Genomic DNA, 144,179 nt, shown 5'->3' on the forward strand with positions numbered 1-144,179 from the left:
GTTGCTGTTATGTTTGCCTTGAATTAAGAAGCTTCGATGTGATCACTGCTCATTCACTTTTTTTATTCATCTTCTTGTATAGGCCTGGGAAAAAATTCAGATTAAAATGAACAAAAGTAGATACCATGCCGCAATACATGTCATATGCTTGTCGAGCATTTGCTGAGCGACAGTGTTTTTTTAATATAAAGAGTCCATTCACGTGTGTAGCACGCTGACAGGATGCCGCTGCAGCATCTACCTTCTGTAATCGTTCATTTAGGGGCTGCACTCACCACGAAACCCGCGGGCGACAGTGCGAAACCAGGCAAAAGCCACCCGCCGCCACTGAAGCAGATGCGGAGTGAACAGTGAGCAGGTCGCGCCCCTTGCGGCGGCGGAGAGCGTGACTCAAGGAGAAAAGTTCCCATTGTTCACGCGGCGATTGAGAAGGCCGTAAGAAAGAGCGCGCGCTCTCTCCCTCGAGACCGGCCGTGATACAGGAACACTACGTGGGGGTAAAACCCCTTGATGCTTTGAAAGTTACGCCAACGATTGAACTTTGCCGCCGCCGCGCTACATCCTCGCCTCCTCCTCGCCCCTTCGCTGAGGGCCGGCTCTCCGCCCGATTTCCTGAGCGACGATTGGTCTCCCTGCCGTTGTCCTTGGAAACCGACGCGCGTCCGGCGTTTTCCTTGTGTTTTCTTTTTCCATCGCGCCATTTTTCTCCTAGTCTCGGCGAGCGAATATTGCGCGCTGTGCTTTTATTGCAGCGTGCAAGCTCTATGCCGTGCTGTTGCGCGTACAACTGCAGCAAGCGGCCCGAAGATGGTTATGCGGTATTCATGATATCTCAAGGCAAGCGTGACGGCTTGCGCACGAGTCAATGGATTCACAAGATTAGTCGAAAGACGTTTATTCCTAGAAAGAACAGAGTTGTTTGCGACGTCGGGTGCCTTTCTCACTCCCCGTAATAACGTGTCAACTGACGCTGCGTTTTTTATTCCTGCTTGCTCCTCTACGGCGGCAGCATGTTCATTGTATAAAAATAAGGTTGTCCTCTGCAGCATGCTGAATATTCTGCGAGGCTCCAAGGATCCATTATTTAACACGCTTCGACTTCTGTACAGTCAGAAACAGGGCGCTATAATCTGCTTTTTGCTGTCAGAGATAACTGGAAAAGTACAGTCTCTCGATTGCATTTGTCGCGATTATGCTAGGATCCCTGGCCTCCTTCACTAAAAATCAAAATTCGGGCTTAAGAGCTAGCCTTTCCAGCTTGTACTTGTAGTGTGCGTCGGTTACTCGGGAGCAATTAATGCTGGCCCTGAAAAATTCTTTGGCAAGTAAACCCGAGGTATTGCGGGTAATCTGCACTAGTTAGGTCGTATGACATTTTTTTTTCAATTCTTGAATTTGTCTTGCCATGCTTCGACGCACGCGTGGGTTAAAAAATATGCGTTCGTTTTATCAGGGATACGGCCAATGTGCAGGAGGTGTTCATATGATCACACACGCTTCACTTTGACCATGACTACTAGGCGTTGGCAGGTTACCTTCGCTTTGAAAGCTGGAGCTCTAAAACCGCGATTCCGCGTATTCATTTATTGCGAGAAAAGTTATCCCATCGATGTCAAATCAGCCGGAATCATTGCATCAATTTTCTGTACTTACGAAACTTAAACAATCAATAATTATATAGTTATGATGTAAAAATAAAGGAACATTTTGCGAGCAACAATTCTTAACACTGTAACATATTACTCATTTCAATTGTATGCAAGAAGATTTTTTTTTTTCACCTAGCCTGAGTGATTAACTCATCGCTCTATGTTCTAGCTACATTTCACTGAAGACCAGTTTGAGCCGCCAATATTACACGAACTCGAAAAAAAAAAACAGGCCAAACGCAGTTCCATCAATTTTCTCTCACCGACCTGTCCTGAAGTAAAGGAAGCCTCCTCGACAGAGACATGAACCTCGCTCTGATAGTAGTCAGTTATTTCTGTGGCTTGCTCTTTTCCGACCTCCATTTATGAGAAAACAAGAACGTATAAGAATTAAAAGTCAATGTATAGTTGTATCGTCAGATATTATGAGATAATAGAGATATGACTGACAACGTAAGTCAATGAAAATTGAAGTATATCAATGGGTAATGGGGCGGCATCAGATTAAATAGTGATGGTTATGAATAGTGATAGGTAATGATGGTGACTGTTACGAATAATAATAGTAAATTATAGTAATAGGCCCGGATAGTGAGGTGATAGTGTTCGTTGCGGATAGTGACAGTTACGATAGGTCTCTGGCATTAGTAGATATAGTGATAGATATGATAGCGATAGGTAATGAATTGGCAGTTATATGCTTTCTCATTTCCGCACGTTGAAGACCTATGTGCACCTTGTAATTTTTTTATTTGATTGTTGTGTTCAATGAAATCAAGCTCTTTTACATAGCGCATGAGACCACAGCATGCTTGCCCCAGAACTTCAGTGTGTCGGCAATAGGGCCCACCACTTCTACCAGTGTACCCTGCTGTCTTTTAACCACACACGAAGTCAGTGAGGGGCCGCGTACTCATAAAATTGTTTAATTCCTCCATCAGCATCATATCGAGACTGCCGTGGCAAACCTGTTCCTTGCCTCGAAGCAGCAAGGAACAGCTCAAAATTTGGTTTTATGCAAAATTAACTAATTAACGCAGATTATCGCGGATCGCTAACTAGCACAGTGCCATTACACTTGGCCTAAGCTTTCCAACGGTATACGGTTCGATGTTGCAGCTAAAATTTAGATTTTAATTGCAATTTACTAAATATCAATTAATTTGGCTCAGTAATTGATCGAAATACATGTACAATTAACCAGTAATCCAATCTCATGGTTGATCACGTGACATATACCATGCTTAGAGAGATAGCTTGACAGTAGCGAAATAGACTAAGTCCTGCTTTGACCTTCTCTGATCTTAAAGTTCAAAGCACCAGCCTGGATCGTTTTCCGAAGTTTTACCGCGGTGACAGATTTCACGCTCTAAAAAAAACAAACACAAAGTCAGAGGCAGTACTAGATTAAGTGCACAAAGTAAAACCTTATCATAAGACTTAAAAAGTGTCTGTAGCACAGAACTCGCCTGAAAGTTTTGTTTATCAGTATTCCCCTTTCAAACAGTTCTAAGAAGAAACCTATCAATTCATGAACTTTACTTTCGGCATTCTCAATGCTTTTCTCGCAATTTTTAAAAAAAAATTTGTGCACTCCTGAAGCGCAGACCTGTCCCAAAAGCTCGCGCTTCTCTCACTGCTGCGGCCGGCCGGCGGGCGTCAAGGGGAAAAAGCGTGTCGTGCGCAGCGCTCGCCGCCGCCGCGCGAGGAGAATCGAGGAGGGAAGAGCGGCGCGGAGGAGAGTGTCGCTACTTTCAAATTATCAAGGGACTTTACGTGGGGGTAAAGTCCCTTGATAATCTGAAAGTAGCGACACTCTCCCCCGCGCCGCGCTTTCCTCCTCGATTCTCCTCGCTCGGCGGCGGCGAGCGCTGCGCACGACACGCTTTTTCCCCTTGACGCCCGCCGGCCGGCCGCAGCAGTGAGTGAAGCGCGAGCTTTTGGGTCAGGTCTGCGCTTCAGGAGTGCACCAAATTTTTGAAAAATTGCGAGAAAAGCATTGAGAATGCCGAAAGTAAAGTTCATGAATTGATTGGTTTCTTCTTAGAACTGTTTGAATGGGGAATACTGATAAAGCTTTCAGGCGAGTTCTGTGCTACAGACACTTTTTAAGTCTCATGATAAGGTTTTACTTCGTGCACTTAATCTAGTACTGCCTCTGACTTTGTGTTTGTTTTTTTTTAGAGCGTGAAATCTGTCACCGCGGTAAAACTTCGGAAAACGATCCAGGCTGGTGCTTTGAACTTCAAGATCAGAGAAGGTCAAAGCAGGACTTAGTCTATTTCGCTACTGTCAAGCTATCTCTCTAAGCATAGCATATGTCAAGTGATCAACCATGAGATTGGATTACTGGTTAATTGCACATGTATTTCGATCAATTACTGAGCCAAATTAATTGATATTTAGTAAACTGCAATTAAAATCTAAATTTTAGCTGCAACATCGAACCGTATACCGTTGGAAAGCTTAAGCCAAGTGTAATGGTACTGTGCTAGTTAGCGATCCGCGATAATCTGCGTTAATTAGTTAATTTTGTATAAAACCAAATTTTGAGCTGTTCCTTGCTGCTTCGAGGCAAGGAACAGGTTTGCCACGGCAGTCTTCATATGATGCTGATGGAGAAATTAAATAATTTTATGAGTACGCGGCCCCTCACTGACTTCGCGTATGGTTAAAAGACAGCAGGGTACACTGGGAGAAGTGGGGGGCCCTATTGCCGACACACTGAAGTTCTGGGGCAAGCATGCTGTGGTCTCATGCGCTATGTAAAAGAGCTTGATTTCACTGAACGCAACAATCAAATAAAAAAATTACAAGGTGCACATAGGTCTTCAACGTGCAGAAATGAGAAAGCATATAACTGCCAATTCATTAACTATCGCTATCCTATCTATCACTATATCTACTAATGCCAGAGACCTATCGTAACTGTCGCTATCCTAAACGAGCACTATCACCTCACTATCCGGGCCTATTACTATAATTTACTATTATTATCCGTAACAGTCACCATCATTACCTATCACTATTCATAACCATCACTATTTAATCTGATGCCGCCCCATGACCCATTGATATACTTCAATTTTCATTGACTTACGTTGTCAGTCATATCTCGGTTATCTCATGATATCTGACGAGACAACTGTACATTGACTTTTAATTTTTATACGTTCTTGTTTTCTCATAAATGGAGGTGGGAAAAGAGCAAGCCACAGAAATAACTGACTGCTATCAGAGCGAGGTTCATGTCTCTTCGAGGAGGCTTTCTTTACTTCAGGACAGGTCGGTGAGAGAAAATTGATGGAACTGCGTTTGGCCTGTTCTTTTTTCGAGTTCGTGTAATATTGGCGGCTCAAACTGGTCTTCAGTGAAATGTAGCTAGAACATAGAGCGATGAGTTAATCACTCAGGCTAGGTGAAAAAAAAATTTCTTGCATACAATTGAAATGAGTAATATGTTACAGTGTTAAGAATTATTGCTCGCAAAATGTTCCTTTATTTTTACATCATAACTATAATCATTATTGATTGTTTAAGTTTCGTAAATACAGAAAATTGATGCAATGATTCCGGCTGATTTGACATCGATGGAATAACTTTTCTCGTAATAAATGAATACGCGGAATCGCGGTTTTAGAGCTCCAGCTTTCAAAGCGAAGTTAACCTCCCAACGCCTAGTAGTCATGGTCAAAGTGAAGCGTGTGTGATCATATGAACACCTCCTGCACATTGGCCGTATCCCTGATAAAACGAACGCATATTTTTTAACCCACGCGTGCGTCGAAGCGTGGCAACACATTCAAGAATTGAAAAAAAAAATGCCGTACGACCTAACTAGTGCAAATTACCCGCAATACCTCGGGTTTACTTGCCAAAGAGTTTTTCAGGGCCAGCATTCATTGCTCCCGAGTAACCGACGCACACTACAAGTACAAGCTAGAAAGGCTAGCTCCTCTACAATCCCGAATTTTGATTTTTAGTGAAGGAGGCCAGGGATCCTAGCATAATCGCGACAAATGCAATCGAGAGGCTGTAATTTTCCAGTTATCTTTGACAGCAAAAAGCAGATTATAGCGCCCTGTTTCTGACTGTACAGAAGTCGAAGCGTGTTAAATGATGGAGCCTTGGAGCCTCGCAGAATATTCAGCATGCTGCAGAGGACAACCTTATTTTTATACAATGAACATGCTGCCGCCGCAAAAGTATTGAGGAGCAAGCAGGAATAAAAAACGCAGCGTCAGGTGACGCGTTATTACGGGGAGTGAGAAAGGCACCCGACGTCGCAAACAACTCTGTTCTTTCTAGGAATAAACGTCTTTCGACTAATCTTGTGACTCCATTGACTCGTGCGCAAGCCGTCACGCTTGCCTTGAGATATCATGAATACCGCACAACCATCTTCAGGCCGCTTGCTGCAGTTGTACGCGCAACAGCACGGCATAGAGCTTGCACGCTGCAATAAAAGCACAGCGCGCAATATTCGCTCGCCGAGACTAGGAGAAAAATGGCGCGATGGAAAAAGAAAACACAAGGAAAACGCCGGACGCGCGTCGGTTTCCAAGGACAACGGCAGGGAGACCAATCGTCGCTCAGGAAATCGGGCGGAGAGCCGGCCTTCAGCGAAGGGGCGAGGAGGAGGCGAGGATGTAGCGCGGCGGCGGCAAAGTTCAATCGTTGGCGTAACTTTCAAAGTATCAAGGGGATTTACGTGGGGGTGAGTTACAGCGCCACTCTCGACAGTGACGTTTTAGAGAACTAACAAAAGCAGCACAAGCAAAAGCAAACCTCCGGCGCTGGGGAGGCGGCGCACGTGGCGCACGCGCAGGTCGCCCATTATACATGTACAGTAGGTCGTGGTTTCACGCGCTCCGGCTGTGCCTGCGAGCCAGCGGCGCAGAGTTCCGCGGGAGGATTTGTGGAACCATTATTGCTCATGAGCGATAGCTGCGGCAAGATAAAGACGTGGGCCAGTGAAATGAGAGAGTAAGATGCGCCGGAAACATCTTCGAAGCAGCCGTCGTCGTCCTTTCGACGGACGCGGTTGAATTTCTTCAGTTGGTGTCGTATAGTAGCCCAGTTGGAGCAGACTGCCAGTCTCCCTCCCGTGCACGCTCGTTCCTCCGTATTTGATATCTACGCAGGCAGGCTGTATCCAGTGCAATTAAATATTTGCCGATTATGCGTGCTCGGCGTTTCCCCCTTCCGTTTCTCGTCATGCGCATAATAAGCTTGTGAACACAAACTGTAGTGAAAATTAACGGCGGCGCAACACACTAGACAAGAAAACGAAAGAAAAAAGAAACAACGAGAAAACAATCGTAGCAAAAGCAGAGTCAAAAAGGTGAAGCAAAAGCAGTCAGAAGTCTAAAAAACTCCAAACAGACAAAAAGACGAACGTACAAATTATCAGAGTCAAACAAAGAGGCAAAAGCAGTCAGAAATCTAAACCACCACCAACAATTAAAAGACGATCGTCGCAAAAGCAGAGTCAAACAAAAAAGAAGCAAAAGCATGCAGACAATTAACTTATACCAACAACAACGAAAAACCAAAAAAAAAAAAGACGATCGATCGTAGCAAGTCAAACAAAAAAAGCAAAAGCAGTCAGAAACCTAAACCAACAAGAGCACTCGTAGCTCAAGCAGAGTCAAACAAATGAAGCAAAGCAGTCAGAAAACCTAAAAAAAAAAAACAAAAAAAAAACAAACAATCGTAGCAAAAGCAATATAGTCAAAAAGGGAAGCAAAAGCAGTCAGAAACCTAAACACAACAACAAAAACGATCGTAGCAATTACCAGAGTCAAACAAAAGAAGCAAAATCAATCAAACCTAAACAATAACAACACGCTCGTAGCAAAGGCATGCAGGGTCAAACGAACGAAGAAATAAATTAACAGCAAACCTATAACCACATAACATTCGTTATACACTGACCGACTGTTGAGCCCTGAATTTTTTAGCGACCTAGCTGTTGTTTCGTTAGGTGTCGTTTGACTCTGCCTTAATTTTGCTACGAGCGTCTTTTGCTATTGTTGTTTTAGGTTTGGCGTCTTTTGTTTGATTCTGCTTTTGCTAAGATCATGTTTTGTTGTTGGTTTAGATTTGACTGCTCTGCTTCTTTTGTTTGACTCTGCTTTTGCTACGTTCGTCTTTTGTTGTTGGCTTAGGTTTTTGTAGGTTTCTGACTGCTTTTGCTTCACCTTTTTACTCTACTTTTGCTACATGTTTTCTCGGGTATGTTTTTTTTTTTTTCGTTTTTTTAGGGTCTGGACTGGTTTGCTTCTCATGTCTTGCTTTGCTGTTGCTACGAATGGTCCACTGATTTTGCTAAGAGTTGGCCTGCCTTCCGTTTCGATTTTTTTTTTCCGTTTCTATTAGTTTAGGTTAGAAATATCTTGTCTGGTATCCTGATGTTGCCGCCTGGCTTCCTCGTGTTGGGTTCTCAGCGGTTATTTGGCGATAAGTGTCATGCTTGAGCTGCACGTATAAATATGCCACTTTTCCATTCGCAAAATTGTTTGTCTTCCTGCTTAAAATGCAGGCTACACACCGTGCTCCTGTCGCTTGGAATCCAGGGCATGTTTCCCTGACACTGAAAAGCAAGTAGTGCCATATCAGAAATGTACTTTGCGGACATCACTGAAGGCAACGGAAACTCTACTTTTACAGCATCAGCTGATGATCGCAACCCTTTCCTTCTAAAATGATCTCGCTATCACAACGGACGCCGTCGCCCGGAATGCTCGAATAGGCGATCTTATAAGCATGTTTAAAAGCTGGTGCAGCTTCATAGCTTAAGTTTGGCTTGCCGCGAGATGTTCTTGAGCCACTGATTTCGTACCTCTGTAAGGTCCCTGTCGATGTTAGCCCGCTCGACTTGTAGACCATAGTGCGCGTAATGATGCCGCAAACGCGTAGGCATCCGCCGCCACCCACAGGCACAGGGCACGTCAAAACTGCCTCCGGTTAAGTTATTTAGTGCCTACTTAAAATAAACTCGCCGGCACCTAGCTTTGCGGCCGCTCCAGCCCGCATATCGACGGCCCACACGTGTTCAATCTTCGCGCTCCGTAGCCGGTCGACGCGTCTCGTCGTGGGGGTAGGGTGCCTCGATGCCCGCGCCATCGAGGCACCCTACGTGGGGGTGAATTACAGCGCCACTCTCAACAGTGACGTTTAAGAGAACTAAAAAAAAAACAGCACAAGCAAAAGAAAACCTCCGGCGCTGGGGATACAGTAGGTCGTGTTTCGACTGTCGAACGGCTCCTAGCGTGATTTGCTAACTTGCTGCTGATAGCATGCCTGGCCAGAAGCGGATATCAGCATTTTTCAAGCCTTTAGCAGCTCCCGCTCCTAAACGGATGCTTTCTTCTGAAGATGCGGTACTCGCAGCTATTTTTCACGCGTTTTATTGCAGCTTTACAAGTTTTACCAATTTCTTGACGTTGCATTTCTTTTTGTGCTGTTTTCAGGAGGAGCCAGTGAAGAAAACAAAGTACGGGACTTCTTCCGAGAACAATTTAATTTTCTCTACAAACGATATAAAAAAAAAACGTCTTTTGGCCAAAATCAAGCTTCAGTCTCGTGCGACGCCCATTGTTCCTGCTGACAATGGCTTGTCCTGGTTTGCCGCCCTTGAGCCGGAATTCTCCAAAGGCTATTTCGTTAAGGCAAGTGTGTTTCAGTTTCACTCACGCCTTCAAAATTGCCGAGAGCTTGTGTCCCCGTGTGATAACTGGCTACAGCAAAAGAAAAATAACTGTGCCGTTACACCTGTCGTCTGCAGTCACTAGACAATAAAACCAAAGACGGCAACTCATTTTAATAATATACAGACGCAAAAAATCAATGTGCAACAAACTGGCATCGTCAGGCGAGCTCGTTCTTCCGAGATTATTTGAAAATGCACGGAAGAGTTTGCTACGGCTACTACAGCAAGAGAGAAACACATGCGTGCCGTACACCAGCTGACTCCCGGCGAAGTGCCCAGAAAGCGACCAGTTCGTCGATAGCGCCAAGACTCAAGAAACTCGCCAAGTTAATAAAAAAAAAAAAGGCCAACAACATCCAACTCTTAAGCAAAAATCTTAACTGCATGCTTTCCTTAGAGTGCGATTCAAGAATCTGCAGTGCTATAAATCTCACGACCATCAGTTCAGTCGTGTCCGACTCTTCGTGACCCTATGGACCATGTCATGCCACGTTTTCCGGTCTTTCACTATCTTCCTAACATCACATAACTTCATCTGCAGCGCCTCGAGGATGCCATCTAACCATCGCGTTCGCTGCCTACCCCTTCTCCGGCGACCCTCAACCTTTCCCAACATCAAATCTTTCTCCAGCGACTCCTCTCTTCTCATCAGATGACCAAAGTAGCTGAGCTTTAACTTTAGAATTTGACCCTCCAATGAGCAGTCAGGGTTTATGGTCGACAATATCGACTGATTTGATCTTCTCGCAGTCCAAGGAACTTTCAAGAGTCTTCGCCAGCACCACAATTCAAACGCGTCAATTCTTCGGCGGTCAGCCTTTTTCACAGTCCAACTCTCGCGTCCATACATCACAACTGGAAAGGCCATAGCTCGAGTTATACGGATCTTGGTTGGCACACTAATGTCTCTGGTCTTTACTAGGCGGTCAAGGCTAACCATTGCTCTCTTTCCCAGAAGCAGGCGTCTCCTAATTTCATGGCTGCAGTCTCCTTCAGAGGTAATCTTGGAGCCCAAGAAGAGAAAATCTGTCGCAGCTTCCACTTCTTGTCCCTTGATGCTCCAGGACTTGATAGGACAAGACGCCATGATCTTTGTCTTTTTAATGTTCAGTTTAAGCCCAAACTTCTCACTCTCTTCTTGTACGCGCATCAGAAGTCTCTTGAGTTCCATTTCACTTTCTGCCATTAAAGTGGTATCATCCGCATATCTAAGGTGGTTGATACGTTTTTCAGCAATCTTCACTCCAGCTGAAGACTCGTCTAGACCTGCCTTCCTTATGATACACTCTGCATATAGGTTAAATAGGCTGGGCGACAGTATGCAGGCTTGCCTCACTCCTTTCTCAATCGGAAACCAATCAGTAAGACCATGCCCAGTTCTGACTGTGGCCTCTTGCCCTTCATACAGGTTCCTGAGGAGACAGTTGAGGCGAATTGGAACTCCCATCTCTTGGAGAGCTTGCCACAATCTGCTGTGATCTACGCAGTCAATGCTTTCGCATAATCAATAAAGCAGAAGTAGATGGGTTTCTGGACCTCTCTTGCTTTTTCCATAAAGGAAGCTAAACCATGGCCAGTCTCGAGGGAGAGGGCGCACTCTTACGGGCTTCTCAATCGCCGCGTGAACAATGGGAACTTTTCTCCTTGAGTCACGCTCTCTGCCGCCGCAAGGGGCGCGACCTGCTCACTGTTCGCTCTGCGTCTGCTTCAGCGGCGGCGGACAGCTTTTGCTTGGTTTCGCACTTTCGCTCCCGGGTTCCGTGGTGAGTGCAGCCTCAAAATGAAAGAACACAGAAGGTAGATGCTGCAGTGGCATGTCGTCAACGTACTACACATGTGAATGGAGTATTTATATAAAAAAACACTGTCGATCAGCAAACGTTCGACAAGCATATGACATACCTTGTGTCATGGTAGCTACTTTTGTCTATTTTAATATGAATTTTTCCCAAACCTTTACAAGAATAGGAATTATTTCTTATTCTGTATTTTCATTACCCAGTCACATATTCCGGTTTACTTTACGTCGCTGGATATATCGTTAAGTTAATCAACTTCGGGTGTGACGCTTGCGCTATTCTTCTTGAAACTAGCGAAAGAAACAGTCCCATGTACACTCTTCTACGAGGACAATATTCTTGTGGACTGCATTATCCGAAACCAGAGCTTGTTGCCCTAGTGAACAAGTTTTTTTTTTTAAGCTGCCGTGCACCTACTACACACAAATTGAAGTACTTAAGATCCTGATTCAGTCAGCACTTAACAATTCACCACTGAGTTGCCCGGAAGCAATTGGCAACAGCCATGTTATAAGGTCCGCTTCTTTGATGTTTGCAAAATTTCTCAGAATCCTTTTTGTCACTGCAGCCAAAAATGCAGAGGAGCCCTTAATTGGAGACATAAACAATGCAGTAAAGGCTTACAAGCAAGGGCAGTTAATCAAATTTTGCTGGGTCCCTAGCCATGTAGGTATTAGGGGGAATGAGAAAGCTGATGAATGCGCTGCACGGGCCCGTAACGGTACCGTAAAATAAACATTCCTTGCAAAGATTGCATGAAGATCATACGGAGTAAACTAACAACAAAATGGCAGACTTCATGGGACAAGGAAATGAACAGTAAACTACTCCTTATTAAGCCTATGATTGGAGAATGGAAGTCATGCAGCCATCAAGATTACTTTGTCGAAGTGATCCTGTGCCGTCTCCGCATCGGACACATGCATCTCACGCACAACTTTTTATTAGCAACAGAAACCTACATGTGAAGCATGTGGAGATGAGCTCACAATCAGTCATCTTTTGGTGTCATGCACTAAGCTCGACGAAATAAGAAAAAGGCATTTCATAGATCTCTATAATAAGCACATCCCACTCCACCCAAACCTTCTCCTAGGAGAAAATGCCCTTGTCGAGTTTACTTGTGTTCTCAACTTTTTCAAAGAAATCAACGTCCTAAACAAACTGACATAACTGTAAACAATGGTCTTTCTAAAGCTACACACAATCAACCCTGTGTTTGGCGCATGACGGCCTTAGTTGCCTATGTGCCATTAAACCCAGTACAGTACAATACAATGTACTCCCTCAAACGAGGCTTGCATGCCGCCCCAACCCTACACTTAAAAAAACCATACTAATGGTAAAGAATGAACACAAATTTCTGGGCATTACCTTTGATAAAAACTTAACATTTTAACCCTACTAAACACCCTCAAAAAGAAAGCATCTCAGTCATTAAACATACTTAAAATACTATGAAGAAAGGTCCGACAGGACATGCCATCTGCATATTTATCGACTTGTAATACGCTCTACCCTAGATTATGGAAGCACTGTGTATGGTTCAGCGAGACCCTCTTATCACAAACGCTTGGATCCAGTATACATGGGATTGCGCCTCTTAACTAGCGCATATAGGAGATCTCCCATAAATAGCCTTTATGTTGAAACAAATGAACTGCCCCTAAAGACAAGAGAACAATGCTTACAGTCGCATATGTATTGAAAATAAGATCCCTACTGAAACACCTATGTCACCAAATAGTCACAGGCTGCCCATCTAGAACTCTCTTTAACAACAAACCCCGAGCAATCAAACCACTAATCCTCCGTTTTGAGCAAGCATGCCAGGAATTAAACATACTTTATTAACTTACAAATATTGCCCGGAGACCTCTCTATGCGACTTCACATTAACCCACTTTCATAAGAAACAAACGCCGCATATGAAAAATACAAAGATTATACAGCATTCTATACAGATGGTTTTAAGACTGCTTGTTACACTGGAAGTGCTGTAATACAAGGTAAATGGAAGAAAATAGTACGGTTGCCTGAGTGTTCATCGGTTTTCACAGCTGAATATCATGCCATTTTTGTGGGTGTAGAAGAAATATTACAGAAAAGTATTGGAAACAGCATCATTTATACAGACTCTCTGAGCGTAATCACAGCACTTTATCAGAGACATAATACATAATGTAATAGGTGCATAAACACGGGGCAGTCAATTAAGTTTTGCTGGGTGCCTAGCCATGTTGGAATCTGTGGCAAGGAGAGAACCGACACGTGCCACAGCAACCCGTAATGATGACATGCAACTAGTCGGCTTGCTACATAGAGATTTTATGAAGCTCATAAAGGGGAAAACCGAGGTCAAAATGGCAGGCTTCATGAAACAATGAAATAAACGATAAATTACACTTAGTTAAACCAGTCGAAGAATTTGCATCGTGCAGCCATCAAAATCGCTTTGTAAAAGTCATTTTATGTCTGCTTCGCATCGGGCACACATACTTAACACATGGCTTCATTCTTAAAAAAAAAAAACCTTCATGTGAAGGGTGTGGAGGTGAACTAACAACAAATCATATCTTACTGTCATGCACTATGCTAGAGAAAGTAATAAATATTTTGTACCATTTTTCAATGAACAGATCCCGTATTGTCACAGCCTGCTTATGGGAGAAGGTGCACTGGTTGAAATTTCTCACATTTTTGGGTTCCTAAAAGAAGCAATGCTCCTTTACAAGCTATAACAATTTAGAAATGGATTAGTCATATCCGGGAAGTAAAGACAAACAACCTTGTTCTTGGTGCATGATAGCCTTAGTCGCTTATGCACCAAAACCCCACTGGATGCAAATACACCTGTAGAAAAATGAAGCATATGACATATATCATCACGTGACTATGCGACTATGGTTTGAGATAAAATATTATGTACAAACATCATCGATTATTTGGGTCCAGCTGCCTACTAGAGGCTGGAACATGACTACAAGCCCATGGTCTGCTTTAGTATGTCACTGGAATTTACCTAAGAAGTCCTTCAATGGGAGTTCATGTCCAAGTGTGAAGAAAGCTTCATCAATGAGTAAGCCCCCATGATGCTTCATTCCATCAAGTTTTTTTTTGTTTTCTTTCATATCCAAAAGCTTTGGGCTTAACCCATATGATGCTTTGAAACCCTGTGAAACTATGTAAAAAAAAAAGGCATGGCTAAATACCTTCATGTATGTTTGCACACAGACTTGGCTAGGCAGCACCTGGGTTTCGAGACCTCAGGTGCTCATATAGTCGTGGATGATGCATTCCAGCAGCCATTCTTTGCTGTAACAGTACCCACGGTTGGTCCTTCTCCTTGATGTTTCAAATCGTGCATGCACAGCAGATTGCTGTTTTTTGGGGAGCTCTTTAAGCTGGAAAACAAATGTAACATTAGAAAAATCAATGCTTTTCAATCAAGACAAACGGAAAGTATTCGGTCTAATCTTTTCCCTGAAAAAGGCTGCCTTGATTGCTACGTTTCTTTCTCGTCTTTTTGAGGGCAGCTTGTAGTGAGTTCAGGTTGCTGTTCCTCAGTCGCAGAGTACACATGGCATACTTTAAGCCATTTTGCAGCAGTGTTTGAAAGGTGGAGTTGTACCTTCTTTTTGCAGTGCAGCAAGCGAGCTTTCATGCTGCTTCTGTACCTTTTGCATGACAAGCAGCGGTTAGGTTGCTGTGCTGCAAATATATCACTCCGGTCATTAGTGTTAAGAATTCCGTATACAGTAGAACCCCGCTGATACATTTTTCATGGGACCGTAAAAAAAAACCGTAAGAGCCGGGAAAAGTAAAAGCCGGGAAGTAGGACAAATTGAAAAATGACAGTAGTGGGCAACTGAATGCATTTATTGCCATGTTATCACTTGAAGAAGTCATGCAGCGTTGTCTGTCGCATCTTTTCGAGTCCGGGGAGCACAACTCGCTTCTCCAAAAGTTGCAGTGCCATGTGGCTCTCGCGATCGTCGCGAACGTACCTTCTGAGAAGGTCCAATGCCGCCACAGCCGATGTAAACGTCGGTTCCGGCTGCGGCGCATCCTCCTCCTCCTCTCCCTCTTCGTCGCCACTGTTGTGCGCGTCTACACACTCGGCCACGATCTGGCCGATAGTCATCATCTCGGAGGTGGCAACGGCATCATTCACAGACACGTAATCGTTGTACGCGATCCCGTTCGCGCCAACCGCTTCCATGGCCGTGTCCAGTTCGCAGTCCTCGGGGGTTCCGGGGTTGTCCACGGTTCCTGGTTCTGCTGCGCTGTCTGTGTCGCCGAAGCACTTCGCAAAGCAATTCCTGACCGTTGTGGCGGTGACAGCACTCCATGCCGTGGCCAGATAGTGCATGGCATCCAGGATCGTAATGCCAGTTGGCTGTTGCCCGCGGTCCACAGAGGCCAGGGATCGCTTCACGATGCATTTCCTGTAAAAATGCTTCACATTTTTGATGATGCCAGCATCTAAGGGTTGAAGGTGGCTGGTCGTGTTGGCCGGAAGGTAAACCACCTTGATGTTCCGCAGCGACGTAGTGTCCTTAGGATGCGCGGAGCAGTTATCTAAAAAAAGGACGACATTTCTGTCCTGACAGCCCATATTCGAGTCCATGTACGCGCACGTCATCCAAGCCTTGCTGTTGTTCTTGTAGTGGCAGGGCAGGTAACGTATATTCTTTAGGCAACGTGGGTTTCGAAATTTGCCGATGACCCGCGGCTTCATCATCGCGGAGCCATCCGAGTTGCAACACAACAAAACGGTGAGACGGTCTTTGCTGCATTTTCCGCCGTGGCAAGCCTCGCCTTTCAAGCTAAGCGTCTTCGAGGGCTGTACTTTGAAAAAGAGGCCCGCTTCATCGGCATTGAAAATGTCCCTAGGTTCGTAGCCGTCAATAATGCGCGCCACGGTCTCTTTCCAGCTGCCTACAGTAGCCACGTCCACGCTTGCGGCCTCCCCATTCACGGTTCGGTAGCAAATTCTGTGCCTTCGTTTAAATCGGTCGATCCAGCCGTTTGACGCACTGAAATCGACGATCCCGAGCTTGTCTGCTATCTCCAGTGCTTTTTCGTGCAAAATGGTGCCATCAAAATTAACACCTGCAGCTCTGGCTTGCTTGAACAATTTGTACACCGCCTCGTCAAGCTGCACGTGCTCCGCACCGCGGGCTTGCTTGCTTTTGATGTCAAAGGACCGGGCATTTGCTTCGATCTCGTTTCTTTTCGAAACAATAGAGTTGAGGGTGGATGGCGTAAGTCCCAGTTCCTTAGCGATGCACACCTGCTTCCGCGTTGGGTTTGCATCCACAGTGCGGAGAATATTCAGTTTATCCTCCAAGGATAGCGCTTTGCGCTTTCTTGATGCCATCTTGCTGTATTTACGTGCTTAATGGTTGGCACGCGCCAGGTAGGCAATTGAGTGCGCTGGACGTGTGTGCACACGACCGCGGAACGAATTCACAGCCGGAAAATACACGCGGAAAGAGTCCTAAGCTCGGCAATCGTGAAGTCAGTCGCACACACACCAACCGCACAAAGGATGGAGCATGGAGTGATGAAAGACAGCAAGACGCAAAAAAAAAAAAGCGCAACTACTGCTGCTGATGATGATGACGCAGCCTGCCCAAGCGTCACTAGTGCCCTCTGTAGACACGCTAGCAACGCTAGGCCAAGCCAGGGTCAATTCGCCGAAAAAGTAAACATGGCCGTCGCTGCTTGTTTTTCGGGTTGGCTTGGGGTGCGAGTTCACAACGTATCATGCGGGAACATGTCCCAAACTACGACGTAACAGCGGGGTTTCTAATACATGGAAGTCTATGAGAGTCATGCTGGGACTCGACCACAAGGATGTAGCAGCCGGGAAAACGCAGCACCCGGGAACGCAACAGCGGGGTTCTACTGTATACAACTTTTTATATGTTGTACGCAGTCCCTCAAGTCCAAAACAATTTACGCTGTGGTACTGGTTTGTTGCAAACAATAGAGAACAGGTGATGTCTTTGTCACGTTACTCATATTCAGCTTCTCAAGCTCCTTGCTATGGCCAGTTCCATTGCACACGGTCAGGCTGTCTGCATAAGACAATGCTCTTTCTGCTCACTGCACATCACTTTCTTTATGAAACTGCCTATCCAAGAAGATGCTGCACCTGGGCAGTCCTTCTCCAAAGCTGAACACTGTAAACGCAACAGCCTCCAGGTCTGCTGGCAGGCATTGCTCTGTCGTGTCAAGGCAAGTGTCACTTCTCTCGGAAGGTATTGGCCTCGAGTTTAAGCATAGTCTCCACCTAGGGGCATAGCAGTGATCCCTACTCAGTGTGGATGCATGTTCGCGTTCCGTGCCAGCCTGCACTGATTTACGTGCGCGCCTGTACAAGAGTGCTTTTTGAATGTTTCGCGGTTCCTGTGCGCTTTTGCTTACCTATCTGCCTCTTGCAAAACAAATATGAACAGGCTATCACCCTTCGCTCCATTAATACTTGTTCATATTGAGTATGTTATGCTGGAAAGGACATCAGTCACGGTCTTCGGCGCTTGAGATTCTTTGACAAGTTTTGTCTCAAACGAAGCAGTGCTGTCGTTAGGCGCCGTTTAAAAGCAAAACAGGTGTCTGCAATGAATACAACTTAATGCAGACGCTCAAAAATTGTATATTGCGGTTTCTGTTTAGAATACCGGAGCTACTGAAACATGCGACTGTAGACAGCTATATAGCAAACTCCAATTTGAACAAGCCACTCTGTGCCTTCTATATCCACGATAGAGTTTTCAGAGTACCTTATTTTTTTTCTCTTAAACCTCTGTCATGATGTCTTAGTGGTAGGGCGCTCGACTGCTGATTTCGACAAAGGGGAGTTCGATCCCGGCCGTTTCGAAAGGCACTCCTCGGCTGCGGGATTTGACTGCACGTTGAACATTCCCACGTGTTCAACGGCACCAAAGCCCATCTCTGCATCGTTCGTCATATAACCGATTTCGCATGGCGCGTTAAACCGATATTATATGCATTTTTCTTTTTTTCTGGAGAAGGCTTCTGCACATCCGTAACAGTGGTAGTGAGCACATTTCGCTTTACAGAAATGCTCGAACGTTTGAGAAACATCTTTCCAGCACCTGTTACACTAAATATTACATAATACACATAGATCAATGTACACTGGTAGGCGATTAGAATCGTTAGAATTCCTTTTCGTTTTTGCTGTCTTTCGAGCAAACTCGTTTCTGACAAGGGGAGTAAAATAGCTTCATATGGGCTTAACCATCGGTGTTTAGTATGAGAATAAATACATATTTATAGTCGCATGGTAAGATGAACTTTATTTTTTAAACGGTAGTTTTATATCCGGCACCTGTTTTGGAAGTAACCCTAACATCTTGCTTCGCATAAGATTGAGTCACTGCTCAACAATAATTCAGTTCAGTTCAGTCGTTCAGTCGTGTCCGACTCTTCGTGACCCTATGGACCATGTCACGCCACGCTATCCGGTCTCTCACTATCTTCCTAACATCACATAACTTCATCTGCAGTGCCTCGAGGATGCCATCTAACCATCGCGTTCGCTACCTACCCCTTCTCCGGCGACCCTCAACCTTTCCCAACATCAAATCTTTCTCCAGCGACTCCTCTCTTCTCATCAGATGACCAAAGTAGCTGAGCTTTAACTTTAGAATTTGACCCTCCAATGAGCAGTCAGGGTTTATGGTTGACAATATCAACTGATTTGATCTTCTGGCAGTCCAAGGAACTTTCAAGAGTGTTCGCCAGCACCACAATTCAAACGCGTCAATTCTTCGGCGGTCAGCCTTTTTCACAGTCCAACTCTCGCGTCCATACATCACAACTGGAAAGACCATAGCACGAGTTATACGGATCTTGGTTGGCAGACTAATGTCTCTGCTCTTTACTAGGCGGTCAAGGCTAACCATTGCTCTCTTTCCCAGAAGCAGGCGTCTCCTAATTTCATGGCTGCAGTCTCCTTCCGAGGTAATCTTGGAGCCCAAGAACAGAAAATCTGTCGCAGCTTCCACTTCTTGTCCATTGATGCTCCAGGACTTGATAGGGCAAGACGCCGTGATCTTTGTCTTTTTAATGTTCAGTTTAAGCCCAAACTTCTCACTCTCTTCTTGTACGCGCATCAGAAGTCTCTTGAGTTCCACTTCACTTTCTGCCATTAAAGTGGTATCATCCGCATATCTAAGGTTGTTAATACGTTTTCCAGCAATCTTCACTCCAGCTGAAGACTCGTCCAGATCGGCCTTCCTCATGATGCACTCTGCATATAGGTTAAATAGGCAGGGCGACAGTATGCAGCCTTGCCTCACTCCTTTCTCGATCGGAAACCAATCAGTAAGAGCATGCCCAGTTCTGACTGTGGCCTCTTGTCCTTCATACAGGTTCCTGAGGAGATAGATGAGGTGAATTGGAAGTTCCATCTCTTGGAGAGCTTGCCACAATCTGCTGTGATCTACACAGTCAAGCGCTTTCGCATAATCAATAAAGCAGATGTAGATGGGTTTCTGGAACTCTCTTGCTTTTTCCATGATCCAGCGAAGGTTGGCAATTTGGTCTCTAGTTCTTCTGCCCTTGCGAAACCCAGCTTGCACGTCCGGAAGCTCCCGATCCACATACTGCTGCAGCCTACCTTGGAGGATTTTCAACATCACCTTGCTAGCATGCGAAATAAGCGTGATCGTGCGGTAGTTGGAACAATCTTTGGCACTGCCTTTCTTTAAAATGGGGATGTAAACTGACCTCCTCCAATCCTGTGGCCACTGCAGGGTTGTCCAAATCTTCTGACATAATGTATGCAGAATGTTAACAGCATCATGGTTGAGGTTTTGAAGCAACTCAGCTGGAATGCCATCAATTCCGCTAGCTTTGTTCTTAGCAAGGCTGGCTAATGCCCATTCAACTTCACTCTTCAGGATGCCCGGCTCGAGATCAGTAATCACAACCGTCTTATGTTGGGTTTGCACATTCGGGTCCTTCTTGTACAGTTCTTCTGTGTATTCCTGCCACCTCTTCTTTATCTCTGAGGCTTCAGTGAGGTCCTTGCCTCGTTTGTCCTTTATCACGCCCAGCTTAGCACAGAGCTGTTGTGTTCCTTTATTGGCTGTTGTCCTCAACTGCTTGGCACTGTATGTTCAGGAAGGCATTCTTATCTCTCCTTGCTATTTTCTGAAAATCTGCATTGAGAACCTTGCATCTTTCTCTTTCCCCCATAACTTTTGCCATCCTCCTTTCCTCAGCTATTTGAAAAGCCTCTTCAGATAACCAGTTTGCTTTCTTGCATTTCTTTTGCTTTGGAACTACCTTAGTAGCAACTTCTTGTATTATATCACAAACATCAATCCACATCTCTTCGGGCTCTCTGTCTTCTAGATCTAATTCTTGAAATCGATTCCTCACTTCCACAGCATATTCTAATGGAATTTGATCCAGATCATACCTGAAAGGCCTTCTAGTTTTCTGCGTTTTCCTCAATCGAAGCTTAATTTTGGCAACAAGAAGCTGATGATCGGTGCCACAATGGGCCTCAGGCCTTGTTTTAACTGCTTGTATAGCGCTTCTCCATCTCTGCCGGCAAAGAATATTAATCGATCTGATTCCTGTACAGACCGTCCGGTGAAGTCTATGTGTACAGGCGCCTCTTTTGCTGTTGAAAATGAGTATTCGCTATGGTTAGGTTGTTTTCTTGACAAAACTCTACTAGCCTCTGCCCAGCTTCATTTGGCTCGCCAAGACTGAACTTGCCTATAATTCCGGATATTTCTTCACTCCCGACCTTAGCGTTCCAGTCTCCTATGAGAAAAACGACGTCTGATGATGGGGTGCGGTCTAAAAGGCATTGTAGGTCCGCATAAAATCTCTCAACGTCAGCTTCTTCAGCAGTAGTGGTCGGTGCATAGACTTGGATAACTGTTATGTTGAAAGGGTGACCTTGGATCCGAAGTGAAATCATTCGGTTGTTTTTGGGGTTGTACCCTAGCACTGCTTTGCCCATTCTTCTGTTTACTATGAGAGCGACCCCATTCCTTCTCTTGGATTCGTGCCCACAATAAAAGACATAATGGTCGCCGGAGTTAAATTCTCCCATTCCGGTCCACTTGAGCTCACTGATACCCAAGATATCAATGTTCAATCTGTCCATTTCTCGCTTGACGACATCCAGTTTACCTTGCGTCATAGATCTTACATTCCATGTTGCTATGTGATATATCTCCTTGCAACATCGGACTTTCCGGTCGCTTCCCGACACATCCACAACTGAGCGTCCTTTTGGCTTTAGCCCAGCCGCTTCATTCGTCCTGGAGCTACTAGGAATCGCCCTTTGTTCATCCCCAGTAACATGTGGGACGCCTTCCAACCTGGGGGGCTCATCTTCCGGCGCCATATCATTAATGGTATTGTGACTGGCCATAGGGTTTTCTTGGCAGGAAATACTGGAGTGGGTTGCCATTACCTTCTCCAGTGAATCACATTTTGTCAGAACTCTCTGCCGTGACCTGTCTATCTTGGGTGGCCGTACACAGCAGAGCTCACGACTTCGAGTTTCGCAAGCCCCTCCGCCACGACAAGGCAGTGATCCAAGAAGGGGCAACAATAATTACAATGATAAAAAAATATTCAGCCTTCAAAACTCCTTGCCAGAACATGACAGCGACCAAACGCAGTCTTTACGATGTCTTTGCAGCTACTGATTTGTAGCTTTCACTTTAACGTGAAAATTAGTCGCTGATTGTCCTAAATTTTGTAAAGTATGTAAAAGTTCTTCACACGTTGAAATTCATTGTCATCGAACTGTGGAGCGAGGGTTTAGTGTGAACCGCCAGGTTGCCGTAGAAAACCTGAAGGACCTCTCATATGTTTCGCAACTTACTGTATGCGACGCTGTGGACAAGGCAGGGGGCGTCCTTAACATTTCTATTACGAAAGACCTAAGGGTTGCTGAATCAGCTGCCCGGTAGCAGTATGCTACACACCTGGAGGCAGTAAAAAAGAAGCAATGTGCTGATGGCAGGGAATGGCATGGTTTTCTTTTTTCTGTTTGGTCTCGGCGCACTGACTTGGTGGGCTGCAGTGAGGTTGAATTAACCGACACACAGCAAAATTTGTTCGAGTTAACTAGAGTTTCGCCCTATAGACTCCTATGTATAATTTTAGGTACCTCGCGTGCATGTCGAATTATCTGATTTTCCGAATTATCGCGGGTTGAATTAACGAGCTTTCACTGTAGTTCATTCTTTCACCCTGATAGTGCATTATAATCGCGACACACGAGGCACAACTGTAGTGTACATTCTTTTTCCTGATAAAGCTACTTCAGTAATAAGAGTACTTCAAAAGTTGCATGCGTTCATTACACTCACAGTACACAGAAATCCATCTGATCTGAAGATCACAGGGAGACAGTAGCAAGGATTCATCGTAGCTAAATCTTGTTTGCATGCATCCCATAGCAAGAAACAAAAAAGTAAACTTAAGGCAACAGTTTCAGACCTGTACCGCGCAGTGGCGTTCTGGTTTCCGTAATGTAGAGACAGTGCGGCTCGTAGCCAAGTTGGCATGTACTTTTAATCCAATCTCTGGAAGCTGCAATAAAAACATGCATGAAATAAAAACTACTTTGTGCTTGCTCATTTTAAAACCAGGCGGTGCTGTGCCCTGTGGGCCACACACTGTCACTCTTTGCCAAATATGTTACTTTTGGTTTAGCCATTGCCTCTCAAACCAAGGTGACGCTTGGCGAACGTCTAAAATCATCCGCTTCAGGACAGGCCTGTCCACAACTTGTTGAAATCCTACATGACTCTGCGATAGCAATTGATGACCACATAGTAGACATAATTTATCTAGACTTTTCTAAGGCAAATTTGATCATGTCTGCCATGCTAAACTGCTACTAAAACATATTCTAGGGAATGGGCCAATTGTTCAGTGGATCAGCTGTTCTCACCGCCACCAGTTTGTTCTATAGGGAGTGCCAGTCCTTTTGGGTGTACCTGTTACATTTCTGAGTGATTCGACGAGCAAGCGGCAACACTGAAGCTTGTCACAAAGGTGCTGGGCAGGAACAAGTGGCACAGCACTCTGCTTTGGCACTTATATTGCCCCTGATGTCAGGGTTTATCATGAACAGGAAAGCAGAACTCTGTGGGATTATCAGCAGAAGAACTAGTCAGATGAAATCCACAATTAGGTTATTCGCAGACAACTGCGTTCTGTATAGAGAAATACAAAATCGTCAAGACCAAATTGCTCATAATAAGATATAATGGTAGCCCAGTGGTGTACAAACTGGCAGATGGCCATCAGCAATAACAAAAGTCACAATGTCAATAACAAAAAGAAATCCAAGCTTTGTTTTTCGTAAGGCTGTGGCAGTCCCATCCTCAACACTGTCACTGAGTATAAGTACTTGGGCTTTGTGGTGTCATCAGATCTGGGATGGTCGGCTCATGTAGAGCATGTGGCAAACAAAGCAACATGAAAGTTAATGTTCCTAAAACGGGCTCTATGCTACGGTACCAAGGAAGCCAAGTGGCTTCTTATGTGACTATTATACACCCTATCTTGGAATATGTGGCGTGGTTTCTGTTCATCCAAAATCAAATGTCTACGCTTGAAGTTGTCCAGCGAAAAGCCACACATTTTATCGGCTATCGATATATGCACACCGATTCGCTGATGCAGATGCTGGCCAAAGTTGGTCTTCCTTATACTACATCTAAAATTTCTCATTCTGCATAATTAGATAAAAGTAAGTTCTGACTCATTACATTTGTGCTGTGCGATGTCGGTGCACATTAAAGAACCCCAAGGGGTCGAAATTTCTGGAGCCCTTCACGGCATCTGTCATAGCCTTAGTTGCTTTGGGACGTTAGACCCCATAAACGAAACCTCTCATTACATTTAACACATCCAGAGGAACACAAGCCACGAGGAAGTGATGTAATAATTAGTGTCTTCCTGTTACTTTCTATGCATAATGTGAATCTATGATATTGTCAATATGTGAATGACTGTATTTTGTCCATGTATATGTACATATATTTCATATGCTTGCCTCCTTCATTTTTTGTACTAGATCTTGGTTACCCTTTTGTATATAAGCCTGTATGGGCAAATGTCTGCAGGCCTTTGTAACCCACTCATGTAATAATCCCTACTGGGGATGACAGTATCTTCAAATAATAAAAAAGTCTGATTGTATGTGAGATAGCAGTACAAATTTTCCTTACTTTAATAAACCAGAGATATTTGTTGCTCTGGCTTGGTTCAAATTTTGATTTGTCAGTGCGCATTGTAAGATACTGCATGGTTGGCTTTGAGCAGTGTATTCAGTTGAGAGTCCAAAGTAATGTCTTGATTAGCATGTAAAACTTTTGTAAATGGCAGTAAAGATTTCGGGGCAAAATGTTTCTGAGTATGTGATGCCATTTTTTGTAGTGCAGGCTTTCATCATGTGGAAAGTGCTTTGTACAGTTATATACTAGCATGTCTTTAAGAGTGCAGTCTTTTTGATGTCAGCCATTTTTGATACCAAGTAGTGCAAATTCTATTCCAGCTCAGCAGCTTTGTTCAGGAGGAGCGCAAACGGTACACTGTGTATCCTTCACACGAAAATGTTTTCACCTGGACAAAGTCTTGCGAGGTGGACAAGGTAAGACATGGAGACCACTTTTTTCCTTCTACTTATTTGCTATTACAGTTGAACTTGGCTATACTGAAACGATGAAAATGCAGATTTATTTCACTTTGACCCGAAGCATAATATTAAGGTAGCCCTTTGTGTGTAAGTGAAAACATGGATGACGCTGCAGCCATTTTGAAGAAACTAATTCATACACCAGGTGCCTCCTACAAACCAGTGCTAAATGGCCCAGCTTCATGTGGGCATACTTCACTGGCTAATTAATTACCTTAAATCAGCAAATTGATGTGTTTTCGTTCTTTTTGTTTACCTTGTCTTTGCCTTTCAAGATCATTTCATATGTGCGCATACTGACGTACCCTGACCCAGCAATAATTCTGTGCAGTCCACCAAAACAGCATACCAGCATCGCTTTTTGTATCGCTGCATTGGCTGAAATCATGAGATACCACAATGTTATTAACCCTTAAGCGCCCATAGAGAATATATTCCCCATCTGATTCAAATAACTCTACAGCCCGGAGAAATGCACATTCGCTCACAGTATCTTGGCGGTACATAGTGTGACACTTGTAAACCACAAAAAATCAAGTTTTCTCTTATAATCTACTTGACACTGCTTGAGGTTTTGTGGAACATCGCACCATTTTTCCTTCCCGACTGTTTGTGCGCGTGTCTTTCGCCACCAGGAGAGTAAATTATCAATGCTGGGTCATGTGGTGTGAGAAAACTATATAAATTAGATACATTTGACACTTCGAAGCTTTCACTTGAAATGAGTACAGTTTGATCCATACCTATTGGGTGGGAACAAATTTCCCGGCAGGCTTTTGGTGAAATCTCAACTGCTTTGCCTGCCCTTTTTCTGCCTGAATGACTGGATGTTTGAAGGCAAAAATTTCTTTAGATGTTACTCCCTCATAATGTAGATGAGTGAACAGGTAATGAAGACAGTGATATAGACGTTATGCAAAAGTGCTACCATCTAGCGACCGGTGCGCGCGTTTCTGCCATGTCTTCAGAGCGGCAAGCAGAATAGGTGCTGGCGCCATCACGCGGCTTTTCTCGGAAGCAGCCCACGGGCATTCGCAGTGCAGGCAACAGCCCTTTGCGGGATGTACAGCCTCGTCCACTTCTAGCTAGAACACGGTAACTGCTTTCAAGGTGTCATTGCATCCGACCCGGCCACGCAGTAATCTAAAGTGGCTGGCCATGTGAAGCAGCACATCCGTGTCTCTGTGTGCTTGCATCGCTTTGCATCGATATCTGCCTGCGTCAGATACAATGTTGCTTTAAAAGCAGTGACCGTGTTCTAGCTAGAAGTGGACGACCCTGTACATGCTGCCAGGAAAGTAATAATCGTGTGTGTAGTGTTCCACAGGGCACAAATTGTGTAACTTCAGGTCCTGCACAACTTCCCCAAGGATAAAAACTGAAGTCGTTTTGGACCTTGATCCTGTGAACCGCGAAGAACATGACTCACTACATGGTTGTACCCAGTGAGCACTTCAAGAAAGATTTTTTCTGCATTTCCTTGGAAGTATACGATGCAAGACAATCAGGAACGCGTTCAGAGGTGGCAAGGGATTTCATTCGATGGAAGGTAATGAAGTAAGAAAATATGAATATTTTGGAGCCATGTGTTATGCTCAAATAAGCTTTAGCTCAAATCGTGTTTATATAATATTACAGTGCAGTTCACTTATAACCATGTTGAAAAAACCAGAAAATTCGATCATTGTAACCAGTTGTCCTTATATCTGGACTGGCGTGGAAAAAAGGAAAACAAAGAAAAAAAAATCCCCACATATTTCCCCATGCATGTAGACTTGCCTGCTTACTAGGGTAGAGTAAATCTGGTTGAACAATGCTAATCTTCGTAAAGAGCACTAAGCACATTATTACAAGCTATATCAGTAGCCATAAAATAACTTGAGCATACTGAAAAACAATCAGAAATTCACGCTCGCTTGAGCAGCCGCTGAAGCTTGACGATCACTATGAGCATCGCTTCCAGTAGCACGTACGCTGGTGGCAGTCCTTTTTGCATGCACAAAACCGATCAGTGACTGGATGAACTGCAGGGCATCCCTAGCCTTGATGATCGTTAAAATCGTAGAGTGCGAATGCCCATATTTTTTCGCGAGGCTTCCAACCTTGAAACCCTGCCAGAAATCTCGATGAATCTAGCTGTTTCATCTAGAGAGCTATTGCGCCGTCGTTGTGGTCAGCGCCATCTTCCATGAACGCACAATCGGCGATGGCGGTGACAATACGGCTGCACCCTTTGCGCGGCTACAGAAAGTGGTTGCGATGATGATAGTGCTAGTTTTGCCTTATATGGCCTTACGAAGCGGCATTTTTTTTTTGCGGGAGTCATTTATCCTTGCATGTATGAATCAACGAAAGCACGCGGTCAGCTGCGATCATGATATCGGCTTTTAGCATTTTTCGCTTCAAACAGCATTTGCAGCTACTGTATCACGCTTTCCAATGATTTTGTGGCACTGGACTACCCCCGCCCCAAGCGCGGCGGGCTAAGTAGAACCAGGCTTGTGCAATCAAGCCATCACGGGCAGTCTCCAGTCTGCCAAGTTCGCTTCCCATCGCTGCAGGAGCTATCAAAAGATAAACACGCCATGACATTATCGCTGAGCAGCATCTTGGCACGCTGCCAAGAAATGAGCTGTGGATGAGACGACCAAACGGAGTGTGACGTGCAAGCGAAAACGCTGGCGATTTCTGCCATGGCGACACAGAAACCTTGTTTTGAGCTGCCGCGGTGGCTCTGGTGGCTCGAACAGCAGAGAGACGCAGTTCCAACAAGTTGAAAATGTTTTGCTCTGTCGCTGCTGCTCGTCGCTGAGATTGCTTAATCGCTTGCATGTGAGTGAGCTGGCCTTGGCGCTTCAAAAAAAAAAAAAAATTCTCAAGTGCAAAGTGGAGGGTGGGTTCATTATGCGAGTGAGTTGATTACGCTTGATTATGCGACAAATACGGTACACTGCAGCATGCTTCACTGGCCTTTTAGTTTATTTTGAGATGCCATCCTGCTGTTTTAACACCTACTTGTATTTTTCTCTCTTCCATCCACCTGCTTTCTCCACTCGTGGAGTAGTACGTTGCACCTTTGTTGTGTGAGTATTCTTCACCGCACGGGTGAAGCATCCCCATAACGCAAAGGGGCCGCTTGTGACGAGGCACCACTGCTACGGCTTCGCGCTGTGAAAAGGGGTGTGGTGGGACTTGTGATTTTGGAGCAATACTGTGTTCTAAGCGCTGCATGCTTTTATGAATGTATCTCTAGTTTTCTTATGCGGCTCTTGGAATTTTCCGGTATTTCGTTAGGCCATTCATCCACAAGCAAGGCTGTTTTTTTCTGTGTCGTTGATAGATTCACTTTCCCGTCGCCAGTTATGGTTTCTATATTTGTGTTAACTCTTTCCCTACCGCGCCCCTTGAGGATTGTTAGCCCACTAACGATGACTTCGCGCACCGATTTTGAACCCTTCCGCTTCTTAAGGTGGGTTCAGACGGGAGGACCGGAGCGCGGATGGTCCGCGCGCGTCATCGCTACCCGCGCCCCATGTGACGCCGACGTCACTGCTCTGAGCAATGGCGAGCGGCGCGGCCGTCCGGACAGAGCGGACTGAATATGCCAAGCACCTTTTTCAGTCCGCGCGGACCGGGCGTCCACCGCGGACCGAGATTGTTTTTGCTCTTTTTGCTTTATCGCTGCTGCCTCCGCGTTGCTACGCCCGCGCTTTTCGTCTCGTATTCAGTTCGAGCGGCGTATTGTTTTTTGTGCATGCGCTGCGTCGTTTGCTCTGTGTTCGCTGCAGTGCATCGTTTTTTGTGTTTGTGCTTGTGGGTGTGCCAGAGATGTAGCTTTACTCGGTTTCTAGTGCTTATTAGGGGTGAAGTAGCGAAAAAAGCGCTCAGTGATGAAGCGACAGTCACGTTTTTATCGCTCGTTGAGAGCTGTCCACCGATATAGAATATTGACGATGCTTGCAATAAAGAACGCTTGCAATAAATGAACGCTTTTTCGCTTCCTCGTCATCCTCGCACACTTCACGTAGAACAGCCAGAGCAGCAAGACGACTGTTTCGCTCGGCGTCCATGTTGAAACTCCTGGTAGAAAGGTTTTCGGCAGCGCGCCGCCACGAATGGGCACGGCCGGTCTCGGGAGAGAGCGCGCGCTCTTTCTTACGGCCTTCTCAATCGCCGCGGGAACAATGGGAACTTTTCTCCTTGAGTTGCGCTGTCCGCCACCGCAAGGGGCGCGACCTGCTCACTGTCCGCTCCGCGTCTGCTTCAGCGGCGGCGGGTGGCTTTTGCCTGGTTTCGCGCTGTCGCTCGCGAGTTTCGTGGTGAATGCAGCCCCGAAATTAAAGAACACGGAAGGTAGATGCTGCAGCGGCATGTCGTCAACGTACTACACACGTGAACGGATATAAAAAACACTGTCGTTCAGCAGACGTTCGACAAGCATGCCATACATTGCGGCATGGTAGCTACTTTTGTCCATTTTAATCCGAATTTTTCCAAACCCTCTACAAGAATAGGAAAAAAAAAAAAAAAAAAACTGAATGAGAAGTGATCACATCGCAGCTTCTTCAAGGCTAACATGACAGCAACTCGTCTGTTACAGCAAAACCGTCTTTAGCGCTAGATGCGAAACCATTCATGTAACACCGAAGATGAAAATAATTTATTAAAAATGTTATGTAAATTGCACAATGCTTGCATGATATAAAGTATTAGTATAACAGTCAAAGTAAACGTTGTAGGGTTGAGTTTTAAATGTTATTACAATTCATATATTAGCCAATGTGTGGTATGATAAACATTATTTTAATTTTGCAAATAAACATTGTTTTAATGAAATTTTTACATGATATTAAGCTTGTTATGAAAGCAATAAAAATGGTTTGATATTCATGACACCACTGGTGCTCGAAGTGGTAAAAAGAGGCCAATAAATGATGAAGGTGATACTCGATGCAGTGATTTACGAGTGAGTTCACCTGCTATATCGAAAGTATGCAAGAAACTTCTAAAGCGTTAAAGAAGGACACTCGCACTGAAGACTCATTTCAAGCCCTATATAGCAACCCATTGAGGCTCTCTTTGGGAAAGTAAGACTAATGTGCAGAAGGGAACGAGATGCTAGATGCGAGGGCCGTAACAGCTAGCGGCACATGACTACATTGTCAAGACGAACGTTTCATCTGAGAGCAAAATCAAGGCACCTTGCGTCGATGCCAAAAACAAAAATCATTTCTGCTGTGCCGCAATCAGTAACCGAGGAACTGAATGAAGTGATGGCATCTGCTACTATCCCATTTCCCACTGTCACATATTCCGATTTACCTTACGCTGCTGGATATATCGTTTAGTTAATCAACTTCGGGTGTGACGCTTGCGCTATTCTTCTTGAAACTAGTGAAAGAAGCAGACCCATGTAGTACGCTCTTCTACGAGGACAATATTCTAGTGGACTGCATTATCCGAAACCAGAGCTTGTTGCTCTATTGGACAAGCTTTTTTTTTTTGAAAAAGCTGCCGTGCACCTACTATACACACAAATGTTCTCGAAGTACTTAAGATCTTGATTCAGTCAGCATTTCAGAATTCAGCACTGAGTTACCCGAAAGGAATTTACAACAGCTATTATTAGGTCCGCTTCTTTGATATTTGGAACATTTCTCAGAATTCTTCTTCTCAATTAATTATACCAGGAAAGTGACAGAGAAGACCGAGAGGTCAAGTCCTTATGTGCACAAGCCGTGCAGGAAGATTTTGAGACTGAATTTTCTAGACGCAGGTCGCATTTTTATGAATTGATGAACATATAGTGCAATGTGAAACTTTGAAGGACAATTTTTTATCGTTTGCCGCTCTTTTCGATTCTGCTTAACTGTTTATGCCCATTTCCTTGATTAAAAGTAGTCGCGAGACTACATATACATCTTCAGTCTTTCATCGGCTGATATGTTTTGAATGAAGCTAGAACAGCCCAGTCTACTAGACAAGTGAAATTTTTACTATATGAATAAATTTTTGTTCTTTACTCTGAATCTGAGACGCGCCATGAATTTTTGCCGGTACCTCTTCTGATCTAAACGAAAACGGTAGCGGTTGACAGAATTTCTACCCAACAGTTCACCATGCACTCGCGTCAGGTCGCGCTACACCTGCTTAAAACATTCAAAGGCACATTGCATAGCCTGGCAAATTTATTTTTGTACAAAACTTAGGGGTAAAAAATGTTGACGTGTACCCGAAGCTTCATTCGACCGTGCATGGCCGCACTGACGAAGGAGCGCGCGCGTGAGCGGATTGTTGACTCTATTTTATTCCTCGTACACGATAAATGTTCGATGCTGATTACGGACTTTGTATAAACCATAAGGGGTGTAATGTCAGGACCTGCCGGTTGCAACTGACGCGGGCGAAGCTAAAAGCGAGCGCGCGTTTCCCTTGCGCGTGAACGGCTGTAGCGGTGGAGCAGCAGTGGGGCAGTGGCGACCCCACCGAGGCGCGGCGGGCGGTGGAAACAGACCCCATTGGAGAGGCCGTAAGAGAAGAGAAGCTCTCTCCCTCGAGACCGGCCGTGGAATGGGAAGGAGGGTACACACGGATGGTCCGCTGGCTTCGTGTGAATGCTTGACGGCCGGATCGACGCGCGGACGCGTGGTCATGTGGCACCAGATCAGTGCTGATGCGCGCAGACCATCCGCGCTCCGGTCCTTTCGTCTGAACCCACCTTTATGGACAGGCTACGCCATCTAGCATGTAGTCAGATAACTGAAGCTAGATTTTATTGGTATTTACATTTTTTCCCGCAAGGTGGCTATTTTTGAACGCGCTCCGAGCGCGCAGCAGTGTCTGAGTCTCATGCGAGAATGGCGGCATCCGCATAGACGACGCGCGCTTCGAAACGTCGCAAATCTGTTTCTGTACTATCTACGACCGATTTTATTGATGACCCAAGCAGCAGTGACACTGAAGATGCTGCCTTATCGTCAAAATTCAGTTCCGACCCCGATGACGATGGAAACCAGCCCGGAACATCGGCAGCCACACTTTGTTGGTCTGTTTGGCATGCGTCTGGGACTGCTCTGGATGTTTTGTTGGTGTTTTTGGTGTCAATTATCTCATTCTCAGGATGTCAACATCATTTGGGCACAATATCTTGCCTCCCGCAAAACAGGGTGTGGCGGCGTTCTGCCCAAGAAGGGAACCAAGCATTCATTTCGGTATGGCGCTCTGCAGAGGCCCTCGTTGATTATATCAAGAACACTATTCAATACTGAACTTTTATTTTTTCACAGGGAGGGGCCAATATAATGCTCTGCATTTTGTATATCTTGAAAAACTTTTTAAATTATTGTTTCATTTTGAAGTGCATTTCGTCAAGTTTTGTTCAAAAATGTTTTCTAAAATCTGGTGTTGGGAAATTATATTGTGTGGTACAACCCACAACTTCATACTTCATATTCAAAGTTGTATGCCTAAAATGCGAATCTATTTAGATTTGTTCTCGTGTATTGCATAAAATTTTAGACATGACAGTTTTCACAGAAAAAAAAATCTACTGAAATCTACAGAAAACAGCCATTTTGCCCATGGTAGGGAAAGAGCTAACTTGAGGTGGTACACGTGAAATTTATTTCGGGCGCCAGCAAGTGGGGAAATGCACAGCAGCCTTACATTTCTAATTCCAAAATTAACATTTACAGACGCATTAAATATATAACCTAATATCCTGAGTCATCGGGATCAGTCAAAACCACAGTCATCACTAGCCCCTGCATAAATCATGGGCCAAAGACGAGCTCGCTCATCAGTTTCCTTGCTTTCTTGTCTGCTTTTAGTTGCCTGGAATGCAACATCATCGTAGCACAGATTCACACAATATAAAATAATCATCACTGCAAAAAACAAAGCTGCCTTCATTAGATAGCGTTCAGGCGAGTTGTGTCACCAACCTACCATTCAAGTGCTGCATAATTGAGTTTAAAAGTTTACCAGCTTCACTGCGCACAAAGCATCCTGGTGCGATGTGAGGCCTATCTTGTGCATCTCGAGCAAGCCTTCTTGTCTGATGGCATATGCAATAATTGCATTCAAGTGGTCATTTTGATATCTTGAATCACTCAAGAGAATGTTCAACTGTTTTCTTGTCGCCCTCTGTGCCGCATGTTCCTCACACATGCATCCGGCGGTCCTCTCGCAGCTTTCTACACAAGTTCTTTAGCTTTGGAAGCTCCAACGAAGTACGAGGGTGTACCCAAAAAGAAACCGAACTAATTTTTTGGTGGCCAGCGCTTTCGTAGTACCGTGTTTTGCAGCTAGGAGCGCATAGAGGGAACATTCCAGAGTCCGTCAGCCGAGTGGCATCGCTGAAAGTCAGACGTACTAGCTTCGACAGAATTTATAGTGACAACTCTTTTCTGTGAGTGTCGTTTTTGTAATGGCTGATTTTCGTGAACAGTGTGCGGCGGTGAAATTGTGCTTTCTGTTCGGTAAAAATGGAACAGAAACTCTTGAAATGTTGAAAACTGCGTACAAGGATGATGCTCGAGAAGTGTTTGAGGGGTTCTCCCGTTTCAAAATTGGTGAAATGTCAACTGATGACCAACCTCGTTCTGGTCGGCCTTCCAGCATGTCAGAATAAAATGCTGTCAAAAACGTGACCACTTTTCACAAAACATCAGAAATTTCGCAACAAGCAGTGAACAGCAGTACATTTTCAAGCGTCAAGTTTCAAGGGACGAGTGTCCAGCCCCAGGGAGAACTTGGCTCGAAGTCGTCGAGTGCACAGCACGACAGCCACGGCCTCTCACAGGAGGCTGCTCCCGGTGATATCATAGATGGCCTCCTTTTTCATCACTGTTTTGGTTAGTGCTAGGGACGACTTGTGTGCTGCTTCCAGTCTCCACACGGCAGTCTAAACTTCTATTTTGTCACCTTTCTGTGCTGTTTCCGCCCTCTTGCTCAGTATGACCATATTTCACAGCACCCCCTGTCTTTCATTAGAGTTGTGAACAGTGCCTAGAACAAGACTTACCTGCACAGATATCTGGGCCCTATAGAGCTACGTGTCCTAGGATGTCGAACCGGAACAGAGTTTGAATTTTCACTCGAAACCGGAACCGAACCCGAATTTTTTCCCCCATCTTGGAACTGAACGCAAACCGGAACAAAAGGGAGCAACTGTTCCAAACCTCCATATCTACAGCGTGATAAACGGGACAAGAGAACACAATAACGACAAACACAGCACTGACTGACAACTGATTTTTATTGCTTGTCTTGTCGGTATATATACCCCACTGGAAGGCAGAGATAGAAATCAAGACACACAGATCATGAGAACACATAAAATTCACACTACTACAGGGTCGCATTAACATTCGCATTCGAGATAAGCTGTTTCTTTTTCTGATAATGCCACAGATGGTGCACTTATACAACTTTCCAAGAGCCTCGCTATCATTTGTGCTTCCACCACCTCTCTAGTCAACTGGTCACGATGGCTTCCTAAAATCATACACTCATTGTACAAAGGTTGGCAGGCACTCCTATCGTCACCTTCGTCACCTTCCTTGCAGCTGCTGCAGTGCTTAGCCACGTGACCGGTAATAGGGACATGCGTAACGTTATAATAATGTTCTTTTAATCTTTCGTTAAGACATCCAGTCTGGCCGATGTAACTCTTCCCACATGATAGCGGCAGGGAATAGATTACACCTTCCTGGCACTTCGCAAATTTTTTGGCGTGTCTTTTTCTGCAGCCGCTTGGTTCATCGTTAGCCGAATTAACTTTTTTGACCAGTTTCGAGAGTCGGTTAGGAGCCGAAAAGACAACGTCGACTCCGGCATGCTTGCCAATCTTTCTCAGGTTATGTGATACCTGATGCATATGTGGCACCACAGCAAACTTCATCTTCTTTTTATCTGGTCTTTTCTCGCCTTTCATCTCAGCTTTCACTTTTTTCTGGACTTTCTCTGCCACAGAAGTCAGAACGTCAGAAGGGTAACCAGCCTGTGTGAGGGAGGCGGCACACTTGGTTTTTGAAGCTAAGTTCCAGCCTGTGCTGACATGTCTTTTTTACAGCATTGTAAAACACTGAATGAACAATGGCTCTTTTTACGAGCTTTGAATGAGCAGATGCATACGGAAGAATCGGTTTTTGACCGCGCGGCTCGAACGCCCAACAAACATGGGATGAGGTGAAGTGAAATGACAAATCTAAAAACCTAATAAAACCATTTTCAGGCACTTCGTGCGTTAAGACCATAGGATTAAGATGCTCTAAGAACACTGTAAAAACATGACGGAATTGCTGCTCGAAATCGAGGTTGTCGCATTCTAAAAACACAAAGTAGTCATCTACAAACCTAAAAATCCCACGAACACAGGACCCTTCAAGGCGATCTTTCAAAATCCTATCGCGCGACGCCAGGAACACATCACTAAGAACAGGTGCAAGGCACGAACCAATACAAATTCCATTTCTCTGAATGTATACATCTCCATTCCATTCAGTGAATGTGGATTCTAGGTAAACAGACAGCAATTCAAGGAAACTGCCTGTTGACATCCCGCACTCATTTTGGAATGCTATGCATCAATAAGATCTTTTACCGACGACAAAATCTCTTCCTGGGGTATCGTGTAGGACAAATCTTTTATGTCTATGGAAAATCCTTGAAGTTTTTTGCTGCAGTTCCCTTCTAGAAACTGAATGACTTCGTCCGATCTTCTTACTCTAAACGGGTCATCAATAGTCAACGCCTTCAAGTTACCTTGCAGAAATTTCGCAACATGCTTCTGCCAAGTTCCATTCTCGGAGATTATCACCCGAAACGGCCACTCAGGTTTATGGGTTTTCACTGTAAAAAACATTTCTAGGCTCAATCCTTGGCTGCTGTCGACCATACTTGAAAGCCTACTCATGTTCAGCCAATTAATTAGCTTCTTTGCCTTACTTTTAACCTTGGCTAACGACACATCATTCCGTTTGTAGAACAAAGCTCCTACAGCATCCGATGCCTTCGACACATACGCATCATTGTCGAGAACAACAAACCCCCCGTCTTTATCTGCAAGTAACAACGAAAACGAACCTTGCTTTAGCCATCTAACCGTCTTCTGAAGAGGTAGTTTCTTGGTAGAACACCTATACCTCGTTAGAACGTCAGCCCCTTCAGAAATGCAACGTTCCGCCTCCGTTTTGTCGGCCTGCCTAGAAACTTCTCTCACCATGGCTAGGAGTTCCGGTCTGGTTTTCCTTGGTTCTACCGCGAACTTTGGTCCCTGGCTAAGGACTTGCCGCACGTACCCAGGGAACGAGATGTTCTCAGATGTATGGATCGGTTGTCCAGCTGTTGCACTTTTCTTTGGCAGTAGCGCACATAGTCCGGGAAGCATCTGTTGCCATAGGACCTCTGTGGTTCGGTCGATGCACGCTGATAGTTGATGCCACTGGTACTTTGAGCCATCCGGTCCCCCAGACAGCTGCACTCGAAGCTTGAGATGCTCCCTGTAGACCCGCACTTGTCGCTGCCATTCTGCTCTGAGTATCTTGCACATCCTTCTTCCATGTCCGGCTGAGGGTTGAACGCCACCCAAGAAGGTTGGAAGGAACGCCATGGAAGAAGGATGTGCAAGATACTCAGAGCAGAATGGCAGCGACAAGTGCGGGTCTACAGGGAGCATCTCAAGCTTCGAGTGCAGCTGTCTGGGGGACTGCATGGCTCAAAGTACCAGTGGCATCAACTATCAGCGTGCATCGACCGAACCACAGAGGTCCTATGGCAACAGACGCTTTCCGGACTACTTGCGCTACTGCCAAAGAAAAGTGCAACAGCTGGACAACCGATCCATACATCTGAGAACATCTCGTTCCCTGGGTACGTGCGGCGAGTCCTTAGCCAGGGACCAAAGTTCGCGGTAGAACCAAGGAAAACCAGACCGGAACTCCTAGCCATGGTGAGAGAAGTTTCTAGGCAGGCCGACAAAACGGAGGCGGAACGTTGCATTTCTGAAGGGGTTGACGTTCTAACGAGGTATAGGTGTTCTACCAAGAAACTACCTCTTCAGAAGACGGTTAGATGGCTAAAGCAAGGTTCGTTTTCGTTGTTACTTGCAGATAAAGACGGGGGGTTTGTTGTTCTCGACAATGATGCGTATGTGTCGAAGGCATCGGATGCTGTAGGAGCTTTGTTCTACAAACGGAATGATGTGTCGTTAGCCAAGGTTAAAAGTAAGGCAAAGAAGCTAATTAATCGGCTGAACCTGAGTAGGCTTTCAAGTATGGTCGACAGCAGCCAAGGATTGAGCCTAGAAATGTTTTTTACAGTGAAAACCCATAAACCTGAGTGGCCGTTTCGGGTGATAATCTCCGAGAATGGAACTTGGCAGAAGCACGTTGCAAAATTTCTGCAAGGTAACTTGAAGGCATTGACTATTGATGACCCGTTTAGAGTAAGAAGATCGGACGAAGTCATTCAGTTTCTAGAAAGGAACTGCAGCAAAAAACTTCAAGGATTTTTCATAGACATAAAAGATTTGTACTACACGATACCCCAGGAAGAGACTTTGTCGTCGGTAAATGATCTTATTGATGCGAATAGTGCCATAGCATTCCAAAATGAGCGCGGGATTTCAACAGGCAGTTTCCTTGAATTGCTGTCTGTTTACCTTGAATCCACATTCACTGAATGGAATGGAGATGTATACATTCAGAGAAATGGAATTTGTATTGGTTCGTGCCTTGCACCTGTTCTTAGTGATGTGTTCCTGGCATCGCGTGATAGGATTTTGAAAGATGGCCTTGAAGGGTCCTGTGTTCGTGGGATTTTTAGGTTTGTAGATGACTACTTTGTGTTTTTAGAATGTGACAACCTCGATTTCGAGCAGCAATTCCGTCATGTTTTTACAGTGTTCTTAGAGCATTTTAACCCTATGGTCTTAACGCACGAAGTGCCTGAAAATGGTTTTATTAGGTTTTTAGATTTGTCATTTCACTTCACCTCATCCCATGTTTGTTGGGCGTTAGAGCCGCGCGGTCAAAAACCGATTCTTCCGTATGCATCTGCTCATTCAAAGCTCATAAAAAGAGCCATTGTTCATTCAGTGTTTTACAATGCTGTAAAAATGACATGTCAGCACAGGCTGGAACTTAGCTTCAAAAACCAAGTGTGCCGCCTCACACAGGCTGGTTACCCTTCTGACGTTCTGACTTCTGTGGCAGAGAAAGTCCAGAAAAAAGTGAAAGCTGAGATGAAAGGCGAGAAAAGACCAGATAAAAAGAAGATGAAGTTTGCTGTGGTGCCATATATGCATCAGGTATCACATAACCTGAGAAAGATTGGCAAGCATGCCGGAGTCGACATTGTCTTTTCGGCTCCTAACCGACTCTCGAAACTGGTCAAAAAAGTTAATTCGGCTAACGATGAACCAAGCGGCTGCAGAAAAAGACACGCCAAAAAATTTGTGAAGTGCCAGGAAGGTGTAATCTATTCCCTGCCGCTATCATGTGGGAAGAGTTACATTGGCCAGACTGGCCGATGTCTTAACGAAAGATTAAAAGAACATTATTATAACGTTACGCATGTCCCTATTACCGGTCACATGGCTAAGCACTGCAGCAGCTGCAAGGAAGGTGACGAAGGTGACGATAGGAGTGCCTGCCAACCTTTGTACAATGAGTATGATTTTAGGAAGCCATCGTGACCAGTTGACTAGAGAGGTGGTGGAAGCACAAATGATAGCGAGGCTCTCGGAAAGTTGTATAAGTGCACCATCTGTGGCATTATCAGAAAAAGAAACAGCTTATCTCGAATGCGAATGTTAATGCGACCCTGTAGTAGTGTGAATTTTATGTGTTCTCATGATCTGTGTGTCTTGATTTCTATCTCTGCCTTCCAGTGGGGTATATATACCGACTGGACAAGCAGTAAAAATCAGTTGTCAGTCAGCGCTGTGTTTGTCGTTATTGTGTTCTCTTGTCCCGTTTATCGCGCTGTAGATATGGAACATCGTCACCAACTCGCCCAACAACTGACCTTGTTGTTTCAAACCTGTTCGCGGTACACTCCCGACCCACTTTTGTTGGCAACTTATTCATTTTTTTTCTTTTATCTCTGCTTGTAATGCGCCTTTTCACTTATTTCCAAAGTGCCACTGCAGACCGCAAATCACGGCCATATTGAAAAATTGTCCATAACAAGAATGAAGGAAAATATATTGCCACACGCATAGCACTGGTGTCGGGCTATCGTTTCACCCCAAACACGAGTGGCCGCTGCGCTGTGCAATGGCTCATGGAGAAAGTTGCACTATTCAAAAGCCTTCCTAGGCAGTGAAATAATGGCATATAATTCGCAAGTTTAGTTATATAAACATATATAAATATATAACTATGTAAAACTCAAAAACGAAGTGAAGAATCTGTTAAAAAATGACTGAAATTATTTTATTTTCCTATTGTTCCACAAACATCACACTGAGTTGCTGGCACGTGCAAAGCAGCCATATGCAATGCGACGCTAGCAGATGCAATTTGGTTGGCCGAGACTTCAGAATGATAAGCCGGCGCTGATGGTGGGAAGGCTGCTTTGGGCAGCAATTTACCAGTCTGTTCTTGAGTTGTATCTGAACTTAGCAGAAAGATAATTCCATAAGTTGATTTCCCATTTTGTCTTCTCTTCCTTTTGCCCCTAGCGATGTCTGCTTGTTTTATTTCCCCTCACAAGTTAAACTATGCCTGGAGTGAAGCTCCACTGTTCAAATGTGAAGATTGGGTGGAGCCGAGTCGGATTACTGGTAGGAATATTAATTCACAAGCTCTATTTGGCATGCTATCGCTTAGGCCCATACAGTTATGCTGTTGAAAAAAAGAATGCGTTTTGATTCATCCACCATCACTGATGCGAATACCTAAGACAGTCTCTAAAGGTACTGAAAGCTAGAAGTGCGCCATTGAGAGAAAACGAATAACCTGGTCTACGGGTTGCACGGTGACGAGAGAGGTCGGAGCGGAAATCTTGGAAAGCAGGGAGAGGGATGAGGTGAAGCGGAGCGAAGCGATTAGGCCATAAGGGGAAAAAACACAGAGGAAGGAATGGCAGTAATTGTGCATTTGGTGAACTGCTACTTGAGACCCTGAAAGATGCCATGAAAGATGTTGGGCAAAACAGCATTTGGTCACTTCATGGAAGTGGCTTCATAGGATCGGCGGCGGCAATCAAGTACCGCTACAGGTGGCAGCAGAATTTCCCCCCTAAGAGCTTACAAGCTGACGATGAGCTTGAAGAGTGTCTTGTGGAAAGAGAAGACTACCTGCAAGGATTTAGAGACAGTGGCGGTTCTCTCAAAATTGAAGCAGTACAGAGCTCGCTCTATGCACTTAAAAAGGTGCCCAGAATAAGCAAATACTGGAGTGTTTTGAAATATTTGGAGAAGTAGTTGTGGTGTCCAGAACTGTATTCACTAGTTACAGTAGCGCTTGCTATGCCATCTAGTGTTGAGCACATTTTCTGAAAAAAACTATATTCTCTCTCGTCATCGAAGTAGGATGACTTCAACAACCCTCGACAATGTACTCTTCCTTCGGTCTTTCTATGCTATCAAATAAAAAAAAATGGCAGCATTTACTGAGCACATGATGAAATTTTTGCAAATCGCCACGATGTCTTGTCATGCTTGTTGTAAATTATGTGACTAAACATACCAGTATGGCCTCAAAGTGGTTCTAGAAGGTATATAGTGCGCCTATGCAGGCGACCATGACAAGCAACGAGATGATGGTAGCATTGTGTCACGACCACAGGAGTTAATCCGGTTCTTCAGAAAATATGATAATGACTCCAACCCCGCTACGAGGTGGAGGGACTTTTTTCAGTGCCTTTCGGGCCACAACACACAGGTGCCTATTTTCCCCTATCTTGCTGTAACTGTCGGTCACTCATTATAAACATTTTGCCGAGGTCTGTACAACCAGCGGAGCCTGTCGCATTTGATGGCAAAAATAAGACATGAACTACTACTATAAGAATTTTCAAATTTTAATACACACTGGAATAGGAAAGATAACTCTGTATTAAAAAGTTGAGAAAAAAACACCCCCGAAGTTTATTTTTTTCTGAACCTGTTTGGAAAAGGTCGAACCGGTTCGAACCGGAACGGAATGTGTCTCTGGAACTGAAACCGAACCTGAACCCGAAAGGTGTGAACCCGAACTGAACCTGAAAAAATTCTGACACCCTGCGTATGCCAACAGTTTTTTGGTCATACAGGGCGTTGGGTTGACTTATTTGCTATCATCATCTAAAATAAATGTCTATCGCTTGTAATTTAAGTGCATTTAATTCACTTTCTCCTTTCTCGAAATCTGCAATTAAAACAGCCAAATGACAACTTTTCCCGCCCTGGAACAGAAAAATAAAGCATCGCCTGCTCTGTTCCCTTGCTTGTTGTCTGTACCTACATGGTATGAAAACTCCTACTGATACTACCCCGCGTACGTTTTCGATTTTTGTCCCGGCACTTGTTTCCGGATGATGGTTATAGCGATGCGTGCTCCTAAACCTCACTCTAGCACCAGCCATGGTAACGGCCAAATGACAACTTTTCCCGCCCTGGAACAGAAAAAAAAAAAAGCATCGCCTGCTCTGTTCCCTTGCTTGTTGTCTGTACCTACATGGTATGAAAACTCTTACTGATTCTACCCTGCGTACGTTTTCGATTTCTGTCCCGGCACTTGTTTCCGGATGATGGTTATAGCGATGCGTGCTCCTAAACCTCACTCTAGCACCAGCCATGGTCCATCTCCAGTTTGAATTAATGAATGTGTGCTGCCACAGACCTATGCACAATTTTGAAGGGAGGGATTGAGCAGGCCGAATTTCCGAGTTAACAGGCCAAATTAACAAAGTTTGACTGTGTGACGGGGCACAGATGTCATTTAACCTGCTGGTTTTAGAACCAGAATCCTCATTGCAATCGCTTTTACTATTTTTACTCATCAGGACTCAGTAACTTCATTGTAACTCTGTATGAGACAACATATGTTTGTTCCACACATGCCTAAGTGGCTTCATTTTTAGTTTGTTCTGCAACTTTGCAGCTTTTTTTTTTACAAATTGCTTGAGATGATAGGTTTGCCTGGTAGTAATTTACAGAGGCACTTATTTTGAAGTTGCACAGAGTATATTCCAGCTTGCTTCTGCCCTTTTTTTGCACTGCTGCATTCTGGCTTGTGCAGCTCAGGAGTAATTGCATAACTTCAGTCCCCTTTGTAGCTGCAGCGTGTTGTCTGTTGTGGCTCTTGTAATGTGATGTTGCGCTCACTAATTGACCTTGCATATTACAAATAATCAAGAATGTTAAATTGCTCATGTGCATTTTCATTTATATTTGTTGGCTAAAATATGGTTAATTATTAACACGTATAATTGAATAGGTAACTATCTTCTTCAACAACAAGCAAATGCCAATGGCTGTTGGCTCTGCTTATATTTTGCAATAACAGGAGTCAGCGGAGAAGCCCGTTTACCTTAAGGTGGCGGTCCCACTCCAGCGGGGAAGAGACGACATTTTTGGTGATATTCATACGCCCACTGTGCCTCACTCGTTTAGTTTATAAATGTAACTTTAATATATTTGTAAAGTTTATTTCCTCTCCTTTCTAGTGGTGCGTTTGGTTTATAAATAGCTGCAACAATGTTTAAGCTGTAAAGGAAAACACAAAGGTAAGAAACGGCTTTTCAGCTCTACTTGTCTCGGGAAAAGCAAAATTGTGCAAACTCTTTTGCACCTAGAAAAAAACCGTTCGAGGTGTTTTCAGATTAGATGTTAATGAACAAAGTTAAGCATTTTTATTACTGTGTATCGCATAGTTTATTAGCCACCTGCCTGTGAAAAGTGTATAAAACAGGTAATTATACATACAATAACTTTAAAGATATGCATTCTGCTGCGGAGATTTTTTGCGCAGTTGGAGGTCGTACATAGTTCGCTTTTTCCTGAAAATATCATCTGTCTGCTTCATTTAGTGTAAAAGTTATTTGTGATCAAACTTAGCGTTTTTTGTAAAATGGCTAAAAGTAAATGCTAAACTGTTCAAGTTATAAGCTTTTATCTGTGCTGAAATTTCGCGTGGAAAAACTTTACACCTTGCTGTCAGAGGATAAGCATCGGTTTTGTTCTACGACTCTAGAGGAATGTGCACTGTCAGGGTGATTTCAGCTAATTTTTTCGTGGTTCACTTGGAGCGCGCGAGCTCTTCATGAAGTATTTTAAGCATGATTGAAATGCTCCATGGCTTGTTTGTTTCTGGCGAATATAACTTGAAGGTTCGGGCTTTCGTTCCTTTATTCAACCGCTAACAATTATCAACTACAAAGTGTACAAAAAGCAAATAATAGTGGAATAACACAGCCACTTATAAATGTTGTAGGTAGCGCCATCTATGAACTTTTATGTGCACTAAAGTGTCGCAGTTCAGAAAAATTACGAGGATGGCGTCACAAACACTCTGAATCAAGGGGTATTTATGAGAGGGTATTGTGCTTCTACGTTTTCCCTCTGCCCTTTCCTTTCCATCGGGCCAAAGAGGTTAATACTGGCGAGTCGGGTCGAGTGGTCGGGTCGAACTGAGGTGCAGGTGCTTCGCGCACTCAGGTGCTTCGCTCATGCGCAGTAGCGCTACTTGAAAATGGTCCCTTGACAAATGTACACTTGCTTGCTTTGAGATTTATTTATCGCCTCGAATTAAGTGTGTTATACTGTTTGTGTGCCGAAACGTTGCCAGCTAAGGCTCTCGCGCGTGCAGCTGTGGTGCGCCCCGGCTACAATGAACACTGTATCCTGGCGAACGAAACGTGCTTCTTGTCCAGTACAAGTAGTGGCTTTCGTTATTGTTTCTAGCTTTTTTAGTAACACACATGATATATGCTTGGCAAAAGCAGGCATCTTTCTGCTCATGGGGCTGCCTCGCTCGAGAAGCGAATAGCCGCTAACATGGGGAAACCGACGAACAAAGGAGGCCTCTTTCCTTCCTCAGAAACGACTAAGTGGAATGAGCAATTCAAAGAACAGTGCTGCCATAATTTCAACCTAGTAGCTAGAGATACATCCAGACAACGCAAAATCTCTGCATTCTTATTATCGAGTCAGTCTTACACTCGTTGGAGGGTCGGTATCATGCAAACCCTCAAAGGAAAAATAAAACTTGATGCTATGAAAATTATCAAATGAGGATAAGAGGTTACGTGCCGCATAAATTGCATGATATGAAGATTTTACGAGTTCAGAACAAAGATAGAAACGGTAAAAGAAATACTAAAATTCTGCTTCGCTCTGTACACATGATAAAGAATGCATCGGCTGCTAAAGTGTAGTTTATTTACTGGTATTAGCCCAACTTCATTGCTGTTTGTTTATTTTCCATATCTTAGGCAGGACAGGAAAAACAAATGTTACAAAAGTGAATAAATTTGACTTTGCCGCCGCAGCCGAGGGACGAAAAAAAAAAAAGGTTGGCAGGGTCGTAGTTGCTTGTAGTCTTGGATAAAGCCCCTCTTGGAGCGCCCCTCGCACCGCGCTTTTATCACAAACAATGGCACGGCGCTGGACAAAGAAGAATTTGGCACTAAGCGTCTCAATGCAAGCAGCAAAAAAAAAAAAAAAAAAGCAGTTCGAACCCGAACGCTGTCGGAGCTGGTTATTCCTCGTCTTAGCTCCGCCACAAAGCTATCTTCAGATGTTCGTGGTGTTAGCATATATTGTGGGGGTGTAGAATTTACTTTTTTTTTTTTCACTGGCAAGAAGAAAAAATATTTTCCCCTTTCTACGATAAAATGAATAGTAGGGCACGGAACTATAACACTGCATAAATTAATATAATATAATTTCAAAGAGCGTCTCCCTAGGAGAAATTGCACGCACACTTGCACTCTCTACCACTTTACTGGTACAGATAAAATGTTTCGACAGTCTGCCAAGTGCAACTTGAAAACCTGAACATGCACAAGCATGCCTTTTCAACCTTCCTACTGAAGTTCCTATATAACGCAAGCAGTGCAGGCTCCAAAGAAAAGGAGAAAAAATGATGTAGTGGGCGGCCGAAGATAATCACCAGCGTTTCAGTCATGTTTCTTTTTTTTTTTTTCTTCCAAATGTTGTGTTCCGGTGATGATAGCAAAAGGTAACGTGCCGCAGTAGCTGCCGGGGACTTTTCCGGTGAATGGGCAAGTAGAAAACAGCCATGTGAAGCTTCTTCAATACAAAAATGTAATGTTGAATCGGGTTTTGCCACTGCGTTTCCGTCATTCCCTTCACTAAAAATCGAAAAGAAAAAAAAACGATGAGGCTCAATGCTGCTGAACCGAATGTCGAGCTTTAGCTCAAATGAGAGAAACCACTGTAATCAAGAGTTAGACGAAATGCAGTCTGATCAGGTGGTGGCATAAAAAAATATACAGGGTCACTGACCAAGTCAAAGTTTCATGAAAACATACTAATGTTTCGGAAGGCCTACAGCTTCGTTGTTCACAATGGATAAATCAGACAAAAAGCATTCGTTTATATCTTCTTCAAATACTTTGACTTGATCAGTGGCCCTATATATATATTTTTTTTAGAGAAAACACTGAATTGGTTTCCCGTTTGATGCTTTTATTTCCGCTTATTTTATTTATTTTATACGTGCATGATGTCCCGTCCTCTTCCTAGCTAATTTTGCTTCGTGAAGGGGGATATACCGCGGATTGTCCGAAGCATTACGGCGTCTACGGTAAACCGTTGATGCATTCGGCAGGGAAGCTGGTTCGGCGTTCATTTTTGCTGTGATGCTATACCTGCCTAGTATCGCCCGCTACTGCGCTTTGCCGCTGTGGCCGGGGGCGTGGAGTGTTCGGTCTAGTTTGCCCGGGCACAACGAAGACGGCGATGTTGCTATGGTGATGGTACTGTTTACGATTCTTAGAAAAACGCGCCACTCGCGCAAGTGAGCAACAGAGCTAACGCTCTAAAAGCCCGTCGGCAGGCAGAGCGTTTCCAAAAGAATGGGGCCCTTATCTCGAGTAAGGTAGATACCGTGTCACCCAGGCGTCCACTCACCCGCCGTCTCAACGCCTAATTTGTTGACTTTATATTTGAACCTTGTTTTGAAGCAACTCGACTTCCTGTGCTCAGAAAGGTGTCCGATCATGTTAGCAGAAGTGACATAGAAGCATGTGAGAATTTTGAAGCATACAAAGAACGTGCTTCCGTTTGACCGCATGAAGCGAAACCACTGTACTGCATTGGTATGGAAAAAGACACAAATTATAGCACATGCCAAATCTGACAGAACGCAATCTGATCGATGCGTCTAATCGTTTGGCATTTGCAGGCAAACATTTAGTAAGCATGGGCGCTCTTGCATGGAGTAAAAATTGGGCTCTGATTATTATGTTGCAAATGTGTGAATGTACATGTAAGTGCTACATCACGAAATTATTTACTACCAACACCTGAAGCCGAAAGGCGGGCTCAATACTAAAGTATACTTGTTGCATACTTGTGTGTGCCCTATGAAATGAGTACAATAAAGTCAGGCTCCAAGCTAATAATGAACACTAGTCCACCCAATATATTGGTTCAGAAAGTGCATGCATCATCACGGGAAGCTGCAGCAGGACAGGTCAGCGTCTTCCATAGCATGCTACTTTTCACATCAGATTTCAGTGTCGATAGAGTGAAATTCTGCAGGAGAAAAATGTTTCTAGGAGATTGATTGTTAAAATTTTATTCTAATTGCCTGAAAATATTGTTCCTTTAATTGCACACACACGCACGCACACACGTACGTACGCACGCTCGCTCGCTCGCTCGCGAGCGAATAAATAAAATAAAGACTCTGTGGAGCATCCAATTGGGAGTGGGGAAGTGGCCGCCATAAGCGCCTATAAAACTGTCCCCGTTAGGTCCTTTCTTCTGGCAACCTTTCTTTACAACCCCCTCTCCCCTTCCCCCATTTCCCACATAGTTTAGTGTGAATGCGCCTCCTCAGTGCCGAAGAGAACATGAATACATGCCGGCCTCCTGCGCGATACATAGCCTCTTGGTGGATTTCACATCTATTTCTAAATATCGATTCATCTCAAAAGGAAGAAATGGGCAATCATTCACTTATTTGCACATTGTAACTTACCAGCTCTAGTTTCCAAGATTGGACAAGCACGAACAAAAAATAAACAAAGGCGACTGTTGAGTGAAGTTTAGCTAATTATAGCTGCATTATCATATTTGTAATCACGTTTGATAAAGCAAATTTCTGTTGACCGCAAGAGCTGGCAGCTTCCACTCCAGTCAAGGAGTGTTCCGATCCCTACTATATCTATGGCATCAACAATAGGGAGGTTTAGAATATGGTACCCCTACCGCTTAGGGGGACAGGGTAATAGCGCGGGTGACAGTAGGAGCACAATTCTCTATTATAGTGCGCACGCTCCGCTATAACTCTATCCCACTTACGGAATGGGTCGCCGTATTCTAAAGCTCGCTAATGATCATTCGATTGCACAGCCCCAAAGACCAGGGTCAAAAGAAAACAAGACAGGCGCCGACTTCAACTAAGGTTCATTGACGAAGTCTGCAGAAATAATGCCATTTCCTTTTCCTTTTCACTCGCCGGAGAAGGGGTAGGCAGCGAACGCGATGGTTAGATGGCATTCTCGAGGCATTGCAGATGAAGCTATGTGATGTTAAGAAGATAGTGAGAGACCGGAAAGCGTGGCGTGACATGGTCCATAGGGTCACGAAGAGTCTTACACGACTGAACGCTTGAACTGAACTGAAGATTGCACTGTGCAATCATGTTGACACCCTGTTTTATTTGTGTTCAGTCAAGCTAGCCTACTGCAGTCCAGTCCAACCCCCTCACGCTCGGCGGGTGGGAGCAATCAGTGGGTGGGAGCAAACTATACTTGGTGTCACAAGATATCTTCAGCAATGCGAAAAGCGGAGGAGCCCTTTCAATTGTGCTTTTAAGTGCCTCTAGCCTGTGGGCACTATAATAGAGAATTGTGCTCTTACTGTCACCCCCGCCAATTTTTTTTTTTTTTTTGGGGGGGGGGGGGGGGGGGCGAGAGGCGCTTAAAAGCACAATTGCCTATTGTACGCGTGATCCTGGTTGGACCAGCTGGGGTGCCTCTGCCTTTCGCTGTGCTGCAAAAATCTTGTGAGACGAAGTATAGGTAAGAGAGGGAAGGCTCCTGTCCCATTTTCGGGGCGCGTATTGTTCGAAGTAGTGGTGCGGTGGGGTGAAGAGGGGAGTTCAATGGGGCAGCCCATGCTGCGCAGAAAGAAAAGCCTTCAGGCAGCGCAAGTTGAGAGGGCTGGGTGGCTGGGTACTCAATTCCTCAGTCATGGATTAGTGGCGCAGCCTGGTGGCAGAATCTGAACTACTTCCAAGATGGCGACCGTGGAACCGCCACCTTAAGGGGGGACACAGGTTTTTCGGACAAAAACATCTCGAAAAAATTAACTTTTTAATAAATGTGATTTTCGAAATCAGTAGCTCTATATCTACCTATTGTGGGATTGTAATAGGGGGATAAATAAGTTTTCCCTGCTTAGTCGCAGCTGACAGTCAAAACCGCCGACCCCACCCAGTGATCGCGTGCGCTATCGAGCGCACGCCGACCACTGCGGGCTATGCTCTTGGGAACAAAGGAACAACACGTGCTGACAACAAACAGACATTTATTGCTGCAGCGACAACAATGCCAGCTAGCAATAAAATACACTAATGAAGTCGTCTGACTCACCAGCAAGGCTACAGGCGAATGTTTGTCCACGCTAGGGCAGGGGATAAACTCCGAGGCCGGACAAGACGGGCAAGCGGGATAAGTACCGCGAGGCTTCGCCTTGCCGGTGACTGCGGAGTGCCGTGAGGAGACGTCCGCTCGCGTCCAGTTCCCGATGCCGAAGAGAGTTGGCTTTGTCCGCGTGCGCGGTGACAAGATCAGGGGTAGCGCTTGTGCTGCCAGTGCTGCCACGACGCTGGTGCCATTTCTCGATAGTTAATGTTAACCACAAATGGTGGTGCCATTCCGCGAAACCTAGAGTAACTACCGCGGGGAAAGCCGACTTTAAAGGGGACGATGGGAGATCGTTCCACACACTATCTGCTAAGTTTTTCATCTCTAGGATCAGTATTTTAATCACAGTGCCAATTTATATAATCGATCTTGCTCGAATTTGGGCCAAAAACGCGGCCGCCGAAGCGGCCATTTTTCGCTAGGCGTAGCTCCCATTTCGTGCGCGGTATGAAAGAGCCGCCTTTCATCTTCAAAATGCCGCCTCTGCTGTTTCCATTCGCCCATTGGTCGCATAAATAATAACAAAAAAGAAAACGTGGCATTTGCAATTCCATTGGCTTTCGGGGTGCACGTGACGGCAAGGCGTCACTGCATTTGGTGGAGCTGGCTGGTGGCGTCTGATCGGCGCGTCCGAGCCGTGGGGAGACTGCAGAGACGTGTGGCACCGGTCATGCTTGGTTCCGAACCGCGAGGTGCATTCACGGCAAGATTTTGTGAAATAGAGAAAAAAAACTGTTGACTAATCTTCTGAAGTGATGCCCTGCCCTGGCTGTGTGCGCTCAGGCCGACGAAAGTTGTGCACCGAACGATCGAGCGTGCCATACAAGCCTGAAGTAGGCCTAGTGTGTTCCCCAGCATGAGAGACTGCTACTGCCAGCGGTCGCACCCGCCGCGACACAGTGATATCGCAGGCTGCAGATGAGCAGAAAGATAAGCTCAGAACAGAAAAAGCTTGAACTCGCGCCAACTCCAGCAACGAAGCGGTAGTCGGATTGTTTTCGTGACGATGACGGCAGCACGGCGGACAGTCTGCTTTGCGAGGTGGAGCTCATGATCGTCAGATATAAACAGTTTGCCGAGACTGGCGCAGTGTAAAGCATACGACGGTGATATTCGCGTTGAAAAAGGTCATCGTGAATAAGAAATCGCTGTCGAACTTATTCTCCAGTGCATAAACTGCGGGGACACATCGTCGTCATAGAGGTTGCCGCGCGTTTGCGCCGATCGGATCGTGTCTATAGTCTTTAATGAATGTGCTTACTTCCCGTGCAATGCAGAGCACTGGGAAGCAGCAAACAGAACCAAACGACATTTTTTTTCTCACAATGAACGTTCTTCACCGCAGTCTTGATGCGAGAACATGGTAAAACGGCGTACGTGAAAAAAAAAATGTTGCTGCCTGCATGTGACTCGCATAGCCGAAAAAGTGACAACTGAACGTGCTGCAACTGCAAATCAAATTGAAAAAGGTGACCCTTGGATGTTGGAAAGCAAAGAAACTACATCCCTGAAGGTTTCTAGCCATTTTAAATTGTAAATGTGTGCATTGCACCAGGAAATGTCTGTTAAATAATCCCCCATTTCTTTTCTTGCTCTTTTCTTGAAGCATGCATTGTTGACTACTTGCAGTTTTGCGGCCTCAATATCTCGGCACCAGTGAATTTTCGTTGCTCTTGAAATAGGGTGTTCTTGGTGACTTGAAGACGTGGCAAATTGCACCACAGGTGCGCGCCCCGTCCAAGACTGTGATCAGAGACGAAGAAATATGGATAACGACACTTGAGAGTTACAAAGAGATTAACTGAAGTTTACATACAAAACTTGGCAATATTTACAGCAAGGTTAGGCAAAAGATACATGGATCTTGCTCGCTCGGCCTAGCCGAAGATGTACACATCAAGCCATAGCTCAGAACATCCGACTGGTCTCTCGGGCTTGGTTTTAAGCCCTCAGTGTCCAGCCCACATTTCAATTCCGTCCAATCGCCACAAACTTCAACATGATTGGTTCGTGGCCACGTGCAACTTCAGCAGCGTGAGTGAAACCCTTTCCACACAACGAAAGAAAAAAACACAAAACACATGCTGCGCACATTCTACTGTACACCTTGCCGCGTTCTCGCGTTAATATCATCAAAGCAAATGAGCAGCGTCGTTAGTGGACCGCCGCTGTCTCGCACCTCCGCTCTTCCTAGAACTTGCAAAGCCCGTGCCCTCTGGCTTAGCGGCGGCGCGAAGAAAAGACGCTTGGTTAATCGGTCCTCCCGCGAACGCCTTCCTCTTAGTTCAATGTTCCCCATCACTCTTCCACTGGCGCCGAATGTCACCCTTCTGTCTGGATGCGGCGTGTCTGTGAACGGGCGTTTCAACTGCGACTGCAGTGTCGCGTCTGCTCGTATGAAAAGCATACGGTAGGTATGCACAAAGCAGCTTAACCTACCCCTTTGGGGACTCGATTGCCTGTCAGCCGCCCAGTGACACTCGTCACTCTAATGGCTTTCCCTGCTTCATCCGGTGATTCGCAGCGCCTTCTTGTCTACACGCAGCTAGCATCAATTCATGCTGCAAGCAAAACTACCACAGGGCACTGAGTACATAGCCGCTAATCCGGGGGCGCCTAGCGATACCTTACACGCCCCTCCCAAGATTTTACAAGGGGCCCAAATGACACCTTTAAAATGGCAACCGACAAAGGGTATCGGCATACGTCACAAAACCCCCCTGAGGGTGGTGAAAGTAGCTCTAGAATGTAACCACTGTTACAGCTTCACGCATGCACTCCAACAAAACTTTGCTGGGTGAGAAACAAAGATAGCATGCACACACACAAATACATGACACTTGTTTGAAGTCCAAGTTCGTGCGCGGCGTTCAGTTCACACTTTCACGCACGCACCCATTCTGCTCGCGAACAGCACACTCAACTCAAGTGCATGCAATAAAGGGAAACACTGGAAATTTCGGTTGCACGCATGTCGACATCAGACACTGGCATCATGAGGCATGCAGCATGTCTGTCACGTGTCCCACACAGTTCCACAGTGTCCCTCACATCACCTCACTGAGATTTGTCAGCATTAGACGTTTCCTACCTTCCCTGCATCCCGGTGCAATCACCACTGTCTGCCTCCCAGTTCTCGTTTGGTAACCTGGACAGTGCATCGGCGTTGCCGTGAGTGCTTCCCTTCCGGTGTTCCACCACCACATTATATCTTTGCAGGGCAAGTGCCCAGCGTGTCAACTTTGCGCCCTGAGGGGTGGTCCAGGTGAGAAAAGAGAGGGGGTTATGTTTGGACACCACCGTAATCTGGGCTCCGAACAGCCAGAGGTCAAACTTCCCCAGCTCCCAAATCACGGAAAATGCTTCCCTTTTTATAGTCGACCATCGCGCCTGGGTTGGAGAGAATCGATGGCTCGCGAAAGCGATCGGTCGCTCCAAGCCATGTTTCGCGCATTTAGCGAGACAGGCTTCTGCTGCCACAGCTGAGGCATCTCTGCACAGTCAAAATGGCTTGCACGGTTCTGGCGTCCCAAGGGCAACGGTTTCGCAGAGCGCAGTCTTGAGTTTTTGGAACGCGCTTTCGGCTCTCACAGACCATGATATTGTGTTCGGTATTTTTGTCCCGTCCATTCCATCAATGGTGTTCCGACCTCTGCACAATTAGGCACGTAGCCCCTGTCGTAGCCGCACAACCCGAGCACACTACGAAGCTCCTTTTTCGTTTTCGGCACCTTCCCCCTTAATAGCTGACAACTTGTCGGGATCGGGTGCATGGGTTCCCGACCCAACCACTTGGCCCAAACAACGGATTAATCCTATCCCTACCTGGCACTTTTCCAGTTTAACCTTAAAGTTTGCTTTCTGCTGGTGCTCGGACCTTGTTTGGCATCTGTGGCAGCTGTTACAGTACTCACGCACGTCCTTTTCAATACCCGGCCAATAAAAGTTGTGCTTAATCCAAGCTTTTGTTTTTCGGATTCCTAGATATCCATCCCGGCTAGCTTCATGAGCTAATTTTAGGACTTCTGGACGCCGGGATTTCGGGAGCACCAGCTGCATTACTTGTTGTCCAAGCAACTTTTCCTTATGATAGAGCAAGCCATCTATCTCTGCCATGCCTCCTCTCCCTTCCTGACTGTTGTTCCAAGCTTCTATAAACGTGGGATCACTTTTTTGCTCCTTCTGAAAAGCTCTGAAATACTCGCTGCTTTCTCCGGCTGTACTAAGAGCCGTGTCTTCAGTATCTCGAGCACTGTCTTTTGTTTCCTTACTGGTTACCGCTTTTACTTCCTGTGTGATAATGACCCTACAGGCTGCTTCTCCCTGTGCGCCTGGCACCAGTTCTGTCAGGTCAACTTTCATCTGGTCTGTGGCTTCCGCCTTACTCGCTGCTACAAAGCCTTTCTTATCATCTTCATCTCTAAGGGACTCCCAGGCTTCCTCAGAGAGTAAGCAATCTGTCCTCGATCCAAGCTTGTCTGTCAGGTCGCACACCACTGGTACTGCCTCTTTAATGTCGGCGAAAATGCCCGAGTCGCGACCTATCGTGAAGGGAACAATAGCAAGTTTGGCCTGCACCTTCTCTCCGAAAGCAGATATCAACTCGATAGTTCCACATGGCTTAACCAGCTCTGGCGGTACTATGCTTTCGCGTACTACCGTGATCTCGGACCCCGTGTCGTGAATCGCGTCAATCCGTCGGTTCTGACAAGTCAAAGAAATCGGTTTCAACTCGCTCATTGTGACAACTCCGTCCTGCGTCACTACGCGTGCAGAGAGTTTTTCCCCTTTTGTGTGGGGAGCTTTCTGAACAGCTGGCCCCCCGCCGTGTGGGCAGTCAGCCCTTCTATGTCCCGTTGAGCCGCACAAGAAGCACCCTTTGTACCTCTGCTTTACGTCTGGCTGCTGCTCGGTTCCTATTTCTCGCTTAGGGGGGCCTGCGTCTCTCCTTCCTTCTCGCCCACCAAAGCCTCCCGCGCCTCCCGGTTCACACTTTTTGACCGCTCTATTCTTTTCTTGAGCCTTTTCAAAATTTTGTAACAAAGTGGCAAGCTCTGGTACTTTCTTCCACCCTTCACCTTCTTGCAAGATTACATAGCGAAGGGCGTCTTCCGACAGTGTGTTTTTTAACTGGTCGGCCACTAGCAATTCGGCCAGCTCCTCAAATGTTTTGGCTCCCCTTGCGTTTGCATAGCAGTTAAAATAACTCTGCAGGTGGGTTGCGAACGCTTTCCAGACTTCATTGGGTAAGTTTTTGGACCCCATGAATCTTCTGCGGTACTCTCCTGCAGAAAGTTTAAGCTCTTCCAAAACCACTTTCTTCAGAACCTCATACTTGTGATGCTGTGCCGGTGTCAAGCGCGTTGACAGGGACTGAACTTTTTTCGCAACTAGCGGGAATGCAATGTGGCCCCACAAGTCCTTTGGTACCGCGTAAGCCTCTAGCGTATGTTCGACCGACTCTAACCAGACCGGAACTTCTGCCTCTGCCGGGAACTTCAGGATCGCGCCTGATAGCCATTTTGAGTAGCGACCGAACTCAGCGCGCATATTTTTTCTCCACAACAGCGGTGTTCTTCGCCGCACTTCCTTCCTTACTTGCTAAAAATTTTGCTAGCTCAAGCTCAAGTTCGAGAGCTCGAACCCTCATTTCCTCCCTTTTCACCTCCATAGCTGTCTGGCTATCGGGAATCTCAGTAATGGATTAACTGTCCTCAGTTACCACCGTCTCATCTGTAGCGCTCAATTTTCCCGCCTTTCGCCCGTCCGGGTTTAAATGTGCAAACCGGGTATTCATGCACCCCTCGGAATCCTACACAGACAGCAATGATTGCGTCAAAATGAAGGGCAAAGAGGACTCATTCGCTTGTCGGAGCAGAAGCTGGCTTCTGACCTTTTGTCGCCTGTCCTTTGTCCTTCCTACTGTCGTTGTCTCCAGCCTCCTTGTAGCTGATGATCACGATCGCGATGCCTGCAGCCGGTCCTTATCACGCGCCGCTGCAGCTCCTCTTCGGGATCTTCGTTTCGGCAGCCGGTCCTTTTGACGCGCCGCTGCTCGCTCCAGATCAAGCCCTTGGTGTCTGCAGCCGGTCCTCTTGACACGTCGCTGTACGCTTCACCTCGGGATCTTGATTTCAGCAGCCGGTCCTTTTGACGCGCCGCTGCACTCTTCACCTCAGGATCTTGGTTCCAGCAGCCGGTACTTTTGACGCGCCGCTGTACTCTTCACCGCAGGATCTTGGTTTCAGCGGCCGGTCCATTTGACGCGCCGCTGCTCGCCTCAGCGGTAGCCTCCTAGCTGCCGCTGTGCTTGCTGCTGCTTCTCTTGTCTGCTCTCCTGGAATGCCGCTTCCCTCCTGCGTCTGCATTGCAGGAACGTCGTCGTCTTTCCCTTGTGCTCCCACAGGGTCCTGTCGACTGCACCAGTGAATTTTGGTTAACTCTGGTTAACCCTAGTTGAATTGCGGTAGCAACGGCGGAAGCTTCCCTAGTTGAATTGCGATAGCAACGGCGGAAGCTTCTTTTGCTTGCTTCATTATTCTCTATCACGCCCTATCAGTGTTAGTTGCTACATTATTCAGGTCAGGGTCCAGGGATTTTAAGCGGCAGTGGATAGGCCCCGCAATCCCAAGTATTTTTGAAACACCGCGAAACGTATGTGGGTGCGAGTTGATACTGCCGCCGCTTCGATCTTGGCTCACTGGAACTAGATTACCGCCCGTGGACCTGCCGCCCAGCGTCGAGCCTGTACATGCCTTCCGCTGCGTCCACGTAGACAACTTCGTTGCTCATCTTGAAATAGGTTCTTCTTGGTGACTTGAAGACGTGGCAAATTGCACCACAGGCGTGCCCCGTCCAAGACGGTGATCAGAGATGACGAAATATGGATAACGACACTTGAGAGTTAGAAAAAGATTAACTGAAGTTTATATAGAAAACTTGGCAATATTTACAGCAATGTTAGGCAAAAGATACATGGATCTGGCTCGCTCGGCCTAGCCGAAGATGTACAGTACTCACGGATTGAAATAGGACACTCGGAGCGCGTGGCCGTCGCTGCATGCAGCGCCGTCCGTGGATGCTCATGGAACCAAGGTGCAGCATTGTGGTATAGCGCGAGGGGGAGAACATCTAAAAAGCAGAACTGCTTCTTCCGGTCGCCAATAAGCCGGCCTGTTGTTTACCACACTGCCTTGCATGCAGCGACGGCCACGCGCTCCGAGTGTCCTATTTCAATCCGTGAGTACTGTACACATCAAGCCATAGCTCAGAACATCCGACTGGTCTCTCAGGCTTGGTTTTAAGCCCTCCGTGTCCAGCCCACATTTCAATTGCGTCCAATCGCCACGAACTTCAACATGATTGGTTCGTGGCCACGTGCAACTTCAGCAGTGTGAGTGAAACCCTTTCCATACAACGAAAGAAAAAAAACACAAAACACAAAATGTCACATGCTGGCCACATTCTACTGTACACCTTGCCGCATTCTTGCGTTAATATCATCAAAGCAAATGAGCAGCGTCGTTAGCGGACTGCCGCCGTCTCGCACCCCCGCTCTTCCTAGAACTTGCAAAGCCTGTGACCTCTGGCTTAGCGGCGGCGCGAAGAAAAGACGCCCGGTCAATCGGTCCTCCCGCGAACACCTTCCCCTTTGTTCAACGTTCCCCATCACTCTTCCACCAGCGCCGAACGTCACCCTTCTGTCTGGACGCGGCGTGTCTGTGAACGGACGTTTCAACCGCGACGGCAGTGTCTTGTCGGCTCGTATGAAAAGCATACGGTAGGTACGCACAAAGCAGCTTAACCTACCCCTTTGAGGACTCAATTGCCTGGCAGCCGCCCAATGACACTCATCACTCTAATGGCTTTCCCTGCTTCATCCGGGGACTCGCGGCGCCTTCTTGTCTGCACGCAGCTAGCATTAGTCCATGCTACAAGCAAAACTACCACGGGGAACTGAGTACATAGCCGCTAATCCGGGGGCACCTAGCGATACCTTACAGCACCCAAAGCACGTAGAGCTGAAATTCTTTTTGTTCTAGGAAGCTGAATGTATGCTGTGAAGCAGAATTTTTGTTTTTGAAAGTTAAATTGTGTATACTAAAAATAATAAGGTTGCAAAATGAGTGCTAATTAACATGTCGGGAAACTGCTCCCAACATTTCATTCTTTACTCTTCTGGCGACATAACCATGCTTTAATTTTAAGTTTTTTACTACTCTTTATTTGAGAATTTAAACCTTAAACAATAGAAGTTGATTAGTAATTACCTTGCAACATAATTGTGCTATAGCAAAAAGGATTGCATATTTGAAATCAGCATGAAAAATTCGGTAAGGCTGTGAATTTTATTACAATTTGCCGAAAAATAACAAATAGGTCTAAGACCCATGTCCCCCCCTTAAACCAACTACTGTGCATGGATTAATAAGGCTAAAACAAATGCAGTGCAATACGAGTACACACACTGTTGTGCTAGTTGATTTAACCTGTACTAATTGATTTGAAGTACATATCAGCCATTTGAGTAGTAAGTACTGTTACTGTACTGTCAGCAGCAAACGTTTGTGGGATCTCCACCACATGGCAGAGTGACTGAAATCTGCATTGCTGCGCCATCTGCTGAATTGCGCCCGATGACGAGGCTAATGGAAATTGCGTCTGAAGCACGCCTGTCCTTCTTTCGCTATGCCTTGTCGCTTGTTTCCCTGCTTTTGACACTTATTGTTGAATCGCTGTCATCATCATTGCACAGGGCAAAAGGTGTCTGCAAACTCCTCCCAAAGTAGACTGGCGATGTCTTCTTTTTTTTACTTCCTGGGATAGAAGTCTTGCAAATATGCATTGGCTCCGATGATACTGTTGTATATGTTCAAGCTCGCCTGCGGTGTTGCCAAGTCCGTTGTGAATGTTGGGGTTGGCTGTGCAAAGATCCACGGGCATCATAGCTGATCACGCTTTCACTTTTGACAAAAAAAATGGCATCGTTAACAAACATTCGGGCTGTGGGCAAATTTCTGTTGCAAGATATCTGGTTGCTTTGCTACGTTCGTAGGGCTGGAATCCTCCTGCAAACTGCCAACACATAGCCTTGTGCATTTCACACAGGGCTCGTCGTGCAAAGGTCGAGGGATTTTATTGGTACAGATCACTTTCTTTCTCAGTACTTACATCTACGTAGTATCCTTGGCTTTAGTTGCATGAGTCACGATGCTGTATGCAGAAGCATCTTTTGCTTTGAGATTTTCATTTCCAAGCCTTTGGATTGAAATATTGAATGCCTAGCAGTTTGACTGAATATTCGAAATTATCTGATATTTGCGCAAGCCTTTCATAAAAACTGTTTCACACACGAGAAATTTGTGGGTGTTGGGTATGAGAGAGAAGTAATGTGACGAGGATTCCTCCCTCTCAACCACAGACCAGGATCTCTGCAGCGGCCAGGGCACAGTGGATGACTTCACGTTGTCCTTTCTCATTATTTTTGAAAAGTAGTGCCTCCTGAGACTCATCTGTTCTGTGAGGTTCTCCAAATCTTGGGCACTTCCATATCATGTGGATCATGTCCGCTATGCCCTTGCATTGTTTGCACTTGAGGCTGAAAATTTCTGGGTGTCAGTTCTATAAAGCTGGGGATTGGCAATTTTTCTCTCCTTGCAGGTGAAGGTCATCATTCTTGGACAAGATCCTTACCATAACCCAGGCCAAGCACATGGTAAGTGTCTGAAAATGCAAACAGTCTATAAATATATTGACATCACAGAGTAACGATACACAAAATTATTACAGTGACAGTTGAGCCTTTTATAATCATTTTGGTGCTTTTGCAGAAGCACAAGCTTATATAATGATCAGGTGGCAAGTTACAGCTTCTATTCCTATTGTATTTGCTTGTGCTTGGTAGCTTCTAGTCACTGGAAAATTTTCCAGTGACTAGGGGTTGCGGGTCCATGGGTTGCCCGAGTCAGTTCTTGTTTGGTGTGTGCGTGTGTAGTTTTTCTCGCACCGTCATAGGTCGACACCATGAGGAGGGGCTCACTCACACTCACGACCAGTGACTCAACCCCACTCACTCGCACTCATACTCATGCCCGCTGCCATTCATCGCCACACACACACACTCATGGCCACTCCTGTTCGTGGCCACACACTCACACTCACGGTCACTCTGGTACACATCCACTCACGCTCACACTCATGCCCTCTGTCATTCAGGGCCACTCACTCACACTCGCACTCACGGCGACTCTCATACATGTCCACTCAGTCACTCACATGCTCGCCCGCTCCCATTCACGGCCACTCACTCGCACTCACTCATGGCTGCTCCCATTTGTGGCCACGCCCTCACACTCGCACTGATGCCAGTCCTGCTCATGGCCACTCACTCACACTCACTCATGGCCACTCCTATTCATAGCTGCTCACTCACACTCATGACTGCTCCCATTCCCGGCCATTCACTCGCACTCGCACTCACGACCACTGCGTGAGTGTGAGTGAGGCGATATGAGTACACTCATGAGTGAGTGCGCAGACCTATGCAAGAAGTATTAGAATAGCGCAGATAGGTTTACGCATGCTAAAAAGCATTATGCAGGACATTACGCTATTTGTCACTTCTGCAATTTTGGCTCAGCAGTTAATTCAGTCTACTGGCGCCACCTTGTTGTTAGAACAGTAGCCGTTTTTATTTAAAAAAAAAACACTTGTTAGGTCCTATTTCTGCGGCACAATCATCACTCTGTATAAAAAATAAACCAAAATTAGAGCTACGAGATTTGTTCTAAGCGATGGGTCCGGCGTCAAAGTGAGCAGTCATTTCGGAAACGATGATCACGAACAAGAATCGTGCATGCTAAACGTCTGTTTCACGTGAAGCAGTTTCACCCGCTGACATTGCGATCATCATCAGCCTGCGACAGGACATAGTGTATGCCTAGCCTCAAACGGTTTGAGCAGCGCCATTGTGCTTGCTCTGCATGCGAACACTAACACCGAACACCGGAGTGTGCTTTGATGTGCGGTCACGCGGGAGGAGTTGCCACGGCAGAGATCTATTTGTTCTAGTTAAATTGAATCTTGCACTGAATCTGAGAGCGCACTGATTGTAATATCAACACATTTCTTGTTGTTGCCACTATCGCGAGAAATCCCGGATTCCTTATGCAAGCATCAAGCAACCCCGCATGATGTCCTTGCATGTTGGTCGAATCGTACTCACTGCATAAGCGTCTCATGCGAAAGCACTGATCGAAAATTGCACTGCAACATTAGCATCAACATTTTCGTTTGGCGCAAGCGCACTAAATTTAAAGTACGGTATCTCAGTTTTCCCGCATGCCGATTTTATCCTGCAGCGCTTGAACATGCGTATTCATCGCAGCTTTGGTAGCGCTGCCAAGAAGTACAGAGATTGAGCAAAGGTATGGTTCTCTTGAAGATTGGCTTCTAGAGCTCTGCATAGTATAGCCCCTTGTTTTCCAGGTAATGAACATTTTTTGACAATACCGCAGTCCCGGAGCGGATGGAAGGCGAAGTAAGTTTGCCGGGTTGGGTCGCCTAAGCACCCGTGTGTTTCACCTCTTAACTTTTTGGTTCACAGACATGCGCTATCATTGCTTCATGCACTTCCTTTTTTTCCCTCCCTGTCTATACTTTTCGTCCTGGCTTCTTTCGTTCTTGCCCATTCTCCATGTATCTTGGTAAAAGCTCGTTTTTCGCCACAGCACTTCTCATATGTATTCCAATAAAATCCTATATCTGAGAATTAGGCAACACATAAATAACAGTCAAAGAACACCGAACGCGACCCCACGGTGAACGCGCTGACCATAAGATCGCCTCCAAGGAAGTGAGCTGTGAAACATACTGCCCTCAAGTTGTATCACACCCAGCTCACAAAGGCGACTGTAAGTAGATTACCGGGAATGCTAGCCCGCTAGTTCCCTTCCTCACGCCAGCTAACAAGAGGGGAAGCGAAGGACACGGCTCTACTGCTGCTCACTGATCATATGGTTAACATTAGCTTCGGGCTGATTCATCCTTTTTGTGACTGTTCGTTCCCCCCCCATCCACACACACACACACACACACATACTGCACGGGGACAAAAGCTCATTTTCCTGCCTTGGTGTAAAATTGTGCAGAAATTATTTCACAATGGTGGGGTGGGTTTATTTTCCAAGCAGTAGTTGTGTGCAGGTCTGGTCTTGCCTAACCTGGGCAGAGATGCAAGTAATCTGTGGACCCACTGTAACACACTCCCCCCTTCCGTTCTACCCCTTAACCCTTGACAACAGGACGGTGACGAACCTAGGAATGTCTCCTCACTTGAGGCAAGCTAGGGGAGACAGGGACAATGCAATGCGTGCATTCCAAAGGCCTAGAAGATGCTAGCACTGTACACAACTAATATGCAACAGTTTGTTGCGTTGATGAAGCAAGGGACGTCGTTTCGCGGAAAACTATGTGCAGGGAACACCTCCCGTCATTTTCACGTGGCATGAAAGCAACCTCCTGGCCGAGCACTGAACGCGCCGACCACAAAATCACCTTTGAGGAGGTGAGCGTCCTTGCTGTGGAAACCAATCCTTTCAAAAGACGACACGTCAAGTCTTGGTTCATCCGACTGACAGCAGCAGCAGTAAATAGGAAGCCGGGATCTCTACCCTCCGCGTACACAATTGGATTCCACCAAGGGTTGGGAAAGGGGAAGCAAAGGCCGCTGCTTGCTACTGCGGGCCTTGCATTTCAGTCGCCCCTGAGGAAGGGACCGAGTTGGTTCTGAAATGTCTAGTTTTAATGAATATTTTTGGTTGGTGATAGTGTTTCTCAAACTTTTGTTTCAAGAACCCAACCAGGCAGATTTCTGCCGAAGATATTGTCCTTCAAATCGAGGTGAAATTGGCGCCGAGATGTCGCGCATGCGCAGGTGTGCTACTTGAAAAATGTTCATCGGTACATCTTAGGCACCCGAGCTGCAGCTGGCAGAAAGTTGTGAAGCTTTGTTGTAACGCCGTTCAAAAAATTATTTTATATGCCTGACACCTTCATTTAAGGCTTCATAGATCGCTCATATTGCTGTGCATTCCTCTTGAACTGAGCGTTCGCATGGCAATGGCGTGAGGGCACTGCAACACGTCAACCAGAAAAGGTATGCGACATTCTAAACTGAAATAAAAAGAAAAATATGCCCTGAAGATCGTCTGCTTTCTATATGAATGAAGGAAAGAGAATAGGAACTCTTAAAACAATGCAAACATTTGAAAGGACATACAACAATCGTAATTATAAAACTCTAGTGCTCAAATTTCCAGCTTCATTGAGACATTTTGTGATAATGGTGGTGGTGGTGGTGGTGGTGGTGGTAGTGGTAGTGGTGGTAGTGGTGGTGGTGGTGGTGGTAGTGTTAGTGGTGGTAGTGGTGGTTGTGGTGGTTGTGGTGGTGGTGTAGTAGTAGTTAAGTAGTAGTTGTAGTAGTAGCTATAGTAGTAGTAGCAGTAGTAGTAGTAGTAGTAGTAGTAGTGTAGTAGTGCACATGTTTTCTATAGATGCTCACATGAGGCCTCACCCAGGCGGTCGAAATTTTGGAGCCTCATGACACCATTCTCTCCTCTTCCTCCCTTGTGGTGTGGTTCAGGCATCCGAGTAATGACAGTTACTCTGCCTTTCATTTCTTCCAATTTTCCTATAATATTTATGGTATTGCAAAACTTGCTGAGAAAAAGCATCTTGAACAGTAGCAAAATTTGCTATTCCCCATGTTACACTTGCGGCATTAATTTACATGGCAGTATAAGCCTCATGCCATGGTCTATTCAACGAAACATGCCATAAACCAGTCTACACTAGCAAGCTGCAGTGCATGCCCTTTTGTGCGTAACATGTGCAGCTTCTGGCAAGGGCACTTTGTTTAGTGATGATTGCAATGGCCGAGAGGTAAGCAAATTCCTCCAACTCAAAACTGTTGGTAATTCATGCATCTTGTTTAAGTAGGTGTATTGTCTTTGTGGGGAAATTTCTTGTACAATTTAATAACATTTTTACTGGGATTACTGGCTCATTCTTGTGTATCTTGCCTTACTCTTATTCCCTTGCCTAGGTCTGGCATTCAGTGTTCCCAAAGGTGTTGCTATTCCCATGAGGTAAGATGAGCATTTCTTTAAGCTGTGCTTTGTGTTGTTTCCTCTCTTCCATTGTTTTATACCTTCAGAGCCCATTTCCTCGTGGGATTCTTATATTTACTGTGTAAAACATGGCTTCTCCTGTTCAGCCTTTTGAACATGTACAAGGAACTTGCGGCTGATGTTCCTGGCTTTCAACAGCCCTCACATGGCAACCTGACAGGATGGGCAGAGCAAGGTGAGAAGCTGCAAGGTCAAAACATTATTTTGGAAGTAGTGCTTAATTTGAATAGCCGGTCAACTATTGTGTGCTGGCCACTGCATTCCTGCTAATCTTCCTGGTTTGCCCAGGAGATTCTCGGATTTTTACTGCCCAATTGTACGGCCACTGCCCTATATCTCCTGAAAAGTTCCCTTTGCCTGCACAATTAAGGATGTTTTGCGAAAACGGCATCATAGGCTAAGCAGCCGATCAAAGCTAAATCATGCCAAAGTGGCTCTGGTTGGTGGCATTTCATGTTCGCTGCTGCTGCTGCTTGTGTGTTTGTTTAGGGTTAGCTAGGCTATGTATTTGTGTGTGGTGTACGGGTTAGAGTTAGAATGCTCGTGTGATTCAAGTCGGGGCGTTACCAAAGCCCAAGAAATATTGCACAAGTTTTTGCAATATCTTGCATGGCTTTCAGTGTTTCGTGATTGAGAAAAGGCAGACATTGTGTTTTCGTGGTGGCAAAGGTGATTTGAAACTTAAAGGCCCACCAAAAGGAGGGGGAGGAGGTCAGCGAGACTAAGGAAAGTCGAAATACTGATAGATATTGAAGGATAGACCCTCGTACAAGAATTTTTGATCTGGCTTGAACAGAACCAGGGCAAGCGGTGATTGAAAATCACTCCTGAATTTTCCCTCTCAACTCATGCGCTTGGAGCATGCTGCAACAAAAGCGGGAAAAAACAGATTACAGGCTGGGACCATGCTTTGCCCACAAACACATCATCGGTTGGCTTACTTCCGGTTAGTGCGCTCACTCCGGCTCCGCGCTCTCGGTCTGGGTACTGCTGCTGAGACACCTCTCAGACATAGACCCTGAGCTGAAACAGCAAATTCTGCGGTTGAGCACGGAGATGGGCTTTGAGCCATATAAAGATACTTCAATGAAGGATCCAGCGAGCCCCGAACAGCGACTCCGGCGACTCGTCGTGCTTACCAGATCCCCCAACGGCATCGCGGACGGTGAGGATGATTGGTAAGTGCGGCTAGTGGTCTTTTTTCTAATAAACAGGGAAAGAAGATATAGTGCTCGCTGTGGCAGTTGCTGTTGAAAGGATAGAACGGCAAAATAAAGTAGCCGTAGCGATAGTGAGAAAGGGCATTAGATATTCTGCACTTCTTTGTGGGAGTTAAGCACTATAATATATGTACACAACTACTCCATTCAGTGTTTCCGTTGCCATTACTTGCAGTTGTCTCTTGCTGCAGTGTTCCGCAGATGTGCTACATTCGAGGTTAACACAGGTGCATTTGCGACTTCTGCCGGCAGATGTCCACACCTCTGGAGTAGGTGCACTACTGCGATGTGCCATCTGAGAGATACGTAACCCAGCACCCTAATTACTAACTGGCACCTGATGGTGTACTGGGTGAGAAAGTAATCCAGGTGCGCCTCGCGACTGAAATGCTTTCATGCTTCATGGTAATCAGTGACTTTCAAAACTTACATGTTCGTACCCTACCCTGTAAATACATAAAGGTCTGCTGACATGAGATATGATGTACAAATTTCTTGTCAACTTAATGAAATTTTTAGCTAATTCTTTTTTTCTCTTATAATTAACGGATTGTTGGATTTTCATCTGTATGAGTAAAGTATGCTGCACAAGTTTTAAAATGTCACATTTGCATGTGTGCTTGTCAGAAATTGGGATCGAATCTAGCACTGTTGGTCCCTGCATATCGCAAATTGCGTCTGTTTTTGATGACTGCCTGACCAATTTTTATAATGCAGAGGAGAAATGCCCGTGGGCTTGCATTGATCGCAGTACCCTATGTCTGCGGCCGAACACAAAAGCATGCAAGCCGATAAAGCCCAATTCATATGACGAACCATCAGTCCACAAACCGCATAGTACGTGTTCACTCATAACTGAAAACTGGTCATTGATCCGACATCAAGCGGACTCTGCAAATCAAGGAGAGGAGCTTTGGTCTGCACATACCTCAGGCTCACCGACCCCCTCTGTCCAACTTCCCCCTCTGCACCCCTATCCGAAACAATCAACTATACACCGTCTCACAAGCTGTTTGCAGCACTGCGAAAGGCAGTTAGGAGGATGCGCACTATATAGATGTAATAGGTAATTGTGCTCCTATGCGTGCCCCGAATTGGTGGGGGCGACAGAGCACACTTAATCTGTTATAGTGCACCGGGGTGACCAGCATGTAAGAGCACAATGCGCATGATCCTGAATGGGGCAGGGCTGTCTCAACACGTACTACGCCAGGGTGTCTAGCGACCGGGAATTGAAAAACCGGGAAAAATCAGGGAAATGTCAGGAAAGCCATCAAAAATTTCACCAAGTCAGGGAAAATGGCACAATATATTCTGCAGTGCATTTTCATTTTAAGCTGACGCACAACAATTATGTTATGCAGATTTTTTTTTACCACGCCGCAAGGCGAGGCGTGATATATTACTTTGATGCTAACTCATGGCTGAACTGCCACAATAGAAGAAACAATGCGCTTGTGAGTTTAGTACTCAATAAAATATGCAGAAGCACTGCGTGAGAGTAGTACTCAACAAAAAGCAGAAATAACCGCGCCGGCAGTGGCCAGCGCAAAAGTACAGTATTCTAGAAGGCTTTGTAGTGGAAAGAGTGGGGCGCGTTTCGCTGGGAAACGCTGAGGCAGAAAATGTAGTTGGTCGCACGCGGTGCTGCAGTCGAATACTGGAGTCGAAAAGTTGGCGCCTTCTTCGCTGTGCGGCGTAGAATCGAGGCGCATCGCAGGAAGTTCGAGCACTGCAGTTGTAAAAAAGCGCCGAATTCGGCTAGAAGTAGTGTTAAAATGAAAAAAAAAAAAATTGTTAAAAATATGCATGGGGGTGAGAACATGGGGGGATTCCTTTGCACATGTGGCACCACTCCACAGAAGGGAAGCCGTGAACAAGCAGCCTGAACTGAACACCGTGCAAAAGCATTGCTATTGCCAAAGGTTAGGGTGAAGATTGAAAAACCACCTGGAGCAGGAAAACTGCACAACAGAGCGTTTTTTTATACCCGCTTTTATTTCGTATTTTGCCTTAATTGCTTCTTTCCTAGTGTCTAATACAGCTCAAGAATGAACTATAGATGACCTCCAAAGGAGGGCTCTCAGACTGCTGATGCTTCGGTACTGGAAATAAACATTGAGTTGAAAATCGGAGCTTGTACGTGCAACCGACGCTTTTCTTCTGCTAGTCCTGCGCTATTTTCCCTTTGCTGAAACAGACTATAGATTGCTTTACATCGTGTATTTCTGTGGAATACTGGGCTCATAGGCGTTTCCTTTTTATTTGTTCACGTTAGCACTTCCTGCGATAAAAAACAAAAAAAGCAGGAGAGTATAGGGAGTATTCATGTGACGTAGTAGCGACGTCTCAGCCCACCCTGTGCCATTTTGATGTTTGTCGGGCATCGGTCGCGTAGCGCAGTTGTCCGCACGTACGTACGTGTCTCGTCATATTTTTGTTGTCCGTGCGTGCTCACTGTTTCGCTGCAGATGAGATGGAAGCTAGGAAACGCCTCCATCCCCTCATCAGCCTATTTGGCAAGTTTGTGCGACGCAGACAAGGAGAGGTATGCTGCCAAAATTGAGGCTTGCAGCGTGGATTCGTTTTCGTTCGACGCTCGGGACTGCGCTGTGGAACGCTCGTGCACAGACGGGGCAAACCATTGGCTTCCACCACATGTCCGGAAGATTGAAGCGCGACCCGTCGCATAGATGGATTTTGCGTCGTCGACAATGAAGAAGTGCCGATTACATGGCGATGTTTTCGCGAGATGCACCACGAGCGACCTACCAAGAACGCCAGCCAAGGTTATTCAGTGCAAACAATCAGAAATTAGCTTTTACGCTCTTCATATGTGGGCGCAGAACCATCACCGATATGATGCCGGCTGTCTGAACGCTAGTAAGACTTTGTGCGATGCCGCACTCACTTTCTACAATTGTTGTGCTCCACATTCGTAATTAAATATCGTAGATTGAGCTAGTGCGCTTACCTGAAAAGAAATGCCATGCACACGCGCGGCACTTGTCGGGAGCGGCACTGATGTTTTGCTGGTTGATCCTAGCCAGCCATTCGAGGAGCCGCTTTTCCGACAGCAGCTTCATGCGGTCGCATTCATTTAGTCGAATCTTCGGTATCTTGAAGAAACCGAGGTCCTTGTTGCTTTTCGGCTTTTGCTCCTTGGTCTGACTCCAGCTATTTGCAGCCGGCAATAACGCAGTGTACCATAGCTGGCGGCGAAGTGCAGAACGGCAGCGCAACAATTGACAGCTTTGCCCGCTCGGCTCGAACTGAACACAAAGATGGCACATTGCCCCACAATGCACCGCGCTTGACGCGTCAGTGAATACTCCATATTGGTTGTCCTGATCACTCAAAGTCACTGAGTGCTGAGAGGATGGCATTTTATGTGACAAAGTTGTACCGTTGTACTTTTAAGCTAAGTCGCTCCGCATAGGTCGACCTCACCTCACCTAATTATACCTTTAATGCGTTAATTCCAGAGTGTTTGCCTGTGCCTGTCAGGGGCTTAAATCTAAGTCTGGGCTCAAGAGTCTGAGATCCCCTACCAGTATTTGACTAGGATCTTGGGCCTTCCGTGCTCTAATCTATATATAAGGATTGCATGAATATAAAGCAGGCAATAATTGTCAATGGTGGTCTGAATATTAACAATCCTTTTCTATCATTTCAAAAACTTCGCAGTGTTTTAGAAAGAATTATTAACATGTTTCTGAATCCTGATATGGAGAAAAATAAGCCAGTTTCACCGCACAAAGGCTGGAACCGATTCTGCCATGCGCCAAGTCTCAGATTTTGCTGGTTCGCGCACAGTGTTAAGGCATAGTTGAGTTTCCCCTTCAGGTGGCCAGGTGAGGAAACATTTGATGATATCGATGTTGTTAATAACTTGAAGATTCGGACTCGCAACAATCACGTTACTTCATGGCACGACAGAAAGATTAACTATTTATTTACACATAAATAAAACAAGAAGACACAAGCAAGGAGAAAATTATTTACATGACTGACCCGTTGGTCGGGCGAAATCAGCCCTGGTTTAATCCAGAGCGCTTACTTTTAAGCCATCTGTCTCTGCCCTTGGCGGGGACAGCTACCAATAAGCAATCAGGCAACTTTTCTCGCCAATCAAATACTGGGGAAAGGACACTAACTAACAACACTTGGGAAAGGAGAGTTCTCAAGCAAACATATGAACGGCACTGACGTCACCACATTCCAAACCTCTGCTTTTCCTTGTTTTCTTTCAAACACGTGCATGCGGGACCAACGTATGCCGCGTGAACAACAGCTGAAGTTCTTTATAAAAAAAAACAGAAAGCTGTCACTGAGGGGTCGTGGAAACTCCCAATTGAGCAAGCGCTTCTGCACACCTGTGGCTCAATGACCCATTGCGTCTCATCGTGCACTGGTCAGCCACCGCACACCTGCTACCCCACAAAGGCAGTATGCACATGCGCAGAGGGAAAGACACGCAGGTAGCAATGCGAGAATGCATGCTGAAAGAAAACCTCCGCTGGTCCCCGATATGAAATTAAACACTGCACAAAGGGAAGGAGCGCTCTGCGCTAGCAACAATAGAGCTGCCACCACCCTTCCGTTGTGCGTCCGTGGTTCCACCAATTTGGTAAACCTTCGACCGGGGACAGGTGCACATTTCAAAGTATCTACCTCGGTTCGTGCGCTCTGTACGGGAAACCGAATGGCGCGAAAGTTCATCGAACTTCACAGGCATGGACTGAGCAAATTGTCCATATGCTCCCAACTCGTGCGATATTATTAAACAATTAGAAGGTTGAATGGCGCCATCAAACAGACCAACTATGCTGTTCTTCGAATATATATATATTGTTATGAGGTTATTTACACAGATGTTAGGATGCGCTGGAGATTAGCACACCAGAGCGGACAGACCCAGCTTCCTCTTCCTCTTCTGCTTATCCCGCCAAACCACATCTTCCTCCAATATTGGACCGCGGGAAGTGTGTCACACTGCCCCCTTCGCAGATGATGCCCGCCGGGCGAGTCAAGTTCGTGACGCTGATAGAAGGGCTTCATATGGGCCACGTGGGCTACTTGAGTCTTCCGAGAACGACGACCTTGGGTGGTCAGGCGAGAGACTACAAAGTTTACTGCGCTGAGGCGTTCCAGTGAAACAAAAGGGCCACTATAATGGTGCAACAGTTTTTGGGACAAGCCGCGCTTACGCTACGGCGTCCAAAGCCACACCAAGTCACCAGGGGCATAATTGACATTTTGATGACGCTTGTTGTAGCGTTGCTTGTAGCGTCCCTGGGAGGCTAGAGTGCGATGTCTAGCGAGTCGACGAGCTTCTTCAGCCAAAGAGAGAGTATGCGCTACTGAAGTTTCAGCAGGGAGTGAGAAAGGCAAAAACGTGTCCTGAGTACTTCGTGGAGGTTGTGCGTAAAGAAGAAAAAACGGACTGTAGCCTGTCGTTTCGTGCTTAGCAGTGTTAAATTGCATGTGTTATAAATGGAAGGACTTCATCTCAGTTTTTGTGGCGGGAGTCGACATACATTGCGAGCATATTGCTAAGCATACGATTGGTGCGTTCGGTAAGACCGTTTGTTTCTGGGTGGTAAAAAGTTGAATGGCGAAAATGGCATGAGCAGAGACGAAGTTCTACAACTTCTGCCGTAAACTGTAGCCCACGGTCGCTTATTAACACATGAGGAGGCCCATGTCGAAGAATGATGGACTGTAGGAGGAAAACCGAGACATCAGAAGCAGTGGCTGACGGTATGGCAGCAGTTTCACAGTACCGTGTGAGGTAGTCTACGCACACTATGACCCAGCGGTTTCCATTGGAGGAATGGGGAAACGGTCCCAGAAGGTCAATTCCCGCCTGTTTGAATGGGGTTCATGGTGGCGTTATAGGCTGAAGATGACCCAGTGGAGAGCAGGTTGGGTGCTTGAAATGCTGGCACTGGAGGCAGCTGGCCACATAACGTTGAGTAGTTTGATGCATCTTCGGCCAATAAAAACGTTCCTTAGTTCTGTGCAATGTCCTGGCGAAACCCAAGTGTCCAGCTGTGGCATCGTCGTGCATTACCCGAAAAACCTGACACCTAAGACTTGTCGGAACTACCAGAAGAAACCGCGCACCTACTGACGAGTAGTTCCTGTATAGTAGACGGTCACGAATGCAGAATAAGGTCGTAGGGTTCCGGGAACTTGCGGCATCAAAAAGCGGCGCCAACTCCTTGTCGTTCCGCTGCGCAATCTTGATTTCACCAACATCGGGAAAGCTTGGAAAGATAGCAGCTATATATTCATCCAAGATCTCATTGTCGCAATCAGTAGTTTCAAGTGGCAACCGTGACACAATCAGCATCACCCTGCTTACGACTACACAGCCGAAGAAACCACCACCAAGATATCGACCTGCCGCTGAAACGGGGTCGTCGAATGAAGGCCGGAGCGGATTTCGTTCACTGAAAGCACGGTTGAGAGCAGCAAGATTACGGCGCGCGAATGCGCTTGTAACATGTTTTTTTTTTTTTGTATTTCGAGCTCGGAAAAAGAAGTAACACGTAAGGTTGTTTTTATGGCGAATAATGGAATGCGGGGGGGGGGGGTTCTGAAAGTGCTCTCCAACTTTGCAATTCACAATGTCTAAACTCAACATTTAAGAAATTATAAAATCTATATTAATAATTAGTTAATTGCAATGCAAAAATTACCTGTGGTGCACCAGATGCCTGTCGCCAATATGAAACTGATTTCATTTATTTGCATGCTTGTAATACTTTAACCCTTGGTTCAAGTTAGCTGGGACACACACAGACATATATATATATATATGGTTCAAGTTAGCTGGGACACACACACACACGCACGCACGCGCACACACACACACACACACACACATTTTTATATATATATATATATATATATATAAAAAACGGCACATGGAAGGAAGCACAGTAATACGTATGACCACAGGCGACAAAAGCAGGAATTGTGTGACCTTCATTGTGTGTATGGTGGGGGAGGCTGACATTCCTTTGGGCCACCTGCAGTAAGCTTGACTTGGCTGTTTTGGGTGTGTTTGAGGAAGGAATTTACGGGGTAACTGAACTTTGAAGTGGAGAAAGAATACCAGGGCTCTCATTAATACCGGCATGCAGGACATTAAATTTAAATATAAAGTACGATTCTCGCTGTTCCCGTTCGCGGTTGCTATGGAAGCCGTTCTGGAGCAGGAAAACTTTAAGTTTTTCGAATTCGTGACTTTTCTGTTGCAGGTGTTTGGACAGGGGAAGGTGGGGGAGAGATTTGGTGTGTGCGCGATGGTTGTTGAAACGAATTCGGAAGGGGTTCTCGGTCTGCCCTATGTATTGCATTTGACACTCGCCACACTCGAGCATATATACCACGTTCCTGGAGTCACAATTCAAATTTCCGCGGATGGAGTGTTTAAAATCGGAGTGTGTGCTCTTTGCCGTGGTCGTTGTTTGCATGTGTTTGCAAACTTGACATCTATTCTTTCCGCACGGCATACAACCCACAATATCTGCTTTATCGATAGTAGAGTGTACTACATAATTTTGTAAATTTTTTGGTCGTCTGTATGTGGTTCCGCGGGTTACATACAGACGACCAAAAAATTTACAAAATTATGTAGTACACTCTACTATCGATAAAGCAGATATTGTGGGTTGTATGCCGTGCGGAAAGAATAGATGTCAAGTTTGCAAACACATGCAAACAACGACCACGGCAAAGAGCACACACTCTGATTTTAAACACTCCATCCGCGGAAATTTGAATTGTGACTCCAGGAACGTGGTATATATGCTCGAGTGTGGCGAGTGTCAAATGCAATACACAGGGCAGACCGAGAACCCCTTCCGAATTCGTTTCAACAACCATCGCGCACACACCAAATCTCTCCCCCACCTTCCCCTGTCCAAACACCTGCAACAGAAAAGTCACGAATTCGAAAAACTTAAAGTTTTCCTGCTCCAGAACGGCTTCTATAGCAACCGCGAACGGGAACAGCGAGAATCGTACTTTATATTTAAATTTAATGCCCTGCATGCCGGTATTAATGAGAGCCCTGGTATTCTTTCTCCACTTCAAAGTTCAGTTACCCCGTAAATTCCTTCCTCAAACACACCCAAAACAGCCAAGTCAAGCTTACTGCAGGTGGCCCAAAGGAATGTCAGCCTCCCCCACCATACAAACAATGAAGGTCACACAATTCCTGCTTTTGTCGCCTGTGGTCATACCTATTACTGTGCTTCCTTCTGTGGTTTTTTTTTTTTTTTTTCCCACCTGCACTTTCTTCTACTTCCTGCCTGCACCTGCTTTTTACCCCACCCATCACTACAATGCCATTGTACTCTGCCCACCTGTCTCTCTTTCCACTCTTTGCATATAAAACCTACTCCCATCGCTTGCATTCACACTCCTGATGAAGGCCAGCTTCTGGTCGAGTCCAATAAAATGTTTCTTTAAATGAAGCGTACCCTTCGCTCTATATATATATATATAAGAGAGAGGGAGAGAAATTTTTGTTCACTTGTAGAGCGAAATTAGTCATATTTTGCCCAATTTATATAATTCACTTCCTATTAAAGTGTATTTAACGTACATTAATTTGCAGAAACATAATTTACAAGCATTTACTTTTGCAAGGTCTCCATGATTTCAGTTTGACTGTTCAGACGCTTGATCGATGGTAAAATAACAGGACAGTGGTCTCACGAAAAATATTACATACGTTGCAAGTGCCAACGCTTCGTTCGTTTTATTGTGAGCTGTTTTATGTCGCGCACTGTCGAGGACACTGGCAAAGTGTATGTATCACTTCCCTTTCTCGAGTGTCATGAACTGAGCAAAAGGCCACATTTAAGAAATTCCCCCTTAAAACGATGTGTGCACCAGCCGCTTTCTCTCTCAATTCGCATCTTTATTCCCTCTCCATCCATGCTCAAATTACTAGACTTCCTCCGAAGGAGCCAAACTTGCACCAGTGCCAATTGTTTTCAAAGTGTTCAATAAGTACTTTCTTCTTGTACTTTCTGTTCAGACGCTGATAGACGTCTGAACATCTAGAGACAACTGACGAATGTCATGCAACCAACAATTTCTTTCACGCTCTGGAAGGCCTTAGAGTCGCATTTGGTTACGGCAGCGTGGAATGCAACATTGATAAGCATCAAAAACTGCTCTCTACACTAGCTCTTACTTGGGCTCATCTATTCCCAGTTTTCAAGTTAATCACGTGCGCATTCTGTGTAGTCCTTTGTGGCGGGTGGGTTTGTTGCAGATGTTAAGCAGGTTGAGCCACATTCTGACCACAATGTCCCCATTTCTCTGGCCCATAACAGTGAACCAGTTGGTTTATGGACAGCAGAATCGAAAACTGAGTGAGTTGGTGCATTATTGAATACGTAAAAAACAGCGTTGCTACGACTGCAGAGGGAGAGCGCTTGTCCAGCTTATTTTGTGGTGTCCGTCGTCATGGGGCCGTTTTTTAGTTATTCAAAGATGGTTGATGATGCTACTAATCCACTTTTCTACACTGCCGTTTGTTTTCAGCTGCAGGCCGACAGTTTTTTCTTAAGGCCTAGAACAAGTACAAAAATATGCTGGCAAATCTTCACACAGTACTTTTGCAATAATAAGAGTTAATTACCTGCCAAACAGGTGTTTTATTTCTGTTTTGTTTTTCCCCCTACAGAAACGCCCGACATTGGGATGCCAATCTGAACATGGATAGCAAGAACAAGCAAGGCACTGACTGCTCAAAATAACAGTACTGGCTGAAACAGCTGAACAGCACTTGGTGAAATAGAAGAGCTTCACGGCAATGCGATGGCTCCCCATGTAGTCCTCCATCCCCATCGCCATCGATGCTTGTCGAGCCGATAAGGAGCCAACAGAAGGCATAGCCAAATCCACATCCATAGCGCATAGTCCGTTCATTCTCCACACCATTGGTCATGCTCTGTTAGCCAGCGATTGTTGGGCCTCTTGTCAGGACTGAGGTGCTGTTTAAGCACCCAGTCAACCCAGAGCTTTTAGATCATACCAGTTGGGGAAACTCCGCTTCGAAAAGTGACCGCTTTTTGTGCGCATTTTTCAGGTGCTTGTGAATTGTTGCGCCATCTGGAAGCGGTTAATAGAAGCTTTTTATTGACATCATTGCCTTCTGGAAATCGCCTCTTTTTCTTTCTTCTTTTTCACCTTAATTACCGCTACGAATTTAATTCTAAGGATTTTTGCTTCTGAAACTTTTGACCATATTTTATTTTCATGATGGCTGTGCGTTTATGAAGAAATTTGAGTTTGCCAATTGTACGCAGTTTTCTTTAACGGCTGCAGGCGCCGCCACTATTAGTTAACACCTGATTTTTGATCAATGGGAAGTTTGGCAACTGGTAATATTAAAGCAGGCCAACAGTGCAAACTGGGTTTACTCGGAGCTCTTCGTTTTGGCACCATGAGTGCGACTCGGCACCAGTCTTCACAACGAAAGAGAAGCTAAAGATATAGCCAATGCCTAATAAATCTGCAACAGAGCTGCAGCAAAACATGACGTTGACGAGTCGTGCATTTGAAACTGAAAAAAAAAAAGTCTTGAAACAACGAACCGGGACAGGCGAGCGTTTCATGGTCTGAAGACTGGCTTGTACCCCCACCTAGATTCACAGCTTGCCAAGTTCATTGAGGAGCAGAGGAGTCGTGGCCACGTTTCGACAGAGATGGCTCAAATGGAAATGGAAGCCCTGAAGCTGGCCGGGAAATGACCATTCCACACGAGTTTCATGCGAGCCGTGGCTTCCTGATGCTTACAATGAAAAATTGTTGAGCTTTCAACAATATGTCATCGGACTTCTGAAGGAGCACAGCTATTTTCTGTCTCGGGTAGGAAATGCCGATCAGACCCCAGTGTACTTTGAAATGCCAGTGGACATGACTACCGAAAAAAGGGTTCCAAACAATCAGCGTACTGATCGGCAGAAATGCCAATCTGTGCTGCACTGTGATGTTATGTGCTTTGGCTGATGGGACGAAACTGCGCCCGTATATAATATTCAAGATATTCAAGTGCAAGACACTACCTAGCATTCCACTGCCCCCCAGAAACATGCGTGCGGAAGAAAATTCTTGGATGAACAGGAGCCCAGTCGGTGACTGGATCTGAGTAATCTGGGAACGAAGACCAGGTCACCAGGTGTCTTGCTGGTGATGGTGAGAAACTTTATTAAGGTCAGCCTTAGATGTAACATCCTAGTGATGGGATTGCTCTTGGATGAGTCTCGTGGCTGGCAGGTGATGCTTCTCTTAAAGCCCAGTCCACCAGCTGCCAGAACTGGACACCACAGCCTCCCATCGCTCGAGGTCTGCGAGTTGCCATTCGGCTGATGGAAGATGCTCTGAGCAAGAATAAAAAATGTGAACAAAATCTGTTTTGGGAGCACCACAAAGGGTGCATTCTGGCGTGAACAGTTCCGGGTGAGCAAGGTTAGTTAGCGCCGGTCCTTGTGTTTGCCTCTTCTTTGTGGACAGTCTTTCGTTTGCGCTTTAATTTACCTTCGGAAGGGCTAAGTACGCAGTGGAGAGGAAGGTGCGGGATTGTATTTGGCGCCACGTCACATGCTGCAATTCAGTAAGAGACTTGTGTGGAGGATAGGCAAGGCGTTGTTCACAGCAGTGCATAGTGATCTCGTGGGAAGTGACTTTACGGTCTCGAGCGCCTCCCCAGGTGTCGGCGGCTCCTTCTCGGCTGACGAAACCTCAAGCTAAAGAATGAGCCGCCTTGTTACTTGGGTGACCGGTGTGGGCGGGAGCCCAGAGAAGCTGAATAGGCCAGATAGAGACGGGAGACCAGCTAAGTAGCCGAAACTCGGGTTTGGAGGTACAGCCTTCCGCAAAGTTTCGTGCCGCTGTCTTCGAATTGGTGAAAATGAGGGTCGTCGATGTAGTAGCGATTGCTAACGCTACTGCTGTCTCTTCCGCTTCCACGGAAGTGGAAGCGATGACAGTACCTGCTGTAAGAGAGGTGAAGGAGTTTGACACTACTACCAAGGCAAAGGCGGAAGAAGAGTTGTAACAGGCAGCATCAATGTAGACGGTCTCCGGCTGTGTGCCATAGTGTTTGTAGGGCTGCAGCCCTAGCAGCACGACAAGTCGTGTGTGTTTCGGGGTGCATGTTCTTGGGGACGGGGTGCATGTTTTTGGGGAGGGAGTGAATGGTGAGAAGGTCTCGTGCGGCGTGAGAGAGAGAAGGTGTGGGAGTAATATCCAGGGGGATGTAGGCCAATAGCATCAAGAATGTGATGGCCAGCAAGGGTGGAGAGCTGATCAAGTTGGCCAGATCGATGAGCCTCAGTAGTTCGACGAGGGTATTATGCACACCCATCTGCAGAAGGCGCTCATTCAACATGTGGCGGGCAAGATTGAGGGCCGTTTTGTACGCCTGACGGATAAAGCAGTTGACCTTGTTCTCTACTCGAGAGGAAGAGATAGGGTAATGAATAGAGTACTCTACTAAGGACGAAAGCCTGGATCGGGCAACGGACGTCGTGTTCCCGCATACCATGGTGTTTATTAGCGATTCGTCTCATTAGGCAGACTGTTTGCTGAATGGTAACAGTGAGCTTGATGATCGGGGCAGTGTTTTTGCCATTGTTCTGGAGAATCATCCCCAGCATGCGGATGGCACCAATGGTGACCTCGATTCTAGGCGGGGAGCTTTGGCTGTACTTCCGCGATGCGGGTGAAGGACCAAAAGTTCAGATTTGGTAGGTGAGCATACAATACTGACCCTATAAGCATGAAAGGCCACCACTTCTACGCCAGCTTGCAGTGTCTCTTCAATGGTTCCCACTTTACCTGTGGAGGTCCATTGGGTGATGTCGTCAGCATATAAAAAGCGAGAGGGCAGGTATGGCTGACAGAGCCTTTGCCATGGGGATGAGAGTAATATTAAACAGAAGCGGAGAAAGCACAGATCTTTGAGGGGTACCGCGGTTTCCGAGGGTGAAAACGGGAACAGAGGGAGCCAAAGGTAATTTCAGCTGTGCGCTGATAAAGAAAGGCTGAGATGTACTGATGGATACTATGGCCCACGTGTAGGGGTGACAGAGCGTCCAAAATGGCCGAATGGAGTACATTCATCATCATCATCAGCCTGATTATACCCACTGCAGGGCGAAGGCCTCTCCCATATTTCTCCACTTAACCCGGTTCTGTGCTAGCTGCATCCACTTGACCCCTGCAAACTTCTTAATCTCATCCGCCCACCTAACTTTCTGCCGCCCCCTGCTACGCTTTCTTTCCCTTGGAATCCAGTTTGTTACCCTCAGCGACCATCGGTTATCCTCTCTTCGCACTACATGTCCTGCCCATGTCCATTTCTTCTTCTTAATTTCCACTAGAATGTCAGTAACTTGAGTTATTTCTCTGACCCACTCTGCACGCTTTCTATCTCTTAATGTTACCCCTACCATTTTTCGTTCCATAGCCCTCTGGGTTGTCCTCAACTTAAGTAGAACTCTTGGTTAGCCTCCACGTTTCAGCCCCATAGGTGAGTACAGGCAAGATGCAACTGTTGTATACTTTCCTCTTGAGCGATACCGGTAAGCTGCTAGTCATAATCTGCGAGTGCTTGCCAAATGCGCTCCATCCCAATCTTATTCTTCTTGTTATTTCCTTTTCATGGTCCAGATCTGCGGTTACTACCTGTCCTAAGTAGACATATTCGCCTACTACTTCCAGTATTTCGCTACCTAATGTAAACTGCTGTTCCTTCCCGAGGCTGTTGAACATTACCTTAGTCTTCTGCATTTTGATTTTCAAGCCTACCTTTCTACTTTTTCTGTCTAGGTCATCAATCATTATTTGCAGTTCATCCCCCGAGTTGCTTAGCAAGGTAATGTCATCAGCAAATCGCAGATTACTGAGGTATTCTCCATCTACCCGTATCCCTAACTGCTCCCATTCCAAGTCTGTGAATACTTCCTCTAAACAAGCTGTGAATAGTACTGGGGAGATTGTCTCTCCTTGCCTAACACCTTTCTTTATGGGAATTTTGTTGCTTTCTTTATGCAGAACTATGGTTGCTGTGCAGCCACTATATATATCTTCCAGCACTTTCACGTACGGCTCGTCTACCCCCTGATTTCGCAATGCCTGCATCACCGCCAAGGTTTCAACTGAGTCAAATGCTTTTTCGTAATCAATTAATGCTATGTATTAGGGCTGGTTATATTTCGAGCATTTTTCTATCGCCTTATTGATGGTATGGCTTTGATCGATAGTAGAGTACAGTTTCCGAAACCCTGCTTGATCCTTTGCTTGATTGCAGTCTAAGGTTGTCCTGATTCTATTAGTGATTACCTTAGTAAATACCTTATACGTAACGGACAGTAAGCTGATTGGTCTGTAAATTTTAAGCTCCTTAGAGTCACCTTTCTTGTGAATGAGGATGTTTGCATTCTTCCATGGTTCCGGTACCGTCGATGACACCAGGCACTGCGTATACAGGGTGGCCAGTTTTTCTAGCACGATATCCCCCCCCGTCCTTCAGCAAATCTGTAGTTATCTGATCCTCTCCAGCTGATTTCCCCCTTTTCATAGTTTCTAGTGCTTTCTTGACCTCGTCCTTCGTCACTGGTGGAACGTCTGACTGTTTTTCCCTACCGCCAATCTCATTACGGTCCTGACTACTTTGGCTACTGTAGAGATCTGTATAGAACTCCTCGGCTACTTTGACTATCTTGTCCATATTAGTGATGACGTTGCCCGCCTTGTCCCTTATCGCATACATCTGGTTTTTGCCTATGCCCAATTTCTTCATTACCGCTTTAAGGCTTCCCCCGTTCTTTACAGCATGCTCAATTTTCTACATGTTATACTTCCTTATATCGGCCACCTTGCGCTTATTGATTAGCTTTGAAATCTCGGCCAATTCGATCTGGTCTGTTGGATTGGAAGCTTTCATACTCTGGCGTTTCTTAATCAAATCTTTCGTCTCCTTAGACAGCTTACCGGTATCCTCTCTAACTATCCTACCGCCTACTTCTACCGCGCACTCCGTAATGATATCTCTGAAATTATTGTTCCTTGCCTCTAGGGTAATGTCGCCATCCTCAGTTAGAGCTGAATACCTATTCTGTAGCGAGATCCTGAACTCTTCTGCCCTCACCCTCACCGCTAATTCGTTGATGGGTTTCTTTCTTACTAATCTGTTGCGTTCCTTCTTCAGATTTAGGCTAATTCGGGACCTCACCATCCTGTGGTCACTGCATCGCACTTTCCTGATTACCTCTACATCCTGCACAATGGCGGGGGTTGAACACATTATGAAGTCGATTTCATTTTTAGTCTCTCCGTTAGGACTTTTCCATGTCCATTTCCGGTTCTTCCGTTTGCTGAAGAAGGTATTCATGATTCGTAAGTTATTGCGCTCTGCAAACTCAACTAGTAACCCCCCTGCTATTCCTAGAACCAATGCCATAGTCACCTACTGCCTTGTCTCCTGCCTGTTTTTTCGCTACCTTGGCGTTGAAGTCGCCCATTAGTACAGTATACTGCGTCTTTACTTTTCGCATTGCCGATTCTACATCTTCATAGAAGCTTTCAACTGCCTGGTCATCATAACTACATGTAGGTGCATAGGCCTGTACGACCTTCAGTTTATACCGCTTATTAAGCCTAATTACGATGCCAGCAACCCTCTCATTAATACTATAGAGTTCATCTATATTACCCGCTATATACTTATTGACAAGGAAACCTACTCCTAGTTGTCGCCTGTCTGGTAAACCTCGATAACACAGTACATGCCCATCCTTAAGTACAGTATATGCCTCATTCGGCCTCCTAACCTCACTAAGCCCTATGAGATCCCATTTCATGCCCTCTAGTTCCTCTAACAGCACTGCTAAACTAGCTTCACTAGCTAGGGTTCTAGCATTAAACGTTGCCAGGGTCAGTTTCCAATGGCGGCCTGTCCAGCGGAGCCAGGCTTTCTTAGCACCCCCTGCTGCGTCACAGGTCTGACCGCCGTCGTGGTCAGTTGTTCCGCAGCCGCTGGTGACTGAGGGCCGGGGTTTTATGGAGCTTATCATAGGAGGTTGGGGCCAATTACTGCACCAGGGTGGCCAACTCCTGTTCTGGTGAGGGAGTGCGTTGCCGGAGGTGTTCACCGGCATCAGGTCGCACCCCAAACCTGTTTATGCAATGCCATCGACACGCGAATTTTTTTTTTTTCTTATTCATCCAGTGGAGAATTGCGCAGCACCGGGATTTGAACCCCGGTCCTCTTGCATGCGAGGCGGATGTTCTACCGCTACGGCACCGCTGCACCTGGAGTACATTGTAAAATACCTTTTCCAGGTCAAGGTCTGGCACAGTGCGTGTCCGCTTCGTGTTGCGGGGGGTGGGTGAAGGATGTCTTCTGAGATCTGGAGCATGATATCTTGAGTGGAGAGGTGGGGTCAGAATCGTACCGTTGTGGGGGGAAATAGGAGGTTATCATCCATGTATTCCTGGAGACGAGCAAGGATAATGTAGCCAAAGAGCTTCCCAAGGCAAGACTTAAGAAAAATAGAGCGCAGATTTCTGATATCCAGAGGCTTGCCTGGCATGGGGATGAAAGTTATGCAGGCATGAGTCCACTGCGAGGGGAGGGTACCCGTTCTGCAGCACTGATTGAACAGGTCCGCAACAGCCTCTACAGATGAACCGTCCAGATTGCGGAGCATCCTATTAGTGACTGTCAGCACTGGGGGCTGAGGTGGTTCGGAGTATGTGCATGGCCGTGCGAACCTCCGAGGTCTGGGTTGGGGTTCGCCGTATATGGGGGAAGAGGTTTGGGCAGTGTTGTGGTTAGATATTGATCTTTAAGGGCTTGGAGAAGTGCGTCATCTGAGAGCAGATGCAAGATGCGACATTCTTGCGTTGGGTGGCCTTGGTGTGACCTGGGTCCAGGAGATTCCTAAGGAAGGACCAAGTGTTTTTGAGGCCTAAATTTCCTCTCATGCGGTTGCAGGCTTGTCCCCATTGTTGATGGGCTAGGTCGTGTGCATGCGCTTCAATCTCTCGTACAAGATTAGTGATACGTTGTGCGAGGGGCCTATTGTGTTTTTGACATAGCCAGTGCCGTTGCAGGCTGGCTTGTGCTTCCCACATAAGGAGAAGGCGACTATCAGCACTCGACATGTCCTCAGGCTCTGGAATGGGGGAAGTAGCACGGGCAACATCGCAGTTGAGAGTGTTAGTTCATTCAGAGAGGTCTGTGATGGTGTCCAGGGCTAGGTTCCGAATCTGGCGGTATTTGTCCCAGTTCACCACCCTAACTCCTCGTCATTTTAGCGGGGTAATGGAAGATATATGGAGCTCTGTGGAAATTGTGTAGTGGTCACTACCAAATGAGTGGTTTGTATTGATCCATCGGCTGTTGCGGATGTGCTTGCTAAGTGAGGTCTGGGCTGGTGTTGTTGGACACTGGATCCGATCCACGTGGGAATGCTGTGTCATTGAGGAGGAAGAGGCCTTCATCCTGAATGAATGACCACAGGGAAGTGCCTTTACAGCACTTCTTGCGGTACCCCTAGCTGATGTGGTTGGCGTTGGAAGTCACCCATGATCAGCAGTGAGTTGTTCGAACCTATCGCTAGCGTCTTGCGGACAGCAACAAGAAGGGGGGCAGGAGGACTTTTGGGAGGGCTGTAGAGATTTAGGATGAAATGACTGATTTGCATGTGCAGGGGAGTAGCTCCGGCAAGAGACCGTCCATGTTGTCTACCTCTAACAAGTGCTCTGTTGCAGTGAGATTGCGATGAACGAGTGTGGTGACCCTGGTCTGTGGTGGAGTCTATAGATGGTTTATATGTATTGTAATTCCAGAGCTTGACTGACGTTAGTGTCCTGAAGTGCAATGACACTGGGGGTGTTGCATTTGGAAAGGTTCTGTAAGTGAAACTGCAGGTTGTATGGTTTTGAACGAAACCCCTGCAGTTCCACTGCCACACCTTAATGGTTTGGGGTGTCGCAGCCATTTTGGACAATGACAGAGAGTGCGGAAGATGTAGCCGGTGGCACATGATCTCTGGGGGGAGGCTCGAGAAATTGCATTTGGATTTGCGCAGAAGAGGCCTCTTGCTCTGGCGAGTTTCGAGCGCTGCCACGCGGTCAGAAACGTTCTTCATCCATGTTTGAGTTTCAGAGCAGAACATATTAAGCGTTGCCATCATGCATTTCTCAAAATCTTGCATGAATGGCGTGTCAGTGACTGGATGGGAGAAAGAATTTGCGTCATCAGCGGACTTTTTGGCCTGGAAGTGGCGGGAAGGACACGGAATGGCTCCTAGCTGTGACCAGTTGTTGAGCAGGAGGAGGAGCGTCGGTGGCTTTGCGACTCCCTGTAACTTTTGGGTGGCGGAGATGGCGGTAGATCTGCCAGAGGCGTCCCAGTATTGAAGATCAGCGTTTTGTTGCTGGAGCGTTCGAAACGCATTTTGCACTTGCGCGTTCCTGTGAAGTGCATTCCGCTGCAGAGGATACACTTGGGAGTGCAATCCAGCATTTCTTTGATGGGATGAGACACACCGCAGCACGTGTCAAGGCTGGTGCGTTCTTTGGGACACGCATCAGCATGGTGGCCTGGCTTGCAGCAGTTGGTGCATGCTTCAACTTTCGCCTTGGAAGGGTAACATGAGTAGAGGGTGCTATAGAAAACGAACTGCTTTGGAACCTCCATGGTGTTGATGAAGGTAACCAATATGGACTTGGTGCGTCCTAGTTGGCGAGCTTCAGCGATCGTGGTGTTGGCTAGAGTTCAGCGCCACGAGGTCGGAGAAAATTTCTTCTCGGGTCTGGTTATAAACTGTTGTAGAGAATCCCTTTGACGGCGTTGTCAGGGGCAGCGACGTATGTTTTAGCTGGGTACTGTTGGTCCTGAATTTGAAGTTCTTTAATCTGGACATAATGCTTCATTTGGGCTTCTGAAGGCGTACTCACGATGAATGATTTGTTGTAAGGGTTCAGTCAGAGCTTGTCCTGGGCCCGAGCTTCTGCATAGTCAATCTCTGTGCCAGTGCAGAGGAGGAGGAGAAGAGCACTGCCGTTCACGAGACGCAGGTCTAGGCGACCACCCGGGCAGAATACGGTCTTGAAATCTGAAGTTGGTAGACGAAGTGGAGCGTGCTTCTTGATTTTGGGTACAGTAGATACGCCTTGCAGCGATTGGGCTGGCTTGCCTGGACCTTCCCGGCATGTGGACTCTGCTGATGCGTCTTTTGACGACGACTGCTTCATGGTGTGGTAGTTTGTTGCGGGCCCGGACGGCGTGGGACCACCATAGATCATTTTCGAATACTTGGGAAATTTCTTCGCCTTCGACGACTACATCTACATCATCCTTGATGATGTAGACTCGAAGACAAACGAGGCGATGAGCAGCCGGCGGTGCTGCCACGCCTGGCGGACAGCAAAAGCTTTTAAAGTCTCTTCCATGGATGGAAATGTTCGAAAAACTGTTCGTAGAGTGACTATGTCCGATGGCACGGGCAGAGGCTCTTTATTTTTCTTTCCTTTTGCATGCCTCAGCATAATATATGTGTCTGATGGAGTCCAAGTCAGTTCAGATTGATATTCTGCCGCGACGTGCAGACATTGACGGAGCCCATGTGAAGTGCGTCCGCATGGCTTGAAGACAAACGCAGCAATCGTGTCTTGCTGGCACGCTGGTCGATGCTCGTGCTGGATTCCTTCCAAGGCCACTGCACTGATGCGGTGAAAATTCGCCTCGCTGAGACCGGCACCGACCTCATGATGCCTGGCGGCATGACGTCCATGCTACAGCCACTCGACGTGTGCCTGAACTCGTTCAAGGCACACGTGAAGCAGCTATATGCCCAGTGGATGGCTGACAGCCTTTGCGCCCTCACGCTGGCAGGAACCGTGCAAAGGCCTGATATTCTACTGCTCTGTCAGTGGATTGTGGACGTGTGGAAAGTGATACCGACTGACTTAGTGCATAAGAGCTTCAAACAATGTGCCATCAATGACAGCTTGGATGGTTCTGAGGATGACTACGTCTTTGAGTTGCGATGAAGCCTCGGATGGTGGCAGTGAGTGGCAACAATTGAGAATCTGATAACCAGTGATGTGGTGGTCGTTTGAATAAATGTTCTGAAAACGAAATGATCACTTAGTGTGCAGTTGTATCTTTCTTTTCATTTTTTTATTCGTGGAGCTCGAAGTTAGGGTTACGGGCTATATGCAAGCAAATACAGTATGCGCTTTTGACCACATTTCTGAGCCAGCAAGTCAATCTAATGCAAAAGATGCTGGCACACTGATTGCGGACTTGCACAAATATGTCTCGATCATATCCTGGGAGTGAACGCTTTTGCTATGCATCCCTTTGAGCTGTGAGGAGGAAGCAGCGAAAGATTCAACTTTTTGCTCCACTTGGCTCCTCTTCCTGACTGCTCATGGGGGCAGGTGGCACACCCTCAAAGAAGGCAAACCTTGTACTATTAGATGTAAAGATGAAGCCCAGGTGAACATAATTTAAGAATGCTAAACCCTTTTTAGCCACAAATATTATTGGAAACCTATCAATGAAAAATTAATTTGCTGTTTTCTATTCACTGACCGCTTAGCCACCTGAAACAACCCTTCTAGCCCACACATTTAGTGAGCAGCCATCCTGCTTTTTGCCAGCTTGAAACAAAGATTATGCAAGCATGTGATTCGGCATGCTGTGAGGCATTTTGCAAGACCTCATATAATTTTCAAAATTTGGCAACACATCTTGATCACAGTTGAGCATTTTGCAGACGAATAACTTCCACAATCAGTATGGATGTTGCCAACAGAATGCATATCTCAAAATTACTAGTTGGATTTTGAGAAATGTGCCCCTTCATAATTTGCATATTTTTGCATATTTGATGTGTAAGTAGTTCTTTTGCACAGTAGCATCCTGGGAGACAAGAATACAGCCATGACCTCATTGGTCTGTACGTGGAGTGTTGACAGAAAAATGTGAACAGCTGGCTAAAAGCAATGTTTTTATAGTGTTCCAGAACAAGTGTGGTAAATTTCAGGATACCAGACTGTCCCCTAAGTTGGCATTGTCATTTTTTTTGTTGAAATGCATTGTTTTTAGTAAGCAAGGTAGTATATGCTCTTTTCTTTTAACTCCTTTTTCTGGTTGCATATTTATTTAAATTTCGTGTTATATATATTTTCGTTGAAATATGTTGACATGCATGTTTGATCTCACGTGAACAGATTCAGTGAAACCTGGCCATATAAAGCTTCACTTGCTACTGTACACAGCCATATATCCTTAGTTTTGGGCATTGTGTTATGCACTGAATTCTTGCATCAAATTCATTGTGTAACTTTCATCATATCAAAAGTGAGGTTCCTGCTAGGCTGTAGTCATATACAGTCGCCGACTGATTTTTCGGACTCCAAAAACGGTCATACTCGATTATTCAGACTGCTTCACGGCACCGTCACCCTTCCCATAGGCCGTAATGCATAACAAATACCGAAATTTCGGACACTTCGCAACCTCTCATTTGATTTTTCGGACCCTACTCGAGCCAACTCGATCGACAGCAGCTACCCACACGGACTCTGACAAGCATGAAGCGCCATTTCTGTTTTGGAATGAGCCTCCTTACTGCCCCAAGAGGTGGGGGTAGGAGTGGAGTTCGCTCATCATCTTGTTTTTGTGTGTTCTGGCACAATGGCTAGTTTCGGTCTCGCCCCTCCAAATCCAGGTCAAATCCAGTAGCCGCTGGCCCGGTCGTCCCTTCTTTCTTCTTTGTGACGGCGTGCGGTGTAGTTATAGTGTGCAGTGTTCATTCTACTTGTGTTCCTTGTGTGTTGTGTACGCCTAGCAGTGAGACCAACGAAGCACACGGGAATGGCGCCAACATCGGGGCAGTCAGCACCGGGGAATTCAGCTAAGAAGCGCGGCAAATATGCAACAATGACAATGGCGAAGATCGCCGTGATCCATCAAGTGCAGAATGGCCGCCTGCAGAGCGAAGTTGCCCGGGAGTTCGGCATCTCGAAGCAGACTGTCTGACTATATGAAAAACAAATGAAGATTTTGAATGAATCATTGGAGTCTTCTTCAGTGCTGGAAAGAAAAAATTTCAGAGAGGGCAGCCACCCGAAGCTCGAAGAAGCGCTCCACATGCCGGCTGTGTGCGACAGTTGCAAAGAGGTTCCCAGTGTTGGGTGATCTTCTGAAACAAAAGGCGGAGGCCCTTGCACTGCGAATGAACATCGAAGGCTTTAAGTTTAGCGATGGCTGGCTCCGTAATTTTGAGAAGATGTACGACCTCACTTTCATGAAGATGTGCGGCGAGAGTGGTGCTGTGGACCAGACTCTTGTAACACATTACCGCTCCGACAGACTGGAGTCGCTGCTGGACCGATTTTCGTCTGGTGATGTCTTCAATTGTGATGAAACAGGCCTTTTTTGTAAGATGTTACCCGAGAAGACAGTGTCCGTGTCTGGCGACCCCTGCTACGGCGGAAGACATAGCAAAGACCGGGTCACAGTGATGGTTGGCAGCAACATGTCAGGAAACGAAAAGCTCCCGATTCTTGTGATTGGGAAATCGAAGAGGCCGAGATGCTTCAAGGTGGTAAAAACATTGCCCGTGTGGTATGAAGCCAACTCGAAAGCTTGGATTACGCAGCATCTTTTCGCTGCCGATGTACGCAAGCTGGACCGGAAATTCAAGGCCCAAAATTGCAAGGTGTTACTCTTTGTGGACAATAGAGGCTTTACAAAAATTAACGCCATCTAGTGAAAGAGACAAACTGTGTGCGGCGACCATGTCTTGTTCAGTCCGCCCACGCCTCCCATCGAGTACACTCTCAACGTGCGCCTTCGTGGAACCCGTGCTTGCACCGCAAGGTGCATTGGAATGATCACAAGCGATTGTTTAATTTTTTAACACCACAGCAGTCGCTGCTAGCACCAAGCTCTATTTGGAATGATGCCAGCACTTGCTGCGTACCCTTCTGCAGCAAGCGCATTGTCGTAGATGCGCTCTGAAACAAGGCATACGCGTGTATGCGACCGCTCGTTTGCAATCCTAATGGGCTTTACAAGTGTCACGCATCATGTAAAGCATTACTGCACGTCCCTCAGACTGGGAGCTAGCTCACAGAACGTGCTATCACCTAAAACAGCAAGGTAGTTTTGCGTGCTATGGAGCCTTGTTAACTTGAAAGATAAGCTTATGCTTTGATGGAGGACACGGGAGAAGGAGCAATGCATGTATACCGATCGAACGCCATAGTTCAAATACGTTCTTTGAAACCTTTTTTACGCAGGTTGCATTTACCATTGTGTATTTGATTTAAGACAAGGGCATGATTACCAAAACTACTACTCACAGTCGTACGAAATTGTAGTGCTTGGTGCAGAGAGCAATATGGCTCTCTAGTGCGCTCAAGGTGAGTGTTTCACGCTGCAAAAGCGCCTGCCAAACCCGCGGCGTCCAGTAAAGCAGGAGAAGATGACATCGCACTAGTGTGTTGCAATATGCTCACGTCCAGCCCGTTTCGAAAGACGTTATCATGTGATAATGCATGCGAAGTCCGGTCCACGTCCAGAGTGCGCAGCTCGGGTTTGCATTCTGTGCCTTCATACCTGCTAGTGCGGCTGATAAAATAATGAAGTTTGCTCACTTTTATGCGTTTTATCGAGTCGCCTGATGGTTCACTAATTGACAGCCACCTGTAATTCAATTGTTTTTGTAAATATGCTGATTTGTTGTTGATTCCCTCTGTCAGATAGCAGACATTTGAAGCCTTAACCTCACATGAAAGTGCTGTCATGGGAAGCTTCGAGGAACTCGGAGGAAGAGGAACTCGGCTGAAACGAAAAGAAATTTGAAAAGTCAACTCGCATTACTGCAAAGTGTCAGTGCTTGGTGCAACTGGCTGTGTTCATAAAGTCAGATTTATATTATGTAATACTGTTATAAAACATTAGGGGGACACTTAAGCTCTGCCGTTAAGGGTATGACACGATAGCATCTCTCTCTCAGACACACGTTTTCTTCCATTTTTTATTTTCTAGGTTTTATTTTATATTTTGATTATTTGTTTCTTTATTCTAATAATGTATATTTTCATACACCAATAATCAGGGTCAGCAACAATTGCCTTTCCATTCGGAGCAATTTGACACCTTTAACACATTCTTCAATTATTTCAATTAATCAATTACACATTCTAAATTTTCTTCACCAAGTACTGGTTTTTCCTTCTGAGCATTTTGCCACGTTTAAACCCTCAATTTTCCATTTTTTTCTTTTTTTTGCTTTATTTCATCAATTTGCCAATTAATTACAAATATTTTTTCTCATCATCGCCTATTGCACACCAATCAATCTTCACTGACTGGAAGCAGAAATTACCATGACACATTTTTCTTCTTTGTTACACAGCCCCCGATTATTTCCGAGACCCGTGCCAATAACTGCTTCGACAGCATAGGCAGGAAAGTGCTAAGCGCCATTCTGACTTACATCAAATTACGCATGATTCTTTCATCTCATAACAAATTGCATCCTCGCTCATTTCACCAACAAGTATCCCACTAGTATCAGTGGGATGAGCGACGTTGATGCGCAAACCAAGCAAACTCGCGATAGTCTCTCATAGTCGTTAAAGTACATAGCAAAGGCACACAGGCAAAAAAAAATCTGCACTTTACAAAGCTCTAGGTACTGTACCTGGATACGGATGACGCTGCGCGAATCGACGAGGGGCCCATGCACGATTCGTGGAGCAGTTTGTAACCTCTACGCCTCAGCTGTCAAAATACGCTTCTTGGCTTCGCTAACAGACACCACCAGGGACAAAAGAGAGGTCCAAGCACAGCACACTAGGTTACAACATGAAAAGCGCGGACAGAACGGCGGGCGCTGACGGACGGACACGAAGCGAACTAAAACGAACGGATGGAGCGATCAAAATATGGCTGCCAGCGCGTGATCAGTGTGCCGCTCATGGTTGCCAGACTTACTTTTGTAAACCCTCTGTTGCGGTGCACATGGCCACATTGATGACCTGGAATCCATTCAGTTGGAATTCCTGCCACCAAACAACGAGCGTCCTTCAACCCATGAACCAGGGTGTGATTAAAAATTTGAAGTTGCTATACAGAGCACGCTTGCTGAGCCGCGTGGTTCTGTGCATTGACGCCGGCACGCAGTATGTTGTAACTTTGCTGTTGGCGATCAGCATGCTTGCTGACGCCTGGAAGGCAGTGACTGCAGCCACACTCCGAAACTGCTTTCGGCATGCTAGATTTATTGGAGTTGGGGAAGCGGATGCCGCGGCCCAGGATCTCCCGTCCGACATGCTTCCCACAGATGGCGAACATGGGCTGCAAGACTTGCGCAGTGGCGGCAGGGTGATCCCAGACGCAGTCACCTTTGAAAACTTTTCAAATGCCGACAGTGCAGCACTCACATGCACGGAGCTGGACGATGAAGAGATAATTCGTCGGGTGTCTGCAGTCCCGCCTGACGACAAATCTGAGTCTGAGAACGATGCACCACCTGTTCTGCTGCCGTCGCACGCGGACCTTGTGAATGCGGTGACGATGCTTGCAGCTGCCTACAGTGACGATGCTTGCAGCTGCCTACAGTGACAGCACGATCCTTTCCGAGATTCAAGCCGATCAGATTGCTCGCAAACGGAGGAGCGTCCAGCAGCGTATTCACGGTTTTTTCCAGCCAATTGCGGGGCCTGAATAAGTGCATAGGTCATGCCAGTGCATAGAAAGTTCATAGAAATAGTTTTTTTTTTTCTGATTTTGTTTTTTCGGCGGTCCCCGTGAGGTCCGGATAATAGGTCGGCGACTGTACAGTCTTTATTAGCAGGTAGGCCCGTTAATAATGGTAGAACGTGTGCTTGCACACATTGAGAAGAGCCAGCTGAATTGTTGCCCACTTTTAGCTGGCTTTCTCAGGTGAGCTCATGAGTGGGCACTGTAAGCAGCGTGCCTTCCACAGTGAAGCGACACCTCAAACGCAATGGTTATTTTGGACAGGTCTCGTAGCAGTCTGTTACATTGCAGTTGTCATGGCATGATTTAAAACTTCTTGCTTGCAATACAAAAGATAGGAATGCCCTGGTGTGTGGTTTGCATAGTGTCGTCAGAGTAAACGCTTATGGTGACCACATTCCGTATGCCTGTGTGGAGCTATCGCTTAAATTATTAATACTTCAATACCTATGTAACTGACATGCCAACTCACCCTCGAACATTATCAACATTTACTTCAGAGTGCATTGAAGCACATATATAGGTTTGTTCGATTCAGAACTGGTTTTCGGCACAAATTCTGAAATAGTTCCGCCGGTGCCACTCAGGTGCCACCGAGGTGTAGTTCCAGTTTTGTGTTTCATGTGCAGGACGTCGGCAGCGCCACACATGACTGGTGTGACATTTTTCAGCCTATGCTTGTCTGCTCGCCAGTTCCTGTGCAAGCTTTAAGCTCTCGCAGTACGTCTATTTTCGTGCCTCGCGAGATCATGGACGACAACATCGTCGAAGTCATCGTCACAGTCCTCTGACAGTGAGGATGAGGAACCAGACGCCGTGCTTTCCTTCACGGCAACACTGTCTATGACGCAAGGTAAACTGGATGTCGTCAAGCAAGAAATGGACAGATTGAACATTGACATCTTGGGTATCAGCGAGCTCAAGTGGACCGGAATGGGAGAATTTAACTCTGGCGACCATTATGTCTGTTATTGTGGGCATGAATCTAAGAGAAGAAATGGGGTCGCTCTCATAGTAAACGGAAGAATGGGCAAAGTAGTGCTAGGGTACAGCCCCAAAAATGACCGAATGATCTCGCTTCGGATCCAAGGCCGGCCTTTCAACATAACAGTTATCCAAGTCTATGCACCAACCACTACTGCTGAAGAAGCTGATGTTGAGAGATTTTATGCGGACCTGCAATGCCTTTTAGACCGCACTCCATCATCAGACGTCATTTTTCTCATAGGAGACTGGAATGCTAAGGTAGGGAGTGTAGAAATATCCGGAATTACAGGCAAGTTCGGTCTTGGTGAGCCAAATGAAGCTGGGCAGAGGCTAGTAGAGTTTTGTCAAGAAAACAACCTGACCATAGCGAATACTCATTTTCAACAGTACAAGAGGTGCCTGTACACATGGACTTCACCGGACGGTCTGTACAGGAATCAGATCGATTATATTCTTTGCTGGCAGAGATGAAGCGCTATACAAGCAGTAAAAACAAGGCCTGCGGCCGATTGTGGCACCAATCATTCCCTTCTTGTTGCCAAAATGAAGCTTCGATTGAGGAAAACGCAGAAAACTAGAAGGCCTTTCAGGTATGATCTGGATCAAATTCCACCAGAATATGCTGTGGAAGTGAGGAATCGATTTCAAGAATTAGATCTAGACGACAGAGCCTGTAGAGATGTGGACTGATGCTCGTGATATAATACAAGAAGTTGCTACTAAGATAGTTCCAAAGCAAAAGAAATGCAAGAAAGCAAACTGGTTATCTGAAGAGGCTTTGCAAATAGCTGAGGAAAGGAGGATGGCAAAAGTTATGGGGGAAAGAGAAAGATACAAGGTTCTCAATGCGGATATTCAGAAAATAGCAAGGAGAGATAAGAATGCCTTCCTGAACATGCAGTGCCAAGCAGTTGAGGACAACAGCCAATTCAGGAACACAAGAGCTCTGTATAAGACTGAATCAAAGATATCAAAGGACGCTTCTGTGCTAAGCTGGGCGTGATAAAGGACAAACGAGGCAAGGACCTCACTGAAGGAAGAGGTGGCAGGAATACACTGAAGAACTGTACAAGAAGGACCCGGATGTGCAAACCCAACATAAGATGGTTGCGATTACTGATCTCGAGCCGGGCATCCTGAACAGTGAAGATGAATGGGCCTTAGCCAGCCTTGCTAAGAACAAAGCTAGCGGAATTGATGGCATTCTAGCTGAGTTGCTTCTAAACCTCAACCATGATGTTGTTAACATTCTGCATACATTATGTCGGAAGATTTGGACAACCCTGCAGTGGCCACAGGATTGGAGGAGGTCAGTTTACATCCCCATTCCAAAGAAAGGCAGTGCCAAAGATAGTTCCAACTACCGCACGATCGCGCTTATTTCGCATGCTAGCAAGGTGATGTTGAAAATCCTCCAAGGTAGGCTGCAGCAGTATGTGGATCGGGAGCTTCCGGACAAGCAAGCTGGGTTTCGCAAGGGCAGAGGAACTAGAGACCAAATTGCCAACCTGGATCATGGAAAAAGCAAGAGAGTTCCAGAAACCCATCTACTTTAGCTTTATTAATTATGCAAAAGCGTTTGACTGCATAGATCACAGCAGATTGTGGCAAGCTCTCCAAGAGATGGGAGTCCAATTCACCTCATCTGTCTCCTCATGAGCCTGTATGAAGGGCAAGAGGCCGCAGTCAGAGCTGGGCATGGTCTTACTAATTGGTTTCCGATTGAGAAAGGAGTGAGGCAAGGCTGCATACTGTCGCCCTGCCTATTTAACCTATATGCAGAGTGCATTATGAGGAAGGCCGTTCTGGACGAGTTTTCAGCTGGAGTGAAGATTGCTGGAAAACGTATCAACAACCTTAGATATGCGGATGATATCACTTTAATGGCAGAAAGTGAAGTGGAACTCAAGAGACTTCTGATGCGCATACAAGAAGAGAGTGAGAAGTTTGGGCTTAAACTGAACATTAAAAAGACAAAGATCATGGCGTCTTGCCCAATCAAGTCCTGTTGGAGCATCAAGGGACTAGAAGTGAAAGCTGTGACAGATTTTTTCTTCTTGGGCTCCAAGATTACCCCGGAAGGAGACTGCAGCCATGAAATTAGGATACGCCTGCTTCTGGGAAAGAGAGCCATGGTTAACCTTGACCACCTAGTAAAGAGCAGAGACATTAGTCTGTCAACCAAGATCCGTATAACTCGTGCTATGGTCTTTCCGGTTGTGATGTATGGATGCGAGAGTTGGACTGTGAAGAAGGCTGACCGCTGAAAATTGACGCATTTGAATTGTGGTGCTGGCGGAGACTCTTGGAGAGTTCCTTGGACTGCCAGAAGATCAAATCAGTCTATATTGTCGACCATAAACCCTGACTGCTCATTGGAGGGTCAAATTCTAAAGTTAAAGCTCACTTTGGTCATCTGATGCGATGAGAGGAGTCGCTGGAAAAAGATTTGACGTTGGGAAAGTTTGAGGGTCGCCGGAGAAGGCGTAGACAGTGAACGCGATGGTTAGAGGGCATCCTCGAGGCGCCGCAGATGAAGTTTTGTGATGTTCGGAAGATAGTGAAGTCCGGAAAGCGGGGCGTGACATGGTCCATATAGTCACGAAGAGTCGGACACGACTGAACGACTGAACTGAACTGAACACTGTTATTACATCGTGGTTCAGACAGACTGACTGGTTTGGAAAGATTGTAATTAACGGAGTTCCCGTACACCTCAAGTGCTGTTGCTAGATATTTCAGCTTTGAACTCATGAGGCTATCCAGGTTTTCACAAGAGACCTTAGAAGAATTAGTCATTTTCATGGAGATCTAATGACACCGGATCTGTCGATGATGGGAAAAAAATGTCTCGAAGTGGACGACCATCAATGTTTACAAGCTTCTCATCGGTGGCGCGCATCATCTGCTACCGCTGTCAACATGTGACAATTTTTCTGCACCTCCTCCTTGGAGGGTGCCACGGTTCTTTGCACAAGAGCGGCACCTCGACTGCACCAAAATCTATCGCAGACGGTGCAGGGATAGCTGTGAATCTAGCGCTTTGGTGCAGTGCACCATGAACTGGTTCCGGCGGTGCAGAGAACCACGGCTTAATCGAACGCAGCTTATATTAGCTATGAGCCGAATAAAGGTGCAGTTGGCATATCATTTTCAAAGAATGCCGCATGTGTAGCCCGAGAGAAAGACAGAATAAAAGGAAAGTAAAATGCCATAGTGGAGGACTTTGAATTATTTCAAAGGCTTTTTAAATGTGTGGTTACCTTTTTGCATGCATTAAAATGTGCACAACATTGGCGAGAGTGATCTGTGCACTCTCAACCTTAGCAACCTGAACAGCCACGAGGCTACTGCAGTGCATGCCTAAATTATGGCATCATGCTCTGCAGCTGGCTCTAGTGGCTACACTGTAGGAAATGGTACATTCTGTAGCTGTGGAGGTGATGCACATTGTGCCGTAAAGCTTTTAGATATGGGTGACAGTGAAGCAGGCAGTTCAGGTTGACCTGTTAGCTGCCACAATTTTCTGTCTTATGCAGACATTCCAGGGTACAGTGTGGTAAGATGGGTGCAGAAACTGAAAGAGGGTTGAGGGGAGCCTTAGTCCATCTGGGCAAACTCAGTCGCCCCACCGGTGCTGCCCAGACAAGTTAAAACGGCCACCAGATTGAGGGCATGCAATACACAAATTTTCAGTTCACTGAATACTGAATTGGAAAATGCAGCAGTAAACAAATTTCATTTGAAAGTTCTATTCAATTAGTTGAAATTCAAACACTGAAATGAAGCGCACTAACTTTGCAGGCACGTACAGCTCCTGTAGCTGAGACAGCACAGGGATAAAATGTGCATCGCTGTCAATCACATCGCAGCTGAGCAAACAAGTGACAAAGAAAAAAGGCACACATAGAGACAAGGATGATATTCAACATTTCACTAGTATTCCCCTCAGTCGCTTCATTTTTCAATCAGCACAGATTGATGCGGTTCTGGTATCATTCTTGTGATAGAGCTTGCAACTAGTCCCCCTCCCATTCCCCCCCCCCCCCCTCCCCCAGTTTATATTGTCACGTGGTGGTGACCAGGGTTGATGACACAAATGAAGAGTCTGTGATTGCGCTGAGGAAACTATAGGGCTGACTTGCGCCTGCAAAAGCAATAAGCAACTCGGCACCGGCGATGGCAACAAACGTGCTCGTCGATCGTCGAACAAAGAATGCCCGTCACACTCGTCAACGCTCAATTTAAAGGCTGCGCAGAACAATCTAGATAACGTCGCAAACTGCTACTACTACAACCTGGAACATTCTAGAAACATACGCAAGTGATCGGAATCTTTGAGACAGATCTCGGCGCATCGTTCGCGACAAAGAAAATGATAACGCGTCGTATCGCGACAACGAGCGTGAAAAAACACAGGATACAAAACTGATACGCGATCCAGAATCTGAGTGATAAGGCCGTATGTCGGCGGCTGTTAAAAAAAACAACAAATACAGTTTTGAAGGTTTCGCAGCATTACTCCCCCCTCAAAAAAACATCGCCTCGATGTTCCAAAACAAAGCAACCTAAACAAACACTACAGAGTTTAAACACAACACTTATCGCGCGTAATATGCTTCAATCGTACAACATGTACTATTTCTGGGCTTGCGCGTCGCCGTTGTGATGCTGATGTTCCGTCGGGAATGACTTCACAGTCCAGTGGTCCAACGCGGCGAATGATTTTGCACGGCCCAAAGTATCGACGCAACTTTTCACTTAGTCCGCGACGGCGAATTGGTGTTCAAGCCCACACTTGATCTCCTGGGTTGTACTCTGCGTGGCCATAAGTTGTATCGTCGGCTGTCAGTGTGCTGTTGATCTTTAATACGCAGCCGTGCGAGTCATCGGGCTTCCTCTGCACGCTGCAGGTAGGTGGTGACGTCAAGGTAGTCCTTGTTGGTTACGTGTGGCAGCATTGCGTCGAGCGTCGTCGTGGGCTCCCTGCCGTACACAAGCTTGAACGGGGGCGCTCTGGTCATCTGAAAATAACGGCTTGAGGGGCAAGTTGGTGCATCATCGTATTCAGATATGTGGCGCAAATAAACACAAACACAGGAGAAGATACACAGCACACGCGCACACTACCAACTGTAAGAAGAACCGGAAAACACTTCCTCTTCTACACTCAGGCACGTCTCAACTTCCTCTTCTTCTCATTTTCCTCTTCTTTGCCCAGGGGGAAAATGGCACTCACTTCCTCGCAGACCTTAACCTTGTCCAAACATGGCGGTGACCAATCTCTTCTTCCTCTTCTTCTATTCTTCCTCTTCTTTCCCAAGGGAATATTGACACTTTCTTCCTCTCAGCCCGAAAACATCAACCAATCATGACAGTCACAAAATCTATACCGTCTTGTAAATCCACACCTCTGCTTTGCAGCTGCTGGGCAAAGCAGAGGTGTGGATTTACAAGACGGTATAGATTTTGTGACTGTCATGATTGGTTGATGTTTTCGGGCTGAGAGGAAGAAAGTGTCAATATTCCCTTGGGAAAGAAGAGGAAGAATAGAAGAAGAGGAAGAAGAGATTGGTCACCGCCATGTTTGGACAAGGTTAAGGTCTGCGAGGAAGTGAGTGCCATTTTCCCCCTGGGCAAAGAAGAGGAAAATGAGAAGAAGAGGAAGTTGAGACGTGCCTGAGTGTAGAAGAGGAAGTGTTTTCCGGTTCTTCTTACAGTTGGTAGTGTGCGCGTGTGCTGTGTATCTTCTCCTGTGTTTGTGTTTATTTGCGCCACATATCTGAATACGATCTGGTCATCTGGACTGCCGTGTTATATTCGAAGGTCATGTACGGCAAGATGGCATCCCAGGTCTTGTGTTCAGCGTCGACGTACATGGCGATCATGTCCGCAATCATTTTGTTCAGGCGCTCCGTAAGGCCATTGGTCTGGGGATGGTATGCAGTTGCATGTCGATGGCTTGTATGACTGTATTCCAGGATGGCTTGCGTCAACTCTGCCGTAAACGCCGTTCCCCTGTCTGTGATGAGCACTTCTGGGGTGCCGTGTCGCAAGAGAATTTGTTCGACAAAAAATTTGGTGACTTCTGCCGCGGTACCATTGGGTAGTGCTTTCGCTTCGGCGTAACGGGTAAGGTAGTCAGTGGCCACGGTGATCCACTTGTTACCCATAGACGAAGATGGAAAGGGGCCGAGGAGATCCATCCCAATTTGTTGAAAGGGCAGGATTGGGGGCAGAATCGGGTTTAGTAGTCCTGCTGGTCTGATCAGCAGCGTCTTGCGTTGTTGGCATTCGCGACACGTCTTCACGTAGTGGGCAACTTCGGCAGGCAGTCGCGTCCAGTAGTACTTCTCCTGGATTAGACGCAATGTGCACGCAAATCCAAGATGGCCTGCTGTGGGCTCATCGTGCAACGCCTGCAGAATTTCCTGCCGGAGCTTTTTGGCACTACAAGAAGCTGTGTAGTCTTGTTGGGTGTGAAGTTCTTAACGAGGAGGCCATTGCTTAACGCAAACGATGATCGCAAGGCACTCCTCGGTTGTCGAGTAATTGACTTCGGTTTTTGTGAGGGACCTGCTAGCGTAGGCGATTACTTTCTCCTGTCCGGCTCACTTCTGGACGAGAACGGCTCCTAGGCCCACACTGCTCGCGTTGGTGTGAGTTTCGGTCTCGGCATTTTCATCAGTGGCCCAGTACAGGAAGGCATTGCAGGCGGCGCTTAAGTTCGTCGAAGGCTTCTCCTTGCGGCACTTCCCATTTAAAAGGTACCTCAGCCTTTGTAAGCTGCGTCAACGGTTTGGCAATGCGCGAAAAGTTTCTGACAAATCGTCGATAATAAGCGCACAACCCAAGGAATCGGCGCACAGCTTTCTTGTCGACAGGCGGTGGGAATTGTGTGATTGCAGCTGTTTTCTCCGGGTCTGGGCGAACACCATCCTTACTGACGCTGTGACCTAGGAACTGCTGTTCTTCGTAGGCGAACCGGCACTTCTTTGGTTTTAGCGTTAGCCCCGATGACTTGATGGCTTCCAGCACTGTCTGCAGTCGTTTTAGGTGGTCTTCTAAGTTTGACGAGAAGACAACAACGTCGTCCAAATATACCAAACGAATTTGCCACTTCAAGCCTGCCAGGACTGTGTCCATTACTCGTTGAAACGTGGCTGGTGCGGAGCAGAGGCCAAATGGCATCACCTTGGATTCAAAAAGGCCGTCTGGTGTGATGAATGCGGTCTTCTCGCGATCTCTTTCGTCGACCTCAACTTGCCAATATCCGCTCTTCAGATCCATCGATGAGAAGTACTTTGCATTGCAGAACCGATCGAGAGTCGTTGATGCGGGGAAGCGGGTAGACGTCCTTCTTCGTTATCACGGTGGAAGAAAGAGAGGTGCTCCGACGGCGCGGCCGCGCTGCAGCGAGCGCTTGGCCGCTTGGTCTGACCGGAAGAGAGGGCAGCCGCCAGGGGCAGCACATGTTCTGGGGGCCATCCTCTCCGCCGGTTCTGCTGGCGTGCCTAAGAACACCGGCGCGCGCGCTGATAATTTCCCTCTTAAATCAGCATTAAAAAGCCCCAACCCTTAGACATTTCTTTATAGATATTTACACCCCGACTTCTGAGCTGGTAGAAACTTTCGTAACGCTGACTAAACAAATAACTCCATTTTCGAGCAAACAGAGGTGCATCGTCTGCTCGAGCAGACGACACGCTGCGCTCGCAGCTCGGGAGCGCGCACTGGGCGCGCTTCTGGCGAATTATTGCCATGTATTGCCAACTAAAGAGCAGCTTTATGACATCATGCCACCGGTGCAATGACTCTTGGGTAGCTGTTTAACGCATGTGCAATGGAGCTTCGCTATTCTATCCGTCCCTTGTTCGCACCGCAACCAGACGCCGATAATATGGCGGTGAAGGAAGCAGGATCAAACTTCCCCGACAGCGGTTTGAGTGCCCGCTTCACCCTCGCGGGCACGACAACCGTTGCCACACGAGAAACTGCGCTGCGCCAGATGGTATCAGAATGAACGTGGCGCTGTAGAGGCAAAGTGAAGTATCGAACACAAAGAAGCAAAGCCGGATGCGCGTGTCTATCTAAGACGACGGCATCCACACGGTCAGATTGGGGCTTTTGCCACATGTTCGATCTGTGGTTCACACTTCATGCAGGCATGCATAGCCCGGACTGCGTGAAAGAAACAAAGAAACTGTGCATAGGAATGAAGGTAATGTGCGTCGTCGAATGATTAAAATAAACGATTGCAGCCAAAAAACATTCTTTTTTTAGTGAGGCAGTTCTCCGTGACCTTCACAATTTCATTTCACTAATAATATTTGGAATACGTTGCTTGCTCATTGCACTTTATCGTATTTTTGTGCAATCAGTGTTTTGGTGAAGGTAAAATTCGAAAAAAATCTGTGCTGCCCGATGCCACAAGCGTATCAGGAACGCCACACGTACAAATTTCTGAATTATTCACTACGGTGTCTGCCAGCTAATTTGCAACGTGGAGACATAAATGACTAAATACAATATTATGCCACAGTTGGAAAATAGTGTGCGATTCACAAATCGCACAAATTGCATCGTGTGCTGAGACTTGCGCAAGGGCATTATTGGAGTGGCCGCAATTACTAGCACAACAAAATTAGGCGATATGTTTTCAATGAATTTGAAAGCTGAAGTAAAAGAGTAGGGGGACAAAGTTGTCTTCAAAAATTTTGATTGTTCGCTGTTATCTTGAAATTAGTGCGATCGTACGTCTGTATTGAAACGTTATATAAATATAAGCTTTCGCAGCTTGATAGATGAATATGCTGAGAACATAGTGTGGAAGTATTGCCGCTCTACCACAAACTTTTTTGGAGACAAAGGACTGCAAAATAGACAAAATTTTATTTCCTGGGCCGATTTCGCCCCGCCCGTGGTGGTGCAGTGGTTAAGATGCCCGACTACTGTGCCCAAGTACCAAGGTTCTATCCCGACCGCCGGCGGCTGCGTTTCGATGGAGGTGAAAAAAAGAGGCATCCGTTTGCTGTGCAATGTCAGTGCACGTTAAAATAAAAATTCGGTGGCCGGCTAGCCCCCGCCACAAGCGGCGTTGACCTCTCGGTCCCAGCCCCGTAGGGCCAGGAACAGCCACTAAAGATCCCCGGCTAGTTGAAATTACTCCTAAGCCCTCCACTACCGGCACCCCTTTTTCTCCACTTTCACTCCCAACTTCCTCCCTTCCCTTAAGGTGCGGTTCAGGTGTCCACAGAACATTTATGACAGATACTGCGCCTTTCCTTTCCTGTAAACCAATTATTATACTTTAAGAAATATTATAAAAACAGGCCAGGTGTTTCTTATAAATTTAGTGAGAAGCAGTAGCCGGAACCGCTATGCGGCACCAACCTCTCCTTTATTGTTCATGCAAATGGAAAACCTACACTTCACAAAAAGTTAAAATTAATTGAATACATACAAAAACTTGCATATTTTTAGTTAGATCATTTTTAGCTTCCTAACTTTATTATACTTTCTGTAATCAATAACGAAAGTTCTCAAAAACAGCAGAGTACATAACCGCGTCACTCCACTCATTATTAATTTCCTATGCTCCGAAAACAAAAAAATTGGCAGCAAAACCAATTGCAGATATCTTCTTTCCAGTCATCGGTCAACAATATATCAAATTTTAAAATCAATTTATAAGGTCGGCCGACCATCCTTCGTTTGATCTTACATAGAATCGCACTATAGCATCATACCTTCAAATTGAGCTTTAATGCACGACATGCACATTTTCATGCTAATAAAAAGAAATACGAGCAAAGGCGCGCCTATGGGTTCCGCTGCTTAAATTTCTTGCGTCATATTTACATTCAGGTTGCAGCAAAAGCCTTCTACAATTGTCCGTAATGAAATAAATCAGGACATTAGTGTTTTTTGTTATCAACTGGAAAAAAGAACGGCGAAAAGAAATTCAAACATTGGACTGCGCAAACATAATTGTTATCTTTTTTTTTTTCGGCGCGACAGTACCTGAAACTTTGCACATGTTGGCAGCTGTGAAGGCTCACATGGTCGTCTTGCACTCCTTTGGATGCTTTTTACATGACGCTCACATGAGTACTTTCAGTAAATATTCTATTACTCGTGTTTGTCGTAAACCGCAAAGCTGCATATCAGTTCAGAAATCATTCATGCGGCCCCGAGTCGAATTATAATCCAGAAAAATGGCAGAAATATAAAGGTGCATACCTTCCACCAAAAAAAAAAAAATAAAGCCGGGGAACGTCCCTATGTGTCAAAATCATGCGCCCGTCCCAAGCGCGTCCATAGAAACGCAAGCGAAACGAGCGACGAGATAGGCTCCCAGTACCGGTGCTGCCCCTGGCGGCCGCGTCATGCGTAAAAGTCACACTAAGCGGCCGCTCCTCGCGGCGCCGTCGGAGCACCTCTCTTTCTTCCACCGTGTTCGTTATGCTATTCAAGCGGCGGTAATCAACGCAGAAGCGAAGGGGGCCGTCTTTCTTCTTTACCAAAACGACTGGTGCCGCCCAGGGGCTGTTCGATGGCTGGATTACGTCATCATGCAACATTTCCTCAACTTGATCGCGAGTGGCCTGGCGTTCTCGCGGCGATACATGATAAGGACTTTGGCGCAGAGGTCAGGCGTGTTCGTCCGTTATAATGCGGTGCTTGGCCAGTGGTGTTTGCCATACCTTCGATGATGACGAGAAGCACTTCCTGTAGCTTCGAAGAAGACTGCGAATATGGTTTTTCCTGCTGTGGGTCAGTGCCGGGTTGATGTCAAATGTGGGCTGACGGAATCTGTGCAGTGCGTCTTGCAGTGGTTGGTCGTGGAGGGCGAATACGTCTTTGAGGTCCGCTAATTTGTCGAGAAAAGCAATCGTCGTGCCCTTGTTGAGATGCCGATATTCTTCGGTGAAGTTTGTTACCAGCACCTGAGCTCGTCCTCTCTGGAATTTCGCAGTGCCTCTTGCGATGCCGACACCTCTTTCCAAAAGCAATTGGATATTTCCTTCGCCGATGCCTTCAGCGGTTTCGATGTCGGCGCTACCTACGCTGACTGCGACGCTTGATCGGGGCGGTACAGTCAGTTCCCCGTCGAGAACGTTTAGAGAGGCGTGTTGCGTCTAAGACATCGTAGCAGGTATGGCTTTGTCTGCAGAGAGCTTGATGGAGCTTGGATCGGCGGTCGATGATGGCCCTATGTTCATTTAGGAAGTCCTTGTCTAAAATCATGTCTCGCGAGCACTGCTGCAAGACCACAAAGCTGGTGGGGTAAGTACGCCCATTTACGGTTATTCTTGCAGTGCATCGTCGCGATGGAGTAATCAGGTTGCCACCTGCGGTGCGAATCAGCGGGCCATCCCAAGCGGTGGAAACTTTTCTGAGCTGAGAGGCCAACCGTCCACTGATGACTGAATAGTCAGCTCCGGTGTCTACTAGGGCAGTGACTCTGCGACCGTCGATATCAACTTCAAGGTCACTTGTTCGCGTCCTCTCATTGCTCGTGGGTCTTGGTGTCCGATCTCGGCTCCGTCGTTTCTTCCGGTCATGGCCGGGGCATACCATTGTTACTTCACTGGGTGGCGGTGTCGGCTTGCATTCTGGTCGTATTGTCGTCGATGTCATCGTGTGGAGTGGTGGTGAAATGGCTGAGTCGTCGTTAGTGGTCGGCGGTGGCGGATGATGTTCGTCTTTTCGCCGTTGAGCAACCTCACCTCCAAAGGTTGCTGCCTTTAGTTTCCCCTAGGGGGGCTAGGAGACCGTCCTTGCACGTAACCGCGGCCTGGCGACGCAAATCGGGCATTGTACGGTGATGGGGAGCGTGACAGACGCCTTGGCGACGAGTGCTCTCTGCTGCACAGAAAGTCATTGATTTCCTGTGGTCGCTCGCCAGGACGGGGTCGTGGAGCGTCGACAGCGAAACCACGGAGGCCGATCCGCCTGTACGGGCAGTGACGGAGGATGTGTCCTGCCTCACCACAATGGAAACAGAGCGGTCGGTTGTTAGATGTCCTCCAGGCGTCACATTTCCTGAGGTTTGGAGATCGTTGGTAGACTTGGCGGGCGGGGGCCAAGGGGCGGCCTTCGGGAGCAGGATGGCAGCGACGAGGGCTTGGGAGGTTGCGTCGGGGTGCAGGACGACATAATGCAGCTGCATTGTTCATCGCTGCTGATTCATGCACTGGAGCCCCCGGAGCCATCGCTTTAAAAACGCCCAGCGCCTGCTGTACTTCTTCACGGACGACGTCCGCGAGCGTCGCCACCTGGGGTTGTTGCGATGATGGCAGCAATTGGCGGAGCTCCTCTCGCACGTTCTCCCGGATGAGGTCCCGAAGGTTCTCTCGACTTTCAGATGCGCTGGGGTAGTGGCATGAGTAGTCTGGTTGAAGTGGTCGCTTGTAGTGGCGCATCCGGGTGTCCCAACGTCCTCTCGATGATCGATGTTTCACTTTCAAATTCTTCCACAGATTTTGGCGGGTTCCGGACAAGCCCTGCAAAAAGCGACTCTTTAACCCCTCGCATTAGGAATTTCACTCTCTCACCTTTGGTCATGTTAGTTTCGGCGCGGCGAAACAGGCGCTTCATCTCCTCTATGTATACTAGGACGGGCTCGTTTGGTAGTTTAATTCTTGATTAGAGGAGGGCCTGAGCTCTTTCTTTTCGAACAGAACTTGCAAAGGCCATCAAAAACTGTGCTTTGAATATCTCCCAATCCTTGAAAGAAGTCTCGTGATTTTCGAACCAAATTCTGGCAGGTCCTTGAAGAACAAAGTAGACCTGCCTGAGTTTCGCAGCGTCGTTCTAGCCGTTGAATTCTGCCACACGGTCGAAAAGGTCCATCCAGTCTCCCGCATCTTCATCCGGTCCTCTATGGAAGCAGGGGGGCTCACGGGGTTGGACGAAAACAACCGGTGCTGTAGGCTGGGCCATTGTCAGCATCGATGCCTTCCGAGATCGAGTGGGGTCAGGCAGCAGACCGTGTTCGAGTTGTAAGCTTTGGAGTCGGCGGCTGGCTCGGTGACCTGTAGGCTGGTCTTCCAGGGCGACATGAATAAAGCTGAGGTATTCACTTGAAGGATCAAGGGCAGCACCTCCATCAGATGTCACGTTGTGGTGACCAGGGTCAATGGCACAAATGAAAAGTCGGTGATTGCACTGAAGAAACTCTTTATTGGGCTGACTTGCGCCTTCAAAAGAACTAAGCAACTCGGCGGCGGCGATAGCAACAAACGTGCTCATCGATCGTCGAATAAGGAATGCCCGTCGTACTCGTCAACGCTCAATTTAAAGGCTGCTCAGAACAATCTAAATAATGTCGCAATTGCTACCAGCACAAGCTGGAACATTGTAGAAAGACACACGAGTGGCCGGAATCTTCGGGACAGATCTCTGTGCATCTTGCGCTACAACGAAACTGATAAAGGTGTAACTCGTGACATAGAGCATTATGGAACTGATATGCGATCCAGAATCGGAGTGATAAGGCCCGGCAGCTGTTAAAAAAACAACAAATACAGTTTTGAAGGTTTTGCGGCAATATCACTTCGTCAGACTTGGAATGCCATCATTGCAATTATTAAATTTTTCTCAAGAAGCTCTCAACAGGCAGGATATAAATTACTGTTGGACAATGAAGTTTGAGCAGAAGAGTTAAGTGCACATTGAATCACTGTAGAAAATACGAGCTCTTCTGTGCCCATCTCGATCGATGTGTTTACCAGCCAAGGTTAGGATAGGATCCTCGTGCCTCAAACATATATCCGTGTGTGGCCATCATTTATACAATCACACGGTGCTCTGTGGCAAGCATAAATATGCATTTCGACCTGTGTCTAACATTATTGCATCCTAGCTATTTCCATTCGCACGCGTGAAGAAACTGCCATTGATCGACATCTGGTACTGATCACTAGCTGGGAGACTCTCCTTAGGCGGAAGAAACAGCGTTAGCAGGGGCTTGGGTTGAAGTCTCAGGTGTTTCATATCCATGCCTGACAGGCACTGGGTTGTATAGTAGGCGTCAGGTGTGAAATGCTGACTGCATACTCATAAACTTTGCTGGATGTCCGACTCACAGTCCGATATGCTTCATCCATTCTGCTTGCTGACACACGTCTTTAAGAGAATATGCCTTAGCTGAATACTTTGCCGGTCGTTGGCATTGCAGCTGATGACACAGCTCGACATATTCATTCTGAGTGGACATGCAGGACACAGCAAATGGCTCTGAAGCCACCGACAGAAAGATGTGGCTCTGTACCTTATGCACGAAGGCATTGGCCTTGCTTGTGGACGCCTGAGGCACTCATGCAGAGCACGAGCAGACGACTTTTCAGGTTCCTGACGTCGAGCGAATGGCAGTCTGGCACTGGTGGCGTTAGTGGTGTCAGGAATACTTCCAAAGTTCACCACCATGCTCCCCCCCTCTGCTTGCAAATTTTGAAAATTGCAGTTTTTAAAAATGAATAAATAGGTGACTTCGTTCCTAGGAGTACTCTACATGCCAGGACATCATCTACATGGATGCTTCACACAATCCAGACATTCTTCACATCTGCACTGCTGTGTTCATGGACATTCACCGCTCGACGTTCAATGACTAGCACTAGCATCGCCGAGGCCGAATGCTTGGCCGTTACACTCGCTATTGCACACATCAGTCAGTTGCAGACTCGGCACACCATAATATGCCCAGACTCCCAAACAGCATACAGATGTCTCCTGCGAGGAACCCTCCCACACTCATCTGATAAAATGTTATCTACTCTACCTACCACTCGCGATGCCATCACCATCACATGGGTTCCTGGGCACGAGGACATCTTCGGAAATGAGCACGCTCATGCGTTTGCCCGAGAACTAAGTTTCCGGGCACTGGTGGATGGCCTCCCCAAACCTTCATTATACACCCCGATCGAACCTCTTGACTACACTACAATTGTTCACTACTATCGTTGTGACTGTGCCACGTACCCGCCACCACATCACACGCTTTTTCACATCAACAGCACTTACTGGCGACAACTCCAGACAAATTTGTTCCCATCTCCTCAATTTGCCCACATCTTTCACCCCACGGACTTCCCACCATACTGCACCACATGCAACGCCACCCCACCCACCCTCTACCATTACTTATGGGAATGCCCACATTCATCTGCGTTCCTCCCGTCAAACACCCCACCCCCTCCTCCTGGCAGGCTGCCCTTCTAGCCGCGCAACCTGCAGATCAGTTGTGGCTGGTCGAGCGGGCTAAGCTATAAGGAACAGCCAGAGGGCCCCTGGACTAAGAGGTCCTCCTGGGAGTGTTTACATTTTTTATTTAAATAATTTTTCCTCCTCCTCCTCTGAGGAGTCATCCTTTGGACGAATTCTCAAAAGCACTCGTTCTACACACTGAACACCTTTTTCAATGAGCTTACCCCCCCCCCCCCCCCTTTTCTGGGCCAAAGGTGAATTTCCCTCATTGGAGTGCCCCCAACAGCTGCTGCTGGTGAAGGGCCGTTAGTTTCGACCATGGTTTGAGCAAGCCTATGAAAAAGTTTCTGCAAAACTTTATACAAATTTGCGTGCGCATAGCCTCTTGCAGACGTGCTTTGCCTTAAGAGGCTCAAGTATTTTAAAGGAAAGTGCATGCACGCCAACAAAGAACTGCAGGAGGAGCAAGTGCCATTAACGCTGACCCACACTGCCCTACTTTTCCTATATAAAAATTATATCCCATTTTTGGTCTCTTGCTGCTTAAGAGTTCTGTGACAAATCGAGCATATAGCATTCGTTCTGTTTTCTGAGTGTGTAATGCTTCGCTGCACAGTGAAGGCACCAAATTATCTACTCTATATGCTTGCTTTAGCCTTTGAAATAGTGAAATGCAGACAGTTTTCTTTTGTGAACATTAAGTGTAGTGGTGCAACAAGTTGGGCTAGGTGGTGCATCTGCATTTTAGATCAGGTACGTGGCGGTGTTTATGGATACCTTTCTCTGGTGGATGTGTCTATTTAACAGACAAGATGCTGTAATGACATTCATTTAAAGTAAAAGTTCAGGAATCTGTCTTCTGGAGCATATCCTCACATTGCTACACACTGCAGGACTCTGAAAAAGAGACAAAGGTGTGCCTTCCACTTTTCTACTAAACTGGAAGTTTATATTTTCAGTAGAGGCTGTCGAGAAAATATACCAAATTAGTAAGTAATCTATTATTTTTATTTGGTTATTCTGAGGTGCATTTTTTGGATGTGAGGTTGTGACAGCAGCATTTGGTTTTGGATGGCCTCGTATGTTTTTTTTTATCACTGTCGATATGTTCTGTCTTGCGAAAATGCAGGTGTGCGTCTCATTTCCTCCCTCCTCAGTTGTCTGTCTGCATTGTACATCTGGTTTCAAAAATGATGCTGCTATGTAGTCATTTGGATATGTAGTTTATAATTTAATCTTCTATAACTGGCAAATAGATTTGAAGTTCGGTGGCTTGGGATTTTTTTTTGTTTATTGCCTCAGGGCTTAAAGAAATATGTAAAAAGAAAAAAAGGTATTAAATAAAACACAAAAGGTTGGTTGTTCTAATAAAAGTCCAAGAGGGGACGGTGATGAGGCCCTTGCGTCCAAGCAATACAGTCAACGACTGATTTTTCGGACTCTCAACGGACCACGAAGTTGCCCCAAAAATTGGGAAGTCCGAAAAAACAAATGTGCACCAAAAAAGCTCAATTTATTGCTTATTATTCACTTTGAGGCCGGAAAAAGTCATGAATGCTTTTCTGCACCACGCTCCGCTTCCGTGCTAACAGGTCCGCCTGAATTTCGCTTGCATCAGCTCAGCTTGCGTCGGCTGCGCTGCTGCAAGTGAGTCATCGTCGTCGTCGCTTTCAGACTCCACAAGCACTTGGCGAGTAATTTCTGTATCTGTGAGCCCAGCGCACAGTTTTAACTCGTGGCCTATGTCTGTGAACTCTGAAAACGAGACGGCCGATGGAATTTCGACACCAGCAGTGCGAAGGTCGTGAATGAGCTGCTCGACGACACTCTCCTCGTCCAAGGCAGCTGACTTGTCATTCAGCACAAATCTCAATTGGCGGAAGCACTTGTGCAGCGTTGTGGGTGCTACAGACTTCCACGCAACTGCGAGCGTGCTAAGTGCTCCAAGCAAATCGACAGAGTAGGTTTTCTCACGGTCGAGGCACACCACAACCACTAACCACTGGATCACAACACCAACTCCGTTGAGTGCCTTCTCCCTGCTGCGTTGCATGCAAAAAAAAAAAATACTCCTTATAAAATTCGGAAACAGCTTCTTGAAAAACTGAAGCCGATTCAATTAAATGCGAGCCACAGTAGCGACAGAATGTAGTTCTAGCATCAGCACGACCACGGCTAGGCCTACTCACTACGCTCGGCAACGCGCGTGAAACGCACTACAAACACACAGAGGAACAGGCAGTCGAAGTGATCACGCTAAAAGAAAAAAAAGCACTCCTGCGGCGAGCAGCAACGGCGGCGACGTTGTCCCGGAAACAGAAGCTGTTAGGCAAATAATATAGCCTCAATCCAGCGTCAGTTAAGCTGAGGAGTGGCACGCAAGGTCGGCACCGGTTTCGAGGCTATCGAAGGAAAAAGTAAACAAACAAGGTGGTGGCAACACCGCTCAAAATGCGTGGCAGTTGGCCCGGCTGATGCTTGGAATGCCCGAAAAATTGAATAGCACTTCTTAGAGTGTCCAAAATTTTGAGCAGCATAATACATTGACTTTATAAGGTATGTCCTGGGCCCGGAAAAAGTCCGAATAATCAAGCATGTCCTAAAAATTGGGTGTCCGAAAAATTTGTTGTCGACTGTATGTGATGACTGGTACGGCTGAAAACACAAGAAACAAGTACAAAAAACTACAAATAACAAAAGTAGTGCTGTTTCCATCTTTTGGCGGTGAGCACTGCTCGTCCAGCTGTGGACACCAAAAAGGCAGCGTAAAACCGGCTGTCTGACTTACCTGGGAAGGAGACGCCTAACCTAGCAGGAACTTGGAAAGCTTTTCTTGCTTCATTTGCACTGAGAAATGAAATTTAAAATGGCTATAACATGTGCTGCTGTCTTCCCTACAAGGCAGCTGTGTTTTTGGTTTATGGGGTCCCAAAGCAACTCGGGCTATGAGAGACGCTACAGTAGAGGGCCCAGGAAACTTCACCTACCTAGGGTTCTTTAATATGCACTGGCATCGCACACCACACGGGCCTCTTTTTGCCACCATCGAAAAGTGGCCACCGCGGCCAGGATTCGATCCCACATCCTTGAGCACACTAGTCAAGCACCCTAACTGCACTCGCGTGTGCGCGCATGTGTGTGCACACATGCGCTCATGTTTGTGACATGGTGATAGCTGATTCCGACTTTTGTGTAGGGACACCAAATTTTAGATGTTTCTGTCTTGGGATTGATGCTTGGCACATTAGAGGGGGATCGTACGAAAAAGTGATACATAATTTATTCAACGAAAACATTTTTTTCTTGTGTTTTGCTTTCAGCTTCAAGCGACGGCTGTGAAATCGCAAACGATTTGCGCTCACATGATTATTTTGCAAGACTGCCAGAGTGTTGGAGTTGCAAAAAATGTATAAGCAGTGACTAAATCAAGTTTTTTTTTGCAATGCTGATGATCTCAACTCCTCTGGCATCTGTGAATTGTACACTGTTCCAATTTAAAAAAAAAAAAAAAAAAAAAGATTTGAAATGAGTGCCTGAAGAGGGCCTTTTTCTTCCTCCAGGTGTGCTACTGCTCAACGCGTGCCTGACAGTCCGCATGCAGCAGCCAAACTCTCACAAGGATCAAGGCTGGGAAAACTTGACTGACGCTGTAATTTGCCATCTCAGCAAGCAGTGCAGCAACCTTGTCTTTCTCCTCTGGGGCGCCTATGCTCAGAAGAAAGGCTCCATTATTGACAGAGTTAGTTTTTTTTTCTTTGCTCTTATTAGTGCTTAAAGTGGTAGACACCAAATTACAAGATTGTGCAAAGCTTCTTTTGTGCGTGAACATAGTCCCAGACAACCATATCAGATCCAGGAGATGTCCATAAAATGCACCCCTCAAAATATTTAATATTCAGAGGATCTTCATAAATACCCACAATTGGTCCAGTGGATATTCCAGAGATGTCCCTATTGCCTCACAGTGGACGTCCACATGGACATTCATTATGATGTCTAGAGGACGTTGCCAAATCAGTCTCTGGACATTGCATGGACATTGCCAAGATGTACAAGCATGCACTTTTAGCAGAGCTAGGGATAGCTGTTGAGAAAAACACATAGCGTGAATTATAGTTTTATTCACAAAAAGACTGCAAGCTTTCAAACACCGTCCCCTCTTCATGGGTTTCAGTTTGCGTCCGTGCTTGTGCCTCCTGGAAAATATGAAAGATGAAGTGAACAATAAAGTGAGGCATTAAGAAATTGACAGGTAACAGAAAATAGTAAAAAAAAAAGGCCGCATGCACAAAACAAACTTGTCTGAAAGCTGGCAACAGAACTTACAGCTATATAACAGTGAAAAAAAAAATGCATGCAAAACTTTTACATGCGAAGAAAATAAGCCTATTAACATGCCCGTAGTTAAAGAAATGTAAAAATTTCACAACCTGTTGTCTCTGTAACAAGGATAGTTAACAATTTGTGTTCACTTCTTTTTCAGTTAAGGTTGGAAGTTATTTTAGAGTGTAAGCTGCATTATTCAGACTGCAACTTCAGATTTAACCTCGCTGGGACTGAATGACTTCAACCTAATTAAGCATAGGTGTCCACTAAAAAGTGAGACATACTGTGCCTTCCTTTCCCCAAAAACCAACTAAAAAAAATTAAAAAATAGCGGAATGAAAAGGTGGCGTTAAGGCACTCTCGCACCTACCTTTAATGAGAAGCTTGAGCACCCCCCTAATTCAAACCGTGTAGAGCCTTGGAAAAACCATGCAAAATCACGCTTGAGCTTTTGCTCATTTAAATTTGTTCAAGCCATGCTTAAACAGGCATCTAACTGGTATGTATACACACACAGTTTTGTACAAAATAGTGGCTAAATTTTCATACCTTGTTTTGCAAAACTTTCTTGTTGCTGTTTAAGATGGCATGGAGCATGTTGGAGCCATTTCGTTATAGCTGCTTGCACATGATCCACTGTTGCAACATACCGCATGTTTGACCTTGCAGCCACTGAAACAAATACAGCAGTATAGTAGCTGTGGTTCATTATTAAAATACCAAAAAGAAGAAAAAATTTTTGCCAGCCGCTGCAATTGCTATTTAATAACTTAAGCACCTGAGTACTGAGCTGCAGCCAGTGGAAATAAAGGAACAGGGAGAGGAAAACTAGGACAAGTAGAGCGTAATGACAGCAAGAAAGGAAAATAGAGTTTCATACACTCTTCATAATATCCAGAAAAATATACAGTGTGAACAAGCTAGCACTGCACGCATGGCAAGACAACAATCTTATTCTCTGAAGTGAGCTAATAAGAGCCAGCCTAGCTTTTCACAAAAAAACTTGAACAAAAAATGGCAAAGCAGCAACCCATTCTGCAATGAAGCCATGCAAAAAGTGATGTTAAAAAAAAATTATATAGCAGGGAGGTCGCGGCCTTCTGCGTAATGTTCTCTTCTAGTATCCACTCCCGCAAAATGCACTTTATGTCAATATCAGCAATGTCGCTCGCACATTTGCTAATCGTTGGACGCGCGCAGACCAGATTGAATTGGCCGAGATATCAAAGATAATCAATAAGCGCAAGGTGGCCGATATAAGGAAGTATAACATGGAGAAAATTGAGCATGCTGTAAAGAACGGGGGAAGCCTTAAAGCGGTAAAGAAGAAATTGGGCATAAGCAAAAACCAGATGTATGCGATAAGGGACAAGGTGGGCAACGTCATCACTAATATGGAAAAGATAGTCAAAGTAGCCGAGGAGTTCTATACAGATCTCTACAGTAGCCAAAGTAGTCAGGACCGTAATGAGATTGGCGGTAGGGGAAAACAGTCAGACGTTCCACCAGTGACAAAGGACGAGGTCAAGAAAGCACTAGAAACTATGAAAAGGGGGAAATCAGCTGGAGAGGATCAGATAACTACAGATTTGCTGAAGGACGGGGGGGATATCGTGCTAGAAAAACTGGCCACCCTGTATACGCAGTACCTGGTGTCATCGACGGTACCGGAACCATGGAAGAATGCAAATATTATCCTCATTCACAAGAAAGGGGGCTCTAAGGACCTTAAAAATTACAGACCAATCAGCTTATTGTCTGTTACGTATAAGGTATTTACTAAGGTAATCACTAATAGAATCAGGACAACCTTAGACTGCAATCAAGCAAAGGATCAGGCAGGGTTTCGGAAACTGTACTCTACTATCGATCAAAGCCATACCATCAATAAGGTGATAGAAAAATGCTTTAAATATAACCAGCCCTTATCATAGCATTAATTGATTACGAAAAAGCATTTGACTCAGTTGAAACCTTGGCGGTGATGCAGGCATTGCGAAATCAGGGGGTAGACGAGCCGTACGTGAAAGTGCTGGAAGATATATATAGTGGCTACACAGCAACCATAGTTCTGCATAAAGAAAGTAACAAAACTCCCATAAAGAAAGGTGTTAGGCAAGGAGACACAATCTCCCCAGTACTATTCACAGCTTGTTTAGAGGAAGTATTCAGAGACTTGGAATGGGAGCAGTTAGGGATAAGGGTAGATGGAGAATACCTCAGTAATCTGTGATTTGCTGATGACATTGCCTTGCTAAGCAACTCGGGGGATGAACTGCAAATAATGATTGATAACCTAGACAGAAAAAGTAGAAAGGTAGGCTTAAAAATCAATATGCAGAAGACTAAAGTAATGTTCAACAGCCTCGGGAAGGAACAGCAGTTTACATTAGGTAGCGAAATACTGGAAGTAGTAGGTGAATATGTCTACTTAGGATAGGTAGTAACCGCAGATCCGGACCATGAAAAGGAAATAACAAAAAGAATAAGATTGGGATGGAGCGCATTTGGCAAGCACTCGCAGATTATAACTAGCAGCTTACCGGTATCGCTCAAGAGGAAAGTATACAACAGTTGCATCTTGCCTGTACTCACCTATGGGGCTGAAACGTGGAGGCTAACCAAAAGGGTTCTACTCTCAGATGATTTGCAAAGATTGCTAGAACAAAAGAATGTGTGCACGCTGTGCGAAGTTATGGAGAATGCTGTATACTATTGGTGCTGAGTAGGGAAAACGGGGTGCCAAGCGAGAATGCATTATGAAACGGTGACTTGCTTTGTATAAGCAGTGCAAAGTGAAGCAGCAGGTTTGCCTAACTAGCATACTGTGTAATAAAAAGTCATTCAAAGTTGTTTACATCTAACAAGTTTCAGTAAGTTCCTAGGCACAGTGACAAAGAAGATCCTTGAGAAGAGCCCCTTGTTCTCGGCAGTTGGAGGTCTCTCCTCGCTTGACCCTCAGCTAATATGCCGCAGGCCTGATGAGTGCTTGGCAGGGTTAAAAAAAATGTTCGAAGCTCTCATTGCAGCAGGGAGGTTGACAAATCAGTGAGACACTACTTGCAGTGTACACGAAGCTTTTGAATGCACAATAACATCAGCTGCGACTTCGAGAAAGATTCCAGCCTAACCACATTTTTTTACTGGGCTTTTGCAGTTCAATGTTTCTTATACAGAGCTGTGGAAAATTTTAAAATTATTGCTTGTGTTGAGCCAAGGTCTGGCGGTAGTTGAGAGAGGCTTTTGTTTTGAAGTTTGTGTAAGAATTTGAAACTGCTGCAGTGTAAAATGTAGCCGGTATTCTTAAGTCATCGGCCATATCAGCTGCAAGAATCATTATGGTGCTTACTAGGATGCTGACAAGAACAAGCCAATCATGAACAGTATCGAAGACTCGATTGACAGTAAAAAAAAGGAAAGACCTTCACAGCAGCTGTTGGCAATCTGACTGCATCAGTGGGTGGCTATACTGAAAAAGCAGCTAATGATCTCATATAATCAAATCAAACTCCCTGAGAAAAGTGGCAGCATTGTTAAATGTGAACAAAGCGAATAAGGAGGTCTCTTGAACTTTCCTTGATGCGTCATGGCAGACACTTTGTATTCCCTGCTTTAAGTTTATGCAGTGAAATATTGCTTATATTTTTTTAACATTTTTTTGAATCTCGAAACAGAAATGCAGCTTTGTTTGTAGGCCCTTGAAAGTCCTTGAATGTCCTTTTTTTTCTGTGGAGCCTGTAGAAGCCTTACTCTACAAAGTTCACTTTCTCGGGAATGTTTATTACTGCAAAAGCACGTTGTTAGGCTAGTTGGTGCATTGCATGAAGTAAGACTAACCGGCCAAGAAGACGCACACAGGAAAAATCGACACAGCCTCTTTCTTTCTGTGTCGATTTTTCCTGTGTGCGTCTTCTTGGCCGGTTAGTCTTAGTTTATTACTGCGTTTGCTAGTGGTGTAAAAGAAAAAGATGTGAAGGGTGCTAAATTCGCCTCGGAGAAATTGCTGCTGGATATAGTACACTAGAAGAAACACTGCCATTCCCATAATAAGTGGGTTTATTACTGGCATGGCACACTGGCCGTAGATGGCACCAGCCACAATCTGTAAATTCTGTAATGCACACTGCACTGGTCCATGTGAATGCAATTGTGAACCTCGTTTCAATGTACAGCTAAAGATGAGCTTCAGTGTCAGTGGTTGCAGAGTGAATGGCACCATGAGACCTGGCTGCACAGGCTTTTTTAAATGCTAGTCTGGTGACTGTGCGGCATGCAGGAGGTTCACCTTCATGTCCTCTTCCCATTCTGACAGGAGCTTGGTGCTTAAAACTTGCAGGTTTGCTGTGTATGCAGTGTTTATAAGGTCAAACTACTTGCTCCACATTGTGCTTTGCTTGGGAAGTGTATAACTGGAAAATGTGTGCATCTCTTTGCAGAAGAAGCACCTGGTCCTGCAGTGTGCACATCCATCTCCACTGTCAGCTTCAAGGGGCTTTTTTGGCTGTCGCCACTTTTCTAAAGCTAATGAATACCTCACAAAGCATTGCAGGGTACCGATTGACTGGAGCTTGCTACCCTAAGATGTGGGCTGAATGTGCTAAGCAGGGCTATTTCTGTGATAACATTTCATTGTGTTCAGTACATTTCATGTTATAGTATGAATTTGACGGGCATAAAAGCTGATCATCTTTGTCATGATATCTTTTAATTGTTCCTGTGCTGATAGTGGCTAAGCGGAATAACCCTGCAAAATGGGTGTTTTCATATCATACTTGTTCTTCAGCAAATTATAACTCTTGTTTCCATTTGTACGCAGTTCTGTTTTCGAACTTAAATTTCTTTGCCACAGTGTGTATACAGTGTAATGGGATGCCAGCGACAAGAAAACATGAGACTTGCTAGTTTGTATCTTCGACTGGGCTGCAACAAGCCAGCCTTGAAATAAAGCAGTTGGGGTTACTGAGTTTTTGTTGCACTTGCAGTTAGATGTAAACTTGCTTGATACTGTATAAACACAAGTAAGAGCTGCACTTTTTTTTCCAGGTTAGAGGGCCAATTTGCGGGGTGCGGCCCATACACGTGACATGAAAACAAGTGAAAATAGACCAATCGGTGAATACGTAGCGTTTATTTACGATTTCATAGTCACTCGCAGAGTCTCGAGACTGAGCTGGTTCTGTGCTGTGGTGTATAGCAGAACAGCTCTTTCAGCTCAGGATACTCGCATGGCTTGCTTCGAAAAGCACGCATTTTGTAGCTGGTGTCCAACGCATTCTTCTGGTTGCACTCTCTTCGGACGAAGTTCTTCTGCACGCCAAATTTTCTGCCCACCGCATGCTTGCAGTGTTCGATGGCAAACTCCGTTACTTTCAGTTTAAAGTCTGCCGTGTAGCTACTAATATGCTTGCCCGTCGGGCTAGAATGACATCACTCGCCACTGGCTAAAGTATGATTGACAGGACCGGTTACCAAGAATTTGTGCAGAAATTCCTTTCTAGTTGTGGGGTGGGCTTATACCCATGTCACACGAGCAAGCAAAATCTCTTTTACCTAAGCGGTCTTTTAGCGAGTTGAAAGACTTGTATTCAAAAGGAGTTGCATAGCAGACACACGGCGCTAGCGATATCTTTTTAGCGTTTCCTTTGGAGGACCCTATCGAAAGCGTGCTGTTACATCTTGAAACAAAACAACTCAGAATAAACCCAATAAACCGACGTATCGCAACATATCAATCAAATATGTGTGTTATTACACATTGTTTATAGTCAAATTAGGTACAGTATGTTCACAAACAGTAAATTTAAAAACGTCGCGAATCTGCATCGGCGGACCATCATCAGGTGACATCTTCAAACTGCACACGAGAGTGCTGTAAAAAAAGTGCATTATTGCGCTTAGTTAATATTTTACGAAGCATAAATATCTTTTTTGTATTGTGTAAATGTGACACAAAAATAAACTGCTGTTTTCTTTACTAGATGATACTCACTGATGTCCACTGGTGTGGAGGCTACGCCTTTCCAGCCGTGAAAGAGATCGGCGATCTTCAATTTTGGAAAGGCAGCTTCTGGAAAGGCAATTGAACTTTGTCATTGTCTGCAGATGAAACTCCTTTTGGGGAGGTGTCTTTTTATGTGCCCGTGTGACACGGGTATTATTTTCCAGACTAGTTAAGTGCAGGGTTTTTCTTCCCTAGCCTAGCTGTGCAGAGGCCCGTGAGTCATATGCAAATACCTTGACACCCCCCCCCCCCCCCTGTTAAACCATGACAAGGACAAGAGAAACCTGGCCGGTGTCTTCTCTGTTGAGGCAAGCTGGAGGAGGTGGGGACAATAGAATGCGTCCATTCCCAAGGCCTAGAAGATGCTAGCACTACATGCAATTATATTTAAGCAGTTCGTCGTGTCGATGAAGCGAGACCTCGTTTCCTGGAAAAGCACATGCAGTGAAGTCCTCCATTATTTTTGTGTGGCATCCCGGCAAAAATGGCGGCCGAGGAGCCTTCGCGCATGCGCAGTAGCGCTACAGTAGAACCTCCATGATACATATCTCACGGGGTCACGAAAAAATTTTATCCGAACATATCGCAAAGGAAAGTATGCAGAAGCATGGGAAAGTCTGTCGTGCAGATCTGTTTACGTCCGAGAAGGCTTATTACGGTCGCGCACACAGCGCGTCAGGCGATCGCAACGTCGGCGGCGTGCGGGCCGCGTGCCTCCGCATACTTCTCGCGGCTCGTACAGCACAACATATGATTGCAAAATGCAGGCCGCGCGGTACCGCAGACTGCTCGAGGAGCCAGCGATGTGCGGTCCGTGCGCGTACTGCTAATTACTGCGGTTGCGACGTCTGCAGTTTGTGGGCTGCACGCCGCTGAAAGCTTTTCGCGGCGTGAGTCCGACACAATCGCGACGTCAGCAAGGTGCGGACCACAGGTCCCCGAAAACTGCCTGTGATTCGTACATAAAGCGCGGCTGGCGATTGTGGAGTCAACGATGTCCGTTGTGCTCAAGCTTACGGTCGCAGTTTGTGCGTTCGCATCATCCGTGTTCAGAACATCCGAAATTTTGTACACTGTGCTGAATGCACTGCTGGGAAATTTCGCGAATTCGTATCGCAAATTTTACTGTACTTGAAAAAGCTCCACAAAAAACAAAGCAGAGAGCACATAAAAGCCGAAACTACAGCATGCCACCACGATACCAAAGCCGAGCTGATGGGGATATACCCTTTGTATCGGTGGGTCCTGAGGTGTACTGCATGACCAAGCCAGAAAAGAAAAAAAAAATTATATATAAACTGGCTGTTTGGTGCGACGATGCATTAAAGGGGCTCAAAACAGCTATAGCAATAGTTTCTCTATGCCTAGTATGTTAAAGAATGTTGATGTAAAATAACCTTTCCGCAAGAATTTTTGAAATGCGGCATTTGGAAGCGGAATTATTTGCTATCAAAATTTGAATATCTGCGCCTTCGCGGCTTTTTCCTCCTTTCAACTTTTTAGCGCGCGCAAAGGCTGGCCCTCCTCTACGGGCCTCACCCACTGACACCTCACAACTGACACATTTGCGTATTTACTTTTTTGCTTACCGCCACACGCCGCAACCACGGTGGCGGCAACTTCCGTTTTGGCATGCTTGCTTACAGATGCGCCGCCGGGGACCTCTCGTCTGCTTCATCGTCATCGCCCTTTGGCACTACTCGGAAGTTTTGTTGCCACACTACATACCTGACTTTGACCTCACCCTCGATTTTGTGTTGCATCCTGTGCGCGACGAGTGCAGGACAACTCTGGGCTAGACTGGCCACTCTCGAGTTTGCGAAGGTACTTATTCGAAGCGCTGAATTGTTGTTTTGATGGGACATGAGCGGGAGGTTTTCTATACAGTCGAACCCGGATATATCGAACTCTAAGGGGATCGCGAAATAGTTCGATATATTGATAATTCGATAGTGTCACAGAAGCCAGTGAAACTGGTTCAGCAGGTTCACTTAGGACTAAGTAAAAGCACCGGCAAGATCGGGCACGGAACCGACTGGCGGGCGAGCACCGAGAGCGAAGAAGACGAGCGCGTGCCAGTCTCCCGAGCTCGCCACATGGCGGCGCCAGTATGATAACATTGCGGCATTGCCTCTCCCGGTGGAAAAGGCATCGTCCCGATGCCGAGTGGCGAGATCGAGGATAACCGTAGTCGGCGAGGATGCGCGTTCACATCAAGTAGTTAAAGGAAGAAAAGAAAAAAAAACAACACATGTAGCTTGACCTAGCGGGAGTAGAAGGGCTTCATCCTGGCGACATGTACGACTTCCGATTGTGCTTGCCGTCGGGATGAGCGAACAGTTCCTTGCGGGGTCACTTCGTAGGTGACGTCGCTGAGTTTGCGTTGTACTTCGTACGGGCCGAAGTAGTGGCGCAGAGGCTTCTCGGAGCGACCCCACTGGCGAACAGGTGTCCACACCCAAACCTGATCGCCAGGGTTGTAAATTACCTCCCTGTGACGAAGGTTATACCGTTGAGCATCTTTAACTTGCTGTGTCCGGACTCTCAGTCTAGCCAGCTGGCGAGCGGCCTCGGCATGCTGGACGAATTGGTCGGCACCGGCAGTCGATGGGTGGGCAACATCTGGCAGTAGCATTGCATCCAGCATGGTGACAGCTTCGCGACCGTACACCAAACGAAACGGTGTAAAGCGGGTCGTTTCCTGGACGGCGGTGTTGTAAGCAAATGTTGCATACGGTAGTATCTGGTCCCAGTTCTTATGATCTTCGTTGACGTACATAGAAAGCATATCGGCGATGGTCTTATTGAGTCGCTCAGTAAGGCCATTCGTCTGAGGGTGGTAAGCTGTTGTTCTGCGATGACAAGTGCCACTGAGCCGCATCACTTCCTGGGTTAGAGCTGAAGTAAATGCCGTGCCTCTGTCAGTTAAAACGATCGCAGGGGCACCGTGACGAAGGACCAGATTAAAGATGAAAAAGTTCGCAATATCAGTAGACGTGCCACTGGGAAGAGCTTTCGTCTCACAATAGCGGGTTAGATAATCTGTGGCGACTATAATGTACCTGTTGCCCAATGATGACGTAGGAAATGGCCCGAGCAAGTCCATACCGACTTGGTGAAAAGGTACTCGCGGAGGAACAATAGGCTGCAGCAGGCCGGCCGGCTTGACAGGTATCTTCAGACGTTGGCAATCACGGCACGTCCTAACATAGCGCTGAACCATAGCGGCAAGCTTGGGCCAGTAGTACTTTTGTCGTACTCGTGCCAAGGTGCGCGAAAAACCGAGATGTCCTGCAGAAAGCTCGTCGTGGCATGCCTGCAAAACGTCGGTACGGAGCGGCGTTGGGACAACCAGCAGATACTGAATGTCTGTGGAAGCGTAGTTTTTCTTGTAGAGGATGCCGTCACGCAAGCAGAATGACGACAGGCCACGCGTGAAAAGGCGAGGCGGCGATGAGGCGGTTCCTTCGAGGTAATCGATGAGGGGCCGCAGTTCGGTGTCGTCTCGCTGCTGTTGAGCAAGATCTGGCGTCGAGAGAGCGCCGAGAAAGACGGAGTCATCTGTTTCACTTGAAGAACACTGGATAGGGTCTCGGGATAGGCAGTCAGCGTCACTGTGTTTCTTGCCGGACTTGTACACAATAGTGACGTCGAACTCCTGTAAGCGGAGACTCCAGCGGGCTAACCTGCCTGAAGGATCTTTAAGGTTCGCTAACCAACAGAGTGAGTGGTGGTCGCTGACCACTCGAAACGGCCGACCATACAAATACAGCCGAAATTTTGTTACCGCCCACACAACTGCAAGGCACTCCTTTTCGGTAGTAGAATAATTCGCTTCGGAACGAGACAGGGTGCGGCTGGCGTAAGCAATCACCCGCTCAACGCCTTCTTGCCACTGAACGAGAACTGCACCGAGGCCAACGTTACTGGCATCGGTATGCAATTCTGTGGCGGCCTCCTCGTCGAAGTGGCCAAATACGGGCGTTGTTTGAAGGCGCTTGCGAAGCTCCTCGAAGGCCCTTTGCTGCTTGTCGGCCCAGATGAAAGGCTGGTCGACCTTTGTTAGACGAGTCAATGGTTCCGCTATTCGGGAGAAGCATAAATCTCCTGTAATATGCACTGAGGCCCAAAAACCGACGCACAGAACTTTTATCAGTGGGGGTTGGAAAAGCAGCTATGGCAGCCGTCTTCTCTGGATCAGGGCTAATTCCCTCAGCACTCACGACGTGACCCAGGAACTTGAGCTGTTGGAATGCAAAGTGGCATTTTTCTGGTTTTAGTGAGAGTCCGGCCCCGCGGATGGCATTTAGCACGGCCGTCAATCGTTTGAGGTGCTCTTTGTAGGTCGCAGAGAAAATGACGTCGTCAAGGTAGACGAGGCACGTCTGCCATTTCAGGCCGGCTAGGACAGTGTCCATCATTCTTTGAAAGGTTGCGGGAGCGGAACACAAACCGAAGGGAAGCACCTTAAATTCGTACAGTCCGTCAGGAGTAATGATTGTGGTTTTCTCTCGATCACGCTCATCGACTTCGATCTGCCAGTACCCACTGCGTAGATCGAGCGATGAAAAGTATCGGGCGTGGCGAAGTCGGTCGAACGAGTCTTCGATTCGAGGCAATGGGTAGATGTCCTTTTTCGTAATTTTGTTAAGCCTCCTATAGTCGACGCAGAATCTGAGTGCTCTGTCCTTTTTAGCGACCAGCACAACTGGTGAGGCCCATGGACTTGTGGACGGCTGGATCACATCATCGCGGAGCATTTCATCAACTTGCACCCGAATAGCCTCTCGTTCTTTCGGCGATACTCGGTAGGGGTGTTGGCGGATAGGGCGCTCGGTGGGATCAACTATAATTCGATGTTTGGTTATTGACGTCTGTCTCACTTTGGAAGTGACTGCAAAGCAGTCACGGTAAGTCTCCAGAATTGCTTGAAGGCGGCGTTTGTGGGTAAGAGACAAAGCTGGGTTCACGTCAGTTTGAACAGTATGTCCAGTGCTTTCGGGAGGGTTCTCGTTGGCCAGCGAAAGGGCGCAATGGGCGGATGGTGCACTGACTTCGTCAAAATAAGCGATAGCTGTACCTTGCGGTAAATGGCGGTATTCGGCACTAAAGTTCGTTAAAAGTAGTTCAGTTCGTTTATTTCTCAAGGCAAAGATTCTCCGAGCGACGCAGACTTGTAGGCTCAACAATAAATTCACGTTCGTTTCCGCGAGGCCTTGCAAGGCGGGGGGGTTGTCGCACTGCACTGTAACAAACAAGCTGGTGCGTGGAGGTAGAGTGACATGGTCGTCGCACACTCTGAAAACTGGCCTGTCTGTGTAGTCGTCGCTGTGCTGTCTGTACTCGTCGGAAATTGCGCGGTGAGTGGAAAATGTCACCATGAAGTCACGGAGGTCGATGATTGCGTCGTTTTCTCTGAGAAAATCAAGGCCGAGAATCAGGTCCTTGGAGCACTCTGCTAGCACAACAAAGCAACACGAGAAAGTTACGTGGTGAATCTCGACGCGAGCGGTGCACACTCCGAGCGGCGTTACCACATGCCCTCCGGCTGTCCTTATCGGGGCTCCGTGCCAGGGAGTCAGGACTTTTCGCAGAGTGGTAGCAAGGCCATGACTCATAACGCAAAAATCAGCGCTGGTATCTACAAGGGCAGTCGTGTTGTGGTTATCAACGACGATCGGTATCTCGGCGGAATGTAGCTCACCGTCGACAAAGTGCGGCGTTTCAGGGATCGTCGGGCTGACGGGTCGTTCGTTGCGTCGAATTAAGGCGTCGAAGGTAAGCTTCTGTGATCGTCGGGAGGTCGTCGGACTCGTTGGTCGTGCGATGCGTCGATTGGGGGCGTCGGAGGAAAGCTTCGGCGATCGTCGAAAAGTGGTCGGACTGTTGGTCGAAGCGAAGGGCCGGAGGTTGGTCTGTGTGATCGAATCGGTGAGCGGAGGATGTTGGTCATAGTGTCCATCGACGGCGGCCCTACCCTTGAGGGTCGCCGTCTTCAGTTTTCCCGGTGCGGACTTGGGGACTGCCTGAGGAAAGAACGGCGGCTGGTTGAAAACTGTCTCGGCGGTGGTGACCTGGACTGGCGTCGCTGGAGGGACGCAGGTGGGACGTGGTCGCTGAGGTATTGGTCGATGTCCCGAGGTCGTTCGCCATAGCGCGGCCGAGGGGCATCCGGGGAAAATCCGCGCAAGCCCATCCGACAGTACGGGCAGTGGCGCAGAACGTGACCGGCTTCGCCGCAGTGAAAGCACAAAGGCAGATTGTTCGGCGTGCGCCACGCGTGTGCTTTGCGAACGGGTGGTCGAGCTTCAGGCACTCCAGTCGAAACTGGATATTGGGGTGGAGGACGAGCGGGAGGAGCAGGGTTGCAGGGTGCCAATGGTTCATGCGCAGGGGTACGCAACACGTCGCTGTACGTCATGATCTGTGGCGCAGGCGGCTGGGGTGACGGTACTAATGGCACTGCTTGGCGGAGCTCTTCGCGCACAATATCCGAGATGCCCCCAACACGTGGATGTTGTTCGAGAGAGGGCAGCTTTTGCAGCTCTTCGCGCACGATGCTTCGGATAAGTTCGGGAAGGGCTTCCCTGTCGTTTCCGGCCATTGGCAAGCGGAAGTCTACGGCAGCGATGTTCGCAGAGCGATCAAAATGAGCAAATCGCTGATTCAAGGCACGCTCGATGCTTGCTGATTTTACGAAAAAATCAGCAACAGTATGTGGAGGGTCACGTACAAGGCCAACGAACAGCTGCTCCTTGACGCCTTGCATAAGATAGCGCACCTTCTTTACCTCCGACATGGACGGATCCGCCCGGTTGAAAAGGCGAGTCATTTCTTCCACAAACATGGCGACGCTTTCATTAGGCCGCTGTGCTCGGGACTGTAGAGCGAGTTCGGCCATCTCTTTTCTTGTATCGTTGCCGAATGTTGCGAGCAGCTGCCGCCGGAAATCCTGCCAGGTGGAAATGGTAGCCTCATGGTTTTCGAACCACATCTTGGCGGCATCTTCTAATGCGAAATAAACATTATGCAATTTTCGCTCCTCGTCCCACGCATTAAACACAGCGACCCGGTCGTAGCTGGTCAGCCAGTCCTCAACGTCTTCGAACTTGTCGCCATGAAACGGCGTGGGCATACGTGGAGTATGGCATATCAGCTGCTGGGCACTCACGGGAAGTTGAGTGGTGGTCTGAATTGCCGCTGTAGTCATCGTGGTTCGCGGTGGGGAAACGAGGACCACACTCGGGTGCTAAGCCTCTCAAGCGACGGCTCGCCTTGTGCACAGGTGTCGTGTCCACGGTGTGTAGATGGGAGTAGGGGGCAGCCAGAGGCTCTTCGTACATGGGATCTACCCAGAAGCTCCACCAAAAATGTCACAGAAGCCAGTGAAACTGGTTCAGCAGGTTCACTTAGGACTAAGTAAAAGCACCGGCAAGATCAGGCACGGAACCGACTGGCGGGCGAGCAATCTCTTTCTCTTTATGGGCGAGCACCGAGAGCGAAGACGACGAGCGCGTGCCAGTCTCCCGAGCTCGCCACATGGCGGCGCCAGTACGATAACATTGCGGCAATATACAGAAATGGGCTTGTGACGGCACTTACGATGCGAAAAAACGATACCGTATTTGTCGCGTAATCAACCCACTCGCATAATGAACCCACCCTCCACTTTTGCACCGAAAATTTGAAAAAATAAAAAATAAAAATGCTTTAAGGCCAGCTCGCTCACATGCAAGCGATTGAGCGATTTCAGCGACAGAGCGAAAAATGTCAAACTTATTGGAACTGCGTCCCTCTCGCCGCTCGAGCCGCCGCGGCAGCTCAAAACAAGGTTTCTGTGTCGCCGCGGCAGAAATCGCGAGCGTTTTCGCTTGCATGTCGATGACGCGCGTCACTCCGTTTCGGTCGTCTCATCCACAGCTCATTTCTTGGCAGCGTGCCAAGATGCTGCGCAGCGATAACCTCAACGTCGGTCTAGAACGTCGGGGCGCGTTTATCTTTTTATAGCTCCTCCGGTGGCGGGGAGCGAACTTGGCAGAGTGCCCGTGATGGCATGATTGCACAAGCCTGGTTCGATTTATCACGCCGCGCTTGAGGCGGGCGTCATTATCGCAGCAGCTGACTGCGTGCTTTCGTTGATTCATGCATGCAAGGATAAACGACTCCCGCCAAAAAAAACCCCCAAAAAAACTGCCACTTCTTAACGTCCGAACAGCACAACGATAAAAAAGGATGACTCGCAAAAAAAAAAAAAAAAAAAAAAAAAAAGAGAGAGAGAGCTGCCGCTTTTTAAAGTCCGCAGGCGCCATAGCCACGTGAGCCGCCGCGCGCAGAGGGTTCGCAACACACGCTGGAGAAAGCGTCCGACGCCTGTCTGAAAACGGCTGAGCTGGCTTGGCGCATGCGTAGCGCGTGCTGAAGGAGAGAGATAGCTCGGCAAAAGGACGGGCACACCTACGCACATGGCTTGCAAACGTCATGTTTTGGTGCGCGGGAAACGATAACTGCAGATGCGCGCCTTTGGGGAATGGGCGCGGCGCTGCCCAGACCAGCCGTCGCCGAACTGTCCCCTCTCATTCCTTCTGCGCGTGGCTTGAAAACGTCACGCGGCAAACGGCCAAGGGTGATGACCGTCTTTGGGGAAGGCACACTTTCCAGCGCGTGGTGAGGAGTTCGATATATCGAACGACCTGTGAAATTAAGTTCGATATATGACGCGGCTTTCCTATACTTTTACATGGGATTTTCAAGGGGATATTCAGTGAGTTCAATATAACCAAAATTCGATATATCCGGGTTCGATATAACCGGGTTCGACTGTAGTCGAACTAGACTACCATCGCGTCGGGTCCCGCCAGTCCGACTGCAGGGGGTGGGTTGGCTCAACCCTACCCGCCGCTCTGCGAGGAGCTGACGCGTCAGGCTGGCATTCCCCTTTTTTGTCTCCCGCCTGCGCCTGGTTCTCTTGCTCGATGCACAGTGTAGCAGCGATATCTGCCGGACATGCCAGAGAGAAAGAAGTTCATGTAAACCTGGACGGGTCGGGATGGTTCAGCCCGACAGCTGGCTCCCCCCGTATTCGACCTGCTTACGTCGGGCTCACGTATACAAGGCTGTTCACGCGTGGTGCTCCCCGGATCTCGGCTCCATGCTGCTTGCCGCATCGTGACTTAACTGGTGCTCGTCTTTAAGCGCGTTTCTCTCTCTTCTCTTTCTCTGCACCTATGATCCCACTCCGTACCTTTCGGCCGCAGAGCAGGGCATTGCAAAGGGGTAAATTGTGCCTGTTTTCGCTCATTTCTGAAGATGGTGTAAGGAAAGCTGAGGGCGCGGCTGCGCCAAGCATTTGCTTCGCGTCTCAATGGATAAAGCCGGGCCGTCTACCACTGCAGCGCAGGTCGCCGTGCTCGACGTGCTGAAGCAAAACGGTTGCAAAGGCAGCGTGATCGTGAGTCTACTGATTCCGATATTGCAGCTAAACGATGCAAGAATCTAGAAGCATGAAAAATGAGAAAACGTGCCCAGCTGGCTCAGGAAACTGCTCAAGACACTGAGCTTCGTCGTGAAACGGATGCCGAAGCGAAGATGAACAAACGTGCAGTGTAAACTCAGGACAACCGGCTGCGCGACTGCAAGCGCTGGAAAGGTATAGCAGGGATAAGCAGCTAGTGCTATGCACCTACTTCGCATTTGATTAACAATGCGAATGGGCTGTATTTCTTTTTTTTTCAGCTCAATATGTTACAAAAACATTTCGTCTGTGTTTTACCGTACTTCATGCTGCTTACTGTTAGAAACAGGATTTAGCATTGCTCTACTCCCCGCATCGAGACATTTCTGTAAAAGCTTGTTAGGGTAATAAATAAAAAAAGAAAAGGGTAGTGTGGATTGATATTGTTATTTTTGAAAAGAACAAGAGAGTGTCACTGCTTGCAATGGATGTCTGCATGGCAGTGTGTTAGCGGAGCGCTGCACTGTAACCTTTATTTTCAACGCAATGCGTTATAATACAGTTCTGTTAGTGTTTTACCGTACTTCCTGCTGTTTACTGTTAGAAAAGGGATTTTGCGTAGCTGTACTCGATGCATCGAGACAATTCAGTACAAGCTTCTTAGGGTAATAAATAAAAAAAGAAAAGGGTAGTGTTGATTGATATTGTTATTTTCGAAAGGAACAGGAGAGTGTCACTGCTTGTAATGGATGTCTGCATGGCAGTGTGTTAGCGCAGCACTGCACTGTAACCTTTCTTTTTTTTCAACGCAATGCGTTATAATACAATTCTGTCAGTGTTTTACCGTACTTCATGCTGTTTACTGTTAGAAAAGGGATTTTGCATAGCTGTACTCGTTGCATCGAGACAATTCAGTACAAGCTTGTTAGGGTAATGAATAAAAAAAGAAAAGGGTAGTATGGATGGATACTGTTATTTTCGAAAGGAACAAGAGAGTGTCACTGCTTGCAATGGATGTCTGCATGGCAGTGTGTTAGCGCAGCGCTGCACTGTAACCTTTCTTTATTTTCAAGGCAATGCATTATAATACAATTCTGTCAGTGTTTTACCGTACTTCATGCTGTTTACTGTTAGAAAAGGGATTTTGCGTAGCCGTACTTGTTGCATCGAGACAATTCAGTGCAAGCTTGTTAGAGTAATAAATAAAAAAAGAAAGGGGTAGTGTGGATCGATATTGTTATTTTCGAAAGGAGCAAGAGAGTGTCACTGCTTGCAATGGATGTCTGCATGGCAGTGTGTTAGCGCAGCGCTGCACTGTAACCTTTCTTTATTTTCAACGCAATGCGTTATAATACAGTTCTGTCAGTGTTTTACCGTAGTTCCTGCTGTTTACTGTTAGAAAAGGGATTTTGCGTAGCTGTACTCGTTGCATCGAGACAATTCAGTACAAGCTTGTTAGGGTAATGAATAAAAAAAGAAAAGGGTAGTATGGATGGATACTGTTATTTTCGAAAGGAACAAGAGAGTGTCACTGCTTGCAATGGATGTCTGCATGGCAGTGTGTTAGCGCAGCGCTGCACTGTAACCTTTCTTTATTTTCAAGGCAATGCATTATAATACAATTCTGTCAGTGTTTTACCATACTTCATGCTGTTTACTGTTAGAAAAGGGATTTTGCGTAGCCGTACTTGTTGCATCGAGACAATTCAGTGCAAGCTTGTTAGAGTAATAAATAAAAAAAGAAAGGGGTAGTGTGGATCGATATTGTTATTTTCGAAAGGAGCAAGAGAGTGTCACTGCTTGCAATGGATGTCTGCATGGCGCAGCGCTGCACTGTAACCTTTCTTTATTTTCAACGCAATGCGTTATAATACAGTTCTGTCAGTGTTTTACCGTAGTTCCTGCTGTTTACTGTTAGAAAAGGAATTTTGCGTAGCTGTACTCGTTGCATCGAGACAATTCAGTACAAGCTTGTTATGGTAATAAATAAAAAAAGAAAAGGGTAGTGTGGATCGATATTGTTATTTTCGAAAGGACCAGGAGAGTGTCACTGCTTGCAATGGATGTCTACATGGCAGTGTGTTAGCGCAGCACTGCACTGTTACCTTTCTTTATTTTCAACGCAATGCGTTATAATACAATTCTGTCAGTGTTTTACCGTACTTCATGCTGTTTACTGTTAGAAAAGGGATTTTGCGTGTCTGTACTCGTTGCATCGAGACAATTCAGTACAAGCTTGTTAGGGTAATAAATAAAAAAAGAAAAGGGTAGTGTGGATTGATATTGTTATTTTCGAAAGGAACAGGAGAGTGTCACTACTTGCAATGGATGTCTGCATGGCAGTGTGTTAGCGCAGCACTGCACTGTAACCTTTCTTTATTTTCAACGCAATGCGTTATAATACAATTCTGTCAGTGTTTTACCGTACTTCATGCTGTTTACTGTTAGAAAAGGGGTTTTGCGTAGCTGTACTCATTGCATCGAGACAACTCAGTACAAGCTTCTTAGGGTAATAAATAAAAAAAAGAAAAGGGTAGTGTGGATCGATATTGTTATTTTCGAAAGGAACAAGAGAGTGTCACTGCTTGCAATGGATGTCTGCATGGCAGTGTGTTAGCGCAGCGCTGCACTGTAACCTTTATTTTCAACACGATGCGTTATAATACAATTCTGTCAGTGTTTTACCGTACTTCATGCTGTTTACTGTTAGAAAAGGGATTTTGCGTAGCTGTACTCATTGCATCGAGACAATTCAGTACAAGCTTGTTAGGGTAATAAATAAAAAAAGAAAAAGGTAGTGTGGATGGATATTGTTATTTTCGAAAGGAACAAGAGAGTGTCACTGCTTGCAATGGATGTCTGCATGGCAGTGTGTTAGCGCAGCGCTGCACTGTAACCTTTATTTTCAACGCAATGTGTTATAATACAGTTCTGTTAGTGTTTTACCGTACTTCCTGCTGTTTACTGTTAGAAAAGGGATTTTGCGTAGCTGTACTCGATGCATCGAGACAATTCAGTACAAGCTTGTTAGGGTAATAAATAAAAAAAGAAAAGGGTAGTGTGGATTGATATTGTTATTTTCGAAAGGAATAGGAGAGTGTCACTGCTTGCAATGGATGTCTGCATGGCAGTGTGTTAGCGCAGCACTGCACTGTAACCTTTCTTTATTTTCAACGCAATGCGTTATAATACAATTCTGTCAGTGTTTTACCGTACTTCATGCTGTTTACTGTTAGAAAAGGGATTTTGCGTAGCTGTACTCGTTGCATCGAGACAATTCAGTACAAGCTTGTTAGGGTAATGAATAAAAAAAGAAAAGGGTAGTGTGGATGGATACTGTTATTTTCGAAAGGAACAACAGAGTGTCACTGCTTGCAATGGATGTCTGCATGGCAGTGTGTTAGCGCAGCGCTCCACTGTAACCTTTCTTTATTTTCAAGGCAATGCATTATAATACAATTCTGTCAGTGTTTTACCGTACTTCACGCTGTTTACTGTTAGAAAAGGGATTTTGCGTAGCTGTACTCGTTGCATCGAGACAATTCAGTACAAGCTTGTTAGGGCAATAAATAAAAGAAAAGGTAGTGTGGATGGATACTGTTATTTTCGAAAGGAACAGGAGAGTGTCACTGCTTGCAATGGATGTCTGCATGGCAGTGTGTTAGCGCAGCACTGCACTGGAACCTTTCTTTATTTTCAACGCAATGCGTAATAATACAATTCTGTCAGTGTTTTACCGTACTTCATGCTGTTTACTGTTGGAAAAGGGATTTTGCGTAGCTGTACTCGTTGCATCGAGACAATTCAGTACAGGCTTCTTAGGGTAATAAATAAAAAAAGAAAAGGGTAGTGTGGACCGATATTGTTATTTTCGAAAGGAGCAAGAGTGTCACTGCTTGCAATGGATGTCTGCATGGCAGTGTGTTAGCGCAGCGCTGCACTGTAACCTTTATTTTCAACACGATGCGTTATAATACAATTATGTCAGTGTTTTACCGTACTTCATGCTGTTTACTGTTAGAAAAGGGATTTTGCATAGCTGTACTCGTTGCATCGAGACAATTCAGTACAAGCTTATTAGGGTAATATATAAAAAAAGAAAAGGGTAGTGTGGATCAATATTGTTATTTTCGAAAGGAACAAGAGAGTGTCACTGCTTGCAATGGATGTCTGCATGGCAGTGTGTTAGCGCAGCACTGCACTGTAACCTTTCTTTATTTTCAACGCAATGCGTTATAACACAATTCTGTCAGTGTTTTACCGTACTTCATGCTGTTTACTGTTAGAAAAGGGATTTTCCATAGCTGTACTCGTTGCATCGAGACAATTCAGTACAAGCTTGTTAGGGTAATAAATAAAAAAAGAAAAGGGTAGTGTGGATTGATATTGTTATTTTCGAAAGGAACAAGAGAGTGTCAATGCTTGCAATGGATGTCTGCATGGCAGTGTGTTAGCGCAGCGCTGCACTGTAACCTTTATTTATTTTCAACGCAATGCATTATAATACAATTCTGTCAGTGTTTTACGTTCCAACGTTTGTTCAGTTCTGACCGGCGGGCGGGTCGACTGATCGGAGTGTAAGTCGTCCCCAGCTGTTTTCAGGTCGTACTGTTGATGAATTGCATCATTTATTTTTCTCTGCTCCACTGCTGGTCTTCCAACATTTCTTCAATTCTGACCGGCGGACGGGTCGACTGATCGGAGTGTAATTCGTCTCCAGCAGTTTCCAGGTAGTACTGCTGATGAATTGCATCAGTTATTTTTCTCTGCTTCACTGGTGGTCTTCCAACGTTTGTGCAATTCTGACCGGCGGACGGGTCGACTGATCGGAGTGTAATTCGTCCACAGCTGTTTCCAGGTCGTACTGCTGATGAATTGCATCATTTATTTGTCTCTGCTTCACTGCTGGTCTTCCAACATTTGTTCAATTCTGACCGGCGGACGGGTCGACTGATCGGAGTGTAATTCGTCCACAGCTGTTTCCAGGTCGTACTGCTGATGAATTGCATCATTTATTTGTCTCTGCTTCACTGCTGGTCTTCCAACATTTGTTCAATTCTGACCGGCGGACGGGTCGACTGATCGGAGTGTAATTCGTCCACAGCTGTTTCCAGGTCGTACTGCTGATGAATTGCATCATTTATTTGTCTCTGCTTCACTGCTGGTCTTCCAACATTTGTTCAATTCTGACCGGCGGACGGGTCGACTGATCGGAGTGTGATTCGTCCACAGCTGTTTCCAGGTCGTACTGCTGATGAATTGCATCATTTATTTTTCTCTGCATCACTGCTGGTCTTCCAACATTTGTTCAATTCTGACCGGCGGACGGGTATACTGATCGGAGTGTAATATGGCCCAGAATTTTCCATGCCTTACTGCTGATCAATTGCGTCCCTTATTTTTCTCTGCTAGCCTCGGCACTTTTGTTCTAACTTGACCGGTGGACTTGTCGACTGATCAGAGTGTAATTCGTGGCCAGCTGTTTCCAGGTCGTACTGTTGATGAATTACATCATTTATTTTTCTCTGCTTCACTGCTGGTCTTCCAACGTTTGTTCAATTCTGACTGGCGGACGGGTCGACTGATCGGAGTGTAATTCGGCCTCAGCTGTTTCCAGGTCGTACTGCTGATGAATTGCATCATTTATTTGTTTCTGCTTCACTGCTGGTCTTCCAACATTTGTTCAATACTGACCGGCGGACGGGTCGACTGATCGGAGTGTAATTCGTCCCCAGCTGTTTCCAGGTCGTACTGCTGATGAATTGCATCATTTATTTTTCTCTGCTTCACTGCTGGTCTTCCAACATCTGTTCAATTCTGACCGTCGGACGGGTCTACTAATCGGAGTGTAATATGGTCCAGCTGTTTGCATGCCTTACTGCTGATAAATTGCATCCCTTATTTTCCTCTGCTTCTCTGCTAACCTCGCCGCTTTTGTTCTAACTTGACCGGTGGACGTGTCGACTGATCGGAGTGTAATTCGTCCCCAGCTGTTTCCAGGTCGTACTGCTGATGAATTGCATCATTTATTTTTACCGGCTTCACTGCTGGTTTTCCAACATTTGATCAATTGTGACCGGCGGTCGGGTCTACTGATCGGAGTGTAATATGGTCCAGCTGTTTCCATGCCTTACTGCTGATCAATCGCATCCCTTATTTTTCTCTGCTTCTCTCCTAGCCTCGGCACATTTGTTCTAACTTGACCGGTGGACGTATCGACTGATCGGAGTGTAATTCGTTCCCAGCAGTTTCCAGGTCGTACTGCTGATAAATTGCATCAGTTATTTTTCTCTCACTGCTGCTCTTCCAACGTTTGTTCAATTCTGACCGGCGGACGGGTCGACTGATCGGAGTGTAATTCGGCCTCAGCTGTTTCCAGGTCGTACTGCTGATGAATTGCATCATTTATTTGTCTCTGCTTCACTGCTGGTCTTCCAGCATTTGTTCAATTCTGACCGGCGAACGGGTGGACTGATCGGAGTGTAATTCGGCCCCAGCTGTTTCCAGGTCGAACTGCTGATGAATTGCATCATTTATTTTTCCCTGCATCACTGCTGGTTTTCCAACATTTGTTCAATTCTCACCGGCGGACGGGCCTACTGATCGGAGTGTAATATGGTCTAGCTGTTTCCATGCCTTACTGCTGATCAATTGCATCCCTTATTTTTCTCTGCTTCTCTGCTAGCCTCGCCACTTGTGTTCTAACTTGACCGGTGGACGTGTCGACTGATCGGAGTGTAATTCCTCCCCAGCTGTTTCCAGGTCGTACTGCTGATGAATTGCATCATTTATTTTTCTCTGCTTCACTGCTGGTCTTCCAACATTTGTTCAATTCTGACCGGCGGTCGGGTCTACTGATCGGAGTGTAATATGGTACAGCTGTTTCCATGCCTTACTGCTGATCAATTGCATCCCTTATTTTTCTCCTCTTCTCTGCTAGCCTCGCCACTTGTGTTCTAACTTGACCGGTGGACGTGTTGACTGATCGGAGTGTAATTCGTCGCCAGCTGTTTCCAGGTCGTACTGTTGATGAATTGCATCATTTATTTTTCTCTGCTCCACTGCTTGTCTTCCAACATTAGTTCAATTCTGACCGGCGGACGGGTCGACTGATCGGAGTGTAATTCTTCCCCAGCTGTTTCCAGGTCGTACTGCTGATGAATTGCATCATTTATTTTTCTCTGGTTCACTGCTGGTCTTCCAACATCTGTTCAATTCTGATCGTCGGACGGGTCTACTAATCGGAGTGTAATATGGTCCAGCTGTTTGCATGCCTTACTGCTGATCAATTGCATCCCTTATTTTCCTCTGCTTCTCTGCTAACCTCGCCGCTTTTGTTCTAACTTGACCGGTGGACGTGTCGACTGATCGGAGTGTAATTCGTCCCCAGCAGTTTCCAGGTCGTACTGCTGATGAATTGCATCATTTATTTTTACCGGCTTCACTGCTGGTTTTCCAACATTTGATCAATTGTGACCGGCGGTCGGGTCTACTGATCGGAGTGTAATATGGTCCAGCTGTTTCCATGCCTTACTGCTGATCAATTGCATCCCTTATTTTTCTCTGCTTCTCTGCTAGCCTCGGCACATTTGTTCTAACTTGACCGGTGGACTTGTCGACTGATCGGAGTGTAATTCGTCCCCAGCTGTTTCCAGGTCGTACTGCTGATGAATTGCATCATTTGTTTTTCTCTGCTTCACTGCTGGTCTTCCAGCATTTGTTCAATTCTGACCGGCGGACGGGTCGACTGATCGGAGTGTAATTCGGCCCCAGCTGTTTCCAGGTCGTACTGCTGATGAATTGCATCATTTATTTTTCTCTGCTTCACTGCTGGTCTTCCAACATTTGTTCAATTCTGACCGGCAGACGGGTCGACTGATCGGAGTGTAATTCGTCCCCAGCTGTTTCCAGGTCGTACTGCTGATGGATTACATCATTTATTTTTCTCTTCTTCACTGCTGGTCTTCCAACATTTGTTCAATTCTGACCGGCGGACGGGTCGACTGATCGGAGTGTAATTCGGCCCCGGCTGTTTCCAGGTCGTGCTTCTGATGAATTGCATCATTTATTTTTCTCTGCATCACTGCTGTTCTTCCAACATTTGTTCAATTCTGACCGGCGGACGGGTCTACTGATCAGAGTAATATGGTCCAGCTGTTTCCATGCCTTACTGCTGATCAATCCGCCTTTTGCGGGAGGATGTGGCGCCATCATGCGGGAGCGGGCGAGAAACACATTGGACGGCAGTGTAGCAAATGACGCGAAAGCGCACCTTACGAAATGGCAACGCCAACGCAGGTAGAAAGCGAAAGCTTCCCCCCTTTCTAAGCCTCGGGGCGGAAAGTAGTGACAGTGATTGCAGCATATCATGTTCACGCAGTATGGGGGAATGTAGAGCGTTATCACAATCCACTCATAACGCACGTACCCATATACTATCTTGGTACTGTAACAGCGTGTAGCGCGGGCCGTGTTCGATGTGACAGAATGAGAGGCTCTCAGCGTGCAGGTTTTCGGCAGACAGGAGAGCGCGGGGGCAGATAGAGAGAGATCTCAAAGGGCAAAACAGCCAGGGGTTTGTTGATGCTGCAGAGCTAGGTGGAATCGTCTCCTGTGACTTCGAGCGGCGCATATGCGCGAGGTGTCTTGAGTTGCCGAGCACAATGCGGTCACCGCGGCGCCGGCATGGTGCAATGGGCGTCGCTTCCTCCTCGCGGCATCTACAAGCGTGCAGCTATAGGATTTCATCTAGGAAGCTCGGCAGAGAGGCACATATACACACCCCCTGAAAAGGGCATTGTCCCGGCGGGAATGCACACCTGCAGGAAGCGCGCGGCATTTTTCTGACAAGGGATGATTCAGCGCTGTAGCCGGTGTCTGCCCTCAGGAGTCTGAACGGATGTGGTCGCAGTGGTGATAAGGTTCTCGGTGCACAGAGAATGGTCATTCTGTTGTGAAAAAATCCACAACGTTCCTTTCTGCCTCCGCCGCGATTTCTGCGGAATCAACAACTTGGTGACACATGTGAATCTCCTACATTTCGGATGCGCATCTCGGTCAGGATCGAACCAACCTTGTTCTACGTCAAGAGCGATTCACTCTGCAAGTGAACGAGCATGAACCCTCCAGGAGACTCATTTACTGTGCCGGGCGGTTTCCTTGCCGTTGCAAACGGTTGGACGATGACGACGATTATCAAGATCCCTAACGAAGTGCATCTGATCGCGTACACCAAAGGAACAAAATCCGGATGCTTTGGCGTGCACGAAGGCGAGCCTTTAATAAAAAAAAAATACTGTGCGTCGTGCAAGAGTGTCAAGTGCGTCATATGCTACGAGCGGCAAAAACGCAGATACTACAGATACGTATGCATCTAAACGAAATATGCAGATTAAAAGTACCTACTGGAGTATTCACCGAGGCTGTAGAGCACCAGTGATAGCTGCAATGAGGATTTATTCGGTGCGTGATTGCTTTAGTTGCGCCGGGGCCTGAAGGCGATGTATTTTGTCGTTTCTTTTCTCTATGTGCGAAAGGGCTAGGGAGCTTATATATCGTGGGCGGCTGTGTGCACTATGCCGTAATATCTCGTATGTTTTATCGTGACTGCAACCTCGCTAACAAGAAAAAAAAACGGCGTTTCAATGCACTGCCGTTCGCGAGCCCCATGACCAGCTCAACGACTCGGCTCGCGAACGGCAGTGCATCCACAACAAACGCTCAATTTGTTTTTCTTTTTAGTCAGGCGGCAGTCGCAATAAAACATGCTAAATATTACGGTCTAGCGCACACAGCCACCTGTGATACCTGCGCTATCCGGCCCCTTCGAACATAAAGAAAACAAACGACAAAATAGATCGCCATCAGACGCGCTGAACAAATGCTCATTGCCGCTATAACTGGTGGGTTACAGGCTTGGTGGAAACTGCGGTAGATACTTTTCATCATGCACATTTTCCTTTAGATGAATACATACATGTAACGAAGTGTTTTTCGCACAGTCGAGAGTACGCAGTCGGTTGCTAAGGTCGGCCATTCACACCTTGACGCTTGGTGGCCCTAATTCAAGCTTCACGTCGTTGTTGGCCGCGGCTCTCCGACAAAAACCTGAAAAACCGCGTCTTGCGTCCCGGCACTCCTAGAGAGTGGCAACCGTACGCGGCAGATGTAGTTGGCATCGCTTTGCCAAGCCTGTGACGGCCACCGTGCCGCCCGGTGCCGCCAGCCCCCGAGCACTGGCGGCGCCGAGAAACGCCGTCGACGCCGTCCAATGTGTTTCCATCGGTCGCCGCTACGACTTCGCGCATGCGCAGAAAACTAGCGCTAAAGACGGATTGCATCCCTTATTTTTCTCTGCTTCTCTGCTAGCCTCGCCACTTTTGTTCCAACTTGACCGGCGGACGTATCGACTGATCGGAGTGTAATTCGTCCCCAGCTGTTTCCAGGTCGTACTGCTGATGATTTGCATCATTTATTTTTCTCTGCTTCACTGCTGGTCTTCCAACATTTGTTCAGTTCTGACCGGCGGACGGGTCTACTGATCGGAGTGTAATATGGTCCAGCTGTTTCCATGCCTTACTGCTGATCAATTGTATCCCTTATTTTCCTCTGCTTCTCTGCTAGCCTCGCCACTTTTGTTCTAACTTGACCGGTGGACGTATCGACTGATCGGAGTGTAATTCGTCCCCAGCTGTTTCCAGGTTGTACTGTTGATGAATTGCATCATTTATTTTTCTCTGCTTCACTGCTGGTCTTCCAACATTTCTGCTGATCAAATGCATCATTTATTTTTCTCTGCTCCACTGCAGGTCTTCCAACATTTCTTCAATTCTGACCGGCGGACGGGTCTACTGATCGGAGTGTAATATGGTCCAGCTGTTTCCATGCCTTACTGCTGATCAATTGCATCCCTTATTTTTCTCTGCTTCTCTGCTAGCCTCGCCACTTTTGTTCAAACTTGACCGGTGGACGTGTCAACTGATCGGAGTGTAATTCGTCCCCAGCTGTTCCTTGGTCGTACTGCTGATCAAATGCATCATTTATTTTTCTCTGCTCCACTGCTGGTCTTCCAACATTTGTTCGATTCTGACCGACGGACGGATCGACTGATCGGAGTGTAATTCGTCTCCAGCTGGTTCCAGGTCGTACTGCTGTTGAATTGCATCAGTTATTTTTCTCTGCTTCACTGCTGGTCTTCCAATGTGTGTTCAATTTTTGACCGGTGGACGGGTCGACTGATCGGAGTGTAATTCGTCCCCAGGTGTTCCTTGGTCGTACTGCTGATCAAATGCATCATTTATTTTTCTCTGCTCCACTGCAGGTCTTCCAACATTTGTTCAATTTTTGACCGGTGGACGGGTCGACTGATCGGAGTGTAATTCATCCCCAGCTGTTCCTTGGTCGTACTGCTTATCAAATGCATCATTTATTTTTCTCTGCTCCACTGCTGGTCTTCCACCATTTGTTCAATTCTGACCGACGGACCGGTCTACTGATCGGAGTGTAATATGGTCCAGCTGTTTCCATGCCTTACTGCTGATCAATTGTATCCCTTATTTTTCTCTGCTTCTCTGCTAGCCTCGCCACTTTTGTTCTAACTTGACCGGTGGACTTGTCGACTCACCGGAGTGTAATTCGTCCCGAGCTGTTTCCAGGTCGTACTGCTGATGAATTGCATCATTTATTTTTCTCTTCTCCACTGCCGGTCTTCCAACATTTGTTCAATTCTGACCGACGGACCGGTCTACTGATCGGAGTGTAATATGGTCCAGCTGTTTCCATGCCTTACTGCTGATCAATTGTATCCCTTATTTTTCTCTGCTTCTCTGCTAGCCTCGCCACTTTTGTTCTAACTTGACCGGTGGACTTGTCGACTCACCGGAGTGTAATTCGTCCCGAGCTGTTTCCAGGTCGTACTGCTGATGAATTGCATCATTTATTTTTCTCTTCTCCACTGCCGGTCTTCCAACATTTGTTCAATTCTGACCGGCGGACGGGTCTACTGATCGGAGTGTAATATGGTCCAGCTGTTTCCATGCCTTACTGCTGATCAATTGCATCCCTTATTTTTCTCTGGTTCTCTGCTAGCCTCGGCACTTTTGTTCTAACTTGACCGGTGGACTTGTCGACTCATCGGAGTGTAATTCGTCCCGAGCTGTTTCCAGGTCGTACTGCTGATGAATTGCATCATTTATTTTTCTCTTCTCCACTGCTGGTCTTCCAACATTTGTTCAATTCTGACCGACGGACCGGTCTACTGATCGGAGTGTAATATGGTCCAGCTGTTTCCATGCCTTACTGCTGATCAATTGTATCCCTTATTTTTCTCTGCTTCTCTGCTAGCCTCCCCACTTGTGTTCTAACTTGACCGGAGGACTTGTCGACTCATCGGAGTGTAATTCGTCCCGAGCTGTTTCCAGGTCGTACTGCTGATGAATTGCATCATTTATTTTTCTCTTCTCCACTGCTGGTCTTCCAACATTTGTTCAATTCTGACCGACGGACCGGTGTACTGATCGGAGTGTAATATGGTCCAGCTGTTTCCATGCCTTACTGCTGATCAATTGTATCCCTTATTTTTCTCTGCTTCTCTGCTAGCCTCGCCTTTTGTGTTATAACTTGACCGGTGGACTTGTCGACTCATCGGAGTGTAATTCGTCCCCAGCTGTTTCCAGGTCGTACTGTTGATGAATTGCATCATTTATTTTTCTCTTCACCACTGCCGGTCTTCCAACATTTGTTCAATTCTGACCGGCGGACGGGTCGACTGATCGGAGTGTAATTCGTCCCCAGCTGTTTCCAGGCCGTACTGTTGATGAATTGCATCATTTATGTTTGTCTTCTCCACTGCTGGTCTTCCAACATTTGTTCAATTCTGACCGACGGACCGGTCGACTGATCGGAGTGTAATTCGTCCCCAGCAGTTTCCAGGCCGTACTGCGGATGAATTGCATCATTTATTTTTCTCTTCTCCACTGCTGGTCTTCCAACATTTGTTCAATTCTGACCGACGGACCGGTCGACTGATCGGAGTGTAATTCGTCCCCAGCAGTTTCCAGGCCATACTGCGGATGAATTGCATCATTTATTTTTCTCTTCTCCACTGCTGGTCTTCCAACATTTGTTCAATTCTTACCGGCGGACCGGTCGACTGATCGGAGTGTAATTCGTCTCCAGCTGTTTCCAGGTCGTACTGCTGATGAATTGCATCATTTATTTTTCTGTGCATCACTGCTGGTCTTCCAACATTTGTTCAATTCTGACCGGCGGACGGGTCTACTGATCGGAGTGTAATATGGTCCAGCTGTTTCCATGCCTTAATGCTGATCAATTGCATCCCTTATTTTTCTCTGCTTCTCTGATAGCCTCGCCACTTGTGTTCTAACTTGACCGGTGGACGTGTCGACTGATCGGAGTGTAATTCGTCCCCAGCTGTTTCCAGGTCGTACTGCTGATGAATTGCATCATTTATTTTTCTGAGCATCACTGCTAGTCTTCCAACATTTGTTCAATTCTGACCGGCGGACGGGTCGACTGATCGGAGTGTAATATGGTCCAGCTGTTTCCATGCTATACTGCTGATCAATTGCATCCCTTATTTTTCTCTGCTTCTCTGCTAGCCTCGCCACTTGTGTTCTAACTTGACCGGTGGACGTGTCGACTGATCGGAGTGTAATTCGTCCCCAGCTGTTTCCGGTTCGTACTGTTGATGAATTGCATCATTTATTTTTCTCTGCTCCACTGCTGGTCTTCCAACATTTGTTAAATTCTGACTGGGGGACGGGTCGACTGATCGGAGTGTAATTCGTGTCAGCGGTTTCCATGTCGTACTGCTGAAGAATTGCATCATTTATTTTTCTCTTCTCCACTGCTGGTCTTCCAACATTTGTTCAATTCTTACCGGCGGACCGGTCGACTGATCGGAGTGTAATTCGTCTCCAGCTGTTTCCAGGTCGTACTGCTGATGAATTGCATCATTTATTTTTCTGTGCATCACTGCTGGTCTTCCAACATTTGTTCAATTCTGACCGGCGGACGGGTCTACTGATCGGAGTGTAATATGGTCCAGCTGTTTCCATGCCTTACTGCTGATCAATTGCATCCCTTATTTTTCTCTGCTTCTCTGCTAGCCTCGCCACTTTTGTTCAAACTTGACCGGTGGACGTGTCAACTGATCGGAGTGTAATTCGTCCCCAGCTGTTCCTTGGTCGTACTGCTGATCAAATGCATCATTTATTTTTCTCTGCTCCACTGCTGGTCTTCCAACATTTGTTCGATTCTGACCGACGGACGGATCGACTGATCGGAGTGTAATTCGTCTCCAGCTGGTTCCAGGTCGTACTGCTGTTGAATTGCATCAGTTATTTTTCTCTGCTTCACTGCTGGTCTTCCAACATTTGTTCAATTTTTGACCGGTGGACGGGTCGACTGATCGGAGTGTAATTCATCCCCAGCTGTTCCTTGGTCGTACTGCTTATCAAATGCATCATTTATTTTTCTCTGCTCCACTGCTGGTCTTCCACCATTTGTTCAATTCTGACCGACGGACCGGTCTACTGATCGGAGTGTAATATGGTCCAGCTGTTTCCATGCCTTACTGCTGATCAATTGTATCCCTTATTTTTCTCTGCTTCTCTGCTAGCCTCGCCACTTTTGTTCTAACTTGACCGGTGGACTTGTCGACTCACCGGAGTGTAATTCGTCCCGAGCTGTTTCCAGGTCGTACTGCTGATGAATTGCATCATTTATTTTTCTCTTCTCCACTGCCGGTCTTCCAACATTTGTTCAATTCTGACCGGCGGACGGGTCTACTGATCGGAGTGTAATATGGTCCAGCTGTTTCCATGCCTTACTGCTGATCAATTGCATCCCTTATTTTTCTCTGGTTCTCTGCTAGCCTCGGCACTTTTGTTCTAACTTGACCGGTGGACTTGTCGACTCATCGGAGTGTAATTCGTCCCGAGCTGTTTCCAGGTCGTACTGCTGATGAATTGCATCATTTATTTTTCTCTTCTCCACTGCTGGTCTTCCAACATTTGTTCAATTCTGACCGACGGACCGGTCTACTGATCGGAGTGTAATATGGTCCAGCTGTTTCCATGCCTTACTGCTGATCAATTGTATCCCTTATTTTTCTCTGCTTCTCTGCTAGCCTCCCCACTTGTGTTCTAACTTGACCGGAGGACTTGTCGACTCATCGGAGTGTAATTCGTCCCGAGCTGTTTCCAGGTCGTACTGCTGATGAATTGCATCATTTATTTTTCTCTTCTCCACTGCTGGTCTTCCAACATTTGTTCAATTCTGACCGACGGACCGGTGTACTGATCGGAGTGTAATATGGTCCAGCTGTTTCCATGCCTTACTGCTGATCAATTGTATCCCTTATTTTTCTCTGCTTCTCTGCTAGCCTCGCCTTTTGTGTTATAACTTGACCGGTGGACTTGTCGACTCATCGGAGTGTAATTCGTCCCCAGCTGTTTCCAGGTCGTACTGTTGATGAATTGCATCATTTATTTTTCTCTTCTCCACTGCCGGTCTTCCAACATTTGTTCAATTCTGACCGGCGGACGGGTCGACTGATCGGAGTGTAATTCGTCCCCAGCTGTTTCCAGGCCGTACTGTTGATGAATTGCATCATTTATGTTTCTCTTCTCCACTGCTGGTCTTCCAACATTTGTTCAATTCTGACCGACGGACCGGTCGACTGATCGGAGTGTAATTCGTCCCCAGCAGTTTCCAGGCCGTACTGCGGATGAAATGCATCATTTATTTTTCTCTTCTCCACTGCTGGTCTTCCAACATTTGTTCAATTCTGACCGACGGACCGGTCGACTGATCGGAGTGTAATTCGTCCCCAGCAGTTTCCAGGCCATACTGCGGATGAATTGCATCATTTATTTTTCTCTTCTCCACTGCTGGTCTTCCAACATTTGTTCAATTCTTACCGGCGGACCGGTCGACCGATCGGAGTGTAATTCGTCTCCAGCTGTTTCCAGGTCGTACTGCTGATGAATTGCATCATTTATTTTTCTGTGCATCACTGCTGGTCTTCCAACATTTGTTCAATTCTGACCGGCGGACGGGTCTACTGATCGGAGTGTAATATGGTCCAGCTGTTTCCATGCCTTAATGCTGATCAATTGCATCCCTTATTTTTCTCTGCTTCTCTGATAGCCTCGCCACTTGTGTTCTAACTTGACCGGTGGACGTGTCGACTGACCGGAGTGTAATTCGTCCCCAGCTGTTTCCAGGTCGTACTGCTGATGAATTGCATCATTTATTTTTCTGAGCATCACTGCTAGTCTTCCAACATTTGTTCAATTCTGACCGGCGGACGGGTCGACTGATCGGAGTGTAATATGGTCCAGCTGTTTCCATGCTATACTGCTGATCAATTGCATCCCTTATTTTTCTCTGCTTCTCTGCTAGCCTCGCCACTTGTGTTCTAACTTGACCGGTGGACGTGTCGACTGATCGTAGTGTAATTCGTCCCCAGCTGTTTCCGGTTCGTACTGTTGATGAATTGCATCATTTATTTTTCTCTGCTCCACTGCTGGCCTTCCAACATTTGTTAAATTCTGACTGGGGGACGGGTCGACTGATCGGAGTGTAATTCGTGTCAGCGGTTTCCATGTCGTACTGCTGAAGAATTGCATCATTTATTTTTCTCTTCTCCACTGCTGGTCTTCCAACATTTGTTCAATTCTTACCGGCGGACCGGTCGACTGATCGGAGTGTAATTCGTCTCCAGCTGTTTCCAGGTCGTACTGCTGATGAATTGCATCATTTATTTTTCTGTGCATCACTGCTGGTCTTCCAACATTTGTTCAATTCTGACCGGCGGACGGGTCTACTGATCGGAGTGTAATATGGTCCAGCTGTTTCCATGCCTTAATGCTGATCAATTGCATCCCTTATTTTTCTCTGCTTCTCTGATAGCCTCGCCACTTGTGTTCTAACTTGACCGGTGGACGTGTCGACTGATCGGAGTGTAATTCGTCCCCAGCTGTTTCCAGGTCGTACTGCTGATGAATTGCATCATTTATTTTTCTGAGCATCACTGCTAGTCTTCCAACATTTGTTCAATTCTGACCGGCGGACGGGTCGACTGATCGGAGTGTAATATGGTCCAGCTGTTTCCATGCCATACTGCTGATCAATTGCATCCCTTATTTTTCTCTGCTTCTCTGCTAGCCTCGCCACTTGTGTTCTAACTTGACCGGTGGACGTGTCGACTGATCGGAGTGTAATTCGTCCCCAGCTGTTTCCGGTTCGTACTGTTGATGAATTGCATCATTTATTTTTCTCTGCTCCACTGCTGGTCTTCCAACATTTGTTAAATTCTGACTGGGGGACGGGTCGACTCATCGGAGTGTAATTCGTCCCCAGCTGTTTCCAGGTCGTACTGCTGAAGAATTGCATCATTTATTTTTCTCTTCTCCACTGCCGGTCTTCCAACATTTGTTCAATTCTGACCGGCGGACGGGTCTACTGATCGGAGTGTAATATGGTCCAGCTGTTTCCATGCCTTACTGCTGATCAATTGCATCCCTTATTTTTCTCTGGTTCTCTGCTAGCCTCGGCACTTTTGTTCTAACTTGACCGGTGGACTTGTCGACTCATCGGAGTGTAATTCGTCCCCAGCTGTTTCCAGGTCGTACTGTTGATGAATTGCATCATTTATTTTTCTCTTCTCCACTGCCGGTCTTCCAACATTTGTTCAATTCTGACCGACGGACCGGTCTACTGATCGGAGTGTAATATGGTCCAGCTGTTTCCATGCCTTACTGCTGATCAGTTGCATCCCTTATTTTTCTCTGGTTCTCTGCTAGCCTCGCCACTTTTGTTATAACTTGACCGATGGACTTGTCGACTCATCGGAGTGTAATTCGTCCCCAGCTGTTTCCAGGTCGTACTGTTGATGAATTGCATCATTTATTTTTCTTTTCTCCACTGCCGGTCTTCCAACATTTGTTCAATTCTGACCGACGGACCGGTCTACTGATCGGAGTGTAATATGGTCCAGCTGTTTCCATGCCTTACTGCTGATCAATTGCATCCCTTATTTTTCTCTGGTTCTCTGCTAGCCTCGCCACTTTTGTTATAACTTGACCGGTGGACTTGTCGACTCATCGAAGTGTAATTCGTCCCCAGCTGTTTCCAGGTCGTACTGCTGAAGAATTGCATCATTTATTTTTCTCTTCTCCACTGCCGGTCTTCCAACATTTGTTCAATT

The 144,179-nt window shown here is 46.4% G+C and overlaps 1 protein-coding gene across 1 annotated transcript; it reads left to right on the top strand.

Annotated features, from left to right (window-relative positions):
- Positions 1-8,852: 8,852 nt before the first annotated feature.
- On the top strand, positions 8,853-115,455 carry LOC146206818 (uncharacterized). Its single transcript, XM_084591581.1, has 8 exons — positions 8,853-9,034; positions 9,125-9,322; positions 24,745-24,840; positions 58,381-58,435; positions 62,825-62,867; positions 62,996-63,084; positions 109,727-109,905; positions 114,929-115,455. Exons 1-8 carry the CDS (start codon positions 8,951-8,953, stop codon positions 115,070-115,072), a joined length of 888 nt encoding a protein of 295 aa, XP_084447707.1. The 5' UTR covers positions 8,853-8,950; the 3' UTR covers positions 115,073-115,455.
- The last annotated feature ends 28,724 nt before the right edge of the window (positions 115,456-144,179 follow it).

Source organism: Amblyomma maculatum, chromosome 1, assembly GCF_055883805.1.
Source record: "Amblyomma maculatum isolate TAMU_Amacu chromosome 1, ASM5588380v1, whole genome shotgun sequence".
In the NCBI taxonomy this organism is placed as follows: domain Eukaryota; kingdom Metazoa; phylum Arthropoda; class Arachnida; order Ixodida; family Ixodidae; genus Amblyomma; species Amblyomma maculatum.

Excerpts from the sequence above, each read along its gene's own strand:
- LOC146206818 (XM_084591581.1), top strand. The coding sequence starts at position 8,951 with ATGCCTGGCCAGAAGCGGATATCAGCATTTTTCAAGCCTTTAGCAGCT. Across the intron at positions 9,323-24,744 it reads CCAAAGGCTATTTCGTTAAG|CTCAGCAGCTTTGTTCAGGA; the intron begins GCAAGTGTGTTT and ends ATTCTATTCCAG. Across the intron at positions 63,085-109,726 it reads GACAGGATGGGCAGAGCAAG|GTGTGCTACTGCTCAACGCG; the intron begins GTGAGAAGCTGC and ends TTCTTCCTCCAG.